Below are 144179 nucleotides of genomic sequence, written 5' to 3'. Positions count from 1 at the left end.
AGTCACATTGCTTGCAAGGCTTATAGTGATGTGCATTACCGAGAGGGCCCAGAGATACCTCTCCGATACTCGGAGTGACAAATCCTAATCTCAATCTATGCCAACTCAACAAACACCTTCGGGGACACCTGTAGAGCATCTTTATAATCACCCAATTATGTTGTGACATTTGATAGCACACAAGGTGTTCCTCCGGTATTTCGGGAGTTGCATAATCTCATAGTCAAAGGAATATGTATAAGTCATGAAGAAAGCAATAGCAATAAAACTGAAAGATCGTCATGCTAAGCTAACAGATGGGTCTTGTCCATCACATCTTTCTCTAATGATGTGATCCCGTTCATCAAATGACAACACATGTCTATGGTTAGGAAACTTAACCATCTTTGATTAATGAGCTAGTCAAGTAGAGACATACTAGGGACACTCTGTTTGTCTTTGTATTTACACATGTACTAAGTTTTTGGTTAATTCAATTCTTGGATGAATAATAAACATTTATCATGATATAAGGAAATATAAATAACAACTTTATTATTGCCTCTAGGGCATATTTACTTCACTAGGGTTGTACATAGTCGGTTTGTGGGCGAAGGAAATAACATATCCGGACACCGATCTTGCCATCCACGCATAGGGGAGTCCCATCCGGACACGGGGGGAAAGTCTTCTGCTTGTACCTCCATGGCCCATCAGTTCTGCCCATATCGAATAACCCGGACACCCGAGGATCCCTTAATCCAGGACTCCCTCAGTAGCCCCTGAACCAGTCTTCGATGATGATGTGTTCGGCACGCGGATTGTCTTCGACATTACAAGGCGGGTTCCTCCTCCCTAATACTTTAAAATAGTTTCCTGAACAAATGAACTATATCCGGCTGTATACAATTGTTACAACCCTTAGCCACGAAGGCGAGATATCCAAACAAAACAGGGTCTCTTTACTGACAACTTTTTTTGGCAAAACGTCATATTTGGCTCTTTAACTTTGAACCGTTTTCACGCCTCTTGCTTTGCGTTTCAAGGCATAGCCTCCATTGGCACGTCTTGTCAAAACAGAGATCGTGCCCGCCCATTACGGGATCCTCATCAATACAATTTTTGGGTAATCCAACTGTGCCGCTCGCATGATATCTTCAGGAACAAACGAGTTTTAAGGATTGAGAAGGGGGCGTTGGTATTTCACTGTCTATAAGAGGGCAAAGAATCCTCCTTTTTCACCCACGCCTTATTTTCGCTCCTTCCTTCCCATCTCCAAGCTCCAGCACCCAAACTTCAATCTTTCCCACTGCCACCAACTTTCCAGCCATGTCTGGATCCGGTTCTAAGGGCAAGTGGGAGGCCTCCTGTGTCACGGAGAAGGACATCAAGGAGCTCCGAGGTGCGGGCTACCTGCCCGCGGATATCACGCAACGACTTCCCAATAAGGATCTGATCATCCCCACCCCGGAGCCCGGCGAGAGGGTAGTGTTCATCCCCCATTTCCTCTGAGGTCTATGGTTTCCCCTTCATCCCTTTGTCTGGGGCCTCATGGTCTATTATGGGCTAGATTTCCATGACCTAGCCCCAAATTATTTCCTTCACATCTCGGCGTTCATCGTCGTGTGTGAGGCTCTACTCCGCATCTCCCCACACTTTGTCTTGTGGCTTAAAGTCTTCAACATGAAGCCGAATGTGGTCGATGGGCAGCATGCGGATTGCGGCGGTGCTATGGTGAGCAAGCTTCCCAATGTTGTCTGGCCCAAAGGGGCTTTCGTGGAGAAAACTAAGGTGTGGCATCAAGAGTGGTTCTACATCACCGAACCCCGCGATGCCAAGTGGGCGGCTGCACCCGACTTTAGATCCAGACCCCCGACGAGACTCACCTCGTGGACCGCCAAGGGTCTTGGTTGGGGGTCCCAGCCAGAGGTGATGATGTTGCAAAAGCACATCTCCAATGTGTTGGGCAAAAATACCGGACTCACCAATGTGATCCAGGTGATGCTCTTCCATAGTGTTTTCCTATGTCAACTGTGGGCCTCCCCTATGTGGGAGTTCAATCTGGATGAGCCCCGGACCTTGAAGCGCTTCTTCAGCACCACGCACAAAGATATATGGAAGCAACTTTTCAAGGCCCAGAAGAATTGGCCCATGGAGACCGAGAACATCGGGCTCAACATCGAGAACCCGGCCTCAGCGGTAAGTGTGACTCTTCCGAAGACTTACTCGATTAGCACTTCAGATGTGATAAAAATTATATTTTCCCCTTTTCACACAGGGCTGGACGAAGAAAGCGGAGTAGATCAACTGCCCGACGCCACTGTCGGAGAATTTGGCCACTCCCCAGCTGATGGGGATGCTGGTTCCGGCGCCGTATCAGGCACCGGAGAAGAAGGCCAAGAAGAAGGGCAAAGAGGCCAAGGGCGGCCCTCGCCACAATGGTCCTTCGGACGCCATGTCCGGAGAAACCGAAGCCGTCTCCTCCCACGAGGGAGATGAGGAAGAAGAAGAGGAGGAAGCGGAAAGCGACTCCCCCGCAAGGGGAGGAAGAAGAATAGGACGGCCTCCGAAGACCCAGAGGGGGGCGTCCAAGAGGGGGGAAATCGTCCTCCAGGACAGTCTGGACTCAAAGTCCGAACAAATCTGCAAGAAGCTACCTCGGGCGAAGACCTTGGCCGCATCATAAGTGTTCGGATACTCATTGTTTACTTTTAGTCCTCCCTTTCTATTATATAAGTTATTTTGCTATGTGCTCTTCATCCCTCCATGCAAGCTTCCGAACACTCCGTTATCGAAGGGGAGCTCTCTGCCGCCCGAGATGGCATAGAGCGAGACACCGCCACATGCCTCCTCACCTGTCACCATGGATGACACCGAGGTGTTGTCCCGAAGGACCTCTCTAGGCCACGGAGGGGTGGGCGAGGCTGTCGAGAAGGCGCCCAAGGGTAATACCTCGGTCGCTAAAGACATAGGGGAGAGGACCCCTATGGCAACCGATGGTGGGGATCCCCAACAATCCGGGCCCTAGCCAGACACCATTCCGGAGACCCATGCGGCTCCGGGATCAGGTGAGCAACCCCCTTCAATAGAGGGGGGAGGAACATCAGCTCCGTCAACGACCTCCACTAATCCGGAGGCACCGAACACTCTACCGGAAGCACTACAATGTGCTTCCATCATGGAGGAGCACCGCACCCTGATGGGTGCAGTAGCAGAGAAGGTTCATTCTGCTAAGAGCGGACTGAACGAAGCTTTCCATAGCCTACTGACAGGCTTTGAGGTATGTGACGTACTGTTCTAAAACTTTTTTTGTTTCGTATAGAGGAATATACCTGTATATAGACAGCATCCCCTGAGCCTCTGTCTGGTTTGAAAAGCCGGACAGAGGATCCATATAGTAGTTGGTAGAGTTGACATACTGTTCTATTGTTGTAACAGGCTTCCCTGCTGGCGGTGACTGCCCAGGCCGCAGAAGTGTCCGAACTCAATCGGAAGCTTTAGTTGGCCGGGTTTGATGAAACGCAAGGTATGCGCATATTGTTAAAAGTGTAGTTGTATCTCATAAGTAATAGCTATATTTAGAGACTAACTCGTGTAATGTTTTGATTTTGAGCATAGTTGGGGCAGCCGAGGTCGAGACCCTCAAAGGTTCCCTTGCCAAAGCCCAACAAGAGGCGAAGGCTAACAAGGCAGCCGCTGACAAAGCGGCTGCAGAGCTGAAAACCGAGTAGGCCACCCGCCGCCAACACGAAGCTCGGCTGGCCGAAGTCGAGCAGGAGCTAAAGGATGCCATCCTCAAATGCGAGGAACTGGAGGAGAAGACTTTGGCCCAATCGACCGAACTCGCCAAGGCCCTTCAAGAGGCTAAGGAGGCGCGGGTCAAGTCCCAAGGTGCTCGCGAAGAGATCCAACAAGCAAAGCAGATAGCGGCTGGTAAGGCCTTTCTTTTGCAGAGCATATTCGGAGGTCAAAGATATGCTTTGCTCACACGGGTGTGGAGTTCTCTAGATGCGTTTGCAGATCTGTCGAGTGTTGCCGATGTCGCACAGTTCGTCCGAGCCTAGGAGGGGAAATCAACCGAGAAGCTGTTCTGGTCGCAGTTTCTTGCGCCAGAACATCCGACGCCCTTAAATGACCAGATGAAGCAGCTGATGGAGCTGCATAGGATGGCTGGTTTGGCCATGAAAGATTTAATAGTCTGGCTATGGCCAGCCAAACCCATTCCGAGTAGCTACTTCGGTTTGGTGAGGCGGCTCGTCGACGCGCTTCCTCGAGTTGAAGCTGTGAAGCATTCGGCGTGCATAGAGGATGCTCGGATGGCCTTCGCCCATGTTAAAATGCATTGGGCAAAGATGAAGGCCACTGACGTGGTGACCGTAGGCCCGCCTGAAGGCAAGGACCACCGCAAGCCGGAGAGGTATTTTGAAGATGTCCTAGCGTGTGACCGAATAGTAGAGGGCGAATGCTCAAAGGATGTTATTTTTTAGTAGATGTATCCGGGTTGTAAAAACTGTGTTTGTGAACCCAGGCTTGTAATATATTGATGCCTTTGATCTTAAGTTATTTCCTCCTGTGCGGCTGTTTTAATTTTGAAAGTTTGTCGGTCATCGGCTTCAGCCCCCACATAGATACTACGGGGTGTTCGGCATAGCGCATTACCACACTTTATCCAACATCTTGGTCCGTGAAGGAGGTGTCCATGAAGTGAACTATGCGGCTTTATTAGTTTCACTTAGCCATAGGAGTTTGACGGTGGGGCTAAGTATTAGCCCCTTGGCGTGTGTGGCGATCCGTACTAAGGTGCCTTTTCCATGCGGCTGGGTGAAGACCGGCCCCTCATATAACACGGAAGAAATCACCAACGATTTGTAGTATAAGACTACGTCGCCGAAGTGCTGACCAACTCTCGCCTTATCATGACAGTCAATTTTCGGCTTTCTCCACTGAGGAATTTGACCGGATGAACCAGAAATACAATCGCAGTAGTTCTCCCTTTATGACCTTAGCCTAACGAGCGGAACGTAAGGTGGTAAGCACAGGAGCAGGGCAACCCAACTATAGACCAAAGACATGATTCAGAGCTGATATAGTGTAATATTCAGGACGCCGAAGAGTACCATATAGGTGTTCGGACTTGGGAATGTGCAGAGCGAAATACAACCCCCAGTGTTTAAGGGCGAACGAAAGCACATGTGGCAATCTGAAGTGAGGAAAGGATACAGATGACAAAAGAAATTGGTACCAAACAAAAGTGGTAATCAATTGTTTCCTTTATATCCTGTATAATACAGCGAGACGTGCTATTACAGATGAAAGGATCGATATAGTTGACTAGAGGGGGGGGGGTGAATAGGCAACTAAATTTTTTTTAGCTTTTCTTTACCAATTTAAAACTTGCCATCAAAGTAGGTTTTCTAGATATGCAACTAGGTGAGCAACCTATATGATGCAATACAAACAAGCACACAAGCTAGCAAGGAAAGCAACACAATAAAGCTTGCACAAGTAAAGGTACGAGATAACCAAGAGTGGAGTCGGCGGAGACGATGATGTGTTACCGAAGTTCCTTCCCTTTGAGAGGAAGTACATCTCCGTTGGAGTGGTGGGGAGGCACAATGCTCCCCAAGAAGCCACTAGGGCCACCGTATTCTCCTCACGCCCTCACACAATGCCAGATGTCGTCATTCTGATATTGGTGCCCCTGGAGGCGGCGACCGAACCTTCACAAACATGGTTGGGGCAATATCCACAACTTAATTGGAGGCTCCCAACGGCACCATGAAGCTTCACCACAATGGAATATGGCTCCGCGGTGACCTCAACTATCTAGGGTGCTCAAACACCCAAGAGTAACAAGATCCTTAAGGGATTAGTGGGGGAAATCAAATTTCTCTTGGTGGAAGTGTAGGTCGGGGCCTTCTCAACCACTCCCTAGAAAATTAACAAGTTTGATTGGCTAGGGAGAGAGATCAGGCGAAAATGGAGGTTAGAGAAACAATGGAGCTTGGGGATGGAAGAGGTAGTCAAATCGGAGAAGAAGACTCCCCTTATATAGTGATAGGACAAATCCAACCATTATCCACTTACTCAGCCCGCGACGTGCGGTACTACCGCACCAGACATGCGGTACTACCGTATGTGCGGCAGGAGCAAGACCAGGCCTGATGCGTTGAAGCAAAGAGCGGTAGAACCGCCAGAGCGGTACTACCGCTCCCCCTTGCGGTACTACCGCAAGGCAGGGTTTGTCTGTGCTGGGAAGGCATAGACGAATAAAAATACATCCGTGGCTACTTCAGCTGAGAATCGATATGTGTAAAAATTCGACGAGGTACTACCGCAAACCCGAAGCGGTACTACCGCGTAGGCCGCGGATGTAAAAAATTACATCCGCCCCTACTTTCGCTCGTGTTGTTGTGCCCGGCCTGAGGCCACGGTACTACCGCGCCCGTGGAGCGGTACTACCGCAAGGGTCTGCGGTACTACCGTGGGCCTCTGTGGTACTACTGCTCCCATGAGCAGTACTACCGCATGCCACAGCACAAACAACACTAGGAGTCCTTCATTTTGCAGAGACACGGATAAACAGTGGTTGCTTCAAAGAGTCAAAGGAAAGGTGGTGTAAAAGGAACAGACGTGTACGTGATGATTCCACCCAAACCTTTCCAAAGCGGACCCCCTCTTAATAGTACGGCTTTCCTACGACTCAAATCCACCTAAAAGAAACGTAGGGAAAACTCTGTCTTCACTAGACACCGAGGGGCAACGAATTGTCTTGTGCCTAAACATGAGATATGTGAAATGCTCAATGCACACGATTATTCCGCAAATGCATTTTCATCAATCACCAAAACCACCTAGGAATAAATATGCCCTTACAATCTCCCCCTTTTTGGTGGATTGATGACAATACAGGATTTGCACATAGGGAAATAAAATGAAACATAGGCAAACCCAACATCTATAAAATATAGACGGGCTCCCCCTAGATGTGTGCTCTCTAGAGAATTTCTTTGGACTGCACGGCACACATACTAGGATCAACACTCCCCCTATATTGTATAGACGAGGCATATCTTGCAACAATTTAACTAATCACTAAGAAAGGAGGGAAGGTAATAAATATGAGCATAAAGTAAAGGGCACAAGATAGCATAGGCTCATGGGCTACTAAGCAGGAAAGACAATAAATTCTAGAGTGCATATGTCTTACACCATATGATAGAGAACCTGGTCTTACGAGCACAAACCAAAGAAAATGATGTTCAATAGAACGAAAGCAAAGCGATAAAGCGAAACAAGACATGGCACAAGGCTCGCAAATCCTACTCTCCCCCCTTGGCATCGAGACACCAAAAAGGCAGAGTGGGCACCAACGACACAGGTGGTAGCTTAGCTGCAGTGATCACTCATCACACTCCTCGTCGGTCTCGGCTGCGAGAATGGTGTCTTCCTTTGACTCAGTCCACTGGTAGCCCTGCTTCACCATCCAGGCAGCCTCAGGAGTGAGGACCCTCTCGGACCCGCTCGACACATGCTCGCCGAACGTCTTCAAGATCCTCTTGTTGTGCCGGCTACTCTCCTTCTGAGCAACATGGGACTTGTACTGTCCCTTGGCCTGCATGCAGAACAGAGCCTTCATCTTGTTCTTCAGCTTCTTTTCCCAAGTGGGCTCAGATGATGGAGGAGAGTATCTATCAGAACTGTCCTCATCCGCGTCCTCCTCCTCCTCAAGCTCATCCTCATCTACATCCATCCTAGCAGCCTCAGCCTCATCCCTGGTAGTGGTGTTAGCCCACTTGCTCTTGATGCGGAGCTTGATGGGCTCATGACGAATCCAGTTGGGGGCAACAAACTATTCATTGGGAAAGAGCTGCTCCCAAGTCTTTGAGATCAAGAGATGCGGGTAAGGTCCATAGATGGGCACCTTACGGTTGAGCACGGCAAACTGCAGCTCACACCACATGATATGTGAGACATCAAGTGGTTCTGTCTGATTGAGACACGCCTTCTCACAGATGAGCATCATGTCCACAAGATAAGCATGCACCTTATCCTTGTCACCAATGCGCGTAAAGAGGGAGTTGCGGAAGATCCGGGGCATGATATCAAGGAATGGATTCAGCACCCAGGTCTTCTTGTTAGTGCCAAGCTTCTTCTCAACAAGGTACAGCTGAAGCTTGTCCTTGCTGTCCGACTCAGGGTTGGCATGAGGGTGGACACCAACGGGCGCATTGAGCCCCTCATCACGAACATGCAGCAGCGCCATGAACTCCTTCCACTTAGCAGTCATCCTTTGCCCATTGGTCATCCACGTCATGGTCCGTTCCTCATCAGTATGGAAGTGGATCGACGCAAAGAACTGAGCCACAATCTCTGGGTCATAGTCCAAGTGAAACGTGAGCAAGTCCTCAATGCCAAATTGCTCCACTAGGTCCAAATCCTCACCAAAATATTCCCGGTGATTATCTTTCCTCATATGAACCATGTCAATCCAGTGCACGTCCACGTAGATGTTCTGCTTGGCCTTGATCACATCCAAGAAGATAAGATTATGTCGCTTGGTCCAAAATAGATCATTCCCCCTAAAGTTCTCATGGGGCTTCACATAGGGGTTGATCCTCCTTCAAGCAATAAACTTGGCTAGAGGAATATCATCCATGCCCACTGATGGATCCTTGGTCTTGGTGGCGGTTGACTTGGTCCTGCATTGGGGGGCACTAGATCCCTCTAGAGCCTCCTCTTGGTTGCGCAGGCGCTTCGAGCCCGTGTCACGGCTGGGATTCGAACGATGGACATTGGAACTGGAGCCACCACCTATGACACACAACACAAACACAAGAGAATCGAGAAGGATTATTGCAAAGACGATGGCCGAAACCAAAAGAAACAAGCAAACACGAGACTTGGAAGGATAAAACAACAAAGTTTGCAAATCTACAGTAGTACCGGACAGGCTTACGGAAGTAAAAAATTATAGCCGCTCCAACCGTGGTAGTACTATGCCGGGATGGCATGGTAGTACTGCGCCTGGAGCGGAAGTAATTTTTACTTCCACGCCCTGGGCGGTAGTACCACTCCAGGAAGTGGTAGTACCGCGCCAAGGTCAGTTCATGGGTGAGGGTGCTGTAGTACCGCTCCAGGAGGAGCGGTAGTACCACATGGATTCGACAGCCACATGAACAGCGGATCTGGATACAGATCTGGAACTAGAAACAACCGCAACACTAGATCAAACTATACTATTGTATCACTCCAAAAAGCATGTCTACTACACTAGCAATCTCCTACAATCCCCCCTTGCAATGATTTAGCCAAAAATCACATGAACTACACATGCATCTCCTTGAGACCTAGAAGCACAAGAATGGAACAAAAATGGAAGGACTTGGGGAAATACCAGGGTCCATGGCAAGAGGGCGAGGTGGGGAATGATCCCACCAGACGGAATGCGAGGAGAGCGGCCGTATATGGAGATCCGGCGAGGTCCTCTGGCGCCATTCTTGGGCAGGAGAGGGAGATGGGGTGGGGAAAATAGATGAATGGGTATGGGGGAGTTGGAACTCTCCCTGCCCCGCTCTTAACCCCCACTCGCTCGTGACGGTGCGGTAGTACCGCGGGTCCTCGCGGTAGTACCGCTCACTGGGCGGTAGTAAAAAATTACTGCCATGATGGAGGCGGTAGTACCGTGCCTAGGATGCAGTTGTGCACGCACAGAGCAGCCCACCTCCTGCGGTAGTACCGTGGCTTGCCACGGTAGTACCATAACCCCAAGAAAGTGAAAGTTTCGCAAAAAGAGAGGAATACGGCCTTTGCAATGTAACCTTCAAGAAATCAGACACACAAAAGAAAATAAAGGCAAAAGACAACAAGGACCAAACACGAGACACAACCTCTCCAGAGAGAGGGCGGTGGCTGGAGCCACCTATGTTTGATTCAATTGGTATGGCACCGCGAAGAATTATCCTTGGGCCCATGACCAAAACTCGTCTTTGAAGCACAAGTACCATAAAAAATTGCTAATGTGAAAGAGTTGATCAATTTATGCATAATGGGGGGGAGGGAGAGTTCATTGAGAGAACAACACTCCCCCTATGTCCATGCCTACACCTAAACAAGATATCAAGATGAGTATGGTAGGGTGTGCAAGGGTTCAAGCCACATTGCTCGAATCAATGATATTTAGCTCATGCCTTAACTCATGAAATCTTGCTTCATCCAAGGGCTTCGTGAAGATATCTGCAAGGTTATCATGAGTATTGACATAGTTGAGCTCGATGTCCCCTTGCCTAATATGATCTCGGATGAAGTGATACCGAATCTCAATATGCTTCGTCTTGAAGTGTTGCACCGGGTTGAGAGAAATCTTGATGCCACTTTGATTGTCACACCAAAGAGGCACTTTGTCACAAATGACACCATAATTCTTTAAAGTTTGCCTCATCCATAAAAGTTGTGCACAAAAACTACCAGCGGCCACATACTCCGCTTTGGTGGACGAGAGAGACACACAACTTTTCTTCTTGGAAGACCAACTCACCAAAGAGCAACCAAGGAATTGGCACCCTCCGGAAGTTGACTTCCTATCCACTTTGTCTCCCACCCAATCAGAGTCCGAATAGCCCACAAGGTTGAAGCTTGCTCCTCTAGGATACCATAAGCCAAAGTTTGGGGTATGAGCCAAATATCGAAAGATTCGCTTGACCGCCACATAGTGGCTTTCCTTAGGTGCGGCTTGAAACCGTTCACAAATTCCCACACTCAACATGATATCCGGTCTAGATGCACAAAGGTAAAGCAAGGAACCAATCATGGAATGATATACCTTTTGATCCACCGCTTTACCATTGGGATCTATGTCAAGTTGGCATTTGACGGGCATTGGTGTGGAAGCCGGCTTGACGTCACTTAGCTTTAATTGCTTGAGCATGTCTTGAGTGTATTTGTCTTGGTTGATGAAGGTTCCTTCTCTTCTTTGCTTGATTTCGAACCCAAGAAAGAACTTCAACTCTCCCATCATGGAAATCTTGAACTTTGGGGTCATGAGAGCGGCAATCTCCTCATTGAAAGCTTTGTTAGGGGAACCAAAGATAATATCAGCAACATATAGTTGGCATACAGACAACTCCCATTTGACCTTCTTGGTAAAAAGAGTGGGGTCGATTTTCCCAATTTCAAACCCACGATCTTATAACAACTCGGTAAGGTGCTCATACCACGCACATGGGGCTTGTTTAAGGCCATATAGCGCCTTATCGAGTTGGTACACATGATCCGAGAAATAGGGATCCTCGAACCCCGGGGGTTGTTTGACATATACCAACTCATTAATAGGACCATTAAGAAAAGCACTCTTCACATCCATTTGTTGCAACTTAAAGTTATGATGAGAAGCATAAGCAATCAATAAATGAATGGATTCAAGGCAAGCAACGGGAGCAAAAGTTTCACCGTAGTCGATACCCTTGACTTGGGAGTAGCCTTGTGCTACCAACCAAGCCTTGTTGCGAACGATAATCCCGTGAGAATCTTGCTTGTTCTTGAATATCCACTTGGTTCTAATGACATTATGATTCCCCGTTGGCCTTGGCACCAATCTCCACACCTTGTTGTGCTTGAAGTTGTTGAGTTCTTCATGCATGGCATTAAGCCAATCCGGATCCTCGAGCGCCTCATAGACCTTTTGGGGTTCAACACAAGAAACAAACGCGTGATGTTCACAATAGTTTGCTAATTTTCTATGAGTGCTTACCCCCTTTCTTAAGCTTCCAAGCACATTTGTCATGAGATGACCCTTGATAGTGAGCTTGGATGCAATCTTGGCGGCACGACGCTCCAATTCCTCCTTAGGAGTGAGTTGAAGAGAGGTAACTTGATCATCTTGAGTTTCGTCTTGAGCTTGTTCTTGATCTTGAGCTTGCTCTTGATCTTGAAATTGCTCAGAGGTGAGAACTTTACCTTGGACATCACTTGGTGGTTCAACACCATCTTGAGGTTGATCTTGCCCTTGATCTTGTTCATGAGGTTGAGGGCCTTCACTTTGTTCTTTGGAAGCGTGTGGGTCTTGGTTTGGTGATGGTTCCACTTGAGTGGAACATTGTCCTTGTCCTTCGGCCACAAGGAGTTCCTCAATGGGTAGGATAAAACCAACACCCATTATTCTTATGGCTTCGGGAGGAATTTCATCACCTACATTACAAGTATCACTTTGCTCCACTTGGGAGCCGTTATTCTCATCAAACTCCATGTTACATGTCTCCTCAATAAGTCCCGTGTACTTATTGAGGACACGGTAAGCATGAGAGTTTGTAGCATAACCAACAAATATGCCCTCACAAGCTATAGCCTCAAATTTAGACAAACGAACACCTTTCTTGAGAATGAAACACTTACACCTGAACACCCGAAAGTACTTGAGGTTGGGCTTGTTACCGGTGAGTATCTCATATGGAGTTTTGTTCAAGCCTTTTCGGAGATAGAGCCGATTGGATGCATGACATGTGGTGTTGATGGCTTCAGCCCAAAAGTTGTATGGAGACTTGAACTCCGCCATCATGGTCCTTGCCGCATCCATCAACGTCCGGTTCTTCCCCTCCGCTACACCATTTTGTTGAGGGGTGTAAGGTGCGAATATTGATGCTTGATCCCCTCATCACTAAGAAACTCATCCAAGGTGTATTTCTTGAACTCGGTGCCGTTGTCATTTCTTATCATCAAGATCTTTGCATTATGTTGGCGTTGAGCTTCATTTGTGAAGTCAATGACGGTTTGTTGGGTCTCACTCTTCCTCTTGAAGAAGTACACCCAAGTGTATCTTGAATAATCATCCACAATCACCAAGCAATACTTTCTACCCCCAAGACTATCAAAGGATGGAGGTCCAAAGAGATCCAAGTGAAGGAGCTCTAAGGGCCTCTTTGAGTAGATGATAGTCATGGGAGGGTGAGCCTTCTCATGTAGCTTTCCTTCAATAGAAGCACTGCAAGCATGATCTTTGGCAAAACTAACATTTGTTAGTCCACAGACATGGTCCCCCTTGAGAAGACTTTGCAAAGATCTCATATTGACATGGGATAAATGGCGATGCCAAAGCCATCCCATGTCAACTTTAGCCATTAGGCATGTTGCAGTCTTAGTGGGTCGCTCCAAAAAGTTAATCACATAGAGACCATTCTCAACATGCCCAACAAAGGATACTTTAAGAGTCTTGCTCCACAAGAGGGCCACGGTATCAATATCAAAGAAAGTGTCAAAGCCCATGAGTGCAAGTTGACAAACAGAAAGCAAATTGTATGCAAGGGACTCAACAGGCATGAATTTCTCAATTGTGAGATCATGAGAAATGACAACTTTGCCAAGTCAAAATACCTTAGAAGACGAGGAATCACCCCACTCGACATTGGTGGGCATAGATGGAATCTTGTGCACGTCCACCACCAAGTCCTTGCTTCCGGTCATATGATTAGTGGCTCCACTATCGAGCAACCATGATCCCCCGCCGGAAGCAAACACCTACAAGAGATCAATGCTTGGTCTTAGGTACCCATTTTGTAATGGGTCCTTTGATGTTAGTAACAAGGGTCTTCGGAACCCAAATATTCCATTCAATGTACTCATAAGGAGAACCGACAAATTTAGCATAAACATGCCCATCACTAGCACGACACAACACATAAGAAGGGTTAAAGTCACCGGCTTTGTTGGAAGGGGTGGCATTGCCCTTCTTGACACCACCACCCTTCTCATTGTTCTTATTCTCCTTAGAAGCACCCTCTCCCCCCTTCACAAAAGTTTGCTTGAGAGGAGGAGGTCGTTTGGCCTGGTCATTCTTCTTCTTGTTCTTGGGCTTGGAAGCAAACCCAATTCCCTCCTTGCCCACAACGTCCTTTTGATTGCTCAAAAGGTCGTTGAGGTTCTTCTCACCTTGTATGCAAGACATAAGGCCTTTCTCAAGTTGCTCCTTCAACGTAGCATTCTCCTCCACAAGATGCACATTCTCACAACATGGGTTAGTAGCATTTGCATTATCAATTAAGACCATATGAGGAAAAGTGGCCTTTTCCTTAGTTAGCTTCACTTAGAGTTGATCATGAGACTCTTTGAGGCTAGCATGAGCACCCTTCAAGGCTTTGTGAGCCTTGTCGAGTATATCAAACTCCTCCTTGAGTCTAGCAGGATCAACCCCAAGTTTGGCCTTCTCGAAATTGAGCACATGAGATACAGCAAGTGCATGATCAAGATCTTTGTTTAATTTAGCATGATCATCGTTGTGTGACTCCTCAAGAGCCAAACGATGACCATGTTCTTCCTCAAGAGCATTAGAGAAATCCGATATCTCATCGGCATAGTCATGAATATGTCCCTCCATCTTAGAGATGGTGTCTTCATGAGCCTTGATCATGTCATTGGCTTCACTAAGTTGTTCCAAGAGAGCAACAAAGTGTTTCTTGGATTTACCCTTGAGCTTACTCATAAAAGACTCAAATTCATTTTCTTCCTCATTAGACCCCTCACTTTCATCAATGCAATCCGTCAACGAGGGATTAGTAGTGATGGTAGTTTTGATGTTGGGGGTTACCTTGTTGGTGGCTTTGGCCATGAGGCACTTGGCGGTGATGTTCTCGTTGGGTGAGTCGAAGAGGGACACCCGTGGAGTTGTTGCAATGGCAACAGAGTCCATGGAAACCATCTCACCGTCTTCATCATCGTCATCATCCTCATTGTACTCTTCTTGTGGCACCAACTCCTTGGCTTGGTGAAGTTGTTCTTGTTGGGGATGGACTTGGCCTTGTCTTTTCGGATGAGCTTGCCACCATTGTCTTCCCTCTTCTCATATGGGCACTCCACAACAAAGTGGCTCACATTTCCACAATTATAGCAAGTCCTCACATGTTGCTTGCCCTTCGCGCCACTTGAGTTGTTCTTGTTGAAGTTGGGCCTTGTGTTCTTCTTGCTCCAAAATTGCCTTGAAGCGAGAGCCATGTGCTCACGACAAGCATATTTCGTATCTTCGGGCTCTCATCTTCTTCCTCTTCATCCTCTTCTTCCACACTAGCCTTGGCCTTCAAGGCAAGGTTGGGCTTCTTTGCGTGTTGAGAACGCAACACCGCATTGTCGGTGGTCTTTTCCAAGATCCTCATTGCCACAAAATCATCCAATACTTCACTTGAGGACAAAGTGTGGAAGTCCGACCTTTGACGGATGACGGAGGACATGGCCTTGTGGTAAGGCATCATGGCCTTGAGAAATTTTCGCTTGATCCAATTGTCATCCGTATCCTTGCTCCCATGATCTCAGAGTGAAACTGCGAGTGTGGTTAATCTCCAGTAAAGCTCATGAGGTTCTTCATCTTCATTCATTGCAAACTCATCGGCTTCATCTTGAACCACTTCATAGTTGGAATGTTGAATGCTTGCGCTTCCCTTGTAAATGGAAACAACATGTTGCCATGCTTCCTTGGCCATGGTGAAAGGTCGGAGATGCGCAATATCTTTGGGAGGGATGACCTCCTGGAGGATGCAAAGAGCGGACTCATTGAATTGATGATCCACGGCTTCTCTAGGAGTGAAGTTGCTTGGGTCATGTGGATAGAAACCTTGCTCAATAATTATCCAAAGGTTAGTAGAACTATGATTTAAATGATGTTTAAGCGATAGACCCAAGAGGCAAAATCTTCATTTTTCACAAACTTGGGAGGAGGACCAACATGATTCAAATGAGTGGAGGGAACCGGTCCTCCATAAGAAAGTGGAGGTTCAACATGGGCAAAGATGCCATTTCCACTTCTACCACTAGATAAAGGAACTTTGTCACTCATAGCTTCTCCGTTGTCGGAGTTAGCATCCGTCACATTGTAAGTGGGATCACCCACTTTCATAGGTGCAATGGATAATTTAAGGCCTTCTAAAAACTTATTGAACATGCTTTCAACCTCGGTCGTCATGGAGGTTTTCATGTGTCCAAAGCCGCATTGAATTCCTCACGAGAGACCGAGGAACACCCATTGGCCATAGACGAGGATGGGATCACACCGGGGAGATCCTCCCCACCGTCTACGGTGTCAACCATACTCTTCGGACGGCAAAGTCCTTAATAAAGAGATGAGGCTCTGATACCAATTGAAAGGATCGATATAGTTGACTAGAGGGGGGTGAATAGGCAACTAACAATTTTTAGCTTTCTTTAGCAATTTAAAACTGTGCATCAAAGTAGGTTGTGATGTAGGGTAGAACCCTAATCGCCCGATCTTTCACGAAAGGAGTGGATCCCGCAAAGAACACGAGGAACACAAAGAGGGAAATGAGGGAAATCACAAGGGGAAACACAAGAGGAACACTCAAACTAACAAGAACAAGTCACACATGTGCTAGATCCTCAGACACACGAAGAGAGATACAAGATCCACGATCAACAAGGGACTATACAAAGGTAGCCGGTTCTTCTCCGTGAGGAGGTCTTGTATTCACGAGGGGATCTTCTCCACGAGGAGGTCTTGAATCCAAGTGGATCTTCTCCGAAGTGGGGCCGCGGTCTCTCTCGTGGAGTAGATCCGGATGGATGAGCGAAGCTCTATCTCACAAATGAGCTAACACAACGCTAACCCTAGAAAGTTGTACGAGATAGAGTATATATAGTCTAGGGGGGAGAAGGGATACACGGGCCTCGGCCCTTTACTGTGCGTAGACAGGGAGGTCGGACGTCCGGGCGTTGGGCCGGATGTCCGGGCGTTCAGGCGACGCCGGATGTCCGGGCTGGGGGCCCGGATGTCCGGGTTGGAGCGGTGGCATTTGTTGCTCTCGGGTTCGGAGGGGCCGGATTTCCGGGCCGGTGGCCGGATGTCCGGGAGCTCGGGAGGGGCCGGATGTCCGGGATGCCGGGGCCGGATGTCCGGGGCCTGTAGCCTTCTACGGCTGGGTTGCTGTAGAGGAAGGCGCTCCAGGGGCCGGATGTCTGGGGCCTTGGCTAGATGTCCGAGGCCTGGGAGATGCTCTTGACTCCTTCCGTTGGTTCTCCTCATCTGTGGACTTGGGGACTCATACATCTTCATGCGCATCTTCGGGAGGACCCTCTTGGTACCTAATCATGCACAACATCTCGGACTTAGGTAGTAGCCATGTCTCATGCATAGAAAGTGGAAGTTCGGAGAGGAGTGAGTTCACCTTATCTTTGATAGCTTTGGCTCGGGCTCGTGTCATTGGTCCAAGTGGTGCCATTGGAGGTGTGGGTGCGTCCATGGGGATGATCTTGGGATGCTCCGCATCATCTCCCCTCCCTTGGGGAAGATCCGTCCTTGGATCGAAATCCTCATCACCATGGTAGGGCAAGAGATCTTTGATGTTGAAGATGTCGCTCACGGAGTACTTGTCACGAGGAATGTCGATCTTGTAAGCGTTGTTGTTGTAGCGTGCAAGCACCTTGAATGGTCCATCCGCGCGTGGTCGAAGTTTGGACTTGCGTTCTTGGGGAAAGAGGTCCTTGCGAAGGTGTAGCCACATGAGGTCTCCAAGGTTGAATATCATAGGGTGCTTGTTGACATTGAGCTTGGTCGCAAGGCGTTGTACTTGGTGCTTGATGGTGTTTCTTGTATCTTCATGCACCTTCTTGATATGGGTCGCTCTTGCACTTGCTCCAAATTGATTCGCTCTTGGAGTGGTAGAGGTAGAATATCCAATGGAGACAAAGGGTTGAATCCATAGACGACCTCGAAAGGGGACTTGCCGGTTGTTGAGTGTCTTGCTCGGTTGTAGGCGAACTCGGCGATGGGTAGACACTCCTCCCACTCCTTGATGTTCTTTTTGATGAGTACTCAAAGTAGAGCGGAGAGTGTGCGGTTTGTCACCTCCGTTTGGCCGTCGGTTTGAGGATGGTACGCCGTGGAGAAGAGTAGCTTGATTCCGAGCTTGGCGCATAGGGTCTTCCAAAAGTAGCTAAGGAACTTGACGTCGCGGTCCGAGACGATGGTTTTTGGCACACCATGGAGACGCAAAATTTCCCTACAAAAGAGATTAGCAACATGTGAAGCATCGTCTATCTTGTGGCAAGGAATAAAATGGGCCATTTTTGAGAAACGGTCCAGAACAACAAATATGGAATCTTTCCCATTTCGAGTTCTAGGCAAACCAAGTACAAAGTCCATGCTAATGTCTTCCCATGGTTGGTAAGGAATTGGTAAGGGCATACATGAGATTGAGCTTTGGACTTAGCTTTGCGACATGTAGAACACCGGTTGGTGAAACGATTGACGTCCCGAAACATCTTTGGCCAAAAGTAGCTCTTCGAGAGTGTGGCGAACGTCTTGTCGCGTCGGAAGTGTCCCATTAAGCCTCCTCCATGAGATTCCTGCAAAAGCAATAAACGAAGAGAGGACTCGGGGATAGTTTGTTAGCTCTCATAAGATAGCCGTATTTAATGTAATAGCATTCCCAAGATGTATTCGACAAACACTTGGCATAAGGGGTAGCAAAAGTTGCATCATGCTCATACAAGTCTTTGATATGCTCGAAGCCAATGACATCTAACTCAAGTTGCGTGACAAGCATGCATATGCGGGAAAGAGCATCCGCTACTATGTTTTCTTTACTCTTGATGTACTTGATGACATAGGGCAAAGACTCAATAAATTCACTCCATTTAGCATGACGCTTGTTCAACCTGGTTTGACCCTTAAGATACTTGAGGGTTTCATGATTGGTATGAATGATAAACTCATGGGGACGAAGGTAATGTTCCCATTCATGCAAAACACGGACTAAAGCATATAGCTCTTTGTCATAGATGGGGTAATTGAGTTGCGCTCCGGAAAATTTCTCACTAAAGTAAGCTACGGGGCGCTTCTCTTGCGTTAACACACCTCCTATGCCATTACCACTAGCATCGCAATGAATTTCAAAAGGTTTGTCGAAGTTGGGTAAATCAAGCACAGGAGCATGAGTAAGAAAATTCTTAAGCTCATTGAATGCCGTATCTTGGGATGGTCCCCAAATAAAAGGCGCATTCTTCTTGCTCAAAGCATGCAAAGGCGAAGCAATGGTGCTAAAATCCTTCACAAAGCGATGGTAGAAACCCGCAAGACCAAGGAAACTACGCACTTGATGCAAGTTGGTTGGTTGCGGCCAAGTCTTAATTGCATTGATCTTAGACTCATCTACATGAACACCCTTAGAAGAAACAACAAAACCCAAGAAAACGAGCTTATCAACACCAAAAAGGCATTTCTCCATATTAGCATAGAGGCGCTCTTTTCTAAGAGTTTGCAAAACAGTGCGGACATGGGTGACATGCTCTTTGATAGATTTGCTAAACACAAGAATGTCATCAAAGTAGACCACAAAAAATATACCAATGTAAGCGTGAAAGACATGATTCATGAGGCGCATAAAAGTGCCCGGTGCTTCTGAAAGACCCATATGCATGACTAACCACTCATACAAACCAAACTTGGTTTTGAAGGCGGTTTTCCATTCATCACCCTCTTGTATGCAGATTTGATAGTAACCACTCTTAAGATCAATTTTGGAAAATATAGTGGCACCGCTAAGCTCATCAAGCATATCATCTAGGCATGGAATGGGATACCTATAGCGAACGGTGATAGCATTGATAGGTCTACAATCAGAGCACATGCGAAAGCTACTGTCATATTTTCGCACAAGAATGACCGGAACGGCACAAGGGCTCAAACTTTCACACATATGTCCATGGTCTATGAGATGCTTTACTTGCCTTTGTATTTCTTTTGTTTCATCGGGGTTGACACGGTATGGAGCTTTGTTCGGAAGAGGTGCTCCGGGGATGAGGTCGATTCGGTGCTCAATGCCTCGTAGAGGAGGTAGACCCGGAGGTAGCTCATCGGGGAAAACATCTTGAAATTCCTTCAAAAGAGAAGACAACACTAGAGGAAGAGTGTGAGAAGTGTTAGTTTGTGGTGCATTGTCCTTGCACACGAGGACGTAGTGTAGGACACTAGATGGGTTCTCACGCACTTCTCTCATCTCACGTTTGGTGGCAAATAGAACTAGGTTCTTGTTTTCGCTCATCGTGGAGGCACTCGATTTGGGCTTGTGGCGCTCACTCTCTTTTTGGTGGCTCGCTCTCTCACTATGATCTCCACGATGGGTGGGTTGCTTGTCGGCGATCACTTGACTTGGCGACATTAGACGGAGGATGTACTCCTTGCCCTTCATCTTGAAGATGTAGTGATTCGTTCGGCCGTTGTGGACGACTCCTCTATCGAATTGCCATGGCCGTCCAAGGAGAAGATGACAAACGGTCATTGGAACGACGTCGCACTCCAAAGTGTCTTTGTAGGCGCCGATTTTGAAGGAGACTTGTACTCGGTGCTCGACTTGGATGGTGCCGGAGTCACTAAGCCATTGCACTTTGTATGGATGTGGATGCTTCGTCTTGGGCAATTGGAGCTTGGGGCAAAGTTCTTCACTTGCGAGATTATGACAACTCCCTCCATCGATGATGACCTTGACGGATCGTCCATTCATGCCGGCTTTGGTGCGGAATATGTGGCATCGGTGGTCTTCTTCTTGGTGATGTTGGAGAGTCAAGACTTTGGAGACAACAAGTGCGGGACTTGCGTCTTCATCGCAAAAGACGTGTTCTTCTTCATTGTTCACTTGGCGGTGCATGGCGACTTGCTCGAAGGCTTCCATTTCGCCTTCGCTCATGGATTCATAAGTGCCATCGTCGTTGAAGACCATGTTTCGCTTGTTGGTGCACTCGTAGGACTTGTGGCCTCGGCCTCCGCAAGTGAAACACTTGAAGGAACTCGTCTTGACGGTCTCATCAGTTGGGGTTAATGATGATGAAGCTCTCGGCTTGAAGTTGCTCCTAGGAGGATGACTTGTAGTTGACGAAGCTTTCTTGGAAGTCGACTTGTCGATGTTGGAAGTAGAAGGTCTTGTAGCCGGTGTTGGAGTCGTTGAAGCTTGGTTATTGGAGAAGTCGTAGGACTTGGATGAGAACTTGGCATACTTGAAATCATCTTGCACTTGGCATTCCTCTTTGGTAGCTTGGTGCACTAGCTCGATGAGATTTGAGTATGGTTGGAAGTCGGTGATCTTCTTGATAGGGTGATTGAGTCCGTTCAAGAAACGCGCCATCGTTTGCTCATCATCTTCCGTGACATTGGCTATTATCATTGCAACTCCATCTCCTTGTAGTATTATTCAACGCTCTTTGTTCCTTGCTTGAGTTGTTGGAGTTTCTTGAAGAGGTTGCAGTTGTAGTAGGTAGGTACGAAGCGTGCTCTCATGACATCCTTCATTTGCGCCCAAGTAGTGATGGGTGGTTCACCTCTTGCCTCTCGGCGCTCTGTGATTTGTTCCCACCAAATGAGGACATAATCTTGGAACTCAAGGGATGCCATCGCGATCTTCTTCTCTTCTTCAAATTGTGCAAATGGAAGATCTTGTCAACCTTCAATGCCCATGAAAGGTACTCTTCGGGATCGTTGCTTCCATTGAACTTGGGCATGGTGAACTTGAGTTTGCCATAGCGTTGCTCTTCATTGTGTTGGGGTCGGGGATGATGACGCCCGTGTTGTAGATGATTGTTCAACTCGTGGTGCTCTTGGTGCGGAGGATTGTTATTGTCATGTTGCTCTTGTCGTGGAGGATCTCCATTGTCTTCATGCTCTTGATTGACTGGTTGTTCTTGGCGAGCTTGTGGAGGAGCTTGTCGAGCTCGAGGAGGAACTTGACGATGCATGCGAGCTTGAAATCTTTGTTCTTGAATTTCTTCTCGAAATGCTTCCTCTCGTTCACGGGCTTGTCGGCGTCAGTCGGCAACGGCTCGACTCGAATCGCGTAGAGCTTGTTCCGCCGCAAGTGCTTGAGCGTCACGGAGTTGTTGTTCTTGACGTTGTGCCTCGGCATCTTGAGCATTTTGGTGTAGACGCACTCGCTCTTCCTCTTCATGTTGGCATTGTCGTTGCCGTTCTCATGCTAGCGCAAAGGCCTCTTGAGTTTGACGTTGTCGGCGCTCTTGAGAGTCGGTGTCTCATAGGGGATTGAGGCTTGCTTGACGGTCGGTGCGCACGGCTCGACAAAGAGTGTTCGATGTCGGTGTACTTGAGCCAGAGAGGGTGAAGTCGGAGTGGCGGCTTGAACGGCTCCTTCTTGAAGTGGAAGACGAGCGGTTGAGCAACAAAGCGCGAATTTCATCCATCCTTGCGTCATTCTCTTGCTTGTGATCGTCGAGCTTGTGGTCGAAGTAGCGCCTCGTACGTTGCTCGGAAATTCGCAAGTCGACGACAAGGTTGTCGATGCGTTCACTCATAGCTTGTTGCTCTTGATGCAAAGCACGTTGTGCACCAAAGAGGTGACTCTTGGTGACGAAGGAGTTCATGTCGTCGTCTTGCTCCATGAAGAGTGGGTTGGTAGAAGTACTTGGCCTATCCATCATTCCAAGACAAATGTGAGTGGTAGAAAGAGAAGAATGAGTACCAAATGTACCTTGACCGAAGTTGAAAGTGGATCGAGGATCACTCCAATGTAGGACAAGGAAATAGCACAATTGGTACGAGTTCTTGTCGGTTTCTCACACCTACACAAGTAAAAGCTTTTGGTGGAGCTTGGTTAGGATGGTGGCACAAAATTTGATGGAATTGTAAGTGAGCTTCAATAATGTTGGAAAAGATTCGCAAGATGCAATGTAACAAGTAGACCAAGCATCTAAGGTACACGGAAACACACGCGCAAAAAGATAAGTGGGGTTGTGCAACCAAGGGTGAGCCAAAATGTGGAATCCACAAAAATGCTCTTGTTGCACAACACTAGAGAGACGCTAGCACGATTGCACAATAGGCGGATACAAGAACTTGTGCACAACCTACTTAGCAAAAATGCAACAACTACTATCCCAAATATGTTCTATGCAAGGTGTTGCTATGATATGATCCAAGATGATCGAGTATGACAATCTTAATGTTGTAAGATGCTATGGTTCTTGCTTAAAAGCTCTTTGGTTATCTTTTCTCTTTGCTTAAAATCTTGTTTGGCTCTTTGATGTTTGAGCTCTTTTCTCATGCAATGCTTAACGAACCAAGGTAGCAAATGAGTATGCGATGACAACTTTGTGACACAAGAGATGATAGCAAGATATGCAACAATGATGTATGTATGCTATGGGAAGTATGATCACTAATGTGCACAAGTCTCGTTGCCGGCAATACTCAATGGCTAGTCTCGATGGGTAAGCAATGCAAAGGAGTAAGGCTATGATGGCTATCAATGTAATGGCAAGAATGATATGTCCAATACCACGATGAGGTTACCGGTCTTGCTTCTGGTGTGGTGTCAAAATGGTGGCACGAACACCAAGTCATAGTCGTTGTTGATGACGCGTTCGTGGCGAAGATGAGTGGCGGTGATGTCGATGTCGAACCGTACCTAAATTGCCGAAACACAAAAGGATACGGTACCACAACTCAAATTCTCAAACCTCGAAGTAGCAATTGTGTCGGAGAGCGAAACGGTCCAAAAATGGTTGGGTTATGCGGAAGTGGTGGAGGTATGAGGAAATATATATGGTATATGGTGGACACCGGAACAAAATTTGGTGGGAATTGGGGCAGTGGAAGGATATGTTGCTACCAGGGGCCGGATGTCCGGGTGGAAGGCCGGATGTCCAGGTGGGGCCGGATGTCCGGGCTCTATGGGCCGGATGTCCGGGCTCTGGATCCGGGGACGAACGAGAATGAACACCGCGTGGGGAAGTGAAATCCGGGCGAAATTCGGAGGAATTTGTGGAAGGAAATTGGGGGAAACAGGATGGGAAGCTAGATCCACTCAAAACAAACCAAATCCACGGATCCAAACCAACAAAATCTCAACAGACCAACAAATCACAAAAAAATTGGGGCTATTTTTGGTGGGGAATTTTCGAATTAGGACGAAAACAACAAAACAAGGCTAGAAACACAATGGGGAGGCTCCGAAATCGTGATCAACCTGGCTCTGATACCAAGATGATGTAGGGTAGAACCCTAATCACCCGATATTTCACGAAAGGAGCGGATCCCGCGAAGAACACGAGGAACACAAAGAGGGAAACGAGGGAAATCACAAGGGGAAACACAAGAGGAACACTCAAACTAACAAGAACAAGTCACACATGTGCTAGATCCTCGGACACACGAAGAGAGATATAAGATCCACGATCAACAACGGACAATACAAAGGTAGCCGGTTCTTCTCCATGAGGAGGTCTTGTATCCACGAGGGGATCTTCTCCACTAGGAGGTATTGAATCCAAGTGGATCTTCTCTGAAGAGGGGCCGTGGTCTCTCTCGTGGAGTAGATCCGGATGGATGAGTGAAGCTCTATCTCACAAATGAGCTAACCCAACGCTAACCCTAGAAAGTTGTATGGGATAGAGTATATATAGTCTAGGGGGAGAAGGGATACACGGGCCTCGGCCCTTTACTGTGCGTAGACAGGGAGGCCGGACGTCCGGGCGTCGAGCCGGATGTCCGGGCGTTCAGGCGACGCCGGATGTCCGGGCTGGAGCGGTGGCATTTGTTGCTCTCGGGTTCGGAGGGGCCAGATTTCCGGGCCGATGGCCGGATGTCCGGGAGCTCGGGAGGGGCCGGATGTCCGGGCTGCCGGGGCCAGATGTCCGGGGCATGTAGCCTTCTGCGGCTGGGCTGCTGTAGAGGAAGGCGCTCCAGGGGCCGGATGTCCGGGGCCTGGGAGATGCTCTTAACTCCTTCTGTTGGTTCTCCTCATCCGTGGACTTGGGGACTCGTACATCTTCATGCGCATCTTCGGGAGGACCCTCTAGGTACCTAATCATGCACAACATCTCGGACTTAGGTAGTAGCCATGTCTCATGCATAGAAAGTGGAAGTTCGGAGAGGAGTGAGTTCACCTTATCTTCGATAGCTTTGGCTCGGGCTCGTGTCATTGGTCCAAGTGGTGCCGTTGGAGGTGTGGGTGCGTCCATGGGGACGATCTTGGGATGCTCCGCATCAGGTTGTCTAGATATGCAACTAGGTGAGAAACCTATATGATGTAATAACAACAAGCACACAAGCAAGCAAGGGAAGCAACACAATAAAGCTTGCACAAGTAAAGGTACAAGATAACCAAGAGTGAAGCCGGTGGAGACGAGGATGTGTTACCGAAGTTCCTTCCCTTTGAGAGGAAGTACGTCCCGGTTGAAGCGGTGTGGAGGCACAATGCTCCCCAAGAAGCCACTAGGGCTACTGTATTCTCCTCATGCACACACACAATGCGAGATGCCGTGATTCCACTATTGGTGCCCTTGGAGGCGACGACCGAACCTTTACAAACAAGGTTGGGGCAATCTCCACAACTTAATTGGAGGCTCCCAACGGCACCACGAAGCTTCATCACAATGGAATATGGCTCCATGATGTCTACTACACAACCTTCTTCTTGTAGAGGTTGTTGGGCCTCCAAGTGCAGACGTTTGTACAACAGTAGCAAATTTCCCTCAAGTGGATGACCTAAGGTTTATCAATCCGTGGGAGGCGTAGGATGAAGATGGTCTCTCTCAAACAACCCTGCAACCAAATAACAAAGAGTCTCTTGTGTCCCCAACATACCCAATACAATGGTAAATTGTATAAGTGCACTAGTTCGGCGAAGAGATAGTGATACAAGTGCAATATGGATGGTAGATATAGGTTTTTGTAATATGAAAATATAAAAACAGCAAGGTAACTAATGATAAAAGTGAGCACAAACGGTATTGCAATGCGTTGAAATAAGGCCTAGGGTTCATACTTTCACTTGTGCAAGTTCTCTCAACAGTAATAACATAATTTGATCATATAACAATCCCTCAACATGCAACAAAGAGTCACTCCAAAGTCACTAATAGCGGAGAACAAATGAAGAGATTATTGTAGGATACGAAACCACCTCAAAGTTATTCTTTCTGATCGATCTATTCAAGAGTCCATAGTAAAATAGCACGAAGCTATTATTTCCGTTCAATCTATCATAGAGTTTGTACTAGAATAACACCTTAAGACACAAATCAACCAAAACCATAATGTCACCTATATACTCCAATGTCACCTCAAGTATCCGTGGGTATGATTATAGGATATGCATCACACAATCTCAGATTCATTGATTCAACCAACACAAAGAACTTCAAAGAGTGCCCCAAAGTTTCTACCGGAGAGTCAAGACGAAAAAGTGTGCCAACCCCTATGCATAAGTTCACGAGGTCACGGAACTCGCAAGTTGATCACCAAAACATACATCAAGTGGATCACATGATATCCCATTGTCACCACAGATAAGCACGCGCAAGACATACATCAAGTGTTCTCAAATCCTTAAAGACTCAATCCGATAAGATAACTTCAATGGGAAAACTCAATTCATCACAAGAGAGTAGAGGGGGAGAAACATCATAAGATCCAACTATAATAGCAAAGCTCGCGATACATCAAGATCGTACCACCTCAAGAACATGAGAGAGAGAGAGAGATCAAACACATAGCTACTGGTACATACCCTCAGCCCCGAGGGTGGACTACTCCCTCCTCGTCATGGAGAGCACCGGGATGATGAAGATGGCCACCAAAGAGGGATTCACCCCTCTGGCAGGGTGACGAAACGGGTCCAGATTGGTTTTCGGTGGCTACGGAGACTTCTGGCGGTGGAACTCCCGATCTATTCTATTCTCCGTTGTTTCTAGGGTATATTGATATATATATATATATATTGATATATATATGTAGGCGAAAGAAGTCGGTTAGGGGATCCACGAGGGGCCCATGAGGGTAGGGGGCGCGCCCAGGGGGCAGGCGCGCCTCCCTGCCTCGTGGCCACCTTGAAGCTTCCTTGACTTCAACTCCAAGTCTCCTGGATAACGTTCATTCCAAAAATCACGCTCCCGAAGGTTTCATTCCGTTTGGACTCCGTTTGATATTCCTTTTCTGCGAAACACTAAAACAAGGGGAAAAACAGAAACTGGCACTGGGCTGTGGGTTAATAGGTTAGTCCCAAAAATAATATAAAAGTGCATAATAAAGCCCATAAACATCCAAAACAGATAATATAATAGCATGGAACAATCAAAAATTATAGATACATTGGAGACGTATCAGCAACCCCAAGCTTAATTCCTGCTCGTCCTCAAGAAGGTAAATGATAAAATAGAATTTTTGATGTGGAATGCTACCTAACATATTTCTTCAATATAATGTATGTTTCTCTATTGTGGCATGAATGTTCAGATCCGAAAGATTCAAGATAAAAGTTTAATATTGACATAGAAATAATAATACTTCAAGCATACTAACTAAGCAATCATGTCTTCTCAAAATAACATGGCCAAAGAAAGCTATCCCTACAAAATCATATACTATGTCTATGCTCTATCTTCATCACACAAAATATTTAAATCATGCACAACCCCGATGACAAGCCAAGCAATTGTTTCATACTTTTGATGTTCTCAAACTTTTTCAATATTCACGCAATACATGAGCGTGAGCCATGGATATAGCACTATAGGTGGAATAGAATGGTGGTTGTGGAGAAGACAAAAAGGGAGAAGATAGTCTCACATCAATTAGGCGTATCAACAGGCTATGGAGATGCCCATCAATAGATATCAATGTGAGTGAGTAGGGATTGCCATGCAACGAATGGACTAGAGCTATAAGTGTATGAAAGCTCAACAAAATAAACTAGTGGTTGTGCATCCAACTCGCTTGCTCACGAAGACCTAGGGCATTTTGAGGAAGCCCATCATTGGAATATACAAGCGAAGTTCTATAATGAAAGATTCCCACTAGTATATGAAAGTGACAACATAGGAGACTCTCTATCATGAAGATCACGGTGCTACTTTGAAGCACAAGTGTGGTAAAAGGATAGTAGCATTGTCCCTTCTCTCTTTTTCTCTCATTTTTTTGGGCCTTCTGTTTTTTGGCCTCTTTTTTCTTTTTTTTTTTTTCCGGAGTCTCATCCCGACTTGTGGGGGAATCATAGTCTCCATCATCCTTTCCTCACTAGGACAATGCTCTAATAATGATGATCATCACACTTTTATTTACTTACAACTCAATACTTAGAACAAGATATGACTCTATATGAATGCCTCCGGCAGTGTACCGGGATGTGCAATGACTCATGAGTGACATGTATGAAAGAATTATGAACGGTGGCTTTTCCACAAATACAATGTCAACTACATGATCATGCAAAGCAATATGACAATGATGGAACGTGTCATAATAAACGGAACAGTGGAAAGTTGCATGGCAATATATCTCGGAATGGCTATGGAAATGCCATAATAGGTAGGTATGGTGGCTGTTTTGAGGAAGGTGAATGGTGGGTTTATGGTTCCGGCGAAAGTTGTGCCGCACTAGAGAGGCTAGCAATGGTGGAAGGGTGAGAGTGCGTATAATCCATGGACCCAACATTAGTCATAAAGAACTCACATAATTATTGCAAAAATCTATTAGTAATCAAAACGAAGTATTACGCGCATGCTCCTAGGGGGATAGATTGGTAGGAAAAGACCATCGCTCGTCCCCGACCGCCACTCATAAGGAAGACAATCAATAAATAAATCATGCTCCGACTTCATCACATAACGGTTCACCATACGTGCATGCTAGAGGAATCACAAACTTCAACACAAGTATTTCTAAAATTCACAACTACTCAACTAGCATGACTCCAATATCACCATCTCCATATCTCAAAACAATCATCAAGTATCAAACTTCTCTTTGTATTCAATGCACTTGCATGAAAGTTTTTATTATTGCCATGTTGTTCTAAAGGACTCTCAAAATAATATAAGTTAATCATGAGAGATCAATTATTTATATAAAATAAAACCACCGCCGTGCTATAAAAAGATATAAGTGAAGCACTAGAGCAAACGACAAAGTACTTCAAAAGATATAAGTGAACATCAATGAGTAGTCGAATAATTATGCAACTATGTGAAGACTCTCTAACATTTAATAATTTAAGATCTTGGTATTTTATTCAAACAGCAAGCAAAACAAAATAAAATAATATGATGCTCCAAGCAAAACACATATCATGTGGTGAATAAAAATATAGCTCCAAGTAAAGTTACCGATGAACGAAGACGAAAGAGGGGATTTCATCCGGGGTATCCCCAAGATTAGGCTCTTGGTTGTCCTTGAATATTACCTTGGGGTGCCTTGGGCATCCCCAAGCATAGGCTTTTGCCACTCCTTATTCCATAGTCCATCGAATCTTTACCCAAACTTGAAAACTTCACAACACAAAACTTAACAGAAAACTCGTAAGCTCCGTTAGTATAAGAAAATAAATCACCACTTTTGGTATTGTTGTGAACTATTCTAAATTCATATTGGTGTAATATCTACTGTATTCTAACTTCTCTATGGTTCATACCCTCCGATACTACTCGTAGATTCATCAAAATAAGCAAACAACACATAGAAAACAGAATCTGTCAAAAACAGAACAGTCTGTAGTAATCTGGATCAAACGTATACTTCTGGAACCCCATGTAACATCCAAATTTTCAATTTGGAATGTTATACACTAGATCATATGCATATCATATTTTCTTGCATTTTGGTTGATCCTAGAAATTTCACGCAACTCAAGGACCCTCGGAGAGAGTTGGAGATTTCGTTATTTTCATATTTGAGAGTTCTCTCGAATTTTGAAAATAGGATCATTTGATTATTTATTTTATCTTCAATAATTTTCCGGTGTCAGAATATATGAGAGAGGGAATAATATGACTTTCCCAAATTTAGGAAAAATGAAGATATAATAAATAGATCAATTTTGCTTTCCGGTGTTTATTTGCATTTTATTTTGGATAGGGAAAATGCGCGTTTTCAAAAAATTGCATTTTAGGTCCGGAGAAAAGTTCATTTTGTTCGGCTCATTTTTAGGAGTCGGGACCTATTTTCTAGCCAACCCGAATCTCGAGGGCGAGATTCATCTTAAGGGGGGTAGGTTTGTAACATCCCAAATTTTCAATTTGGAATGTTATACACTAGATCATATGCATATCATATTTTCTTACATTTTGGTTGATCCTAGAAATTTCACGCAACTCAAGGACCCTCGGAGAGAGTTGGAGATTTCGTTATTTTCATATTTGAGAGTTCTCTCGAATTTTGAAAATAGGATCATTTGATTTATTTATTTTATCTTCAATAATTTTCCGGTGTCAAAATATATGAGAGAGGGAATAATATGACTTTCCCAAATTTAGGAAAAATGAAGATATAATAAATAGATCAATTTTGCTTTCCGGTGTTTATTTGCATTTTATCTGGATAGGGAAAAATGCGCGTTTTCAAAAATTGCATTTTAGGTCCGGAGAAAAGTTCATTTTGTTCGGCTCATTTTTAGGAGTCGGGGAAAATTTACTTTAGATTTTTTCGGAGTTCGTTTAGATCCCTTTTTTGTTTTTTTTTCTGCGCGAGGAAACTATTTAAAAAAAAATTGAGCAGCGCCTTGGGCCAAAGGCCCAAGCCAAGCCACCTACCGCCGCGCTCCCAGGCGCCAGGCGCCGAGCCAGGAGCCGGTCGGCCGCCGCCGCCTCTTGCTAGGACCGAATCCTTTTAGGATTCTAGGGCGCCCCCTTGTCCCCTTTTCCTTATTTCGTTTTCTTTAGTCCTACTCCGTTTATTTTCTAGATCTTTCCTACTCCTATTCTAATTCCTTGTCCTCTACCCCAAGTAAACCCCTCCCCTCCCCAATATAAATACCCAAGCACCCCCCCCTCTAAACACATCAAATCAAAGCTCTCCTCCACACCGCACCTTACCGCCGCCAAGCCGCATCACACCGCGCCCTACGTCACCGCCGCCGCGCCGCCTCACCCGCGTCGCCACCCCACACCCCGCGCCACCGCCGCACCTTACCGCCGCCAAGCCGCATCACACCGCGCCCTGCGTCACCGCCGCCGCGCCACCCCACACCCGCGCCGCCGCCCCACACCTACGCCGACGCCGCCGGAGCCCTCACCGGAGACCTCGCCAAGGTTGCCCCGCGCTACATCTATTCTTTTTCTCGGATCGTTTTCTTCTAATCGTTCCGATTCTTTTCTTCTCTAAACCGTTCCGGTTTTCTAGATCGGTTTTTCGTTCGGTTTTTCTTCTCCGAAACCCTAGATCGGATTCGTTTTCTTCTCCGATTTAGTTGCTTTGGACCGTTCGCCGGACCGTTCGTCCTAACGAACGTGATCACCGGATTCTTCTAGGTTAACGAACGTCCGTTCGTTTAACCGTTCTTCTTTTTCTTTTCGTCGGATTTATTCTGCGATCGCGATCTCAGATCCGATCTTCTTCCTAGTCTATCTTTTCGCTCGTTTATCGGAATCAGGTGATTCAAGCGCCTGGAGTTTCGTCTCGAAACCGCCGTTCCGTCTAATCAACTTGAACAAGCTTTTGTTACAGTAAAATTTTGACCTAGATTCAACTTGCTAGAACCGAGTTGTTTTCTTCCGCCGTTTGTTTTTCGTTCTTTCTTTGCAACCGGAGTTCTTAAGTTGAACTACCTGGTTCGATCTCTTGTTCGAGTTTTACCTGTGCATTAGATGAGTACTTATTGTATGCTTGTTGTTTGTCTGCGATAGATTACCCGGATTGCGCCGCTTGTTACTTCGAAACCCTAGGACTCGCGGATCATCAGCAAGGCAAGTAACACTTTGATCATACCTTTTCTACAACCCATGTTTTATTGCATTAGATCAATCCCCACACATTGCATGATTAGGATCTAATTAAATTGTGGGATGGGAAGTAGATGAGGTAGTATCTATTACCTGTATTATTATGAAACCTTTGGGAGTTACTTCTACGTTTACTTATTATGCCATGCTATGCTAGTAGACGTGGATTGGGTGAGTGATATCCATGACAGATGTGAGATTGATAATTTTAATGGTTTATCTAAGGTGGCAACTTAAACACACATCTGGGTGGATTGAGGCACCTGATGTCTATCAGGACTTGCCTGTTTTTTTTTGGACCGCCACCCAGGCTCAAAGGGATCATAAGATAATTCATGCTAGAAACTTCCGTGTGCAGCCACATGCCACTATGGGCTCTGGCATAGTTGACTAAGTTGTGCGAACTCTTACGGGGTGGACTAGCAGATGTAGGGGATGTAGGTGTACCGGTCTACCCCACATGTAAGGTGCTAGTGCTTCTGAAAGACTATGTCTCGGTCATCCGTCTTCTCAAACACCATGTAGTGCGAGAAACCAAACGGAGGCGATCGAGTCTTGTGGGGAAAAGTGCGCAACCTCTGCAGAGTAACAAACTAATCATGATTAGCCGTGTCCCCGGTTATGGACAACTTGAGTATCTAGTACTTGAATATCATTGTGAATCTCAACATGTTACTTCTAATTAATGTTATTGGGTTTTAATTACTTTTAATTGGGATTGAGAATGCTGTCAACCATTCTCAATGTTTCACAACCACCATGATAGTAAATAAAATTTATTCCTTTGCAGTAGGGAAAAATTGGCTTTACGCAAAAACTGTAACCATAGAGCTTTCCACCAGCCATATATGCATATAGTATAGCTGTTTCATTCCATTACTCTCTATGTGTTACTTTGCCAGCATATTCCATGTGCTGACCCGTTTTCGGGCTGCAACGTTAATGTTGCAGACTTTTCAGACGACGATTGAGGTGCGTTTAGGTCGTGGCCCTATACTCAGTGATGCCGCTGGAGTTGATGGACCCATTTATCTTCCAAGTCTTCCGCTGTTATCTTTAAAATATGGCCTTAAGTCATATTTATTGTAATAAGTTCTTTTTGAGCCATCGATGTAATAAGTGTGTGATTGCAACTCTGCTATAAAACCTCGATGTACTGTGTGGTGTCAGCATTACTGATCCAGGGATGACACCGTAGCACAGTAGACGTGATCCATTCGGGTCAGGTCGCTACAGAGATGGTATCAGAGCACACGCTGACTGTAGGACACGACCACTAAGTTAAAGCCATAGATCACCCTTCTCTTCTCATTTTCTAACTCCTCATCTTTTCTACTCTTTTAGGATGACGCACGCGAAGATTAAGTACGCTCAACCGGATGAAGGCACACCATTTGGATTTCACCTGAAGGAAGTCACCAAGCTTCATGGGAACCTTCAAACGCCACTCTGCCTGAAGAGGAGCGCTGGAAGATTCAAGCTCATGTTCCGGGAAGAACATTCGCGCCAATCACGAAGCCCATAGATAGTGTTTTCAATGCACCAACCTGGAGTCTAGGAAGGAGCATGGCAGCTCATATCACCATAGGACGCATTGGAGAAGTTTATCAAGAAGACCTCAAGGACACTATCTACCAGATTTGCGGACGCCGTGATGAACAATGGGAGTTAGTCAGCACCAAGAAGGATAGATCCATTGCATCTTTCATCCAGGAGTTAAACCAGCACATTCGACGCCACGAGAACCAGATGTGCAATGATATGGTAGAGTTGAAGAATGCGAAGGCAAGGATCATCGAGCTAGAAGGAGAACTGAAGTCTACACGCAAGGACTACATGGACGAGATCGTAGCTCTAGCAAGGCACAATTGCGATCTTAAGCAGGAGATTGAAGAACTCAAGAGGAAGTTAGCATCCCAGGATGACGACAAGTACGTCGCATGTCCAGACAACTACATCATCATCGACGACACCGATTCGGATCCAAGTGAACCCGACTTTGAAGACGAAGCTGGAGTAGATATCATGGAGTCTTCCACCGGTTCAAATTTCTAGATGACCACCAGATAGTAGTAGTATTCCCCCATGTAAACACATTATAGTCGAGCACTTTTGCGATAGTTAGACCGTTTGTAAGCCCTTGTTTGATTGATTGAAGTGAATTGTGTGCTTTTGCCTCATGTGCATATGGGTAGTGTTTTCCCTTTAGACCCCCTCTATTCTTAATTCTCGTCTTTTCTAAACCCTTAGATGCCTCCGAGACGTGACAATGGATTTCCACCGGAGCTCACTCAGTTGATCCAGCAGCAGAATCAATTGATGCAGATGTTAGTTCAGAATCAGCAGAACAACAACAACAACCCACCACCACCACCACCTGTTGACCACTTAGCCCGTTTCCTTAGGCTGAATCCGCCGGTGTTTTCCAGTAGCACCGAGCCAATAGTAGCAGACGATTGGCTCCGCAAGATAGGAAGGGAGTTGACCACTGCAGGATGCACGGATGGTGAGAAAGTGAAGTTTGCCGCACACCAGCTTGACGGACCCGCGGCAGCATGGTGGGAGAATTTCACAGCCACTTACCCAGTTGACACTGTCACATGGGATCAGTTTCAGCAAGCTTTCCGCACTGCCCATGTTTCAGCAGGAGCTATGGCCATAAAGAAGCGTGAGTTTCGCAACTTACGCCAAGGAGGAAGGACTGTTGGCCAGTATGTGGAAGAGTTTAGTAAGCTAGCCCGTTATGCCCCAGATGACGTTGCTACGGATGCAGCCAAGCAGGAGAAGTTTCTGGAAGGATTGAATGATGAACTAAGCATGCAGTTGATGGTAGCAAGTTTTAACAACTACCAGGAGTTGGTAGATCGTGCCATCATGATTGAAGGGAAGCAACAGCAGATTGAGAACCGTAAGAGGAAGTATGGACAGGGGAAGTATAACTCTGGAGCCCAGCAGAAGCCCCGTTTTACCCCTAAACCAGGATTTAAGTTTCAGCACACCCATGGAGGAGGTAGCTCGCACAACCATAATGGCCACAAGAATGGTAATGGGAATGGAGGAAGCAACGGCCAGAACCGAACAACCCCATCAACCCCAACCAAGAGAGACCTGAGTCAAGTCACCTGTTTCAAGTGTTCGAAGACCGGACATTATACCAATGAATGTCCTGAAGGCCAGAATGGAAATGGCAATGGAAGCTCTGGGAAGAAGCCGAACCCTTTCAATAGGGGACAGGTGAACCACGTTAATGTGGAGGAGATTGAAGATCAGCCCGATGCAGTAATCGGTAAGTTTTTGGTTAAGTCATTTACTGCACTCGTTCTTTTTGATACTGGTGCATCGCATTCATACATATCAAGGGGATTTGTGGAAAAGTATAGCCTTCCCACTAGGATTCTTAGAACACCTATGCTAGTAAGCTCGCCAGGAGCAGAATACATGGCCAGACAAGGATGTTTTCAAGTACCATTGAGTATAGGAAGGCATGTATTCCCAACGGATTTAATTATTCTGGAATCCCAAGGTCTGGATGTGATTCTTGATATGGATTGGCTGTCGATGTATGGAGGAAACATCGATTGCGCCAGTAAGACAATTTTGCTTACCACACCAGAAGGAAGAAGGATCAAGTATGTATCCCGGCATGTGCCAAACAGGACACAAATGAATTGCTTATCAGGAGTTGTGCAGGAGGAAGTACCAGTGGTAAAGGATTTTCCTGATGTATTTCCTGAGGAATTACCAGGCATGCCACCGGATAGAGACATTGAGTTTTTGATTGAGTTATTGCCAGGTACAGGCCCAATATCGAAGCGACCGTACCGGATGCCAGCAAAGGATTTGGTGGAAATTAAGAATCAGATTAAGGAGTTATTGGATAAAGGTTACATTCGCGCAAGTTCTTCACCTTGGGGATCACCCGTACTTCTAGTGGAAAAGAAGGATGGATCATTAAGGATGGTTGTAGATTATCGGGGATTGAATGAAGTAACCATCAAGAACAAGTACCCACTGCCAATGATCAACGATCTGTTTGATCGATTGCAAGGAGCTAAAGTGTTTTCCAAGATCGATTGCGATCAGGGTACCATCAGTTGAAGATTCGAGAGCAGGACATACCTAAGACAGCATTCACCACAAGATATGGACTGTATGAGTATACCGTTATGTCATTTGGATTGACTAACGCACCTGCCTATTTTATGAACCTGATGAACAAAGTGTTTATGGAGTTTTTGGATAAGTTCGTCGTAGTGTTCATCGATGACATTTTGGTTTATTCAAAGAATGAAGAGGAGCATAAGGAACATTTGCGTTTGGTTTTGGAGAAATTAAGGGAACATCAGTTATATGCCAAATTCAGCAAATGTGAGTTTTGGTTGAAGGAAGTTGGATTCCTCGGACACGTTATATCCGGAGAAGGTATAGCAGTTGACCCCACAAAGGTTGAGACCGTAACCGAATGGGAAGCACCAACAACAGTTGGAGAGATCCGGAGTTTTCTTGGACTCGCAGGATACTACCGGAGATTCATTGAGAACTTTTCAAAGATTGCAAAGCCTATGACTGAATTGTTGAAGAAGGATACTAAGTTCAAGTGGACTGAGGAGTGTGAGGCTAGTTTCTAGGAGTTGAAGAAACGATTGGTTACCTCACCGGCATTGATTTTGCCAGATCAGACCAAGGATTATGAGGTGTATTGCGACGCTTCACGTCGAGGACTTGGAGCAGTGCTTATGCAGGAAGGGAGAGTTGTTTCGTATGCATCACGACAACTGAAGCCTCATGAGTTGAATTATGCCACGCATGATTTGGAGTTAGCAGCCGTAGTGCATGCATTGAAGACGTGGAGACATTTCCTCATTGGAAATCATTGTGAGGTGTACACGGATCATAAGAGTTTGAAGTACATTTTCACTCAGAAGGAGTTGAACCTCCGACAGAGGAGATGGTTGGAGCTCATCAAGGATTATGACATGAGATTGCATTACCATCCCGGAAAGGCTAATGTAGTAGCTGACGCATTGAGCCGTAAGAGCCATGTCAATACGATAATGATGGGGAAAATACCAAAGGAATTAGCAGAAAACCTTCGTGAGCTATGTTTGGAAATAGTCCCGAAAGGCTATGTAGCAGCATTGGAGATTCAATCAACATTGATGGATAAGATCAGAGAAGCTCAGAAATCTGACAAGGAGATTGCTGCTATAAAGGAGAAACTTAGCAAAGGAAAGCAAAGGGATTTCGTGAGGATGAGCACGACACCTTATGGTTTGAGGATCGTGTTTATGTGCCCAATGACCCGGAGATCAGGAAGTTGATTTTGCAGGAGGCACATGATTCACCATATTCGATTCACCCAGGGAATACCAAGATGTATTTGGATTTGAAGGAAACATTCTGGTGGACCGGAATGAAGAAGGATATTGCAGCGTATGTAGCAGTTTGTGACGTATGTCAGAGAGTAAAAGCAGAACATCAAAAGCCAGCAGGATTGTTACAACCACTGTCGATACCCGAATGGAAGTGGGATAAGATAGGCATGGATTTTATCACAGGGCTACCCAGGACAAAGCCGGATATGACTCGATATGGGTAGTAGTTGATCGTTTGACGAAGGTAGCACATTTCATTCCAGTTAAGACCACTTACACCAGTGCTAAGTTGGCAAAGATATACATGACTAGAATCATTTGTTTGCATGAAGTTCCGAGGAGTATCGTATCAGATAGAGGAACCCAATTTACCTCAAAGTTTTGGAATCAGTTGCATGAAACTTTAGGAACCAGACTAGAGTTCAGCACAGCTTTTCATCCGCAGACAGATGGACAGACCGAGAGAGTCAATCAGATTTTGGAAGATATGCTGAGAGCTTGTGCACTAGATTATGGATCAAGTTGGGACGAAAAATTACCGTACGCGGAGTTTTCTTATAACAACAGTTACCAAACCAGTTTGAAGATGGCCCCTTTCGAAGCTTTATACGGAAGGAGGTGCAGGACACCGTTGTCCTGGAACGAAGTTGGAGACCGTCAATTCTTTGGACCAGATTTGATTAAGGAGTCAGAACGGAAGGTTAAGTTGATTCGCGATAGGCTCAAGGTAGCCCAGTCCAGGCAGAAGAGCTATGCAGATTCTAAACGCAAGGAGACAGTTTACGAAACCGGAGACAGAGTTTACCTTCAAGTATCCCCACTTCGAGGAGTTAAGCGTTTTGGAGTTAAGGGAAAGTTAGCACCGCGTTTCGTTGGACCATTTAAGATCATGAAACGTATGGGAGAAGTCGCTTATAAGTTGGAATTACCAGAAGGACTGTCAGGAGTTCATGATGTATTCCATGTTTCTCAGCTGAAGAAATGTCACGCCGATATGGCGGAGGTACCGCTAAGAGATACAGTGCCATTGGAAGCGATTCAGTTAAAGGATGACCTAACATATGAGGAGAAGCCAGTCAAGATTCTTGATGTTGCCAGTAGAGTTACTCGCAGCAAGGTTATCAAGTTTTGCAAAGTTCAGTGGAACCACCACTCAGAAGATGAAGCCACCTGGGAGAGAGAAGAAGATTTGCTCAAAGACCACCCTCACCTATTTTCTAGCCAACCCGAATCTCGAGGGCGAGATTCATCTTAAGGGGGGTAGGTTTGTAACATCCCAAATTTTGTATTTGGAATGTTATACACTAGATCATCATTGCATATCATATTTCATTGCATTTTGGTTGATCCTAGAAATTCTACGCAACTCAAAGACCCTCGGAGAGAGTTGGGGATTTCGCTATTTTCATATTTGAGTTTTCTCAAATTTTGAAAATAGGATCATTTGATTTTATTTATTTCATCTTCAGTTATTTCTATTATGCAAATTATGAGAGAGGGAATAAAATGACTTTCCCAAAATAAAGAAATATTGAAGGTTTAATAAAGAATCAAATAAGATTTTATTTTGGTTTTTTTGCTATTTTATTTGAATTTAGCAAAAATTGCACATTTTCAAAAATTGCATTTATAGGTCCGGAGAAAAGTTCATTTTGTTCGGCTCATTTTTAGGAGTCGGGGAAAATTTACTTTAGATTTTTCGGAGTTCGTTTAGATCCCTTTTTGTTTTTTTTTCTGCGCGAGGAAACTATTAAAAATAAATAAAAATTGAGCAGCGCCTTGGGCCAAAGGCCCAAGCCAAGCCACCTACCCGCGCTCCCAGGCGCCAGGCGCCTCTTGCTAGGACCAAATCCTTTTAGGATTCTAGGCGCCCCCTTGTCCCCTTTTCCTTATTTCGTTTTCTTTAGTCCTACTCCGTTTATTTTCTAGACCTTTCCTACTCCTATTCTAATTCCTTGTCCTCTACCCCAAGTAAACCCCTCCCCTCCCCAATATAAATACCCAAGCACCCCCCCTCTAAACACATCAAATCAAAGCTCTCCTCCACACCACGCCTTGCACCGCGTCACCCGCGCCGCATCACACCGCGCCCTGCGTCACCCCGCGCCGCCTCACCCGCGCGCCACCCCACCCCGCGCCGCCGCCGCACCTTACCGCCGCCGCCCCACACCCGCGCCGCCGCCGCACCTTGCCCACGCCGCCGCCCTACGCCGACGCCGCCGGAGCCCTCACCGGAGACCTCGCCAAGGTTGCCCCGCGCTACATCTATTCTTTTTCTCGGATCGTTTTCTTCTAATCGTTCCGATTCTTTTCTTCTCTAAACCGTTCCGGTTTTCTAGATCGGTTTTTCGTTCGGTTTTTCTTCTCCGAAACCCTAGATCGGATTCGTTTTCTTCTCCGATTTAGTTGCTTTGGACCGTTCGCCGGACCGTTCGTCCTAACGAACGTGATCACCGGATTCTTCTAGGTTAACGACGTCCGTTCGTTTAACCGTTCTTCTTTTTCTTTTCGTCGGATTTATTCCGCGATCGCGATCTCAGATCCGATCTTTTTCTAGTCTTTCTTTTCGCTCGTTTATCGGAATCAGGTGATTCAAGCGCCTGGAGTTTCGTCTCGAAACCGCCGTTCCGTCTAATCAACTTGAACAAGCTTTTGTTACAGTAAAATTTTGACCTAGATTCAACTTGCTAGAACCGAGTTGTTTTCTTCCGCCGTTTGTTTTTCGTTCTTTCTTGCAACCGGAGTTCTTAAGTTGAACTACCTGGTTCGATCTCTTGTTCGAGTTTTACCTGTGCATTAGATGAGTACTTATTGTATGCTTGTTGTTTGTCTGCGATAGATTACCCGGATTGCGCCGCTTGTTACTTCGAAACCCTAGGACTCGCGGATCATCAGCAAGGCAAGTAACACTTTGATCATACCTTTTCTACAACCCATGTTTTATTGCATTAGATCAATCCTCACACATTGCATGATTAGGATCTAATTAAATTGTGGGATGGGAAGTAGATGAGGTAGTACCTATTACCTGTATTATTATGAAACCTTTGGGAGTTACTTCTACGTTTGCTTATTATGCCATGCTATGCTAGTAGACGTGGATTGGGTGAGTGATATCCATGACAGATGTGAGATTGATAATTTTAATGGTTTATCTAAGGTGGCAACTTAAACACACATCTGGGTGGATTGAGGCACCTGATGTCTATCAGGACTTGCCTGTTTTTTTTGGACCGCCACCCAGGCTCAAAGGGATCATAAGATAATTCATGCTAGAAACTTCCGTGTGCAGCCACATGCCACTATGGGCTCTGGCATAGTTGACTAAGTTGTGCGAACTCTTACGGGGTGGACTAGCAGATGTAGGGGATGTAGGTGTACCGGTCTACCCCACATGTAAGGTGCTAGTGCTTCTGAAAGACTATGTCTCGGTCATCCGTCTTCTCAAACACCATGTAGTGCGAGAAACCAAACGGAGGCGATCGAGTCATGTGGGGAAAAGTGCGCAAACCTCTGCAGAGTAACAAACTAATCATGATTAGCCGTGTCCCCGGTTATGGACAACTTGAGTATCTAGTACTTGAATATCATTGTGAATCTCAACATGTTACTTCTAATTAATGTTATTGGGTTTTAATTACTTTTAATTGGGATTGAGAATGCTGTCAACCATTCTCAATGTTTCACAACCACCATGATAGTAAATAAAATTTATTCCTTTGCAGTAGGGAAAAATTGGCTTTACGCAAAAACTGTAACCATAGAGCTTTCCACCAGCCATATATGCATATAGTATAGCTGTTTCATTCCATTACTCTCTATGTGTTACTTTGCCAGCATATTCCATGTGCTGACCCGTTTTCGGGCTGCAACGTTAATGTTGCAGACTTTTCAGACGACGGATTGAGGTGCGTTTAGGTCGTGGTCCTATACTCAGTGATGCCGCTGGAGTTGATGGACCCATTTATCTTCCAAGTCTTCCGCTGTTATCTTTAAAATATGGCCTTAAGTCATATTTATTGTAATAAGTTCTTTTTGAGCCATCGATGTAATAAGTGTGTGATTGCAACTCTGCTATAAAACCTCGATGTACTGTGTGGTGTCAGCATTACTGATCCAGGGATGACACCGTAGCACAGTAGACGTGATCCATTCGGGTCAGGTCGCTACACCCCAAAATTCTAAAATAAATTGACAAACGTGAGGAATTTGTCTATTAATCATCTGCAAAAAGAATCAACTTAATCGCACTCTCCAGTAAAAAATGGCAGCTAATCTTGTGAGCGGTAAAGTTTCTGTTTTTTACAGCAAGATCACAAAGACTTCACCCAAGTCTTCCCAAAGGTTCTACTTGGCACAAATACTAATTAAAAGCATAAAACCACATATAAATAGAGCCTAGATGAATTATTTATTACTAAATAGGAGCAAAAAGCAAAGAACAAAAATGAAGTTGGGTTGCCTCCCAACAAGCGCTATCATTCAACGCCGCTAGCTAGGCATGATGATTTCAATGATGCTCACATAAAAGATAAGAATTAAAACATAAATAGAGCATCATGAAAAATATGACTAGCACATTTAAGTCTAACCCTCTTCCTATGCATAGGGATTTTGTGAGCAAACAACTTATGGGAACAATAATCAACTAGCATAGGAAGGCAAAACAAGCATAACTTCAAGATTTTAAGCACATAGAGAGGAAACTTGATATTATTGCAATTCCTACAAGCATATATTCCTCCCTCATAATAATTTTCAGTATCATCATGAATGAATTCATCAATATAACCATCACATAAATCATTCTTTTCATGATCTACAAGCATAGAAAATTTACTACTCTCCACATAAGCAAAATTATTCTCATTTGGAATACTAGTGGGGGCAAACTAAACAAAATAATTATCATGTGAGGCATAATCCAATTAAAAACTAAAATCATGATGACAAGTTTCATGGTTATCATTATTCTTAATAGCATACAAGTCATCACAATAATCATCATATATAGCAACTTTGCTCTCATAATCAATTGGAACCTCTTCCGAAATAGTGGAATCACTACTAAATAAAGTCATGACCTCTCCAAATCCACGTTTATAATTATCACAATAAGATTCAACATCCTCCAAAATAGTGGTGTAGCGACCAGACCTCAAACGGTCCAATCTCTGTGCTCAGGTGTCATCCCTGGATCAATAATGCTGACACCACACAGTACTTGAAGGATTTATAACAGAGTAGCAATCACACACTTATTACATCGAGTGTCTCAAAAGAGAACTTATTACAATAAATATGGCTTAAGACCATCTAATAACGATAACAGCGGAAGGCTTGGAAGATAAGTGAGTCCATCAACTCCAACGGCATCACTGAGTATAGAACCACGACCTAAAGCACCTTACTCGTCGTTTGAAAAGTCTGCAACATTAACGTTGCAGCCCGAAACGGGTCAACACATGGAATATGCTGGCAATGTAACACATAGAGAATGATAAACGAATAAGGCTATTCTATATGCATATTTGGCTGGTGGAAAGCTGTATGGTTACAGTTTTTGCGTAAAGCCATTTTTTCCCTACTGCAAAGGAATAATTTTTGTTTAACTATCATGGTAGTTGTTAAACATTGAGAATGGTTGACAGCATTCTCAATCCCAATTAAGCATCATCAATTAAAACCCAACAAAATTAATTTTAGAGTAAGATGATGAGATTCACATGATAATCCAAGTACTAGATACTCAAGATGTCCACAACCGGGGACACGGCTAACCATGATTAGTTTATACACTCTGCAGAGGTTTACGCACTTTTACCCACAAGACTTGATCTTCTCCGTTGGGATTCTCGCACTACATGGTGTTTGAGAAACGGATGACCGAGACATAGTCTTTCAGAAGCACTAGCACCATACGATCGGGTAGACCGTACCAACCTACATCCCCTACATCTGCTAGTCTACTACTTTAGGAGTTCGCACGACTTAGTCAACTATGCTAGAGCCCATAGTAGCTTGTGGCTGCACACGGAAGTTTCTAGCATGAATAATCTCATGATCCCTTTGAGCCTGGGTGGCGGTCCAAAAGAAAACAGGCAATCCCTGGAATACCCAGGTGCCTCAATCCACCCAGATGTGTGTTTAAGTTGCCACCTTAGATAAACCATTAATTTAACAATCTCACATCTGTCATGGATACACTCACCCAATCCACGTCTACTAGCATAGCATGGCATAATAAGCAAACATAGAAGTAACTCCCAACAGTTTGATAATAACAGGTAATAGGTACTACCTCATCTACTTCCCAGACCCACAATTTAATTAGATCCTAAACAATGCAATGTGTGAGGGTTGATCTAATGCAATAAAATTGGGTAATAGGAGGTATGATCAAAGTGTTACTTGCCTTGCTGATGATCCGTGAAACCTAGCGATTCGAAGTAGCAAGCGGCGCACTCCGGGTAATCTATCGCAAACAAACAAGCATACAATAAGTACTAATCTAATGCACAGGTAAAACTCGAATAAGAGATCTAACCAGAAAGTTCAACTTAAGAACTCGAGTTGGCAAAAAGAACCAAATCGAACGAAGCAACGAAAGACAAACAACAAAAGAAATAAGCTTCATTTACTAATCTGAAACTAGGGCAAATTTTTACTGAGGCAAAAACTTGTTTGAGTTGGTTAAACGGAAAGAGGGTTTCGAGAGGAAACTCCAAGCGCTTGAATCGCCTGATTCCGACAAACGAGCGAAAAGTTAAACTAAAACGAATATCGGATCAGGAATCGCGATCAGAAAAATCGTGGATTTAATCCGAGAAAAAGAAAAACGACGAACAGGTTAATGAACGAACGTTCGTTAACAGGAACTAAACGAAAAATGCGTTCGTTAAAACGAACGGATGAGCGAACGCTCGCTAAATAAATAAACCGGAGAAAAACCGATCTATTAAAAAAACAAAACTAGGGTTTTCAAAAAAACTGAAACGACTTTTTCTCAAAAAACGGCCGGCGGCTACCTCAGCGGCGGCGCTCCGGCGAGACTCCGGCAGGGCGGCGGGTGGCGCGAGGCGGCGGGGTGGCGGCTCCGGGCGGCGTGCGGTGGCGGCAAGCGGCCCGGGGCGGCGGCTGCGGGCGGCGGCGCTGGGGGCGTGCGGCGGCGGCGGTGTGGGCTGCAGGGGGCGGCGGCGGTTATAAAGGGGGCGGGGAGAGGCGACTTGGGGAGGGGTCGGCCTCGGGAGGCGGAGTCCTCCCCGGACTCGGGCAGCGGTGGTGCTGGTCAGGACTCTGTCCCGACCCGGCGGGAGGCGGCGGTGGCTGGCTGGGCGGCCCGCTCGGCTGGGCCCTTGGCCCAGTCGGGCGCGGGGTCGCTCTTCTTTAAAAAAACAGTTTCGCTGTGACTAAAAAAATTCTAGAAAAAATAAATAATATTCTAAAAATGCCAAAACAAATTTTCTCCATCTAAATAAAATATTTAGAACAGGATGAACATTTTTTTGGCTCTAAATGCAATTTTTGAAAATGTGCAATTTTTGCTAAATTCAAATAAAATAGCAAAAAAACCAAAATAAAATCTTATTTGATTCTTTATTAAACCTTCAATATTTCTTTATTTTGGGAAAGTCATTTTATTCCCTCTCTCATAATTTGCATAATAGAAATAACTGAAGATGAAATAAATAAAATCAAATGATCCTATTTTCAAAATTTGAGAAAACTCAAATATGAAAATAGCGAAATCCCCAACTCTCTCCGAGGGTCTTTGAGTTGCGTAGAATTTCTAGGATCAACCAAAATGCAATGAAATATGATATGCAATGATGATCTAGTGTATAACATTCCAAATACAAAATTTGGGATGTTACAAACCTACCCCCCTTAAGATGAATCTCGCCCTCGAGATTCGGGTTGGCTAGAAAATAGGTGAGGGTGGTCCTTCAGCAAATCTTCCTCTCGTTCCCAGGTGGCTTCATCTTCCGTGTGGTGGATCCACTAAACTTTGCAAAACTTGATAACCTTGCTGCGGGTGACTCGACTGGCATACTCTAAAATCTTGACTGGTTTCTCCTCATAGGTCAAATCACTATCCAACTGAGTCGCTTCTAGTGGTACTGTATCTCTCAGCGGTATATTAGACATATTGGCGTGGCACTTCTTCAACTGGGAAATGTGGAACACGTCGTGAACTCCTGACAATCCTTCGGGAAATTCCAACTTGTAGGCTACTTCTCCCATATGCTCCAAAACTTTGTATGCTCCTACAAAACGTGGCGCTAACTTTCCCTTAACTCCAAAGCGCTTAACTCCTCGAAGGGGAGATACTCGAAGATAAACTCGGTCTCCGACTTTGTAAGCTGTCTCCTTGCGTTTAGAATCTGCGTAGCTCTTCTACCTGGATTGAGCTACCTTGAGCCTATCGCGAATCAATTTCACTTTCTATTCAAACTCCTTAATCAGATCTGGTCCAAACAATGGGTGGTCTCCAACTTCATCCCACGACAATGGGGTCCTGCACCTCCTTCCGTACAAGGCTTCGAAAGGGGCCATCTTGAAACTGGATTGATAACTGTTGTTGTAAGAGAACTCTGCATATGGCAAATTCTCGTCCCAACTAGATCCATAATCTAGCGCACAAGCTCTCAGCATATCCTCCAAAATCTGGTTGACTCTCTCGGTCTGTCCATCTGTCTGGGGATGGAAAGCTGTACTAAACTCTAGTCTGGTACCCAAGGTTTCATGCAACTGATTCCAGAACTTTGAGGTAAATTGGGTTCCTCTATCTGATACAATGCTCCTTGGAACTCCATGCAGACATACGATTCTGGTCATGTATATCTTTGCCAACTTTGCACTGGTATAGGTAGTCTTCACTGGAATGAAATGAGCTACCTTCGTCAAACGATCGACTACAACCCATATTGAGTCATAACCTGAACGAGTTCTGGGTAAACCCGTAATAAAATCCATGCCTAACTTATCCCACTTCCATTCGGGTCTCGGCAATGGCTGTAGCAATCCTGCTGGCTTCTGATGCTCTGCCTTTACTCTCTGACATACATCACAAACTGCTACATACTCCGCAATATCCTTCTTCATTCCGGTCCACCAGAAAATATTCTTCAAATCCAGATACATCTTGGTATTTCCTGGGTGAATCGAATAGGGTGAATCATGGGCCTCTTGCAGAATTAACTTCCTGATCTCCGAATCATTAGGCACATAAACACGGTCTTCAAACCATAAGGTATCGTGTTCATCTTCACGAAATCCCTTAGCTTTTCCTTTGCTCATTTTCTCCTTTATAGAGGCAATCTCCTTGTCACTCTTCTGGGCTTCTCTGATCTTATCCATCAAAGTAGACTGAATCTCCAATGCTGCTACATAGCCTCTCGGAACTATCTCCAAACATAGCTCACGAAGATTCTCGGCTAACTCTCTTAGTAAACCTCCCGCCATTAAGGTGTTGACATGACTTTTACGGCTCAACGCGTCAGATACTATGTTAGCCTTTCCAGGGTGATAATGCAATCTCATATCATAATCCTTGATGAGTTCCAACCATCTCCTTTGCCTGAGATTTAACTCCTTCTGTGTGGAGATGTACTTCAAACTCTTTTGATCCGTGTACACCTCACAATGATTTCCAATGAGAAAATGTCTCCAGGTCTTCAACGCATGCACTACGGCTGCTAAATCCAAATCATGCGTGGCATAATTCAACTCATGAGGCTTAAGTTGTCATGAGGCATATGAAACAACTCTTCCTTCCTGCATAAGCATTGCTCCAAGTCCTCGATGTGAAGCGTCGCAATACACCTCATAATGCTTGGTCTGATCTGGCAAAATCAACACAGGTGATGTAACCAAACGTTTCTTTAACTCCTGGAAACTGGCCTCACATTCCTCAGTCCATACGAACTTGGTATCCTTTTTCAACAACTCCGTCATAGGCTTCGCAATCTTTGAGAAATTTTCAATGAATCTCCGGTAGTATCCTGCGACTCCAAGAAAACTCCGGATTTCTCCAACTGTTGTTGGGGCTTCCCAATTTGTCACAGTGTCAACCTTGGTGGGATCTACTGCTATACCTTCTCTGGATATAACGTGTCCGAGAAATCCAACTTCCTTCAACCAAAACTCACATTTGCTAAACTTGGCATATACCTGATGTTCTCTGAGCTTTCCAAGTACCAAACGCAAATGCTCCTTATGCTCCTCTTCGTTCTTCGAGTATACCAGGATATAATCGATGAACACTACAACGAACTTATCCAGAAACTCCATAAACACCTTGTTCATCATGTTCATAAAATATGCAGGGGCATTAGTCAGACCGAATGACATAACGGTATACTCATACAGCCCATACCTGGTGGTAAAAGCTGTCTTGGGTATATCCCGTTCTCGAATCTTCAACTGGTGGTACCCTGATCGCAGATCGATCTTGGAAAATACCTTAGCTCCTTGCAATCGATCAAATAGGTCATTGATCATCGGTAGTGGGTACTTGTTCTTGATGGTTACTTCATTCAATCCTCGATAATCAACAACCATCCTTAACGATCCATCCTTCTTCTCCACTAGAAGTACTGGCGATCCCCAAGGTGAAGAACTTGGGCGAGTATAACCTTATCCGGTAACTCCTTAATCTGCTTCTTAATCTCCACTAAATCCTTTGCGGGCATCCTATATGGTCTCTTAGATATTGGCCCTGTGCCTGGCAAAAGCTCAATCAAAAACTCAATATCTCTATCCGGTGGCATGCCTGGCAATTCTTTTGGAAATACATCAGGGAAATCTTTTACCACTAGCACTTCCTCCTGCACAACTCCCGTTAAGCAATTTACTTGAGTCCTTTTCGGCACATGCCGGGATACATACTTGATCCTTCTCCCTTCTGGCGTGGTAAGCAAAATTGGTACTGGCACATTCAATATTTCCTTCATACTTTGATAACCAATCCATGCCTAATATCACATCCAATCCTTGAGATTCCAATACTATTAGGTATGAGGGAAATACGTAGTTACCAATCCTTAATGGTAACCGATCACACCATAGACTAGCCATATACTCTGCTCCAGGCGAGGTTACTATCATGGGTGATCTAAGGGCTTGGGTTGGTAGTTTATACTTATCCACAAATCCCCTTGATATGTATGAATGCGATGCACCAGTATCAAAAAGAACGAGTGCAGTAAATGACTTAACCAAAAACTTACCTATTACTGCATCGGGCTGGGCTTCAACTTCCTCCACATTTACGTGGTTCACCTGTCCCCTGTTGAAAGGGTTCGGCTTCTTCCCAGAGCTTCCATTGCCATTTCCATCCGGGGCTTCAGGACATTCATTGGCATAATGTCCGGTCTTCTGGCACTTAAAGCAAGTGACTTGGCTCAGGTCTCTCTTGGCTGGGGTTGATGGGTTTGTACGGTTCTGGCTGTTGCTTCCTCCATTCCCATTACCAGTCTTGGTGCCATTATGATTGTGCGAGCTACCTCCTCCATGGGTATGCTGAAAATGTCCTCCTGGTCTAGGGGTAAAACGTGGCTTCTGCTGAGCTCCAGAATTGTACTTCCCTTGTCCATACTTCCTCTTACGGTTATCAATTTGCTGCTACTTCCCTTCAATCATGAGAGCACGATCTACCAACTCCTGGTAGTTGTTGAAGGTTGCTACCATCAACTGCATGCTCAACTCATCATTCAGTCCTTCCAGAAACTTCTCCTGCTTGGCCACATCCATGGCAACGTCATTTGGGGCATAACGTGCTAGCTTACTAAAATCCTCCACATACTGGCCAACTGTCCTTCCTCCTTGGCGCAAATTGCGAAACTCCCGCTTCTTCATGGCCATAGCTCCTGCTGAAACATGGGAAGTACGGAAAGCCTGCTGGAACTGGTCCCATGTGACAGTGTCAACAGGGAAAGTGGCTGTGAAATTCTCCCACTATGATGCTGCGGGTCCTTCAAGCTGATGTGCGGCAAACTTCACCTTTTCCGCATCTGTGCATCCTGCTGTGGTCAACTCCCTTGCTATCTTGCGGAGCCAATCATCTGCTACTATCGGCTCGGTGCTACTGTAAAACACCGGCGGATTCAGCCTAAGAAAACGGGCTAAGTGATCGACAGGAGGTGGTGGTGGTGGTGGGTTGTTGTTGTTGTTCCCCTGATTCTGATTCTGGACTAGCAACTACATCAATGTGTTCTGCTGCTGGATCAACTGGGTGAGCTCCGGTGGGAAGGTGAAAACGGGGTCACGTCTCAGAGGCATCTGAGGGTTTAGAAAGGATGATATTTAAGAACAGAGGGGGGTCTAGAGAGAAAACACTACCCATATGCACATGAGGCAAAAGCAAACAATTCACTTCATTCAATCAAACAAGGGCATACAATCAATCTAACTATCGCGAAAGTGCTCGGACTACTATATTTACATGATGGAGTACTACTACTGATGGGGTGGTCTACTAAAAATATTCTTCGGTTGCAGACTCCATGATATCTGCTCCAGCTTCATCCACATAGTCATCATCGCTATCATCTGGGTCCGAGTCGGTGTCGTCGATGATGATGTAGTCTTCCGGGCAAATCCCCTTGGGTTCTTCGTCCTCTTCTACTGGTGTAGGGTCTCCCATGAATATTCCAATCTTCTTGATCAGATCGTCATTCTTCTCCACTAATACTTCGATTTCCTCTTCGTAATCTTCACGTGTAGCCTTGAGTTCTTCCTCCAGTTCCTTGATTCTTGTTCTTGCCTTCTTCAGATCTATCATGTCGGTGCAGATCTGGTTCTCCTGACGTCGAATGTGCTGGTTCAACTCCTGGACAAAAGCTGCAATTGATCTGTCCTTCCTGGTGTTGATCATCTGCCATTGCTCATCTCGGCGCCCACAAATCTGGTAGATAGTATCCTTGAGATCATTGTGGTAAACTTCTCCAATGCGTCCCATGGCGATGTGAGCTGCCATGCTCTTTCCTAGACTCCAGGTTGGTGCATCAAAAGAAAACTCTATGGGCTCAGTGACTGGCATGAACGTCCTTCCTGGAACTTGAACTTCAATCATCCAGTGCTCTTCTTCTGGTAAAGTGGCGTTGTAGGTTCCGGTGAAGCTTGGTACTCCTATGTTCAGGTATCTTGTAACTTCCTTCAAATGACGTCCAAAGGGTGTATCTTCATCCGGTTGCATGAACTTGTTCCTTGCATCCGCCATCCTAAACGAGTAGCAAAGATGAGGAGTCAGAATGAGAAGAGAGAGTAGTGATCTAGGGCCTTAGCTTAGTGGTCGTGTCCTACAGTCAGCGTGTGCTCTGATACCATCTTGTAGCGACCAGACCTCAAACGGTCCAATCTCTATGCTCAGGTGTCATCCCTAGATCAGTAATGCTGACACCACACAGTACTTGAAGGATTTATACATAGTAGCAATCACACACTTATTACATCGAGTGTCTCAAAAGAGAACTTATTACAATAAATATGGCTTAAGGCCATCTAATAACGATAACAGCGGAAGTCTTGGAAGATAAGTGAGTCCACCAACTCCAACGGCATCACTGAGTATAGAACCACGACCTAAAGCACCTTACTCGTCGTCTGAAAAGTCTGCAACATTAACGTTGCAGCCCGAAACGGGTCAGCACATGGAATATGCTGGCAATGTAACACATAGAGAATGATAAACGAATAAGGCTATTCTATATGCATATTTGGCTGGTGGAAAGCTCTATGGTTACAGTTTTTGTGTAAAGCCAATTTTTCCCTACTGCAAAGGAATAATTTTTGTTTAACTATCATGGTAGTTGTTAAACATTGAGAATGGTTGACAGCATTCTCAATCCCAATTAAGCATCATCATTAAAAACCCAACAAAATTAATTTTAGAGTAACATGATGAGATTCACATGATAATCCAAGTACTAGATACTCAAGATGTCCATAACCGGGGACACGGCTAACCATGATTAGTTTATACACTCTGCAGAGGTTTGCGCACTTTTACCCACAAGACTTGATCTTTTCCGTTGGGATTCTCGCACTACATGGTGTTTGAGAAACGGATGACCGAGACATAGTCTTTCAGAAGCGCTAGCACCTTACGATCGGGTAGACCGTACCAACCTACATCCCCTACATCTGCTAGTCTACCACTTTAAGAGTTCGCACGACTTAGTCAACTATGCTAGAGCCCATAGTAGCTTGTGGCTGCACACGGAAGTTTCTAGCATGAATAATCTCATGATCCCTTTGAGCCTGGGTGGCGGTCCAAAAGAAAACAGGCAATCCCTGGAATACCCAGGTGCCTCAATCCACCCAGATGTGTGTTTAAGTTGCCACCTTAGATAAACCATTAATTTAACAATCTCACATCTGTCATGGATACACTCACCCAATCCACGTCTACTAGCATAGCATGGCATAATAAGCAAACGTAGAAGTAACTCCCAACAGTTTGATAATAACAGGTAATAGGTACTACCTCATCTACTTCCCAGACCCACAATTTAATTAGATCCTAAACAATGCAATGTGTGAGGGTTGATCTAATGCAATAAAACTGGGTAATAGGAGGTATGATCAAAGTGTTACTTGCCTTGCTGATGATCCGTGAAACCTAGCGATTCGAAGTAGCAAGCGGCGCACTCCGGGTAATCTATCGCAAACAAACAAGCATACAATAAGTACTAATCTAATGCACAGGTAAAACTCGAATAAGAGATCTAACCAGAAAGTTCAACTTAAGAACTCGAATTGGCAAAAAGAACCAAATCGAACGAAGCAACGAAAGACAAACAACAAAAGAAATAAGCTTCATTTACTAATCTGAAACTAGGGCAAATTTTTACTGAGGCAAAAACTTGTTTGAGTTGGTTAAACGGAAAGAGGGTTTCGAGAGGAAACTCCAAGCGCTTGAATCGCCTGATTCCGACAAACGAGCGAAAAGTTAAACTAAAACGAACATCGGATCAGGAATCGCGATGAGAAAAATCACGGATTTAATCCAAGAAAAAGAAAAACAACGAACAGGTTATTGAACGAACGTTCGTTAACAGGAACTAAACGAAAAACGCGTTCGTTAAAATGAATGGACGAGCGAACGCTCGCTAAATAAATAAACCGGAGAAAAACCGATCTATTTAAAAAAACGAAAACTAGGGTTTTCAAAAAAAACTGAAATGGCTTTTTCTCAAAAACCGGCCGGAGGCTACCTCGGCGGCGGCGCTCCGGCGAGACTCCGGCAGGGCGGCGGGCGGCGGCTCCGGGCGGCGGCGGCAGGCGGCACGGCTGCGTGCGGTGGCGGCGCTGTGGGGCGTGCGGCGGCGGCGGTGTGGGCTGCAGGGGCGGCGGTGGCGGTTTTAAGGGGGCGGGGAGAGGCGACTTGGGGGAGGGGTCGGCCTCGGGAGGCGGAGTCCTCCCCGGACTCGGGCGGCGGCGGCGTTGGTCGGGACTCTGTCCCGACCCGGCGGGAGGCGGCGGCGGCTGGCTGGGCCCTTGGCCCAGTCGGGCGCGAGATCTCTCTTTTTTTAAAACAGTTTCGCTGCGACTAAAAAAAATTCTAGAAATAAATAAATAAAATTCTAAAAATGCCAAAACAAATTTTCTCCGTCTAAATAAAATATATAGAACAGGATGAACATGTTTTGCTCTAAATGCAATTTTTGAAAACGTGCAATTTTTCCTAAATTCAAATAAAATAGCAAAAAAAAACTAAAATAAAATCTTATTTTATTTTTTTATTAAACCTTGAATATTTCTTTATTTTGGGAAAGTCATTTTATTCCCTCTCTCATAATTTTCATAATAGAAATAATTGAAGATGAAATAAATAAAATCAAACGATCTTATTTTCAAAATTTGAGAAAACTCAAATATGAAAATAACGAAATCCCCAACTCTCTCTGAGGGTCCTTGAGTTGTAGAATTTCTAGGATCAACCAAAATGCAATGAAATATGATATGCAATGATGATCTAGTGTATAACATTCCAAATTGAAAATTTGGGATGTTACAAGTGGGATCATCACTTCCTAAAGTTGACACTCTTCCAAACCCACTTTCATCAATATAATCATTATAAATAGGAGGCATGCTATCATCATAATAAATTTGCTCATGAAAACTTGGGAGACAAAAAATATCATCTTCATCAGTCATAGCTTCCCCAAGCTTGTGGCTTTGCATATCATTAGCATCATAGATATCCAAGGAATTCATACTAACAACATTGCAATCATGCTCATCATACACAGATTTAGTGCCAAACATTCTAATCATTCTTCTTCTAACACTTTGGCACAATTATCGGAATCCTTATTTTCATGAAAGATATTAAAAAGATGAAGCATATGAGGTATTCTTAATTCCATTTTTTTGTAATTTTCTTTTATCAACTAAACTAGTGATAAAACAAGAAACTAAAAGATTCGATTGCAAGATCTAAAGATATACCTTCAAGCACTCACCTCCCCGGCAACGGCGCCAGAAAAGAGCTTGATGTATACTACACAACCTTCTTCTTGTAGACGTTGGTGGGCCTCCAAGTGCAGAGATTTGTAGGGCAGTAGCAAATTTCCCTCAAGTGGATGACCTAAGGTTTATCAATCCGTGAGAGGCGTAGGATGAAGATGGTCTCTCTCAAACAACCCTGCAACCAGTTAGCAAAGAAGCTTTTGTGTCCCCAACACACCCAATACAATGGTAAATTGTATAGGTGCACTAGTTCGGCGAAGAGATGGTGATACAAGTGCAATATGGATGGTAGATATAGGTTTTTGTAATATGAAAATATAAAAACAGCAAGGTAGCAAGTGGTAAAAGTGAGCACAAATGGTATTGCAATGCGTTGAAATAAGGCCTAGGGTTCATACTTTCACTAGTGCAAGTCCTCTCAACAATAATAACATAATTGGATCATATAACTATCCCTCAACATGCAACAAAGAGTCACTCCAAAGTCACTAATAGCGGAGAAGAAACGAAGAGATTATGGTAGGGTACGAAACCACCTCAAAGTTATCCTTTCTGATCGATCTATTCAAGAGTCCGTAGAAAAATAACACGAAGCTATTCTTTCAGTTTAATCTATCATAGAGTTCGTACTAGAATAACACCTTAAGACACAAATCAACCAAAACCCTGATGTCACCTAGATACTCCAATGTCACCTCAAGTATCTGTGGGTATGATTATATGATATGCATCACACAATCTCAGATTCATCTATTCAACCAACACAAAGAACTTCAAAGAGTGCCCCAAAGTTCCTACCGGAGAGTCAAGACGAAAACGTGTGCCAACCCCTATGCATAACACCTTAAGTTCATGAGGTCACGGAACTCGCAAGTTGATCACCAAAACATACATCAAGTGGATCACATGATATCCCATTGTCACCACGGATAAGCATGTGCAAGACATACATCAAGTGTTCTCAAATGCTTAAAGACTCAATTTGATAAGATAACTTCAAAGGGAAAACTCAATTCAACACAAGAGAGTAGAGGGGGAGAAACATCATAAGATCCAACTATAATAGCAAAGCTCGTGATACATCAAGATCGTACCACCTCAAGAACACAAGAGAGAGAGAGAGAGATCAAACACATAGCTACTGGTACATACCCTCAGCCCCGAGGGTGGAATACTCCCTCCTCGTCATGGAGAGCGTCGGGATGATGAAGATGGCCACCGGAGAGGGATTCCCCCCTCCGGCAGGGTGCCAGAACGGGTCTAGATTGTTTTTCGGCAGCTACAGAGGCTTCTGGCGGCGGAACTCCCGATCTATTATGTTCTCCGTTGTTTCTAGGGTATATTGATATATATATATATAGGCGAAAGAAGTCGGTCAGGGGACCCACGAGGGGCCCACAAGGGTGGGGGCATGCCCAGGGGGGCAGGCGTGCCTCCCTGCCTCGTGGCCACCTCGAAGCTTCCTTGACTTCAACTCTAAGTCTCCTGGATCACGTTCGTTCCAAAAATCACGCTCCCGAAGGTTTATTTCTGTTTGGACTCCATTTGATATTCCTTTTCTGCGAAACACTAAAACAAGGGAAAAAACAAAAACTGACACTGGGCTCTGGGTTAATAGGTTAGTCCCAAAAATAATATAAAAGTGCATAATAAAGCCCATAAACATCCAAAACAGATAATATAATAGCATGGAATAATCAAAAAAATATAGATACGTTGGAGACATATCACTCCGCGGTGACCTCAACCGTCTAGGGTGCTCAAACACCCAAGAGTTACAAGATCTGCAAGGGATTAGTGGGGGGAATCAAACTTCTCTTGGTGGAAGTGTAGATCGGGGCCTTCTGAACCAATCCCTAGAAAATCAACAACTTGATTGGCTAGGGATAGAGATTGGGCGAAAATGGAGCTTAGAGCAACAATGGAGCTTGAGGATGGAAGAGGTAGTCAACACGGACAAGAAGACTCCCCATATATAGTGATAAGACAAATCCAACCGTTATCCACTTACTTAGCCTGCGACGAGCGGTACTACCGCACCAGACATGCGGTACTACCGCAAGGGCGTGGCAGGAGCAAGACTAGCCCTGATGCATTGAAGCAAAGATCAACAGAACCGCCGGAGCAGTACTACCGCTCCCCCTTGCGGTATTACCGCAAGGCAGGGTTTGTCTGGGCTGGGAAGGCACAGACGAATAAAAATACATCTGTGGCTACTTCCGCTGAGAATCGATCTATGCAAAAATCCGACGCGGTACTTCCACAAACCCGGGGTGGTACTACCGCATAGGACGCGGATGTAAAAAATTACATCCGCCCCTACTTCCGCTTGTGCTGTTGTGCCCGGCCTGAGGCCACGGTACTACCGCGCCCGTGGAGCGGTACTACCGCAAGGTCCTGCAGTACTACTGCGTCCCTGGCCAGTACTACCTTGGGCCTCTGTGGTACTACTGCTTCCATGAGTAGTACTACCGCATGCCACAACACAAACAACACTAGGAGTCCTTCATTTTGCAGAGACACGGATAAACTGTGGTTGCTCCAAAGAGTCAAAGGAAAGGTGGTGCAAAAGGAATAGACATGTACGTGATGATTCCACCCAAACCTTTCCAAAGTGGACCCCCTCTTAATAGTACGGCTTTCCTATGACTCAAATCCACCGAAAAGAAATGTAGGGAAAACTTCGTCTTCACTAGACACCGAGGGGCAACGAACCAGCTTGTGCCTAAACATGAGATATTTGAAATGCTCAATGCATTCGATTAGTCCGCAAATGCATTGTCATCAATCACCAAAACCACTTAGGGGTAAATATGCCCTTACAAAAGATAATGTCATGAATATTAAGGCTATTTTACACGCCGAGAATCTTACACAAGGGAAAGCTTTACACAGGGCTGTGTGAAAAAAGTAGTGGCTTTTAAAGATCCTAACGATGCCCAGTTGCACGTCTGCACCGTTTCCTCTTGATGATAAATCCTTTGAGAGGAGAAGTTGATGGTCGTCTATAAGAAAGGGGAGCTCGGAAAAGAGCTCTTGCATGACCATGGGGTAAGTAGGTTTTTAATGAACCTGTAGTAAAAAAAGGAAAAAGGAGAAAGAAAGTTAAGGTCCTAATAGGGTCAAGCCGTACTATCGAAATTTTCCAAAGTATGCCTCCAACGCTACCCAAGGTATTTTAAGAGCATAATTACGCACACGTGGTACGTGTGTTGCAACCTTATGGGGCGATCGACGGAGGCTGAACTGCTATTCAAGCGCTGGTTCTGCTGAGGAGTCGTCCTACATCATAGACCGAGATGGCCATTACCAGCGTCGCAGAGCCGTTTTACAAGACCCTGGCTTTTCAGAAGAGGCATTTAACGCCTTTAGCTCGGCTGACGCATATATCCGAGATGCTCGAGATGGGCTTAACACAGCCACAAAGCAACATTTAGAAGATGTGCAAGTAAGTTTACTTTGTCTGACTATGATAACCATATGCCAGTAGCCCCCGAGACTTAAAGTAGTTGGGACAACTGATTGAAGGATCAATGTATAACCAGGTGCTTACGGAGAAGAACACACTGTTAGCTCAGGAACTAGAAAAGTGTCAAAGCCAGCTAACTGCTGCCAATGCCGAATTGGAGAAATCCAAGAAGGCATCCCCTGGTAATGTTTCCCTCCATCGAGAAAACATAATGGTACACTAATAATGCAAACCTGGTTGCTTACTTTTTTATTAGATCATTAGACCAACTGCAAGAACAGCTGGACGCCGCTCAAAGCGGAGAACATGGAGCCAAAAAACTGCTAGCAGCGGGCGAGCGTGTGCTAACAAAAGTCGTTCAGGAGAAAAACAAGCTCCAGGATGCGAACACCCAAATGCGCGAAGAACTGAAAGATGTACGGGCCTAGCTGGCAGACTCCATGAAGGAGAACAAAAAGCTGCGAGGCGGCATATTCAGTATGTGGCCAAATTTATCTGTTGACAGTTTGGGGGAAAAATAGCTGATATAGCTATGATTGCAGGTATGTTGACGGGCCGTCCCAAAGAGGAGGTGTCCGGATCAGCAAGTGATCTTCTGCAAGGGCTGTCGCAGTTGCACGAGCAAGCTCGGCAGGCAATGCGGAGTGTAGCCAAGGCCTTATGGCCATCCGCCTCCCCCCAGGGAGTATGGAGAAGCTTGTAGAGCTGTTCAAGGGAGCGCGGCGGCGTATCCGGCTGTGGAAGATATCGGCTTGCCGAGAGGGTGTGCGAGAGGCCTGGGCCATGGTAAAAACGCGGTATACCAAGGGCCCGAGTCAAATGGGGAAGAAATTCCCGTTACTTTAATATATGACCAAGTGGAGGTGGCCGCTAGATATTCCCAACAGGATTGTAAGTTAGACCGCCTGTTGGGCGGTATAGAGGAGGATGTCTTTAAGTCCTAAGTGACTATGTACTTTCCTTCTAGCTGGATAATAAAAACAATTGTCATGGCTGACCTTTTCGCTTCGACCTCTGGACCCGAAGGTGCGGAGTGTTTTCGAATACCCTAACGGTAGAATATACAGGGTTATGCATGGGAACCAGGCGTAGGGGTCATAGTTGCTTGAACAGACAATGTGTATCCGGCTAGTTATGTTATATTACATTTATGTAAGAAACATCTTCCAGAGAGAGTAGTTCCGTTAAGGGTTCCTTTCCCTGGGTGTGCATGCGTTTAATGTGCGTGTCCAAACTGTGATTGAAAAAAATCTATAGTAAGTAACTTCTGGGGTTTCACAATGGAGTGAATCTGGAAATGTTTTTTAATTCGCTGACCGAATATTCCCTTAAGAACGCTAGCTTTTGGCTTCACCCAGTCTGAGGTACACATCCGGATGACCCGGTAGTAACAATCGCAGAGGTGCTCCCTTTATGCCCTAGCCGAACTAATGGGAACGTAGGGCATAAGCACAGGAGCCAGGCAACCCAGCTTGGCCAGAACTTAAGTCATATCGATGCATATAATGGCGAAGAAAAGGTACATATGGAAAAACACATATGTGGTGAGCTTGATGCTCGAAGAATAATAGCAAGCTTCTGTATGAGAAGCCCCCGGGTATGATGAACGTACATATGTGGAGATGTATGCATCAGGGGAGGACGGTAGCCGTACTAAAGCCGTAGGGCTAAAGAGCAAAACGAAAAAAGATAAAAAAACAAAAAGAGAGAAAAAATAACGTTAATAACAGGAGGAAGGAGACGAACACAGAGTTTGTTGCTAGGCATAAAATCTTCGGAGTCTGGCCGCATTCCACGGGTTCGGCTCCAGGTGATTGTCTGACGCATCACGCAGGCGGTACGCTACTCCGGTGAGAACTTCGTCAATGATGAAGGGACCCTCCCACTTGGGCTTGAGTTTGTCCTTCTTCTTCTCCGGCAGGCGTAGAACGAGTTCACCAACGTTACAAGTCTTGGCCCGCACTTCTCTGCTTTTATACCTGTGAGCCTTCTGTTGATAAAATGCGGAACGGGCTTTTGCGACGTCACGCTCCTCCTCCAGGGCATCTAAGCTGTCCTGCTGATCGAGCTCGGATTCTCTCTCTTCATACATGCGCACTCGAGGTGAGCCATGAATAATATCATAGGGTAACACTGCTTCTGCACCGTACACCATGAAGAAAGGTGTATATCCAGTAGTGCAGTTGGGCGTGGTTCGCAGCCCCCAGAGTACGGAGTCAAGTTCCTCCACCCAGTGCTTGTCTGATTCTTTCAAAGACCGCACCAGTCTAGGTTTGATGCTGCTCATAATAAGACCATTAGCCCATTCGACTTGACCATTTGTCTGCGGGTGATAGACAGAGGCGTAATCGAGCTTAATGCCCAGATTAGCACACCAGGTTTTCACTTCATCGGCTATGAAATTAGAACCATTATCGGTGATTATGCTGTGTGGGACACCATAACTGTGTACCATGCCGGATATGAAATATATTACCGGCCCCGCTTCGGCCGTTTTGACTGGTTTGGCCTCTATCCACTTAGTGAATTTATCCACCCTGACCGACAGATACTTTCTCTTACGGCCTCCTCCTTTAAGGGGTCTAACCATATCGAGTCCCCATACCGCAAAAGGCCAAGTGATGGGGATTGATTGTAAGGCAGTGGGGGGCATATGGCTTTGGTTGGCAAAGAGTTGGCATCTGACGCAATGTTGGACAAGGTCCTGTGCATCTGCTCGGGCCGTCGGCCAATAAAACCCTGTATAGAAGGCCTTGCTAACAAGGGCCCGAGCTGCAGCATGGTGACCGCCGAGTCCGGTGTGAATTTCAGCCAAGAGCTGCCGCCCCTCTTCCTCGGAGATACATCGTTGAAGAACTCCGGTAGCGCTTTTCTTATAGAGCTCTCCATCATGAACCTTGTAGGTCTTCGAATGCCGGACAATGCGGTGGGCCTCATTCTGGTCCTCGGGAAGCTCCTTCCTGTTAAGGTAGGCCAGGAAGAGTTCAGTCCATGGGGCAATGACTGCCATGATGATATGAACCGACGGTGTTATTTTGGTGGCTGAGACTCCGATGATGTCGGTGTTTTCGGAATCTGGGGCTGTGTTTGGATCCGGACTAGCGTTGCTGTTTTCCCCTGCCACACCATGGATGGCTAAAAAAGCCTTTCCAGAAAGATATTAGGTGGGACGGGGTCGCGCTTAGTGCCGATAAGAGCAAGAACATCCGCCGCTTGATTACTTTCTCGAGCCACATGATGGAACTCGAGCCCCTCGAACCGGGCCGACATTTTTTTGATGACATTACAATAATCTGCCATCTTCGAATCTTTGGCGTCGAAGTCTCCATTTATTTGAGATATTGCAAGGTTTGAATCCCCACGCACTTCTAGGCATTGTATGCCCATGGAGACAGCCATCCGAAGACCATGCAATAAGGCCTCATATTCGGCTGCATTGTTGGAGTCTGCGTATAGTATTTGGAGTACATATTGAACGACATCTCCAGTTAGGTGACGTTAAAACGACGCCCACCCCTAGCCCTACCAGCATTTTGGATCCATCGAAATACATAACCCAATTGGAATATGTGCCGTACTCTTTAGGGAGTCAGCCAGTACTTGGGATTTAATAGCTCGACGTGGTTTGTATTTAATATCAAATGAAAGGAGCTCAATGGCCCATTTGGCAATCCGGCCCGTGGCATCACGGTTGTTTATAATCTCATTGAGTGGTACTTCGGAAGCCACCATGAGCGAAAACTCCTGGAAGTAGTGACGGAGCTTTCAGGATGCCATGAAGACCGCGTATGCTATCTTTTGATAATGGGGGTACCGGGATTTGCATGGTGTAAGGACAGTGGATACGTAGTATACTGGCTTCTGAAGCGGGAATTTGTGTCCGTCCTGTTCTCGTTCAACGACGAGCACGGCGCTCACCACCTGATGTGTTGTCGATATGTATAATAACATCGGTTCACCGACCTTTGGTGCGGCCAAGATTGGGTTGCTCGCAAGAAGGGTTTTTATTTCCTCCAGTCCGACTGTTGCCGCGTCCGTCCACTCGAAGAGATCGGTTCGCCATAGAAGGCAATAGAATGATAGTGCCTTTTCTCCCAATCTAGAGATAAAGCGGCTTAGAGCTGCCACGCAACCCGCGAGCTTTTGGACTTGTTTAAGGTCTGTTGGCGTAGTCAATTGCGACAGAGCTCGGATTTTGGCTGGATTTGCTTCGATTCCTCTGTTGGAAATGATGAAGCCCAACAGTTTTCCAGCGGGGACGCCAAAAACGCACTTTTCCGGATTGAGCTTAATGTCATACACGCGGAGGTTATCAAATGTGAGACGTAAATCGTCTATTAGTGTTTCGACGCGCCTAGTTACGATAACGATGTTGTCCACATAAGCTTCAATTGTCTTGCCGATCTGTTTCTCCAGGCATGTTTGAATCATGTGTTGGTATGTGGCGCCGGCGTTCTTGAGCCTGAAGGGCATGGTGTTGAAGCAGAATGGCCCATTTGGGGTAATGAATGTTGTTGCAGCTTGATCGGACTCCTTCATTTTGATTTGATGGTATCCGGAATATGCATCAAGGAAGCACAGTGAGTCGTGTCCTGCGGTAGCATCGATGATTTGATCAATGCGGGGGAGGGGGAAGGGATCCTTAGGGAAAACCTTATTGAGGTCTTTAAAATCGATGCACAACCGCCAGGATTTGTCCTTCTTTGGTACCATCACCAGGTTTGCCGGCCAGTCCGGATGTTTTATTTCTCTGATGAATCCGGCCTCAATTAGCTTGGCCAGCTCCCCCCTTATCTTGGCGTTTGGGCTCGGAAAAGCGTCGTAGTGCTTGTTTGATTGGTTTGTATCCCTTTAAGATATTAAGGCTATGTAAGGCCAGCTCACGTGGGATTCCAGGCATGTCAGAAGGGTGCCAGGCGAATATATCCCAGTTTTCACGAAGGAAATCCCTTAGTGCGGCGTCGACCGTTGGGTCTAGTTGTGCTCCAATAGATGATGTCTTCTTGGGGTCCGTTGGGTGGACCTGGAATTTGACTATTTCTTTAGCCGGTTTGAAGGAGGTGGATTTGGGTCGTTTGTCTAAGATCACATCGTCCCTATCCACCGTGGAGCGTAGTGCGGTTAATTCTTCGGTCGCGAGGGCTTCAGATAATGCCTCGAGGGCCAAGGATGCGGTTTTATTCTCGACGTGGAGTGCTATGTCCAGATCACTAGCTAGAGTGATTATACCATTGGGCCCAGACATCTTAAGCTTCATGTATCCATAATGGGGTACCGCTTGGAAGCGCGTAAATGCATCTCGCCCTAAGAGGGCGTGATATCCGCTGTTGAAAGGGGCCACTTGGAAGGTTATTTCTTTGGACCGATAGTTCTTTGGTGTGCTGAATACCACATCGAGTGTAATTTTTCCCGCACACCGTACCTCCCGACTAGGAATGATTCCTCGGAAGGTCGTGTCGCTTTGCTCGATGCGGCTCCTGTCTATTTCCACTTTTTGCATTGTATCCTCATAGATGAGGTTGAGTCCGCTGCCGCCGTCCATGAGGACCTTGGTGAGCCGAAAGCCATCCACGATTGGAATGAGGACCAAGGCGGCTGGTGCTCAGACTGTCCTGTATTTTGGTTCGTCACCGACATTAAAAGATATAGCCGTGTCGTTCCAAGGGTTTAATGCTGCTATTTGACAGACTTCGGCGAGTCCGCGTAGTGCTCTTTTGCGCCTATTGTTTGAGGCGAATGTCTCGAAGACCGTCAGTACTTTAGGGTCGATGTCCTATGGGGGGTGTTGTTCTGGGTTATTCTTGGTGAGGATATCCTCGCCGCTCTTGGCCACTTGTCGGAGTATCCAACATGCTCTAAGGCTATGTGTTGGTATGTTATCTGGTGTTGCGTGTATTTTGCATGGCCCATCGAGTCACCCTTCCAGAATGGTTCCGCACCCCATACTGGACTTGTATTTCTTTACTATTGAACCGGGCGTGTTGCAAGGGTGCGCCCTTTTTGTCTGAATGAGGGGTTGAGTGGGGACCGATGATTCCCAACGGGCTGCTTGGGTTTTCCAGGCGCTTTCCATTGCGATGTACTTCTGTACGATAGTTGCCAAGTCAGCAAAGTGTAGGATGCGACGGCGGTTGATGGCGTTGAGGATTCCTTCGTCCCTGTAATTGTTGCGGAACACTGAGATCACTTCCTTGTCGCGGCAATCTTTAATCTTTTTTTTGACAAGAAGGAATCTGGTCCAGAAGTGGTGGACCGTTTCCTGACACTGCTGTTGTATGCTCATGAGAGCGCTTGTATTCGGGTGGGCAGGTGGATTTAAATCTGAACCCTGACCCAGTTTTGGATCCGGAGTCTGAAGGTCTTCCGAACTTAGCAGATCGGGCTCCAGGATGTCCACTAATTTCTTAGGCCCGTCGTCCGATTCTACCACTACAAAAAAATACACTTCCGTAATGATACGTGTTTGTCACAGTAGGTCGCTTTTTTTGTCATGCATGTACATCCACGACAAATTTATGAAAGAATCAAGATAGTCATACCTGTGCTATCATAGAAGTGTTCCATGACATTACCAAAATTATCATCACGGAAGTGTCCACTTCCATGACAATAAATCGCGCGTCACAGAAGTGCTTTCGTCAAGGGTGACCGACACGTGGCATCCACCGTAACGGAACGCCGTTAAGCTATAGGGTCGGGTTTTGGATCCGATAACCCGTTAACAGCCCCGACCAATGGGGATTTTCCACGTGTAAAATCATCATTGGCTAGAGGAAACACGTGTCGGCTCATCGTTGGGACAGATGTCATCCACTCACTGGACAGAAGGCGCCTATGATACGTCGACATGTGGCATGGCCCAACAGTGGCCCATTCCTGTGAAAAGGCCGGCCCATTTGACTTGGTCAAAAGCTGGCGGGCCGGCCCATGGAAAGCCTATTAACGGCCTGTTCGCATATAGCCCATTTACTGCCCGCTAACCCAAGGCCCATTACGCCCTATCCGAATTAGGCCCAGTAGCATCATCTGGGTCGTCCAATATGATTCGGGCCCATTTTCACTTCTGGCCCATGACGTCTTTCGGCCCATATGAGGCCCTTTGTAACTCTTGGCCCATTAGCGGCCCGTGCTGAAACTGGCCCCTAATGAACAGTGTATTACTTTACACCCATTAACGGCCCATGGTGAAACTGGCCCGTAATGAACAGTGTATCACTTTATACCCATTAACGGCCCGTTATTCCGTTGGGCCGTTTCCAGCCCAAGTTAACTTTCGGCCTTTTGAGGGTCCATTTATTCTTGGGCTCATTTGCAGCATTCGGTTACTTACGGCCCGTTACTGTCATTTTCTGTTTGTGGGCCAAATTCAGCCCGTCATTACAGTTGGCCCGTTTGTGGACCGTTTGTCTGTTGGGCCATTTTCATAGCATCACCAAATACGGCCTATTAACGGCCCGTTATGGTCAGCCCATAAAACGTACGATTTCCATTAAAGGCCCGTCTACGGCCCATTAAAGGCCCGTACAAGACCCATAAATGAGCCGGCGGACCATGGATCCTACGAGACATACAAGGCCCATGGATCCTACGAGACGTAGAAGGCCCATGGATCCTACGAGACATAGAAGGCCCATGGATCCGACGGCCCGTGAAGGGCCATGGTCGGGCGAATTGGCCCCCGTTTGAATGATATAGCATATTCAAAGAATTATCCTACTCAATACTATCACCTCTAAAAAGCCTACACTATTACAACAAAGAGATCAAGGCATATAAAGGTAGAATAATCCTACACTATACAATAAAGAAATTACAGCCGATTATACCCACTGGGCATTATGGTTCGGCATAGGCGATAATAAAGCATACACAAACAGCAAATTACATACACTGGGCAAATACAGCTCATACATCATGGACGTGCATCAACTTAACTCCATTTGAACTATAATCTCTTCAGAAAATAGGATTGGCCGGATTCAGATAGCACAAATTTCAGTCTGCAAAATCTCCAATTCCTTCATGGTTACCTCAGTGTCTTGTTTCATTTTTTTGACTCCTGCATCTAATACCTGCATGTCCAGTCTCAACTTGTTGATTATACGTTGACAATCATGTACACGTTGTCTTGCCACCTCTAGTCGATGCTCGAGAACATCAGCACATTCCAATTCCAATCCATAATCATTCGGTAACGGCCATGCCGCACTGCTCACAGATCTTTGTGTTGATGTCACTTAATCCTCAAATGTTTCTGTAAGTACACATGACTAGGGCAAAAATATAGTTACAACAGTGAAGCGAACAAGACACTATTTTGTACTACATGACAAAACAAGACTAACAATAATGTTACACGTCACTTTCAAAAAAAAAGTTACACGTCATGAAGCATAAGCAGGTGATATTTTAAAAATTATAAAAAAGATAGTCTGTGAAGCCTATGATGTAGGACGACTCCTCAGGGAGGATTATACATCATAGACCGAACTCGCTTGGTAGTGTCAGGACTCTTGATGACCAATGAGTTGTTTGGCCTGATGAGGCCGTTCTGTACCTCGGCTACGAGGGCTGCGGTGTGTTCCTCAGTACGGAGGGAGCATTCCATGTTTCCATTGACTATGATGACACCACGCATTCCGGCCATTTTGAGCTTTAAATAAGCATAATGTGGGACCGCATTGAAGTGGGCGAAAGTAGTTCATCCGAGCAGCGCGTGATAACCACTTCAGAAAGGGGCGATATCGAAGATCAAGTCTTTGCTTCAGAAGTTGTCTGGAGAACCGAAGACTACTTCCAACGTTAAGGAGCCCATACAACGAGCCTCCACACAGGGTATCACTCCTTTAAAGGTAGTGTTGCTTGGTTTGATTCTTGACGGGTCAATACCCATCTCACGGATAGTGTCTTGATAAATCAGGTTGAGACTACTGTCGCCGTCCATAAGGACTCTAGTGAGATGGAATCCATCGATGATGGGATCGAGTACCAGGGCCGCCGAAACATCATGACGGGTGCTAGTTGGGTGGTCCCTGTGATCAAATGTGATCGTACAAGCCGACCATGGGTTGTATTTTGGGGCGACAGGCTCTACGGTGTAGACGTCCCTTAGTGCACGCTTGCGCTCCCTCTATGGGATGTGTGTAACATATATCATGTTCACTGTTTTCACCTCGGGGGCAAACTTCTTTTTTCCCCCTGTGTTTGGAGGGTGGGGCTCATCATCGTCCTCGCTTTGAGGCCCTTTCCCCTTGTGCTTGGTATTTAATTTACCGACTGATACGTCTCCAACGTATCTATAATTTTTGATTGTTCCATGCTATTATATTATCTGTTTTGGATGTTTAATGGTCTTTAATATACCTATTTATATTATTTTTGGGACTAACCTATTAACCAAAGGCCCAGTGCAAATTGTCGTTTTTTTGCCTATTTCAGTGTTTCGCAGAAAAGGAATACCAAACGGAATCCAAACGGAATGAAACCTTCGGGAGAGTTATTTTTGGAACAAACGTGATCCAGGAGACTTGGAGTGGACGTCAAGAAAGAAGCGAGGAGGCCACGAGGCAGGAGGGCGCACCCCCACCCTCATGGGCCCCTCGCAGATCGACCGACCTACTTCTTCCTCCTATGTATATCCATATACCCTGAAAACATCCAGGAACACTACGAAACCCTATTTCCACCGCCGCAACCTTCTGTACACGTGAGATCCCATCTTGGGGCCTTTTCCGGCGCTCCGCCGGAGGGGTCATCGATCACGAAGGGCTTCTACATCAACACCATAGCCTCTCCGATGATGTGTGAGTAGTTTACCACAGACCTTCGGGTCCATAGTTATTAGCTAGATGGATTCTTGTCTCTCTTTGGATCTCAATACAAAGTTCTCCTCGATTCTCTTGGAGATCTATTCGATGTAATTCTTTTTACGGTGTGTTTGTTGAGATCCGATGAATTGTGGGTTTATGATCAAGATTATATGTGAACAATATTTGATTCTTCTCTGAAATCTTTTATGCATGATTTAACATCTTTGCAAGTCTCTTCGAATTATCAGTTTGGTTTGGCCTACTAGATTGATCTTTCTTGCAATGGGAGAAGTGCTTAGCTTTGGGTTCAATCTTGCGGTGTCCTTTCCCAGTGACAGCATGGGCAGTAAGTCACGTATTGTATTTTTGCCATCGAGGATAAAAAGATGGGGTTTATATCATATTGATTGAGTTTATCCCTCTACATCATGTCATCTTGCCTAATGTGTTACTCTGTTCTTATGAATTTAATACTCTAGATGCATGCTGGATAGCAGTCGATGTGTGGAGTAATAGTAGTAGATGCAGAATCGTTTCGGTCTACTTGTCGCGGATGTGATGCCTATGTACATGATCATGGCTAGATATTCTGATAACTATGCGCTTTTCTATCAATTGCTCGACAGTAATTTCTTCACCCATTGTAGAATTTTCTATCTTGAGAGAAGCCACTAGTGAAACCTATGGCCCCCGGGTCTACTTTACATCATATAAGTTTCTGGTCTACAATTCTAGTTTACTATTTATTTTGCAATCTTTACTTTTCTATATAACAAAAATACCAAAAATATTTATCTTATTATCTCTATCAGATCTCACTCTCGTAAGTGACCATGAAGGGATTGACAGCCCATTTATCGCGTTGGTTGCAAGGTTCTTGTTTGTTTGTGCGGGTACTAGGCGACTTGCGTGTTACCTCCTACTAGATTGATACCTTGGTTCTCAAAAACTGAGGGAAATACTTACGCTACTTTGCTGCATCACCCTTTCCTCTTCAAGGGAAAACCAACGCATGCTCAAGAGGTAGCACCAGCCTGTTTAAAAACCCAACAGTTTCTGTTGGAGTGGTTGGCAGGCTTGTCAGGCGTGCCATGAATCTGGCAAGGCCTATCTAGTATTTTTGTCCAAGTTGTATGGACCATCTCTATTTCCTTTGAATGGCTTCTTCCGCTCACCGGGTTTGGAGCCACTAAATCCGGCATTCACAATCATATCCTTGGTTTCTTTGTTGTTTTTCCGACGCTTGTTTTTGTTACATCATGGCCTTCCATTGCCATCCCTGGCTTCCGAGGTGGCGGGGTCGCTAGTGTTGTTGCTTCTACGAGCCATTCAGTTGTCTTCTCCCGTGCAAAAGCGGATCATAAGTGCAGTAAGAGCTACCATAGTTTTTGGCTTTTCTTGATTGAGGAGCCGGGCGAGCCATTCGTCACGGGCGCTGTGCTTAAAGGCCACTAAGGCTTCGGCGTCCGGACGGTCAACAATTTGGTTCTTTTTAATTAAGAACCGAGTCTAGAGTTTGCGGGCTGACTCTCCAAGTTGCTGGACTATGTGACTGAGGTCGGCAGCGTCCGATGGCCGGATATATGTGCCTTGAAAGTTGTCTCAAAAATCATCCTCCAAGTCCTCCCAACTACCAATGGAGTTCTATGGGAGGCTATTCAGCCAGTGCCGTGCTGGTCCTTTTTGTTTTAGAGGAAGGTATTTGATGGCATGGAGGTCATCTCCACGAGCCATATGAATGTGGATAAGAAAATCTTCAATCCATACGGCGGGATCTGTAGTTCCATCATATGCCTCGATATTTACGGGTTTAAACCCTTCTGGAAATTGGTGCTGCATTACCTCATGGGTGAAGCACATGGGTTGTGCGGCGCCTCTATATCAGGCCACATCATGACGGAGTTCGGATGATGTCCGTATTCGGTTCTCGACCCGAACTTAATTATGATTGTCGCGCCAGGCTTGATGGTCGTTGTCTCGTGTCGGAGCACGCCCCCTTGATCTGTAGATTGATCTGGTATGGTCGGCTCTATTGTCCAGGTCCTGACGTAATTCATATGTGTAACCCAGAGCCGATGCCTCTTTACCTCTACGGCAAGGTGGCGCGGGCTGGTATTCGGCGAAATTAGCCGTTTTTGTCTCGTCCATGTGGTGGTCAGTCTGGTTCATTAGCATGATTGTATCTTGACGGAATTGGCTCGAGGGCCTCGTCGTTGAATTGTGGAAGCAGCCTACGCTTTGGTTAAATCTTTATTGGGCATTCAAGGTTGTATTCTTCGGCAGCCAGGACCTTGGTCCATCTGTCGTTGAGCGTATCCTGTTCGTCTTGAAGCTGTTGTTGTTTCTTTTTCAGACTCCTCGCAGTGGCGATGAGTTGTCACTTAAAGCGTTCTTGTTCGAGGGGCTCCTCTGGCACGATGAAATCTTCGTTACCGAGGCTAACGTCCTCCTCGGAGGCCGGTAGATAATTGCTATCTTCCGAATCCTCGTGATCGGTAAGTTCGTCAGGGTTAACTTGTCCCTCCTCCCACTCATCGTGCTCAGTTGCAGGCTCGGTGGTGTGGTCAGGGTATGCGGCAACATCTGGGGTGTTGTTATCTCCGGTGCCAGTATTGATATCCCTTTCACGACGAGATCATGAGCGGCGCCGCTGGCGTTTAGGTGGTGCCTCGTCAGGCTTGTCCTTAATCGAATCTTGAGTGCCATCGTCGTCCTTTTTTTGGGTGTATCCACCATGTACACGTCATAAGTAGAAGTGGTCGTCCAGTGCCCGGTGATGGGCGGGTTTTGGCCTTGTTCGGCTCTGGCATCGTCGTCCATACCGTCGATGTCTTCGGAGGCGTAGTCTAGCATGTCGGTTAAATCCTCGACAGTGGCTATTAAGTGGGTGGTGGGTGGGACGTAAAATTCCTAGCTCTCAGCCCCTAGTTCAGGCTGGGCGTAGTTCGGAAGAGATGCCTCCATAATGGCGAGAGATCGCATTAGGTCCAGCGCCTCGTTTTGAAGGGAAAGCTGGACAGACAACTGAGGATCTGCGGAGCTGGGTCCGGTAATCATCTCTTGACTGAGCTCTATAGAAGCAGACCTTGAGGGTTCGGAGTTGACAACCAGAGATGATTCTGGCTTCCCGATGACAAGGAGAGTCTTGTTGGACTCCGGGCCCACTGATAGCATGGTCACCTTTGGGTCTCCGGCAGGTAACTCCGTAAAAGGGGAGAGTTCGGCGGGGTTTATTCTCCCGTCTTCGGGCAGAGTGGCCCGCTCTCGATTTAAGGCCAGGGTGGGTACGAGGGTTGATCCCTAAGTGGAATTTGATGGTGGACCTGACGGGCTTCCTTCATGTAGATGAGGAGCGGCCACCGGGGCCAAGAACCCTTCGAAGATCAAATCTCCTCGGATATCTGCGATGTAATTCAGGTTTTCGAACATGATATGGTGACCAGGGGCGTAGCTGTCAATCTACTCAAGGTGACCAGTCAAATTAGCACGTAGAGAGAAGCCGCCAAACACGAAAAGTTGACTAGGGAGAAAGGTCTCCCCGGAAACAGCATCGCCGCTGATGACAAGATGACCCGTCGATCCTTCTGTTGATGACACAGCGGAACTCTCAATGAAAGCACCAATGTCTGTGTCAAAACCGGCCGATCTCGGGTAGTGTCGGCATTCTAGGAACGGGGGTCCCCAGACTTGCCTGCCTGCAGCCCACGGCGTGGCTCAACCAGCGGCCCTGTATGTCGGATTTCGGGTTCCGGCAGACCCTTGAGGTTCGAACACTGGGGTGCGCGCGGAGATTTCACCTTCTACCTACCTGCACCCCTCCGCCTCGCTAAGATCTAAGCTATGGAAAGAACAGCACAAGAGACACAGGGTTTATACTGGTTCGGGCCACCGTTGTGGTGTAATACCCTACTCCAGTGTGTGGTGTGGTGGATTGCCTCTTGGGCTGATGATGAGCAATACAAGGAAGAACAGCCTCGCGAGGGTCTGTTCTTGGCTGGGGGGATGAACTGCTAGGAGGAGTTCAGTCACCCTTCTCTCTCTCTCTTCTCGATTCTCTCTCTGATTTCGATCCGATCTCCGATCTCGCTCTACCCCGTGGGTGGCTAGTCCTATTTATAGGCGAAGGCCCTGGGCCTCTTCCCAAATATTGAGCGCGAAGGGCGCCAACAATTGGCCATTTTGAAGGGGAACATCTGGTACACTTATCCTGACTAAAGTTGGTCCTCGCCTGCCAAAGGCTCTGGTGGTGACGCTGGCTTGGGCTCCACAATGACTTCCTCCTTGCCGTTGGACTGGTCTTGATCTCGTTGCACCGAAACAGGTGCCTTTGCTTGATGCTCTCGCCTGCGCTTGCTCCCTTTGCACCAAAGAGGAAAGGAGGACACTGCGCGGCTAGCGCCCGCCTGACGCCTTTGGTCGTCATGGCTTGCGTCACGGGCACCTCGTGAGGTACCCCGCCTTGATCTCTCCGCCTCCTCGCGAGCCAGCCTGATGAGGCCGTGCCTGAGGAAGCTCCATGTCGTCCACCCCGCGAGGCTTGGCCCCTCGTGAGGGTCTTGGGTCTGTGTTGATGAAGATGGGCCGTGCTGGGCCCCTCCTCGAGCCACGCCGTAGGCAGGCAAGTCTGGGGACCCCCATTCCCAGAACACCGACAGTAGCCCCCGGGCCCAAGGCGCGCCCGGACTTGGCCTTGGGCACCGCGTGGCAGTTGATTGGACGTGGGCGTCTCCACTTCCCCATAGCGCCTCGGCAACTGCGCGGATTGGACAAGTCCCTGCATGCAAAGCGGGTCATGATTACCTGCAATCGTGGGGGCTGACGGTTGGCCATCGCCGGCTATAAGTATGGATCGGCGCGCACCCTTCCAGTTCATCTCCCTCGCTTCTCTTCTTCTTCATGGCCCCGTCGAGGAGGTTCTCGGCCGCAGAGAAGGGGAAGGCTCGCCAGGTTGAGCCTGCCTCTCCCCCGCCTAAGCGCGGCCGAGGGCGCCCTCGCAAACATCCTGTGGCCACCACGGCAGCTCCCCGCGGCCGTGGAGACGATTTCCAGCACGGTGACGGGCGGACTGCTGCGGCCGGGGGGCACGCTTCAGTCGCGCGTTCCCCTAGGCCGCGCTTTCGTGCTGCAGAGGTGCTGCCGGAGTTCGTTGTGTGGTCGGCGGAGCCGACTAGCACCCGGCTTCAACTTCCTTGCTTCCTCCTCGGCGAGCTCCCGGCCGGCGCCCCGGGCGGCCTCTGGCTTCAGGCAGACGGCTGCTGCAGCCGGGCCTCATGGGCTTCACTGGAGGTCTCCGCAGCCGGGAGCCTGACCTTGACCCGCGGTTGGCAGACGTTTGCCTGCGCGCGTGGCCTGAACCGTCGGTGCACCCTGCACTTCAAGTTTGACGGCGATGCCACCCTCTACGTGAGGGTGTTTGGGGAAGATGGTCGCCGCGCAGGGTGCTACCCTGAGGATGACGACCGCGGCCGGGAACCCAGCCCCGGCGATGATGGAGAGGACAGCGCTCGCGTGATTGGCGGTGCTCAGGGTTCCCCAAGCTTCACCGGTTCTTCTTCAGGCGGCGACTCTTCTAGAGGTGGCTGCAGTCAGCCTCCACGCCGTCGTACCTGCTTGGGAGGTGGTAGCGTGTCTGCCCGCCGTCGCGCCTTGGTGAAGCACGAGAGGGAGTCTGCCTGAGCCCCGGAGGCAGCTCGAGTCTTCCCTGCAGGCCGGTGTGAGGCGAGCTGCGCCTAATTTGTTCTTTCTTTTCCTTTTTCCTACGTAAAAAGACAGTAGCGTGGAGCCCCGCGGGGGCGTGTTTGGGTTATTGCTGTTAATCATCGCTTTGCTTCCGTTATCGTGCCTTCCGGCTACGTACCCGCGCGTGGATAGTTCCCGGCCCCAGCCGTGGGGGTGACCGACCCAGGCCCTGTGTTTGTGTCGCGGTGCCCGTGGGTCACAGACTGGAGGAGTACTCCTGTAATGGACCCAGGTCACGAAACCTTTGAACGACTAGGACAGGAACACTCGCGAGGGCGCTCGGCTGCCCCCCTTGCAAGGCCTTGCATAAGAGAAATCGAGGCAGGAGAGTGAAAAGTCGAAGAACCACAAGCCAAAGACGGCAACAGCTTCAATAAAACTTCGAATGAGAATGAACAAGCCAACTTCGGAAAGCAAATGAAAAAGCCGCGTCCGGCACCTAATCTAGTCTTCGACGTTTTCTCACCAGCGCGGAGCTAAGTGCTGCCACTGGGCGTGGGAGGGAGCCCCAGGGCCTGAGGCCGGCGCTCCTGAGACTCCGGGGCATGTACAGCCCCAACTCATTATTACGTGACAGTGTCACGGGCAGCGAGCTTCACAGGCGTTAGCCTTCTTCACAGGCTCCGGGCCTTTCTTGGGGGAAGCAGGCTTCACGGGCATTTGCCCTCTTCACAGGCTCCGGGCCTTTTCCAAAACGCGACAGCTTCACAGGCATTCGCCTTCTTCACAGGCTCTGGGCCTTTTCCAAAACACGACAGCTTCACAGGCATTCGCCTTCTTCACAGGCTCTGGGCCTTTTCCAGAACGCGACAGCTTCACAGGCATTCGCCTTCTTCACAGGCTCTGGGCCTTTTCCAAAACGCGACAGCTTCACAGGCATTCGCCTTCTTCACAGGCTTTGGGCCTTCTCCAAAGCGCGACAGCTTCACAGGCATTCGCCTTCTTCACAGGCTCTGGGCCTTTTCCAAAACGCGACAGCTTCACAGGCATTCGCCTTCTTCACAGGCTCTGGGACTTTTTAGGGGTAGAACCTCCGGAGGTGCTGGATGTTCCATGCGTTCTGGACCGGCACCCCCTCCTGAGTCTCCAAGTGCGCGGAGCCGGGCCTGGAAACATGAACAACCTTGAACCGGACCTCCCACATGGGAGAGAGCTTGTGCAGTCCCTCCCTGGAGAGAACCCACCTGAGCACGAGGTCTCCTACCTCGAGAGTTCTGGGGCGGATGTTGCGGCAGTAATATCGTCGCAACGCTTGTTGGTACCTCGCCGCTCGCAGCACGGCTTCTCGGCGACGTTCCTCCCCCAGCACGAGGTCCATCCCCCGCATGGCGTCCTGCTGCGCCTCGTCGAACGCCAGGACCCGCGCGGAGCGACATCTGTCCTCGTGGGGAGGACCTCTTCGGCTCCGTAGACCATGAAGAACGGGGTCTCTCCAGTCGGCTTGGTCGCGGTTGTGCGGATGGACCACAACACGGACTGAAGCTCGTCGTACCAACCTCTGCAGCAGGCCTCCAGCTTCTTCTTGAACGTCCTGGTCTTGTGGCCCCTCAGGACCTCTGCGTTGGCTCGCTCGGCCTGGTCATTGCTTCGGGGGTGCGCCACCGAAGCGTAGCATATCTGCATTCCAAGGTTAGCACAGTATGTTTTGAAGAGGTTACTGGTGAACTGCGAACCGTTGTCTGTGATGATGCGGTTCGGCACCCCGAACCGGCTCACGATGCCCCTGATGAACTTGACCGCGGAACCCGCGGGGATGGTGCGGACGGCCTCTACTACAGCCCACTTGGTGAACTTGTCCACGTCGACGTAGAGGTAGCGGTAGCCCCCTGGCGCCCGAGGAAACGGGCCCAGGATGTGCAGCCCCCAGACTGCGAATGGCCACGAAAGGGGTATAGTCTGCAGGCCTCCTGCCGGCTGATGGATCTGCTTGGCGTGACACTGGCAGGCCTCACAAGCTTTCACCAGTTCGACGGCGTCATTGAGTGCGATGGGCCAATAAAACCCACTGCGGAACGCCTTGCCGACAAGGGTCCATGATGATGAATGATGTCCACAGTCTCCGCCATGTATATCTTCCAGCAGTTCCTTTCCTTGCTCCCTGGAGATGTAGCGCAGGGATACATCGTTTGGTCGCTTCCGGTAGAGCTCTCCATCCTTGATGCAGTATGCTGTGGCCTGCTGTGCCACACGCTCCGCTTCCTCCTCCTTCTCCGGCAGGGTCCCTTGTGTTAAGTAACTCCGGAGCTCCGTGATCCAGCACCCCTCCTGAGGTTCCATCGTCAGGAGCAGGCGTGCTCCTGAGGCCGGGCCTCAGACCGGGGCTCCTGAGGCAGGTGGCTGGGGGAGCTCCTCCCGAGGCTGAGCCATGTTTGACAATGACGGCTGGGCTAAGGGCTTGAAGAGCCGCTCCTCGAAGACGCCAGGCTCCTGAGGTAACCGCCTGGACGCCCGTTTGGCGATGTCGAAGTCGATGAGCTCGGTGCGGTAGTTGTCGCGTGCCCCGAAGGTGACAGGGAGGCGGACCTGCCCAATCGGGACCGTGGAGCCGTCGGTGACTCCGGAGAAAGGCTTGGTTGGCTGAAGATGGTTGTAGGGCACTTGGAGATTGTTGAATGTTTCCACGGACAGGACGTTGAGCCCTGCCCCGCCATCGATGAGGGTCCTGGTGACCACCACGTTGCTGATGATTGGGGAACAAAGCATCAGGAGGACTCTGGCTGTGGCCGCACACTTGAGCTGATCTGCTGAGCTGAACGTGATGGCGCACGCCGACCACCTGAGAGGGCATGTGGTTTCGAGCTTGGGGAGGACTGCATTCACTTCGCGGGAGAACTGCTTGAAGATGCATTGAGAGGCTGGGGCTTGAGCCCCGCCCAGGATGCAGGCGATCGCGCGCGGCTCCTGGAAGCCCCCAGCCCCCTCGTCCTGATGGCGGTCCTCGTTTCTCCTTGGCTGCGGCGGCAGCGGAGGGAGGCCTGCGTTATCTGGCGGGCGATCCTCGCGAGGTTGATCCCTCCAGTCTCCCTCGCGAGGTGGGTCTTGCTAGCGATCCTCGCAAGGTCGATCGCGCCACCCTTGGCGCGGGCAGCGGTCTTCCCAGCGTCCTGCGTTCCTTCCTCCTCCTCGACCGTAGCCCCGGTCACCGCGGTCGGGGCAACGGCCGATCCTTCCTTCTCGCACGGCTCGGAGCTCTTGACATTCGTTGGTGTTGTGGGTGTTGAGGTCGTGGTACAGATAGTACCGACTGCCCTTGGAAGATTCGGGCTGATCTCTGCCCGGCTTGGTGTCTGGTTCTGCCGCGAGCACGGCAGCCCCCTTGCGCTTCACATCCTTGGCCTTGGGATTCTTCTCTTCTGGGTCCGCGGCAGGCAGCTCGAGGAGGGAGAGACGCCCTTCTTCAGCCCTGGCGCACTTGGTTGCCAAGTTGAACAACTCCAAGGAAGTGCACAGGTCTTCATGCATTGCCAGTTCCTCCTTCATCTTGACGTCACGCACGCCGTCGGAGAAGGCTGAGATGATGGCCTCCTCGGTCACCTTGGGAATCTTGAGGCGTGCGTTGTTGAAGCGCTGGACGTACTTCTGCAGGGTCTCTCTGGGTTGTTGCTTGATGCGGCGCATGTCGCTCACCGCGGGTGGCCGGTCGCGAGTACCTTGGAAGTTGGCGATGAAGCGGGTGCGCATCTCGTCCCAGGAGGAGATCGTGCCTGGAGCCAGGTTCAGGAGCCAGGTGCGGGCCCCGTCCTTGAGCGCCATGGGAAACCAGTTCGCCATGACCTTCTCGTCTCCGTTGGCAGCTTCGATGCCCAGCTCATAGAGCTGGAGGAACTCCGCAGGGTCGGCCGTGCCGTCGTAACGAGGAGGCAGGTCTGGCTTGAACTTGCCGGGCCACGCGACGCTGCGTAGCTCGGTGGTGAAGGCACGGCAGCCTGTTGTGGCCACGGGAGGCCTTGGATGACAGAGATCTTGGTCTTGCATGTCTCCGCGCGCTGCAGCCGGGAGCAGCGCGGGGTCTTGACATGCGGGAGCAGGAACATGGTAGCGACGTGCTGGAGCAGGGAGCGCCCGGGCAGCTTCTTGTGGGCGACGGACTTCTTGGCAGCTCTTCTCTTGCCGCGCTGGCACCTGACGGAGCGGGTTCCGCCCAGGGGCCACGCGCCTTAGAGCCATGGCACCTTCTTGAGGAGGAGGTGGCTGGGGCGCCGCTGGAGCTTCGTCGCCCACGCGGGGTGGGGTGGGGTGTAGCAGAACGGACGGCGCAGGAGAGCCCCCTGTGGCACGGACGAGCTCGGCGACGCGGTCGAGCCATTCTTCGTAGACGTCGTCGACGGGACGGTAGTGCAGGAGCTCGTTTGCCGCGATGAGTGCAGCTCGAACCTCCATGGGTGCGCGGAGCGCGCAGGACGAAGAACCAGCTGGGGTGAGCGAGGGAGTAGCGGTGCGGCCGTCATGCACTGACGGATGCTGAGACGACGCTTGCTGCTCATCCCCTGCCGGGCCGATGGCGGCGTTGACGGCAAGTGACGGGGAACGGCGAGGACGCCCGCCGACAGGAGCCGTCTGGGCGACGCGGGAAGCGAGAGCGGCCCAGCGCTCGGCGCGGGCCTGACGAGCGTCAGACATGGACGCGATGGTCAGAGGAGAACGGGGTGGTGGAAGACGAATTCCGGCGCACCCCTACCTGGCGCGCCAAATGTCGGATTTCGGGTTCCGGCAGACCCTTGAGGTTCGAACACTGGGGTGCACACAGAGATTTTTCCTTCTACCTACCTGCACCCCTCTGCCTCGCTAAGATCTAAGCTATGGAAAGAACAACACAAGAGACACAGGGTTTATACTGGTTCGGGCCATCGTTGTGGTGTAATACCCTACTCCAGTGTGTGGTGTGGTGGATTGCCTCTTGGGCTGATGATGATGAGCAATACAAGGAAGAACAGCCTCGCGAGGGTCTGTTCTCTGCTGGGGGGATGAACTGCTAGGAGGAGTTCAGTCACCCTTCTCTCTCTCTCTCTCTCTCTCTCTCTCTCTCTTCTCGATTCTCTCTCTGATTTCGATCCGATCTCTGATCTCTCTCTACCCTGTGGGTGGCTAGTCCTATTTATAGGCGAAGGCCCTGGGCCTCTTCCCAAATATTGAGCGGGAAGGGCACCAACAATTGGCCATTTTGAAGTGGAACATCTGGTACACTTATCCCGACTAAAGTTGGCCCTCGCCTACCAAAGGCTCTGGTGGTGACCCTGACTTGGGCTCCACAATGACTTCCTCCCTGCCGTTGGACTGGTCTTGGTCTCGTTGCACCGAAACGGGTGCCTTTGCTTGATGCTCTCGCCTGCGCTTGCTCCCTTTGCACCAAAGAGGAAAGGAGGACACTGCGCGGCTCGCGCCCGCCTGGCGCCTTTGGTCGTCATGGCTTGCGTCACGGGCACCTCGTGAGGTACCCCGCCTTGATCTCTCCGCCTCCTCGTGAGCCAGCCTGATGAGGCCGTGCCTGAGGAAGCTCCGTGTCGTCCGCCCCGTGAGGCTTGGCCCCTCGCGAGGGTCTTGGGTCTGTGTTGATGAAGATGGGCCGTGCTGGGCCCCTCCTCGAGCCACGCCGCAGGCCGCAGGCAGGCAAGTCTGGGGACCCCCGTTCCCAGAACACCAACACTGTACGGCCCACCTTCACCAGCAAACACTCAAGTCCCTCACGATGCGGATGACGCAAGACCTTCTCAGGGGCGGCCTCACCAGGCTGGCTCGTGAGGGGTGGAGAGATCAAGGCAAGGGACACCTCGCGAGGTTTCTGTGATGCAGGCCATGACGACTGGAGCCAGGAGGGTGAGGGAGTCCTAGACTAAGGGGCCCTCGGGCGTCTGGCCTGTTAGCCATGGGCTGGACTGATGGGTTGTTAAGATACGAAGACCGAAGACTGCACCCGTGTCCGGATGGGACTTTCCTTGGCGTGGAAGGCAAGCTTGGCGGACAATTATGTTGATTCCTTTCTCTGTAACCGGCCTTGTGTAACCCTAGATCCCTCCCGTGTCTATATAAACCGGAGGGCTAGGTCCGTAGATAGGCTGAATACTCATTACCATAGTCATACAGGCTAGGCTTCTAGGGTTTAGCCATTACAATCTCGAGGTAGATCAACTCTTGTAATACTTGTATTCATCAATATCAATCAAGCAGGATGTAGGGTATTACCTCCATAGAGAGGGCCCGAATCTGGGTAAACATCGTGTCCCCTGTCTCTTGTTACCATCGACCTTAGATGCACAGTTCGGGACCCCCTACCCGAGATCCGCTGGTTTTGACACTGACATTGGTGCTTTCATTGAGAGTTCCACTGTGACGTCGACGACAGGATCGATGTCTCACCTTGTTCTCAAGGATAATATCACCACCGGAGGAATGCTGGCTCCAGGCCATACCCTCCGGCTGGGCGGCTTTACCATGACCGCCCGTTTGGTTATTAAGCCAACGATGACCTCTCGGGTCATCGAAAACCCCCTTCGTATCGAGTCCGAACACTCCAAGCAGATGGACCCAGCGGAGCTTTTGTCCTTAAACGAGCTACTAGATCGCATCGCCGCCCTGGGGGTCGCTACAGACTACAATCGGATTGGGCTTAAACTTGATCAGGGAGAAATCAAATCTCCACCGATCACCCACCATATAGTGGTAGTCGAGGAGCGAGTCGACAACTCTTCCTCTATACTAAGGACGAACTATGTCCGGATCTCCGGTCTCAAAGAGCCAGACACCTACCCGCGAGGAGATGCATCCCGCCCTCTGAACATACACTACAAAAAAGACACATCCGTGACATTTTGGGCCGAACGAAGAAAATTTCTGTCATACATATGACACTTCTATGACGATAATTGTGAGAAAACCCGGTATCATCATAGATGTGGTGGGCTCCTACTTCTATGAAAAAAATCATGACAGAAAATGGGATTTTCGTCCTAGGCGGGCCGGAGATGCAGCTGCATGACATTCTTTGGGCCGTCCATGATGGAAAAAACCGTGGTAGAAGCGAGGGCGAGGAAAATTTCGGGGAGTTCCCGGTTACGGTGGGAGGTCGGGGGCCGAGCGATGCGTGTTTCTCTCGTACATGTACGCGCGTGTGTGCAAGGCGTTGGCTCTAACTGAACCCGAGCGAGGCGTTGGGCTCTAACTGAACCCGAGCGATTGCACTGCAGGCTACGCGTTACTGAACCCGAGCGATCGATGGCTGTTAACTGAACCCGATCGAGCGATTCCTTCGCTACTGCTGCTAACTAAAGCCGATCAATGGGATGAACAGTGAGCGTTGCCGGGGGGGTTGGATGAACAGTGAGCGGTGGCGTTGCCTCTGGATGAACAGGACCCCGTGGTGTGGTGGAGGGCTGGATGAACAATAGACGGTGGAGGGGTGGATGAACAAGACCCCGTGGTGTGGAGGGATGGATGAACAGTAGACGGTGGAGGGGTGGTTGAACAGGACCCCGTGGTGTGGAGGGCTGGATGAACAGTAGACGGTGGAGGGGTGCCCGTGGAGGGGTGGTTGAATAGGACCCCGTGGTGTGGAGGGCTGGATGAACAGTAGACGGTGGAGGGGTGCCCGTGGAGGGGTGGTTGAATAGGACCCCGTGGTGTGGAGGGCTGGATGAACAGTAGACGGTGGAGGGGTGCCCGTGGAGGGGTGGTTGAATAGGACCCCGTGGTGTGGAGGGCTGGATGAATAGTAGACGGTGGAGGGGTGGTTGAACAGTAGCCGGTGGAGTAGCGCGCAGTGGAGGCTAGATGAACAGGAGCCCGTGGAGGCTGGAGGAGGTCGACGGTGGAGATGAACAGTATCCAGTGGAGTCCCGTTTTGCGGTACGCCACACCCCTCCCGATGAACAGGACCCCCGTTTCGACCGTAGCGCTCCAACACAAGTCCGTTTCGTCCATTTTGCGGTACGCCACACCCCTCCCAATCAACAGGACACCCATTTCGACCGTAGGAGGTCCGTTTCCTCCATTTTGCGGTACGTCAGACCCCTCTCGATGAACAGGACCCCGTTTCGAACGTGGCCGGTCGAACACAAAGCTGTTTCCTCCGTTTTGCGGTACGCCAGGCCTCGTTTCCATCGCCTATTCCGTCCAAGCCCTCCCGATGAACACGACGCATTCCGTTGCGTCCCCATGAACACGACGCATTCCGTTGCCTCCCCAAGAACACGACGACGAAGCTGTTTCTCCGTTCTGACCCAGCCATGTACACGAGCCCTGGCCGTATGTATGCGCGAGTAGGCGTTCGAGACCCCGCCCGTATGTACACATACGTGGCCGTATTTTCTTTCTTGCACCCTGGCCGCTGTACGTACGTGTACATGCTATGTGCGCGCCTCTACTATGACACGTGCGTGCCTCTACATCGACCAGTATGTACGTACACATTCGCGACTAGAATGACAACGCTACGTACGCTTCGACCAGGTGGGTCCCGACTGTCAGGCACTTCCTTGCCTGCGAAGATGTAGCTGGTGGGTCCCAGCAGTCAGGGGGCGAATCGTTTTTTTGCCCGGACGCACTTCCTTGCTTGCGAAGGTGTAGCTGGTGGTTCCCAGCAGTCGGGGGGCTGATGGGTCCAAGCATTCAGGGGGGCGAATCGTTTTTTTTCGGACGCACTTTCTTGCGTGCGAAGATGTCGCTCGTGGGTCCCAGTAGTTAGGGGGCGAATCATTTTTTCATGAAATACGGTGGCCCATCTGGTGGGTCCCTGCTGTCAGGTGGAGGAATAATTATTTTGCGCGTAATAAGGAGGCACTTCCTTGCGGCCCCGTGGACCCAGCTATCAGCCTCTCCACGTACAGTACTCTTCCGATGGAAGTTGGTCCTTGACCACGTTGACCACGCCGCGCCGAGAGCACCAGGGCGGTGGTCTGGACGAGGCGAGGCCTAGGAAGGGGACGACGCAGAGCCGGGGAAGACGCAGCAGCGGAAGCCCGCGCGGAGAGGAGTACGAGGGTTCACTGGTTCGGCTGCGCTGTGAGGCTGTCGTCGCTGCAGAATAACAGGGGGTGTGGGTGAGTAGAGGGATGGCCTGGCCAGCGGTGGGAGTAGTACGGGGCAGTGAGGCCTCGGCGGCATCACAGCCGGCCATGGTAGGCAGGAGCACGCGACACGACCAGCGCTGCTTTGGGCGGCTGGAGCAAGAAGACCAGAGGTTGAAGAAGCACTACGGCCGTTGGATGGACATCGTACGATCACTGCAGCTAGAATCATTTATATTGACTAAGTTGACAAAGCCCTTGGTAAGCGTCAACTTAGTAGGCCCACAACTCGGATTTGGCAGAGAACATATAGCCCATTTGCGATTTGTAAGAATGTACAACCCATTTTTTAATTCTAATGGAATTTACTACAACACATTTATAGTTTGTTAAAAGTACAGCCCAACTTCTAGCTAGGACAACGATTAATAATTTCAAACAACCGCTCAAAAAAGAATTGGAAAAAAATTCCCACATTTTGATGGGATCCAAAATATTTTTATCCGAAATTTCTAGTCAGGTTAAACATAATTTCAAAATAAAGTTGTATTACGTTAAAATCCAACAAAATATTGCGCGCGCAACAAGTAATGAAATTAAAATTTCCAAATTCCAAAAATAATATATTTTTCAAACTAATTACGTGTTTGGTGCATAGTAACTGTCCAGTTATTATAATTACATCCCATTTATTATTTCTTAAAGTCCATTTTCTTGTTAAGCCTAATGCATACCTCCTATGAAAGTTTGCAGCCCAGCGGGGCGGAGAATAACATGTTGACCTGGATATTGTGTATAACTGTCGGCCCAGTTGCATTGCTGATGTTGAAAAAAAGCTATTTTTAATACACACATTTAATTTTTTTGTATAGATAAGGAACATTTTTTATACACACATTTAACAATTTTTAAATACATGATTAACACTTTTTAAAACATATTTTTAGTCAATAGTGGGCCCACAGCGAGCAGAGGAGGTCACAATACACATATTTTTTAAATACATGATTAACACTTTTGCAAAAACAATTAGCCCACAACGAGCCAATTAGCTCCAGTCGGCCCACAGTGGGCCGACAGGACCCAGTCTGCCCACAGTGGGCCGACAGGGGCCAGTCGGCCAGTTGTAGGCCGACTGGAATCCAATCGGCCTGCTGTGGGCCGACTTGGCCCAGTCGGCCTGCAGCGGGCCGACGGTGTATTATTTTTGAAAAAATTTACTCAGCGTAATATTTATGAAAATTAATTAAAAAATGTATTATTTAAAAAATAGCAAAAAAGGCTTGTGTAGTACAGTACAACCTAACATGGTTACTCAGCCCACATTCAGCGACGCCGGAAAGGCCCAAACAAGTCTTTTGTACAACTTTTTGAAGTCACTGAGCTCAATTAATAACTTAAGAAAAAAGTTAGATTACAGTGGAACCTAATTAAAAGCTGTCACGAGCAAATAAATAATTCAACGGGTCCCACTTGTGCGTGTGTGTGTGAGAGAGAGAGATAGAGAGAGACCCATCGGCCGATGCTCGTAAATACACCTTTCAGCCATATGCATTGCTGATGCTCTGTAAAACTTATATAGTTGACACAATCATATAGAACATCATAGCACACTGAACTTGCATACAAAAATTTCACGCAGGCGGCACAATCAGGATGGAAGTAGTGGATCGCTACGGGAAGGGCTATGTTGAAACCAACGAAGTCATACATAACGGTTCATCGTCTTCATCAATGACGGGGAAATATCTTGAATGTTGTGCCAAGAAAACAGACAGACAACACAATAAGTTCTCCTACCACATTAAGTTGACGTACAGCCCTTTCTAAAAAAAGTTCAGGTACAAAATTAGAACAGGTCACAATCAAATGTACTGGCATATCAGTGCTTCACATCCATAGCTCGGATTTAACTGGTATCTGACAAGATTCAGTTGTTACCTCAAATTAGAGCACATCCAGGCAGGCAGCCCTGCCTCTTCTCCCAAAGCAGCAGTGGCCTCCGCCGCGTGATGGAGTAGGCCCTGTGCCATCCATCGTTCCGAGCAACACGGGGAAAGTCTGACGTTGACTCCTGTAATGGACGTCGTCGACGGACCCTGGCACCAGCGGCGGTAGGACTTCGATTGATGGATTGACCACTTCTTCGACATGCACGAACACTCGATACAGGTACATCCCTAACGTGGTTCGCGGCTGCCTTGGTGGCGACGAATAGTACAACCCCGGTTCCTGCGCCGGTATCTCAACACCAATCACCTTCGGTATGGTGGACGGCTTCTTCATCCATGCCATAACCGTCAGAGCCCAGATGTCTGGAGGAACAAACATACTTACGAGCTCACCTCCAAGGTCGTTGATAAGCTCGTTCATGGACTCGCTGTTCCAAGCACGTCGAGGCATGCCGTGGAAGGTAAGCTTTATTAAAAACTCAAGCTCAGAGGGCACCGAGCCCCATCCTGGGTGCCACCGATCAAAGCTCACCAGCGCGCCATCGCAGAACAAACGCCAGGAAGATTCGAACACACGACTGCAGTCGAAAGTTGTCCGGAACCTGATGAAGAAATCAGCCGGTGGCGGACAGACTTCGACGAGCAAGTCACTTATTTCGATGCCGTGCGCAATGCCAAGAGCTTTGACAAGGTCATCCGGCAAGACGGGAGGCCGGTCGCCGTTGATGGTTACCATCAGCACTTTGCCGGCAAATTGGTCGTCAAGCGCCGCCATGCCACTGTTGAGCGACAGCACGCAGCGACCAAAGGCAGGACGGACCTCAGGATCTCCGGCTCGGAGATCTGCGTTGACCGGCGACATGATAGTGCGCTTGAGTACAGGGAGTACAGGAGGGGGATTTGGGGGAAATGGAGTAGGAATTGAGATTCCAGAGGTGGGGGAGGGGCGGGAGACTGCGGATGAAAAGGTAGCATGAATTTCGAGCACGCGCCAATATGCTTTCGGCGCGCAAGCACATGAAAACACCGGTGGCGCCCACATGTCGGCCTAAGAGTCCTTATTCATTCTTTTTTGGAGAGCCCTGCCTTTTTTCAAGATCTTTTGAGAGCCCAGCCTGAGAGTCATAATTGACCTGTTTGGCATTGCGTTACTACTCGGCCCATATTCAACGACACCTCACTGGCCCAAACAAGTGTACATCATCGAAAAGACATTGAGCTCAAATTATATAACTTGAAAAAAGGAGATATACTCTGAACACTGGAGAATGGTGATGCCCTCATTTAGCCCACCAGTAGTTCAAGACAATAAACGGTTCGGAACAACGATATATACAACATTCAAACACTGACTAGTGACTACTACTGACATAAACAGCAAGACATGATAGTTCATAAGAAGTCTTGCTACACCACCAAAACGCACCCATCTGCAGCGCTCAGACTCTCGTGATCCAGACGAGAATGACATTCTAAACAAAAGCAACTATTACATAGTAAGAGTGACATAGACGAGAATGACCAAATGATAAGGAATATGCATAACGAAAGAAAGAACTACCCATCCAGAACCAGCAGCAAAGACAACAAAGTCATTCGAAGAGATGATCCAACACCATCATAATTTACAGCCCCGCTTCAGCGACCAGTGATCCGGAGACATCAGTACTCCACCCTTTCGATGCAATAGCCCAATTACCTATCAACCTGAAGGCTCGAACCACATCACTGCCTGTCGTTATTGAGACATCCAAGGATCAAAGTTAATCCGGATGTCTTTGTCATTCTCACCTTCTTTTGGCTGCAGGCTGTATCGTTGACAATCAGGGGAGTTTGCTCCCGAACTCCTAGGGCTCGCCGTGTAGACACAGTTTTCCATAGGAAATAGAGCCTCTCTGCCATCAAGGTCCTTGCCAACGGTGATCTCCTGGTTAATCAGATAATTGAGTCCGAGAAACAGAGAGTGTGAACCAAGGCTGTTTACCCGCCTCCAACTAAAAAACCCTAAAGGCCCCAACAAGCTGGTATCCTGCTCATAGACGTAACAGCTATTGTCCGGATACTCACGTATTATACGGTTCTTGTATACAGTGGGGTTTTTGCAATATAACTTTTCCGGCTCATGTGTCTGAATGATCATCAGTCTTTTGCCGTCGTCTGATCGAGCGAGGAACCAGTTGTGCTTCCCTATTTTTGGCAAAGGTGGTGTGATTACAAAGGGCAGTAACTATAGGGACACTGCATCATATCAAAAAGGACAGGCATTGTTAATGTAAGATCAGCATTGTTTAGAGTATGAGTAGGATAATGCAAGAAACAACATTGATATGTCCCTGTTGGAACTGGGAGGAAAATACAGGAAAATGTATACTGGGTTCGAAAATATAGAAGTGCCATGCATGGTTATACTCATGTTATCTCGCAATCGATTCTTCACAGGAAACTACCATGTCATGCATGTTATGTAATCATGTTCTGTCCTCACAAACAAATTCTTCAAGGTAACTAACAGACCATGCATTGTTATATACTCGTGTTATGTGGGCAAAATTTTTTTGAGGAATTATTCTAGCCATTGATTGCTGAAGGGCGAATATAGGTATGTACACATGCTAAGCATTGCAGGATTTCACTACTTCCAAATATAGAGTTCTACATATGCACATTTACTTCCCTAATGTATGGTTAGATGAAACCAACAGTGTGGTGCATGTTTCTACATCATGAAAATGAGGAAACTAACATGGCCATTGATACACACTCATATTTAGTAGTAGTATATAGATTACTGTAAAATAAGGATAATATCCATATATTCCTAACCGTTTGATTATTCAGGATACAAATTGGCTGTAATGACATGGTCACAATCGCATGAATTAACTCATTCCAAATATAGCTGATTTATGGTGTCTCTAATACATTGCCATAGTTCTACTCAAATTCTGCTCAAACAGAGATATGCCAATCATCACAAAAAGTTCAAACAGTGTCATGGCGTCATCATTTACATGAGAGGAAACAACTTACACGCGTCGTCCCAGCAATACGTGGTGCCATCTGCTTTGTCGATCGCGTAGATGATGCCATTGTGTTCAATAGCATCACAGAAGTGTGTATCAGCTTTGACGATGATCCACTGCGAGCCGAGTTGTCTCCAGCTAAAGAAGGCACCGGCGTAAAGATAGGCGAGTCCGCGGTCGAACAAGGCAATTATCTTGAAGTCTGCGTAATTCGCATATCGTGTGGGCACTTGGCAGATTACAATCTTCTGCAAAACAAGGTCCGTCCAACTGACGTAGTAATCTAGATGACTTGGACCATGATGGTAATACTCTATATAATCCAACGGAGGAAGGATAATCTCATGGGAGGTCTGGAAGTTCATGAGCACCAACTTTTTACCGTCTTCTTTGAAGGCAGCCATCCAGTGGGAGTTCATGCCCACCCAGTACATACCTGCCAAGAAGTTTCGGGCGATGGTGATCGGATCGTTGTCGAGGAAAATGATGTACGGCGACCCACTACATACCTGCAAAGAAGTTTCGGCTAATGGAGATCGGATTGAAGTCGAGGGGCATCATGCACGCCTCCGTATCATGGTGAGCCAATCTCGCAAGACCATATAGCAGCAAGCAGGGTGTCTTGAAAAGCTTAGGCCTCACTTCGACGATGGTCGTGTGCATGTCCCTCGAGCATGCAGCCAGCCGCAGGGTGCTCAACATATCCATACACGAACAACAGAGGTCGAGGATGTCACTGGGGAGATTGCTCCAATCGCGGCTCATATGGATGTTGCGCGGTTCGCGTTCGGCCATGATGGAGTTTGGAAGGGGGCTTGATTTACGGGGAAGAAGGATGTTGGTGCTGGAGCGCTAGCGAGGGAATAGTGGTACTGGGGGAGGCGAGTGAGGCGATGGTACACGGGGGCACAGTGAGATTGAGACGGAGAAGGAGATGGAGATGGAGTGGTGCTATGGGAGCGGAGAGGGAGACGATGCGAGGCGCCAATGTGATGTACAGCGGCGGTGGCAGACTGCATTGTGCACGGGGTGAGGCTGACTTTGGTAACCCGAACACGCCGCCTGGACTAGTGTCAGGCGCAGGGTGTTGTCACTTCACTGTGAGGACCGGATGAATAGTATTTTGACCATCAAGTGTACCACAGTTGTACTAGTACTACTAGTAGTTGGTACATGAGTACTCCAGTATTGTATAGCGTAAATAGGTCTCCCGTGCTAGCATGCCTGTTCACTTCATCATTCAGGTATCATCCATATTGCGAGCAGAACCAAATTCTCGTGCATGCCCAATCAACGCTCTGCCGTGATGCATGCAGTGGTTCTTCTAGTGCATCAAGGACAGCATGCAGATCGTTCCACACTTGAGAAGAGGAAAAATGGAAAGGTAGAACGCGGCAGCAGAGGAAGAGAACGCTGGCTAACGAGGCTGGGAGGGGATCGAGCAGGAAGTTAATGCTCCACGCCTAAAGGTTTTGGGAAAACCTGATTTTCATAAGGTGACTTATACTCACCTAAACGGAGGGAGTATTCCTTAACCAGAGAATGTTGTGTCTCCCACTCACGCGCTCAAAAAAAACTACGACACAATTTTTTATCTGTTTGCATAGGTCCCACCTATCAGGAAGGATGGGCACGTACACGAACATGTACGACTCATCAGTCTACCCGCATAGCCTTTTCGTTTAGTCTACCTAGCCGTCTAATCAACTGCCTGCACGCCACTTCTCCCATTTACTTCTCCATCGGGAACCGATTCTCCTCAGCTTCTTCACCTCCCCTCCGTCTTCATTTGCATCCAAACCCCACTGCGCTCACATTGTTTTAACCTCTTTAAATAATCATCTACTACTTCAGTTAGACTAGCCATCTAATCCTAATTCTCCAAACCATAGCCCTCCGTTCCAACGGTTCCAAATGGGGATAGAGATCGAGATGCAGGTTTTTAGCGTCCAACATGTCCTCGTCGAAGGCTCGATGCGCATAGTTGCCACCGTCACCGTCCACCCAAGGGTTGTTCGGCAGTGGATCAACAATGTATCCAACTCCCTGGAAAAGGTAGAGACGAGGGTCATCGGTCTCGACGCAGAGTACACGGAGCGTGCCCCTGGGAAGATCCAGCGCGCCGCCGTCCTTCAGCTATGCCTCGAAGATGAAGTTTTGGTGTACCACATCATACACTCGCCCTCCATACCAGGTGAGCTTCACGATTTCTTGTCTCGGGAGGACATATACTTCTGTGGGGCAGCCATCGAAGGGGACAAACAGAAGCTGGAGCCGTACAACCTTAATTTGAATAGCATCGCTGACCTACAAACCAGAATCAAAATTCCTGTTGAAGTTTGTGTTAAACAGACACCATCCCTATTTGACGTAGCAAATTTTGTGCTCGGTACAAATCTTCAGAAGGGTGACGAGACGGTGGCATTAAGGTCGTCTGGATGGGAGAATTATCCCTTGACATATGAGCGGATAAAATATGCTGCCCTCGATGCCCGTGTGAGTTTCGAGATAGCTGCAAGGTCCAAAGAGCTTGTTGCGAAGCCGTCTCCCACAGAGAATGAGAAGAAGAAGAAGAAGAAGAAGAAGAAGAAGAAGAAGAAGAAGAAGAAGAAGAAGAAGAAGAAGAAGAAGAAGTAGAAGAAAAGGCTGCACCAGCAGGAGGGCATTATGGATGGATGAACTATTTCCTCTCTTGTAAAAAAAATTATTCCCTCTCGGTGTATATTGATATAGATGGACTATTTCGATGGTGTGCATGTCTTTGGAACAGAGTAGTAGCGTGGGTCCGCTTGACTATAAGGAACTATTTATCCACATATATAGCTTTCTCTGCTACTCCTTCTAGTGATCGGTATGCAGTGCATGTGTCCGTAGACATGACAGCTTGTCCATGGAAGTTCAACTACGGCGACCATCACGTTTCATATCGCGATTACCACGACGCCTCTCCAACCCACGGCACCACGCCCCCAGACGTGCGCCTCACCCCTCTCGGCCGCACCGCCCCTCTGCCTTTGTGTGCATGACATGTGGGCCACCTAAAATGCGGCGAGCATCAAGTTTCTACCACAGCCACCCGCGATTCCCACAACGCCGCTCGAACCCATGAAACCACACGTCCCCCGACCTGCGGCTCACCCCTCTTGGCCCCACTGCCCCTCTGCCTACGGGAGCATTACATGTGGACCAGTCACCTATCGGGTCCACATGTTATTGACTCAAAGGTAGGTGCAGTAAGGCGCTGAAGCTCAGTCCTGACGGCCCTAAAAGGGAAATGTAACTCCTACGCCAGGGCTTGTGGTGCTCCCGCAGCACGAACTCGTGCCAAACTCGAGATTTGTTTCTTTACTATACATGCACGCAACGATTTAATGGACATTGCAATCTCAACATGTGATGGGGCGCTCTAAATTTGAATTTGAAACTTATAAAACAAAAAGATTCAAAACAAATAAACTGGGAGAGAGGGAGTATATCGTAGGATGTGTGCCATACAAAATAAGTTCCCTGGTTTGTCACCGCGAAGATGCGGTTAGAAAGGAGCACAACGTCTTCCTACTCGTACGGCAACAAATCGGCCGCAGACAGCATGGTCCGCCTTTAACTGCCATGTGCAAGGTTCATGCTATCTTATTCAATCTCACCGTGGTTCCATCGTACCAATTCATGCGATGGCCCGTTGCATGGTTGATCCCAATGTTGGACAAAGGTTCTACGGGAACGGTTTCACCATTGTAAATGTTGTGCAAATTGATGTTGGTACCCTCCCATACATATGAAGCCAATCTCCACTTGCACCAAGCCTAACCTGTGAAATAGTGGGCAGGGGTAGAATTAGGAAATGGACACAGAAGTAGTCTTTAGAATGCATTTACTACGTGATCAAACTCATCTTACCTGCTCATCGGAGGAAATCCGAGTGCCCCTCAATGTCGGCATCTCAAGGGGCGTCAACTTGCAACTACGGCCACGCCGCGCTGGAGAGACCCCCAAGGAAACATCCTCGTGCGTTCCACGGAACATCAAGATGCATTTGTATGAGTAGTTTATCTTGTGAGAGAAAAGGATGAACGAGGGAAGGCCTCTAGAGATAGAGATGGACACTACTACTACTACCAATGTGTTGGCCTGTGCGTTGCAATGGATCCAAAGTAGTAGTAGAATACTTGTTCACGTGCTTGAAATATAAACACTCTAGTTTTGATATACATGTGTCAGTAGACATGACAGCTTGTCCATGGAAGTTGAACCACGGCGACCATCACGTTTCTTGTTTCTACCACTGCCACACCCACACGCGATTCCCACGACGCCGCTCCAACCAATGGCACGACGTCCCCCGACGTGGACATGGATCCTTTAATGTGGCTATCACTGCCTTGCCCTGCCTTTCCTTCGCTGACAGGTGGGACCCACCCTTATGGGTCCCACATGTCCGTGACAGAATGGTAGGATTGTTCGTGTCAGGGGATCCTCATCCCCCCGACGTGCCCCTCATCCCTCTTGGCCCCACCGCTCCTCTGCCTTTCTGTGCATGACATGCGGGCCAGCTGAACTGCGGCGACCATCAACTTTCTACCACAGACACACCCGATTGGACGCGATTTGCCTGCTCCGCTGCTGTGCTCCGATCCGTACTCCCGCACCATCGAATTTTCATCCAGCGGCTGTGACACATTTCGTCCCGGGCATCAATCCTCAGCTGGAGTACTTATGTACTACAGGTAGTACCCGCCGGTGTGGCCATCTACGCCTCGTAAAGCCCCGACGCCCAACTGTGGCACCCTCGCCACGACCACGCCACCATCGGCCGGTTCATCTTGAACGAGTGAGTCACAAACCACGCCACCACCATGAGAATGACATGTGGGCCAGCCGCATTTAAGGTCCGCATGTCATTGACTCATAGGCCAGGCACTAAGCCACTGAAGTTCGGTCCCGTGGGCGCCGAGAGGGAAATGTAACTCCTACGGCAGGCCTTGTGGTGCTCCCGCGGTACGAGCTCGTGCCAAAACTGGAATTTGTTTCTTACTACTACTCCAACCAACTAGTACTAGTAAGGTACACGTGCATTGCACGCATGAGATTCTGGTGGTTTGTGCATTATGCTTCTACATGTGGAGTTTTCTAGATTCTAACATGTGGCAAAATCTCGTGGAATGTAAGGTTAGGCAAGTTTGATTAACTTAGGTGAGTGTTTGGTTCAAGCCACACCTTAGGCAAGCTACACTAAGGCCCCACATGACATACACACAATCTAAGATGACTTATTCACCTAGACGGAGGGATTAGTGTTTCTAGCAAGATGCCCGCGCGTTGCACGAAGTTGATGGAAACGGTAAGCACAATTTATAAATTGTAGGATGGAGTACTAGTTACAGTGATGCATATAATTAAGCAAAGGGATCGCACATGTCGGTATTGACTGGAACAAGAATGCAACAGCACAATAAGAATTAAGGCCACGATGATGTGATTGCAGTGGTGGTTACAAAAGGCAAGAAGAAAGATGGATGCACGAACATACGACCTCCTCCTCCTCAACTTAGTGCGCCGGGCCACCGACCGGCGGCTAAGGAGCGGCGGATTTTGTGGCGAGGTCGAGGTGCTTCTCAGCAAAGGTATCCAAGGCTTCCAGCCGGTTGAGGAAGGCCAACGTCGTAGCGTACTCACTGGCCTTGTAGATACCTATGTACATGATTTGCTCATACACGTGGATGTGTAGGTCGACGAATTCTTGCAGGGCAAGGCGCCTCGCGGCGAGCGCGACCTCCAGGTGGACATCCTTCATGGCGTCGGCGGGTAGTCGCAGGGCCACCAGTCCGTGAAAGAGGTTCCGGCCATGGAGGCTGATTAGGGTGGCAGGCAATGAGGAGCCCGGGCGCACAGGCTGGAGGAGTACGGCAATGTCGTCCGTGAGCTTCTTGATGACGGTGAACTTGTTGCTGGTGTCAACGATCATCTGGTCCAACTAAGAGTCATAGTTGGCGTCGACGGCGGCCATCCACCAGCCGGTCTCCAACACCATCTGGAGACGATCCTCGGCGCCATGCCACAGGCCGGCATTGTGGACCATCTGGCGCAGCCGCTGGCCGCTCACGCGCATCACCACCATGGGTCTGGAGTGAGCTCTTTGCGCTTAGTGTAGGTGCTTAGGCAAATGCTTAGGTGCGTACGATGTGGTAGATGCATTGGAATGGAGGGGCGCCTTTATATAAGGGCAATGAGGGCAAACTGCGCTGCATTCACATCGTGCAGCCTCTTTTCCCGGACCTCCTCCCATTACTTCCCTCATGCATTAATTGAAGGAGGATGCATTCGCCATTCAACATATCGGGAACCGCTACTCCCTCCCTCGTCTGCATTAAAGCCGTATCGGGAACTGCGCCGCCGCTGTCAAATCGAATACTCCCTCCGTCTAGGTGAGTATTAAGTCATCTTACGAAAACCACTCATTTCTTCACATTATATACGTACAATATATATGGCCAACATCATATAGCCAGCAGTTTAGTTGTCAAAGAATTTCAGGGTGCTTAGTTTTGTCAAAGAATTCCAGGGTGCTTAGTTTTATTTGAGGGGTGGGTTGTGCACTTATGCTGGACACCATTATTGTGACAAGCCTTTTTAATAGTACTATTGTACAAAAGTGGAGTATATACATTTTTTTAAAAGACTAGAGGGCGGGGCATTCTAGCTCGGTCGGTTTCACGATAGGCGAGGGCCTTTGTGATTTGCCGGCTCATTGCTGCTGTCAAATCGAATAGTACTGCGCCACCCGCTGCACGCCCGGCGCCTCCATTAAACCCCTCCATTAAACCTGCATGCAAACCGAGAATCCTACTCCGGCCACACGTCCGTTCATGAGCGGGCCGAAATTAAACACAACACTGGCCGAGCTCCTCCCGTCCGCCCTCAGTTTAAACGAGGCCAGACGCCGACCAAGCTCCTACCGTCCGCCCTCTATTTACACGAGGCCAGACAGACAGCGGGCAAGAATCGCACCCCTCCGCCGCTTCCCCATCTCCTCCTTCACCATTTTCTCCACTCTTCCGACAGCTTCTGATGAGCCGTTCACCAGCATATTACCCGGCTGGGTGGCCCGCCGAGCCCTCCGGATATGGGCAAAGCCGCTCGGTGCTTCACCAACCTCGCTTGGCCCGACGGAGCCAGGTGTCGCCCCAAGCAGGCGCGTGGTTCAGCAACTCGCCGCTCCAGTTCACCTCGATGAGGAGTGGCGAGTTGCTCCATGCCGGCACGGCGGCGAGCACGCCGGTACGGGCGGCTTCGCTGCCGCGTCGTACCGCGCCACCAGTGGCCGCGCCTCCCATGTCTGTGGGCGCGCCTCCCGTGCTTGCGGCAGCACCATGCTGGCAGAGACAGAAGCCGGGTGCGTGGAGAGCGACGAGAAGGTGGCCAACTTCTGCGTGTCCGCTGCCATCATCGAGGAGAAGTAGAACACGGGAGGCCGCCGCCACTTGGGACCCATGAAGGCCACCGCCGAGGTGACGACCGTGGATTTAGGTGGTTTCTTTGCTGCTTCGTCTCTTCCGAGGACCTTTGTCGACCCCGCAAGTGTCTGACGGACATGAGGAAGACAAAGGGATCCGCGGCGGCCATTTAGAACTAAAATAAGTATAGATGCATCCATTTCTAGGACAAGTATTTCCGGACGGAGGGAGTATTAATTACACAAGAGAGCCGGATTGGCACCTCTTAGTTCATGTAAATGTAATGAAATCCATCATGTTTATATGAAGATCCGGCTTTTTTATACGAAATCTTTCATGCTTATATGAAATCAGTCCGTGTTTGCACGAATTTCATCTGGTTGATTAGAGTTGTAAAAATGTATGCCGCTGGCGTTTGATGTCGTCCTCCGCTTAAGGAAGCGGGAGGAAATTTGCCGGCTGCCGTTGGAGATGCTCTTTATGTTGGTGACATCCAATCCATTTGAGCTAATTGCATGTATGATTGTCCCTCTATAAAAAGTTAATTGCATGTACAGTGTACACGTGACTTGCAGGGTGGCTACAGCTTCGTACAGAAAGTTAAAAAGAAACAAGTCCATCCTTAATCTTGTATTCTAAGTACTCTGTGGGTTCCACTGTCAGTACAGTAGCGAAATAAGTATATATTAAATAAGTAGAGTAATATATAATATGAAAATATAAAGTTAAAAGACAGAATTTGAACTCATGTCATTGCGTTGCGAGCATCCGGCGTTAACCAGCCCAGCACATTTTTGTTGTAGACCATGCTGGAGATATATCTCCATGTCTACTCTTCTATATACTCCATTCGTTCCTAAATATTTGTCTTTTTCAGATTTCAAATGGACTACCACATACGGATATATATGTAGACATATTTTAGAATGTAGATTCACTCATTTTGCTCCGTATGTCTTTTTAGGAAGGGGTCGGATTTGTCCTTGATTTATTTATGAGGTATCCAAATGGCACTGCACCGCCAAGAAAAGAGGGTAACATCAAAATTATGGACTACTATTTTGAGTATGTTGGTAAGGTCCGGTCATAGTAACTTGTTGGAATCTCTAAAAAGACAAATACTCCCTCCGTCCGGAAATACTTGTCATCAAAATGGATAAAAGGAAATGTATCTAGACGTATTTTAGTTTTAGATACATCTCTTTTTATCCATTTTGATGACTAGTATTTTCGGACGGAGGGAGTAGAAAAAGAGTTGGTGATGATGGTGTGCGTGCCATCCTGCAATATAGGCCGTCGGATTTATATCTAACGGATAGGAAAGAAACTATGGCAATTTTGCAAAAATATACCCACACGTCTCTCCATGTTCACAAATAAGGCCTTCCCTCGTTCAACCTTTTCTCTCACAAGATAAACTACTCATACAAATGCATCTTGATGTTCCGTGCAACACATGGGCAGCTAGCTAATTTATTTTAAAATAGTTGTTGCGATAATTGGGTTGAAGTGATATATTTTATGTCTGCCCCGAATGATTTCAGATTCACTAGTAGTAGCAAAGAAAAGGTTGCCTTGTTAATTAACATAAAACAGGGTGAAAACTATCACATGAGGCCAGTAAAAACAAGGCACACTGGGTTCAGCGTCATCGTCACTACAGCTGTGCGCGCGCGAGAAGTCTACATATCGAGGGGGCTACCGAGAGAGTCACCGAGACACAATGTTTGAGAGAGAAACCAATTGACAGATTATGATCAGATCGAGTTGTCACCCTTCTGTTGTCATTGTTGGGGGGAGGGAGAGAAAGACGTATTGAGAGTGTGCGCGGTAGGCACAGAGGCACAACTAGCGAGTGTGTGTGTTTGTGTGTGTGTGTGTGTGTTTGAAAGAGGAGTAGATAGATTATTATCAAGATCGATGTGCCACCCTACTCCTTCGGTGCCGGGTAGTGTGTGTGTGTGTATTTTTGAGAGAGAAGCCAGTCGATAGATTATTATCAAAATTGAGGTGTCACCCTACTCCTTCGGTGTTGGGAAGTGTGGGTGTGTGGGGGGACAGTGACACTCACATATCTCTACTCTTATAAAAAAAGAGTTGGTGATGATGGTGTTCATGGAATCCTGCAATATAGGCCATCCGATTTATATCCGACGGACAGGAAGTAAACTATGGCAATTTTGCAAAAAGATACCCACACCCCTCTCCGCATTTGCAAATAAGGCATTCCCTCGTTCATCCTTTTCTCCCACAAGATAAACTTCTCATACAAATGCATCTTGATGTTCGTGCAACGCATGGGCATCTTGCTAGTAGGGAGAAGGAGTTTGTGTGACACATATCTAGCTATATTAAGGGATAGGTAGATAGCATATGTGTGAGAGACATTAGTGGCTGTGGGTGGGCGGAATTAAAGGGGTGGGCGTGTTAGACATAGAGAGTGTGTGTATTTCTGTGTGAGAGACTTGTAGGATGGGGTAGAAAGACGAATTTAACCCTGATGGAGGGAGAGAAATACACGAAGTGCGCGTGTGTGATTCCGATGCCCATAGGGAAATGAGATATGTATGCATGTGAGAGAGATTGCACAATTCATTCACATATCACTACCTAGCGATCGTGGACGTGCATTGCTTGAACATAAGTCAATATCTACTTCGTATCGTGGCCAAAGGTACAATATCGATTCAACGCTATAAAGATTGGACACTCACATATCACATTTTTTTATTTAAATAAGCCTTTTTAGTTGTGCATGCCAAAGTTACAGTGATGTTTCTTCAAACAACCAATGTAGCTATCATGAACATGCACCATTGTTACTCTTGCATTCAAATTCATTAGTCTTGGATGATTTAAGTTTCTATTTTGAAGTAATATATGTAATATTCATATATGAATTCAACGGGTACGCAATTTATGAAATGGAGGCTATGTAATCATATGAGGTAACACTTTTAAGTAGCTGACTACAATATCCATTTCTTTTTGTGCGCCTCTACACTAACACGTCAATGCATTATGTTTAAAGTAAATAACCAATGGCACTAAATTATCTATTTACACGAGAAATACATAGGCTGAGCGTTTGATCCCTTTTTTTGTGAACGCGCCACTACACCCGTATGATTGACCGCGCCTTGTGAATGTCCAAGTTATCGGCGCATCATCCCGAGTTATTGTCTTTTTTCTGGGGTGGACTTCACACTAGTTATTAACTGCCGACGCATGCCCCGTGTACACAGTCTAGCATGACCTTCCCGCTAGCACGGTCCAAAATTAGTTGAAACTGGATACGAACGATCCCGCGGGCGGCAAAATCTCCCGCCTCCTTCTAAAATTTCCGCCACCTTAGTCTCTAGCATGCGAAATCCCCCTTTTGTCCTTGGTGCACGAAGACCAACAGTTACAATACTGCCCTCATCTACATGATAGGTCAGGGCTGCTTTAGTAACTTCCGGTTCCCCCACTACACGGCACCCCCATTTCCTCTCCCCCTCCTGCAAAAACGACTAACTCCACAGCAGTAGAGCATCTTACATCATGCCGTCCGTACTTCATCGCCCTTTCTCCCCTCCCCTCTCGAAACCCTAGACTGCTCATCCACCGGCGTACCATAGCCCATTCACTACCAGCGGCATCCACCTCGCCGGATCTGCTTCTGCGGCCGCATCTACCCCTCCCACCTCCCCTAGAAACAAGTAGACTGCTCATCCACCACCATACCACAGCCCATTCAGTGTCGGCCTTGTCCACGGCGCTGGATCTGCTTCGCCGGTACTCTCGTTAACCGCCGCGCATCTGCAGCAGCTCATTCGTACTCCCCACCAGAGATGCTTCGTCCACACCCCCCGGAGCTGCCCCACCGACGCCCCCGTCGACGGCCTCTGATCCTCTTCGCCGACACCTTCCTCAACCCTACTGGGGCCGCTTCGCCGACACCTTCCTCAACCGTACCGGAGTAGCTTCGCCTATACCCTTCTCAACCCTACCGGGGCCGCTTTGCCAACTCACAAGTCCACGGCCTCAGATCCGCTTCCTCGCACCCTCATCCAACCTACCGGAGCAGCTTCTGACGCCCCATCCACGGCCGCAGATCCGCATCGTCGACACCACCCTTAACCCAACCACCGGAGCAGCTTCTGACGCCCCGTCCACGGCCGCAGATCCGCATCGTCGACACCATCCTTAACCCAACCACCGGAGCAGCTTCACCTACGCCCTCGTCCATGGCCATAGATCCGCTTCGCCCACACCTAGTCCACCCTACTAGAGCCGCTCCACAAACACCCTACTCGACGGTTCTAGATCTCCTTACCGGACCCTGACAGCCAGCACAGCGTCATCACCCTCGACGTTTCTAACCAGATTCCCACAGTCTGGAGAGATGCCAAGCACCCGCCACGACCTAGGTACTTGTCACCTTTAAACCCGTCCAGCATCACCTGCCCGATGTACTTCAAATATACTAACCGGTCGTTGTTACCTGTTATGCAGCTGGCAAAAACTACAAGGACGATGTTTCTTCTGGATCTAACAGCTTGACCAACCAAGATCCTGGACTGAGGCATTGCTATGATCTTGTAAGCGCGTCTCTCTCTCTCTTGTATTGTTCTGTGCCTGCCAGCGTGCTTTGCTAGGATTTTCGACCAGTAATCCCTTTGTGCAGACAATGATTTCTACTACTGGCTGCTAAATTAGATATGTAGATGTCATACAAGATACTACCTCGTACCTCCGTTCCTAAATATAAGTCTTTCTAGAGATTCCACTATAGGCTACATACGGAGCAAAATGAGTGAATCTACACTCGAAAATGCATCTATATACATCTGTATGTGGTCCATACTAGAATCTCTACAAAGACATATATTTAGGAACAGGGGCAGTACATTACACAAAATCGTAGGTGGCATGTAGGAATTCCAGTGCACTACATTAGGCTCCCTTAGAGTGCCTGCTAGTCCAGCATACAAAGTCATGGCTAGTTTATGGTACGCACACAATCATTAATTGGTGGTTTAAATATGCGCAAGGGATATGCAATGTAGTACCATGTAGAGATGTCTGAAATTAGCTGTGTCAAGGAGTGATACCAAGGAGTGATACTACCAAGGAGTGATACCCCTAACACTACCAAGCAATGCAACTAATGAGTTAGTTGCGGGATAGTGCATTATGAAATGAGAAAAGAGGCTTGTCGGTAACGAGATTGAACTAGGTATTGGGATACCGACGATCGAATCTCGGGCGAGTAACATACCGGTGACAAAGAGAACAACGTATAGTGTTATGCGGTTTGACCGATAAAGATCTTCGTAGAACATGTAGGAACCAATATGAGCATCGAGGTTCCGCTATTGTTTATTGACCAGAGACATGTCTCGGTCATGTCTACATAGTTCTCGAACCCGTAGGGTCCGCACGCTTAAAGTTTCGATGATGGTTATATTATGAGTTTATGAGTTTTGATGTACCGAAGGTTTTTCGGAGTCATGGATGTGATCACGGACATGACGAGGAGTCTCGAAATGGTCGATACATGAAGATTGATATATTGGAAGCCTACATTTAGACATCGGAAGAGTTCTGGGTAAAATCGGGATTTTACCGGAGTACCAGAGGGGTTACCGGAACCCCCCAGGGGCTAATGGGCCTTGTTGGGCCATAAGGGAAAGAGAGAGGGGCCGGCCTAGGGCAGGCAACGCGCCCCCTCCCCTCTGGTACGAATTGGACTAGGAGGGGGGGCGGCGCCCCCCTTTCCTTCTCTTTCTCTCCCTTCCTTTCCCCCTCCTAGTAGGAGTAGGAAAGAGGGGAATCCTACTCCTACTAGGAGGAGGATTCCTCCTCCTGGCGCAACAACAAGGGCCGACTGGCTTCCCCCTTGCTCCTTTATATACAGGGGCAGGGGGCACCTCTAGACACACAAGTTGATCACAAAGATCTCTCCCAGCCGTGTGCGGTGCCCCCCTCCACCATAATCCACCTCGATCATACTGTAGCGGTGCTTAGGCGAAGCCCTACCATGGTAGCTTCATCAACATCGTCACCACGCCGTCGTGCTGACGAAACTCTTCCCCGAGCTCTACTAGATCGTGAGTTCATGGGACGTCACCGAGCTGAATGTGTGCTAAACGCGGAGGTGCCGTACGTTCGGTACTGAGGATCGGTCAATCGTGAAGACGTATGACTACATCAACCACGTTGTCATAAAGCTTCCGCTTCATGGTCTATGAGGGTACGTGGACGACACTCTCCCCTCTCGTTGCTATGCATCACCATGATCCTACATGTGCGTAGGAATTTTTTTTGAAATTACTAAGTTCTCCAACAATCCCGCCGTGAAGACGGGGGCTGATGCGGGGGTGACGCCGGACTGTCCTCCAGCCAAGGATTCGTATGATGTATTCGCCACCAACTCGGAAGTGGAGAGAATTATACATCATAGACCGAACTCGCTTGGTGCAATGTAGTATCATGTAGGGATATGCAATGTAGTATCATGTAGTATCATGTAAATTGGCTGCAGAGCCATTTACGTGCTGGGTGAAGTCCTCCTTCTCCCCTTTATACAGCTCGGTCAGTATTTTGGCCAGGGCGGCGGGGGGTCTTCGGGCCCTTCCGACCATAGTGTGAGGTGTCTTCTTCCCCATTATAAAGCCACATGGGCAGCCCTCTGTATTGGAGTGGATGGACCCCCTGCGTTATAGAGATCGCCATTACCTCGACTATTGTCAATCCGGACTAGGCAAGTGTCTTAATCTTGCCCAGCAGCAGGTTGATCTCTGCACTATCCTCTTCCTCGAGGCTCCGAGGATGCAAGCTATGGCGTTTCTTCAGCGGAGCATTTGAAAACTCGGGGAGGCCCATGTGGACGGGGTCAGGTAGAGCGACATCGTCGATGTAGAACCATTCGGAAGGCCACTTTTCGGGAGCTTTCTTCAGCGTGCCGGACAGGTATCCGGTCCCGGCGATGCGCCACACTTTGGCTCCTCCCACTTCAAAATTTGACCCACCTTGATTGCGAGGGATGAGGCAGAACAGTCTTCTCCATAAATCAAAATGGGCCTCACAGCCCAGGAATAGCTCGCATAGAGCGACATAACCCGCAATATGAAGGATAGAGGCAGGAGTGAGATTGCGTAATTGGAGGCCGTAATACTCCAGCAGACCTCGGAGGAAGGGATGGATCAGAAATCTGACACATCTTAACAAGAAGGGGACAAAGCATACTCGTTCTCCCCTGGACGGATTGGGGAAGTTCTCTGTTTGAGCCCCGCCCTTGAAGGACGTCATCCCTGCTCGTACAGGGACTAAGTCTGCGGGGGGAAGAAAGCCCTGTGTTTGCAGCTTCGCCAGCTGACTGTGGGATATGGAACATCTCCCCCAATCACCGTCTTTGTCATGGGGACGAGAGGAAGAGCTGGGAGCGCTAGCCATGTTGGAGTGGGTTTTTTAGCAAGCTCTGAGGATTTTTCGCGGGGTGTGGAATGGATCTGAGATCTATTCTCTTTAAATAAGCACCTTTGTGGTACGGTCGGGGTGGTATATGCAAAAAATACCCCAACCTCTCGCATTCGCTCGACACGTGGAAACTAAAGTTGTTGAGCACAGAAGCCGAGGGGTACAACATTAAATGGAAGGCCGAGCACACTACTCGGAAGTCATCGGTGGAGGAACCCGCCTTGCAATGTCGAACATAATCGATGTGCCAAACACTTCGTCATTGAAGACTGGTTCGGGGGCTACTGAGGGAGTCCTGGACTAAGGGGTCCTCGGGCGTCCGGCCTGTTATCCGTTGGCCAGGCTGATGGGCTGTGAAGATACAAAGACCGAAGACTGCACCCGTGTCCGGATGGGACTTTCCTTGGCATGGAAGGCAAGCTTGGAGGCCAATTATGTAGATTCCTTTCTCTGTAACCGACCTTGTGTAACCCTAGATCCCTCCCGTGTCTATATAAACCGGAGGGCTAGGTCCGTAGATAAGCTGAATACTCATTACCATAGTCATACATGCTAGGCTTCTAGGGTTTAGCCATTATGATCTCGAGGTAGATCAACTCTTGTAATACTCGTATTCATCAATATCAATCAAGCAGGACGTAGGGTATTACCTCCATAGAGAGGGCCTGAACCTGGGTAAACATCGTGTCCCCTGTCTCCTGATACCATCGACCTTAGATGCATAGTTCGGGACCCCCTACCCAAGATCCGCCGGTTTTGACACCGACAGCGCGCGCTAGCGCGCGCACTTTCCTCGTTTCCTATTTGGTGCTAAAGGGGAAAGCGCAGGTGTGGAGTCCCGAGGCATCAGGCAAAGGTTTCCATATCAGTGCAACAAGACCAAGACCAGTAGGATGATAGGACGGAGGTCACCATGGAGCCCCAAGACGATGTCACCACCAGAGCCTTTGGCAGGCGAAGACTACTTTTGTCAGGGTAGCTTGTACTAGTTGTCTCCCTTCGAATTTGGCCATTGTGGGATCCCTTCCTGCTCAATATTTGGGAAGAGGACCAGGGCCTCTATAAATAGGACTAGCCACCACCGTAGGGAGGCATCCTGATCGGGAGGCGAATCAGAGAGAGAGAGAGAGGGAGAAAGAGCATCAACTCACCAAGCACAAGAACACCTTACCTCGCGAGGCTGTTCTTCCCTTGTAATTGTTCACCCTCTGCCCAAGAGGAAATCCACCACACCACACTGGAGTAGGGTATTACACCACAACGGTGGCCCGAACCAGTATAAATCCTGTGTCTCATGTTCTTTGGGTTCATTGAGCTAGGCCGTGAGATCATAGAGTGTGCGAGCTAGAGAGGGGGAGATCTTTGTGCGCACCCCAGTGTTCGAACCTCAAGGGTTTTGTCGGAACCCAAAATCCGACAGGTAGGTGATACGTCTCCAACGTATCTATAATTTTTGATTGTTGCATGATGTTATATTTGTTAGGGAACGTAGCATGCAATTTCAAAAAAATTCCTACGATCATGCAAGATCTATCTAGGAGATGCATAGCAACGAGAGGGGGAGAGTGTGTCCATGTACCCTCGTAGACCGAAAGCGAAAGCGTTAGGTTAACACGGTTGATGTAGTCAAACATCTTCACGATCCAATCGATCTAGTACCCAACGTATGTCACCTCCGAGTTCAGCACATGTTAAGCTCGATGACGTCCCTCGAACTCTTGATCCAGCAGAGGGTCGAGGGAGAGTTTCGTCAACATGATGGCGTGGTGATGTGATCTGCGCAGGGCTTCGCCTAAGCACTATAACGATATGACCGGAAGAGTAAACTATGGAGGGGGGCACCGCACACGGCTCATAGAATAACTGTTGTGTCTTCGGGGGGTGCCCTGCCCACGTATATAAAGGAGGGAGAGGAGGAGGCTGGCCACCAGGGGTGCGCCAAGGGGGGAGTCCTACTAGGACTCCACTCCTAGTAGGATTCACCCCTTTTTTCCTTCTCATGGAGGGGGAAAGAGGGAAGGGAGAGGGATGAGGAGAAGGAAAGGGGGGCGCCCCCACCCTAGTCCAATTCGGACTCCTTATCGGAGGGGGAGCGGCCAACCCTCTCCCCTATGGCCCATGTAGGCCCAATACTTCCCCGGGGGGTTTCGGTAACCTCCCGGTACTCCGAAAAATACCCAAACCATTCCGAAACCATTCTGGTGTCCGAATACTATCGTCCAATATATCAATCTTTACCTCTCGACCATTTCAAGACTCCTCGTCATGTCCGTGATCTCATTCGGGACTCTGAAAAAACTTCGGTCACCTTTCTTTGACTGATCCATTTCTGCAGTGGTCGGGTATTGACTCTAACTCAACTTCACACTTTGTAACACAGGCAAGAACCCTTTCTATGACTGATCCATTTTGAACTTCTTCAAAACTTTATCAAGGTATGTGCTTTGTGAAAGTCCAATTAAGTGTCTTGATCTATCTCTATAGATCTTGATGCCCAATATGTAAGCAACTTCACCGAGGTCTTTCATTGAATTTTTTTTATTCAAGTATCCTTTTATGCTATCCAGAAATTTTGTATTATTCCCAATCAACAATATGTCATCCACATATAATATTAGAAAAGCTACAGAGCTCCCACTCACTTTCTTGTAAATACAGGCTTCTCCAAAACTCTGTATAAAACCATATGCTCTCATCACACTATCAAAGCGTATATTCCAACTCCGAGAGGCTTGCACCAGTCCATAAATGGATCGCTGGAGCTTGCACACTTTGTTAGCACCTTTAGGATCAACAAAACCTTCTGGTTGTATCATATACAACTCTTCTTTAAGAAATCCATCAAGGAATGCAGTTTTGACATCCATTTGCCAAATTTCATAATCATAAAATACGGCAATTGCTAACATGATTCGACAGGCTTAAGCATCGCTACGGGTGAGAAGGTCTCATCGTAGTCAACTCCTTGAACTTGTTGAAAACCTTTCGCAACAAGTCGAGCTTTGTAGACAGTAACATTACCGTCAGCGTCAGTATTCTTATTGAAGATCCATTTATTCTCTATGGCTTGCCGATCATCGGGCAAGTCAACCGAAGTCCACAATTTGTTCTCATACATGGATCCCATCTCAGATTTCATGGCCTCAAGCCATTTCGCGGAATCTGGGCTCATCATCGCTGCCTCATAGTTCGTAGGTTCGTCATGGTCTAGTAACATGACTTTTAGAATAGGATTACTGTACCACCTTGGTGCAGAATGTACTCTGGTTGACCTACGAGGTTTGGTAGTAACTTGATCTGAAGTTTCATGATCATCATCATTAACTTCCTCACTAATTGGTGTAGGCATCACTGGAACTAATTTCTATGATGAACTACTTTCCAACTCGAGAGAAGGTACAACTACCTCATCAAGTTCTACTTTCCTCCCACTCACTTCTTTCGAGAGAAACTCCTTCTCTAGAAAGGATCCATTCTTAGCAACAAATATCTGATGGCGGCTTGAACCTACGTAGGTATTTCCCCAAAGAGGAAGGGATGATGCAGCACAACGGCGGCCGATATTTCCCTCATATATGAAACCAAGGTTATCGAACCAATAGGAGGACCAAGCAACACAACGTAAATAGCACCTGCACACAACTAACAAATACTCACAACCCAACGTGTAAAAGGGGTTGTCAATCCCTTTCGGGTAGCGGCGCCCCAAGATAGGCAAGCGGACGTGAGGTAAATTGTAGTAGATTGATAGATCGAATGCGAAATAAAATAAATAAGAATAAATTGCAGCAAGGTATTTTTGTATTTTTGGTTTAATAGATCTGAAAAATAAAAGGCAAATAAAATAGATCGCGAAGGCAAATAATATGAGAAAGAGACCCGGCGGTCGTAGGTTTCGCTAGTAGCTTCTCTCGAGAAAAATAGCAAACGGTGGGTAAAAAAATTACTGTTGGGAAATTGATAGAACTTCAAATAATCATGACGGTATCCAGGGAATGATCATTACATAGGCATCACGTCCAATATTAGTAGACCGACTCCTGCCTGCATCTACTACTATTACTCCACACATCGACCGCTATCCAGCATGCATCTAGTGTATTAAGTTCATGGAGAAACGGAGTAATGCAATAAGAACGATGACATGATGTAGACAAGATCTATCTATGTAGAGATAGAGCCCATCGTTTTATCCTTAGTAGCAATGATACATATGTGTCAGTTCCCTTTCTGTCACTGGGATCAAGCACCGTAAGATTGAACCCACTACAAAGCACCTCTTCCCATTGTAAGATAAATAGATCAAGCTGGCCAAACAAAACCCAAATATCGGAGAAGGAATACGAGACTATAAGGAATCATGCATATAAGAGATCAAAGAAACTCAAATAACTTTCATGGATATAGAAAGATAGATCTGATCATAAACTCAAAGTTCATCCTATCCCAACAAACACACCGCAAAAAGAGTTACATCATATGGATCTCCAAAAGACCATTGTATTGACAATCAAATGAGAGAGATGAAGCCATCTAGATACTAACTAAAGACCCGAAGGTCTACAAAGAACAACTCACGCATCATCGGAGAGGCACCACTGGAGGTGGTGAACCCCTCCGTGACTGTTTCTAGATTGGATCTGGTGGTTCTGGACTCTGCAGCGGCTGGGATTGATTTTCATCGACTCCCCTAGGGTTTCCGGAATATTGAGGCATTTATAGAGTAAAGAGGTGGTCCGGGGGGCACCCGAGGTGGGCACAACCCACCAGGGTGCGCCTGGGCCTCCTGGCGTGCCCTGGTGGGTTGTGCTCCCCTTGGAGCACCCCCAGGTGCTGCCTTGGCCCATTGGGTGTCTTCTGGTCCATAAAAAATCTCCATGAAGTTTCATTGCATTTGCACTCCATTTGGTATTGATTTCCTGCGATGTAAGAAAGATGCAGAAAAGAGCAACTGGCACTTGGCACTATGTCCATATATTAGTACCAAAAAATGATATAAAATGACTATAAAATGATTATAAAACATCCAAGATTGATAATATAACATCATGGAACAATCAAAAATTATAGATAAATTGGAGACGTATCAGCATCCCCAAGCTTAACTCCTGCTCGTCGTCGAGTAGGTAAGTGATAAAAATAGTATTTTTATGTGGAATGTTGCCTAACATGTCATGTCATATCATATTGTTTTCTTTATAGCATGGACATTTGGACTTTTATATTGTTCAAAGCAATAGTCTAGTTTTGACATGATAACTTAAATACTCAAGCATGTCAACAAGCAACCATGTCTTTCAAAATATCAACGCTAAAATTAGCTATCCCTAGCCCATCATGCTCAATCACTGATCCATTCGTGAAACACACTCGCATATTAACTTCACCCAATGCTCAAGTACGATCATAGTGCCCCCTAGTTGGTGCTTTTACAAGAGAAGATGGAGACTCAAATTCAAAAATAAAAATTGCATAAAGTAAAAGAAAGGCCCTTCGCAGAGGGAAGTAGGGATTTGTAGAGGTGTCAGAGCTCAAATCGAAAAACTTAGAGATAAAAACATTTTGGGAGGTGTGTCCTTCCCACCAACAAAAACAACTTAGAGTTCCCAACACTTTCCATGCTAGATATATCATACGTGATTCCCAAACAGAAAATAAAGTTTATTCCTTTTTCCACCATACTATCACTTTCCATGGCTAACCATATCCATGGGTGCCTTCCATACCAACACTTTCCAAGGAATTTATTATTTGACAACATAAATTAAATTCATTTTTCATTTCGGGACTAGGCATCCCTAATACCTTTGCCTTACTCTCGTGCAATGACAAGTGAATAAACACTCATCGTGAGAATAACACATCTAGCATGGAAAATATTAGACACCCCTCACCGCTTCGCGAGCAGTACGAACACACAAAAAAGAAGTTTATTTTGAAAATTAGAGATGGCACATATAAATTTGCTTAGAACGGCAAAAGAATACCGCATATAGGTAGATATAGTGGACTCATGTGGCAAAACTGGTTTAAAGGATTTTGGATGCACAAGTAGTGATCATACTTAGTGCAAAATGAAGGCTAGAAGAAGATTGAGAAGCGACAAACCAAGAAACGAATAACTCATAAGCGAGCATTCAACATAATTAACACCGAATAATGCACCACAAGTAGGATATAATTTCATTGCATGACTATTGACTTTCGTGCTTGCATAGGGAATCACAAACCTTAACACCAATATTCTTACTAAAGCATAATTACTCATCGAGATGACTCACATATCACATCATCATATCTCAAAACTATTACTAGGAGACAAACTTATTTTATCCAATGATCTTCATGAAAGTTTTTATTATATACTTCTTGGATATCTATCACTTCGGGACTAATTTGCATGTGTTGCTTTTGATAAGATCAAACAAATATAAGTGAAGATCATGAGCATAATATTTCCTTCTCTCAAATTAATTTAAGTGAAGCAAGAGAGAATTTCTTGAAAATTTTACTAAATCTCAAATAAATCTAAGTGAAGCAAGAGAGCATTTCTTCAAAAATACTAAAGCACACCGTGTGAAAAAGATGTAAGTGAAGCACTAGAGCAAATCCATAGCTCATAAAAATTTAAGTGAAGCATAGAGAGAAATTCTAACAAGTCATGACATAATTTTGGCTCTCTCAAATAGGTGTGTCCAGCAAGGAATCAAGACTTAATACACAAAAAACAAGCAAAGACTCATATCATACAAGACGCTCCAATCAAAACACATAGTATGTGACGAATAAAAATATAGCTTCGAGTAAAATACCGATGGTCGTAAGAAGAAAGAGGGGATGCCACTCGGGGCATCCCCAAGCTTAGTTGCTTGCTCTCTTTTGGATAATAGCTTGGGATGCCGGGGCGTCCCCAAGCTTTGGCTCTTCTTACTCCTTATTCCTTCATCCATCGTAAGAAAACCCAAAACTTGAAAACTTCAATCACACAAAACTCAACAAAACACTTCGTGAGATCCGTTGGTATAAGAAAATAAATCACTACTATAAGTGTTGTAGAAAACCAATTCATATTTTGTTCTTGCATTATATCTACTGTATTCCAACTTTTCTATGGCCAAAACTCATCAAAGAAAACCATAGAGCCATCAAAACAAGCACACAACGCAAAGAAAACAGAATCTGTCAAAAAACAGAACAGTCTGTAGCAATTTGGATAATTCGAATACTTATGTAGCTCCAAAAACTCTGCAAAATTAGGATGTCCTGGGCAATTTGTATAGTAATCTACTGAAAAAGGAATTCGTATTTTATCGCTCTCTGGTTAAAAATGAAAATTATTTTTGCGAGCGCAAAAGTTTCTGTTTTTCAGCAAGATCAAACAACTATCACCCAAGAATATCTTAAAGGCTTCACTTGGCACAAACACTAATTAAAACACAAAAAACACAATCATAACAGTAGCATAATTGTGCTAACACTCAAGAATAGAAAACAAAAAGCAAAAATAAATTTTATTCATGGGTTGCCTCCCAACAAGCGCTATATTTTTACGCCCTTAGCTAGGCATAAAGCAGGGATCTAAGTTTTGTCGTCTGTAGTCTTGGCTACTTTGGTGAGGATTTTCTCAAACCCGGGAGGCTCTTTGCGCTTCCCTAAATTTTCAGGAAAAGAAACTATCTTTAGATCCAAAATATCCAATCGCTTGTTGCAAAGAGTAATCAAGGTATTCATGCGATTGATACTACCATTGAGATGTTTGAGGGGTTCGTTATATTTTTGTAATTCAGCCATGTGTTTATGCAAATCACCAAGTTTGTCTAACATTTGAACTCCCTCTGGGGTAAAAGAAAACCCCTTCTTTTGAGGTGGAACACCCAAAATTCCTTCTAGAATTTGATAGGCGGCATTGGCATAAAGCTCAATAAAATTCCCTTTAGTGGCAAAATCTAGGAGTTTTCTATGATGCAAAGCCAATCCTATGAAAAAATTACGAAGCAGGATCTTAGCATCCTCTTTAAATTGCAAATATGATAAGATTCCATAAGCCTATACCAAGCATCTTTCAAATTTTCTCCTTGTCTTTGCTTGAAGTAAAGAACTTCAAAATATGGTGACAAAGGAGGGGTAGGCACGCTAGCCATTATGACTAGAGGGCAAGAACACGGATAGATCTGGCTAGAAAACAGCGAACGAAAAAGATGGGCGAATAAAACGTCAAATTTTTGTGAAGTGGGGGTGAGGAAAATGAGAGGCAAATGGCAAATAATGTATATTGCGAGGAGATGAGATTTGTGATTAGGAACCTGGTATATGTAGATGATCCTCCCCGACAACGGTGCCAGAAATTCCTTTTGATGGCGGCTTGAAGCTACGTCGGTATTTCCTCAAAGAGGAAGGGATGATGCAGCACAACAGTGGTAGGTATTTCCCTCATATATGGAACCAAGGTTATCGAACCAGTAGGAGGACCAAGCAACACAACGTAAACAACACCTACACACAAATAACAAATACTCGCAACCCGATGTGTAAAAGGGCTTGTCAATCCCTTTCGGGTAGCGGCGCCCCAAGATAGGCAAACGGACATGAGATAAATTGTAGTAGATTGATAGATCAAACGCCAAATAAAACAAATAAGAATAAATTGCAGCAAGGTTTTTTTGTATTTTTGGTTTAATAGATCTGAAAATAAAATGCAAATAAAATAGATCGCGAAGGCAAATAATATGAGAAAGAGACCCGGGGGCCGTAGGCTTCACTAGGGGCTTCTCTCGACAAAAATAGCAAACGGTGGGTAAACAAATTACTGTTGGGAAATTGATAGAACTACAAATAATCATGATGATATACAGGCAATGATCATTACATAGGCATCACGTCCAAGATTAGTAGACCGACTACTGCCTACATCTACTACTATTACTCCACACATCGATCGCTATCCAACATGCATCTAGTGTACTAAGTTCATGGGGAAACGGAGTAATGCAATAAGAATGATGACATGATGTAGACAAGATCTATCTATGTAGAGATAGACCCCCATCGTTTTATCCTTAGTAGCAACGATACATACGTGTTGGTTCCCTTTCTGTCACTAGGATCAAGCACCGTAAGACCGTGCCCACTACAAAGCACCTCTTCCCATTGCAAGATAAATAGATCAAGTTGGCCAAACAAAACCCAAATATGGGAGAAGAAATATGAGGCTATAAGCAATCATGCATATAAGAGATCAAAGAAACTCAAATAACTTTCATGGATATAGAAAGATAGATCTGATCATAAACTCAAAGTTCATCCAATCCCAAGAAACACACAGAAAAAAGAGTTACATCATATGGATCTCCAAGAGACCATTGTATTGAGAATCAAACGAGAGAGAGGAAGCCATCTAGCTACTAACTACGGACCCGAAGGTCTACAAAGAACTACTCACGCATCATCGGAGAGGCACCAATGGAGGTGGTGAACCCCTCCGTGATGGTGTCTAGATTGGATCTGGTGGTTCTGGACTCTGCGGCGGCTGGAGTTGATTTTCGTCGACTCCCCTAGGGTTTCTAGAACATTGGAGTATTTATAGAGTAAATAGGTGGTCCGGGGGTACCCGTGGTGGGCAGAACCCACCAGGGCGCGCCTGGGCCACCTGGCGCACTCTGCTGGCACTACTAGGGAAAAGCCTAGCAGTAGCACGAGTTTTAGGCCTACTAGTAGCGCGGGGGCGGCGGCGCTAGTAGTACGGCTGTCGGTGTCAAAACCGGCGGATCTCGGGTAGGGGGTCCCGAACTGTGCGTCTAAGGCGGATGGTAACAGGAGGCAGGGGACACGATGTTTTACCCAGGTTCGGGCCCTCTTGATGGAGGTAAAACCCTACATCCTGCTTGATTTATTCTTGATGATATGAGTATTACAAGAGTTGATCTACCACGAGATCGGAGAGGCTAAACCCTAGAAGCTAGCCTATGGTATGATTGTATATTGTCCTACGGACTAAAACCCTCCGGTTTATATAGACACCAGAGGGGGCTAGGGTTACACAAGGTCGGTTACAAAGGAGGAGATATCCATATCCGTACTGCCTAGCTTGCCTTCCATGCCAAGTAGAGTCCTATCCGGTCACGGGACAAAGTCTTCAATCTTGTATCTTCATAGTCCAACAGTCCGGCCAAAGGATATAGTCCGGCTGCCCGGAGACCCCCTAATCCAGGACTCCCTCAGTAGCCCCTGAACCAGGCTTCAATGACGATGAGTCCGGCGCGCAGTGTTGTCTTCGGCATTGCAAGGCGGGTTCCTCCTCCGAATACACCACAGAAGAGTTTGAATAAAAGGATAGTGTCCGACCCTGCAAAATAAGTTCCACATACCACCGTAGAGAGAATAATATTTCCACAAATCTAATCTGCTGACACGTTTTGGCAACATGACATCATGCCATGGCTCGGTGATTATTCGAACCGTTTTTCTTTAACTAGCCCCGCACATAACGCGAGGCAGTTTCTTGACACGTCTTGTCAAAGCAGAGATCGTGTCCCCCTTATTACGGGATTCTCATCAATATGGCCGTGGGTAACCCAACCGCGCCTAGGACTCCTAGATTTTAGGCAAGTCCCAAACGGCCATGAGGAGGACGCTTGATATTCACCATCTTTATAAAGGGACAAGGCTTTTACTTTTTTCCTCCCGTGCTCAATCGAATCCTTCCCCCGCCTTGAGTTCTAACACCCAAAGCCCAGGTCAGGTGCTTCAGACCTTCAATCATGTCCGGATCCAGCCTCCAGGGCCGGTGGATGCCCTCCTCCATCACGGAAGAGGATATCAAGAAGTTGAGGAAGGCCAGATACCTGACCGCCGAAGTTTCGCATCGGCTGCCTGCCCGAGGGCAGGTGGTCCCCACTCCTGAACCCAACGAAGACGCCGTGTTCATCTCCCACTTCCTCCGAGGACTAGGCCTCACTCTGGATCCCATCGTTAGGGGTCTGATGTTCTATTACGGGCTAGATTTTCACGATCTGGCCCCGAATTCCCTTCTTCACATCTCGTCATTCATTGTCGTATGTGAGGCCTTCCTCCGCATTACCCCTCACTTCCGTCTGTGGCTTAAGACCTTTGATGTGAAGCCGAAGATGGTCGAGGGGCAGCATGCAGCGTGCGGAGGCGCATTAATAAGCAAGATCGCTGGAGCTCCATGGCCAAAGGGTTCCTTTCCAGAGGTGTCCGGATTGTGGCAACGGGAGTGGTTTTATGTCACAGCTCCCAGAAGTTCCAAGTGGGTAGCTTCCCCCACCTTTCGCTCGGGCCCTCCACCACAACTGATGTCGTGGATCAGCAGGGGGCTGAGCTGGGGTCCGGCCAAGGATGTGCCCACCACAACCGAAGCATTTATCTTCCAGTTCGGATTTGAGCCCTTCTCAGCAGAGCTCGTCTTCGGGGGATCTTCTTCTGGAGATGATGGAGAGCGAAATGCCTCCCCCGGATCCCCAGCTCAAGAAGCGGGCGACCTTGAAGTGTCATCACGGAGAGTTTCTCCAGATCTGGTAAGGCCAGAAGGTAATCCCATGGTCACCCGAAGCCCTCAGTATCCGGCTCTTGAAGAGAGCAATCAAAAGAGTTCGGCACCATCTGGTATGCGGTCAGACGTATTGAAGGATCTTCTAGAGCGAGCGACTATCTCAGAAGAGCACCGTGCATTGATGCGTACAGTGATTGAAAGGATTTCGTCCGCCGAAAGCGGGTTGCATGAAGCCTTTATGAGTGTACTGACGGGCTTTGAGGTACGCGAAATGATATACATTTGTGATGGTACCGCATATTTTTAGGTGTGCCCTGTGTAGATAGTAGCCCCTGAGACTCTGGTTGTCGTTGAGAACGGCGGCGAATAGAGGATCATAGTCCCAGGTAATAACCAGACCGCCTTTATGTGCAGGTGTCTGAAGCTCCGGTGGCTAGCCAGACTGATGGGGTTGCCGAACTAAAGCGACGACTGGATGCGGCGGATGCCGACATCGAGCTTGTTAACAAGCGGCTTGACGAGGCATAGGGTAGGTGATGTTTATAGTGAATGTCACATAGTGAGAGCAGCGTGATGCCAGTTTCTTTAATATGTTGTGACTGCAGATGGAGCTGCCACCGTGGAGGCCCTGCGGACGGAGCTTGCCCGAGCCAAGGAGCAAGAAAGGAGTAGTAATGCTTCCGCTTTGAAGGCGACCGAAGAGTTGAGAGCCGAGAAGGCCGCGCATAGCGAGAGAAAAGAGAAGATGGCCAAAATGGTTGTGAAGTTAAAAGACACTGCCGACCGCTGCCAGTTTCTTGAAGAAGAAAACCGGGCGAAGGCTACGAACCTCGAAAAGGCCACAATGGCGACCAAAGACACCCGCTCTGCAATGAGAGCAAAGAAGGAGGAACTGCGTGAAGCCGGGGACATTGTGGCTGGGAAGCCTTTTATGCTGCGGAGGAAGTTCGGAGATCCGCGGTATGCCCCTCCGGATCGGCTGTGGAGTTCGGCCGACGCATATCTGGACCTGGCGGCGAGCGCTGTCGATGCGGCCAAATACTTCCGAGATCAAACAGATCGTGAAGTGGACAAGCTGTTCTGGTCGCAATTTAACGTTCCAGAGCGTCCGCTTCCATTGACTCATCAGCTTGTCGAATGGGCCGAACTCAATAGATTGTCTGGACTTGCCATGAGGTCTGTCGTGGATCATCTGTGGCCGGAAAGGCCAAAGCCGAACAACTATTTTACCTTGGTGCAACAGTTCCTTGGTGCGGTTGAAAGTGCAACTATCCCTGGGTGGTTTTGGTAATTCCCAACAACATATAGCTCACTGAGCTAACATTATTCCAAGATTAATATTTCAGGAAAAGCACAATGAATGGAATGGCATGAACGAGGAAAGTGGATCCCTCAAAATTCTAAGGACAAAAAGTTTGGCTCAAGCTTGAAGCTCAAGACTCTATATTTTATATTTTAGTGATCCAAGATCACATTGAGTCTATAGGAAAAGCCAATACTATCAAGGAGGGATGAGGTGTTGCTTAATGGCTTGCTTGCTCAAAATGCTTAGTGATATGCTCCAAAATCCTCAACTACCTTCCCACATCCACATATGACCTAAACCAAAAGTCAAACTCGGCCCCACCGATTCTTTCTATCCAGCGCCACCGAGTTTCAAATGTCATAGTCACTGCCACAAACCCTAGGCAAATCGGTTTCACCGATAGGGATCTCGGTCTCACCGAGATGGGATTGTAATCTCTCTGTTTCCCTTCGTAACGTTTCGGTCTTACCGAGATGAGCGATCGGTCCCATCGAGATTGCAATGTAAACTCTCTGTTTCCCTTTTGTAACATTTCGGTCTCACCGAGATGAGCGAATCGGTCCCACCGAGTTTACCTGACCAACTCTCTGGTTAGCTTATTACCAAAATCGGTCCCACCGAGTTTGTGTAATCGGTCACACCGAGATTACGTTATGCCCTAACCCTAACCATATCGGTCCTACCGAGTTGCATCTCAGTCCCACCGAAAATCCTAACGGTCACTAGGTTTGTTGAATCGGTCTGACCGAGTTTGACCATTCGGTCCCACCGAGTTTGGCAAATTGTGTGTAACGGTTAGATTCTGTGTGGAGGCTATGTATACCCCTCCACCCACTATTCATTCGTGGAGAGAGCCATCAGAACATACCTACACTTCCAATACACATTTTCTGAGAGAGAACCACCTACACTTGTGTTGAGGTCAAGATATTCCATTCCAACCATATGAATCTTGATCTCTAGCCTTCCCCAAGTTGCTTTCCACTCAAATCTTCTTTCCACCAAATCCAAATCCTATGAGAGAGAGTTGAGTGTTGGGGAGACTATCATTTGAAGCACAAGAGCAAGGAGTTCATCATCAACACACCATTTGTTACTTCTTGGAGAGTGGTGTCTCCTAGATTGGCTAGGTGTCACTTGGGAGCCTCCGACAAGATTGTGGAGTTGAACCAAGGAGTTTGTAAGGGCAAGGAGATCGCCTACTTCGTGAAGATCTACCTCTAGTGAGGCAAGTCCTTCGTGGGCGACGGCCGTGATGGAATAGACAAGGTTGCTTCTTCGTGGACCCTTCGTGGGTGGAGCCCTTCGTGGACTCGCGCAACCGTTACCCTCCGTGGGTTGAAGTCTCCATCAACATGGATGTACAATAGCACCACCTATCGGAACCACGACAAAAACATCCGTGTCTCCAATTGCATTTGAATCCTCCAAACCCTTCCCTTTACATTCTTGCAAGTTGCATGCTTTACTTTCCGCTGCTCATATACTCTTTTGCATGCTTGCTTGAATTGTCTGGAGATTGCTTGACTTGTGCTAAGATAGCTAAAATCTGCCAAGAACTAAAATTGGGAAAAGGCTAGATTTTTATTTGGTCACGTAGTCTAATCACCCCCCCTCTAGACATACTTTCGATCCTACAAGTGGTATGAGAGCTTTGGTCTCCATTTGCTTTGATTTCACAACCTAGGAGAGTATGGCGTCTAGCGAGGGAAATTATCACCGTAGAGGTCCTTACTTTGATGGCACTAATTTTGCTAGTTGGAAGCATAAGATGAAAATGCATATTCTTGGACATAACCCCGCCGTTTGGCCTATTGTGTGTATTGGCTTGCAAGGTGAATTCTTTGACGGGAAAGAACCGAACCGTGAAGCCACCGCGGAAGAGTTGAAGATGCTGCAATACAATGCTCAAGCTTGTGATATCCTCTTCAACGGATTGTGCCCCGAAGAATTCAACAAAATCAGCCGTCTTAAGAATGCAAAGGAAATTTGGGATACTTTGATTGATATGCACGAAGGTACCGACTCCATCAAGGAATCCAAATTGGATGTGCTTCAAAGTCAACTTGACAAGTTCAAAATGAAGGATGGTGAAGGTGTTGCTGAAATGTACTCTAGGCTTGCTCTTATCACAAATGAGATTGCCGGCTTAGGGAGTGAAGAGATGACAGATAGATTCATCATCAAGAAGATCCTAAGAGCCTTGGATGGAAAATATGATACCGTGTGCACATTGATCCAAATGATGCCAAATTACAAAGATCTCAAGCCAACGGAAGTCATCGGAAGAATTGTTGCTCATGAGATGTCACTCAAGGATAAAGAGGAACTTCACAACAAATCAAGTGGTGCTTACAAAGCCTCATGTCAAGCCCCCACATCATCGAGTGAGAAACAAACCTTCAATGAAGAATTGAGCTTAATGGTGAAGAACTTCAACAAGTTCTACAAGAGTAGAAGCAAAGAGAGAAGGTCCAAGTCAAGGTCCTACAATGACAAAAGATCTTCTAGTCGAGAGCGAAACTGCTACAATTATGGAATGCCCGGACACTATTCCAATGAGTGTACGCCCCCCTACAAGAGAAGAGAAGATTCTCCCAAGAGAAGAAGTAGAAGAGAAGAATCACCATCTAGAGAAAGAAGGAGTAGAGATGATCGTTATGAACGAAGACCCTCACGGAGAAGCAAGGATTCGTAAAGAAAGGACAAGTCATCAAGGAGCTACACAAAACGAAGACATCAAGCTCATGTTGGTGAATGGGTATCCGGCTCTGACTCCGACAACCACTCCGAGAGAAGCTATCACTCCGACTCCGAATATACTCAAGATGAAGGTGTTGCCGGTCTAGCACTTGTGACAACCAACTCCTACGACATATTTGACTCACCAAATGAAGGAGTTGGAACATGCTTCATGGCTAAAGGCCCAAAGGTATCACACCCCGAGTATGTTGATTTCAATAGTGATGAAGATGACTTGTTAGGTGATGATGATTTACTTGTTGACAACTCTAGTGATGAATAATGTGATGAAACGTCAATTAATCATGCTAATCAAGATAAAACGAATGACAATGATAAGGAGAAGATTGAGTCTCTAACTAAAGAACTAAACACTCTTAAGTTAGCTCATGAAACTATCTTAGGAGATCATCAAGAACTTTTAAGGACTCATGAGAAATTACGCTTTGAAAAGCTCAACCTTGAGCAAGAGCATGAGTTCTTAAAAGCAATCAATGATGATCTTCGTAAGAGAAGTTCTTCTTACATTGCCAAGCGTTTACTCTTATCCACTTACATTCCTCAAGTCAAGTCTAGTAACAAGAACAAGAAAGATTCTTCCTCTAGTAGTAACAATAATCATGCTAAATCCAATATTGTTGCTTCTAGTAGTTCTCTTGATTCCACTAATGATTCTCTTAGCCAAGTTACACTTGAGCAAGAAAATAGCTTATTGAAGGGAATTATAGAGAAAGGTGTTTACAAGAGCCTTGCCGGAAGTAAGCAATTTGAGGAAATTGTACGCAAGCAAGGAAGGCACCGGAAGAATCAAGGTGTTGGTTTTGAACGAAAGTTCAACGCCAATGGAGTTGAGTGGGAAGAAGATCAATACCCCAAGACGAAGTTTGTTCCTCAACAAGAGAAGTATGATCCTAATTCTTTGAAAGGGACACAAGCTCAAGATGATCTTCCACCACAATACCACAAGCAAAAAGGCAAGGACAAGCTTCAAGAGGAAATTGATGCATTTCAAGAAGCTCCTAAGGCCTTGGTCAAGTGGGTTCCCAAGACTACTTCAAGTTCCACTTCATCAAGTACAACTACAACACCGAGGATTCCCATCAAGATGGTGTGGATCCCGAAGAAGTAGAACTAGGGAGTTCTTGAGGGTGACTCCGCCAACATACTTCACTCTTATCATCTTGGCAAGAACAAGTGCAATCAAATTCCACATCTTGCACTAGTTCAAGGAGTCACAAACCCTCTTGTTGGTAAGACAAGGGACAAGGTAACCTAAAAGCTTTCATAGACATCATCTTATGTGTGCATCACTTTATGTCTATGGATATCCTTGTTTGTTCCTTGTGGGACTAACCCGTGTAGGTATTGAAAGTGCAACTCACTCCAATGGATAGCTTCAAATGATCTACATCAACATTGAGCATCCACATCTTCAACATCTACATGAAGTCATCATCGACAAAACCCAAGGTTAGTTCATCCCTCTTAGGGGGGATCTCACATCTAGGGGGAGCTTTACTCTAAGAATTGAGCTAAAGCAACTCTAATGGTGTGAACACAACAATGCTTTATGTAAAAGTGGTAACCCCACTTGTGCTTAAACGATGAGTATGACCTATGGTCAAATGTTCTCATTTGACTCCTAAGTCAATATACTCATATATAGATGACCTAGTCATCGCAAATTGTTTGATAGATGCTAGAATTGGTTGTGCATGCTTTGCCACATATTTCAATTGCCATTTTATTGTGTGAGCATGTTGATTGCATATTTTACTCATTCGAGGACATCCACTTGTTGTTTTGATTGATTGGTTTTCTTTTCTTTTGCCAAGTGGATGGACAAGAATGCCTAAGAACCCTCTCTAGCTATCTATGCTTTTCTCGTCTCAAACTCTATTCATGCTACATCACAAAATTTGATCAAGTCAGATTCGAACCACTCTGTGTGAGGAGCACTCGGAGTCCCCGATTCGTCATAGACTTAAACTTCCAAAACTTCTTTGTGCGTTTCGGTCTGACCGATTCATCCATTTCGGTCATACCGAGATCACTAAGTCGATCTAGGTTTTCAATCTCGGTGCAACCAATTTGAACCTTTCGGTCACACCGAGTTTCAGTAACTGATTGCAGTTATGAATCTCGGTGCCACCGAGTTGTTCCACTCGGTCACACCGACAGGGTCGGGCTATATATACCCACGGGTCAAATTTTGGAAAACTTTCCGAACCTCCTCGACCCGTGCTTAGCCCGCTCTGCCTCCAGGGTCTTCGGGTCGTCTTCCTCATCGCCAGCCGCCTCCTGCCGCTGGTCTCCGCCGCCGTCAACGGGAATCATCCCCGTCGTTGCTACCGTAGCGAGTTCATCGCCGAACTAGGGTATGAAGTCGATCACTGTGCTATCCCTATCTGATTCCTAGCACATTGTTCTCGCCATGTATCTTGCCACGATTGAGATCATTCTTATCCAGTCAAAACACTCCGTAGTTTAGTCGTGAATTGAAAATTTAGGGTTAGGTTTCCGCCGAAACCATCTCGGACCCACCTAGTTGTGGAACTCGGTACCACCGATTCGGCTCAGGCCATCGCACATGTAATTTTCGGTCTGACCAAGAATTGCAAATCGGTATGACCGAGTTCAGGACTTTGTGAAACCCTAGCAGTCTCGGTGCCACCGAACTGTGACTCGGTCTGACTGAGTTCACTAGTTTTGGGTCCAACAGCTACTTCGGTATCATCGAGTTTACAAATCGGTTGATCCGAAATGCTTTCTAAGGAAAACTAAAACTAAGTTTTTGATTCATTCTTTTGCAAAAACCTCTGTATTTTTTGATGCTCATCCACTCTACCTCATCTATAATCTATTCACAGGGTCAGCTGTCAGTGTTTGCATCATGTCTGATCAGAGTGACAGTCAGAACAAGGAAGAGGAGCAGGTTCACATGAGTGAGGGCACTAGTCCCTCTAGCAGCTCAGATCATGGAAGCAGGAGCACTCCCAGCAACTTGCCCAAAGCTGCCACCAGAACAAGGAAGAAGAAAACTTCAGAGTCTGAGGATGAAGACTATGTGGCCACTGAGGATGATGCCACATCAAAGAAGAAAGTGCTCAAGAAGGAGTACAGCTCAGCTGCAGTTAAGCCAGGGATGAAGATCAAAAGGCCAGCAGGAAGACAACCCATGTCAAAAGTCAGAGCCACCACTCAAGCATCTTTGGAATACAAACCCAAAGAGCCTGCTGCAGAAGGAAAGAAAAGGAAGGAAATGGTCAAGAAGACCATGGCTAGAGTGATTGGAAAGGCTTCCATGATGGAAGAAGAAGAAGAAGAGGTTGCTGCACCAGCACCCAAGGCACAAAAGCTGATGGGTGATGCTATAAAGTCAGGGGCTGCAACATCAAAGCCCAAAGAAGCACCCAAAGCAGCCTCCAAGCCCAAGAGTGCACCTAAGAGGAATACCAGGAGTGTACCAGCTGCTGAGAAGAACCAGGCCCCAGTGCCTGAAGTTGCTGTTGATGAAGATGATGAAGGACAAGTCCTGAGGAAGCTCAAACCCAAAATCCCAGATCACAATGATGCTCATCCAGTAGCTGAGAACATGAAGATAAGGAAGGACTCAGGTCTGACGCTATGGAGAGAGTCAGATCCATATGCCACCAGGAGAAGGACTGCTGTTGATTACAGGTTCCACACAAAGGAACAGCAGGACTTCTATGATACAGTGTTGCTTGACAAGAAGCCCATAGTGTGTGACATGAGATGGGTCGACTGGGACTACATCAAGGAGAATGAGGATCACTATCCAGGTGTACATGATAGTTTCAAGGCTTGTGGAGTCGATGAGTTTGTGGCTCAGAAGCTCACAAAATGGAATGATGAGCTCATCATGCAGTTCTACTCCACAGCTCATTTCTACCCAGATGGAAGAATTGTCTGGATGTCTGAAGGTACGAGGTACCAGTCCACGGTTGCTGAATGGGCGAAGTTGATCAATGCCCCAAAAGAGAGTGAAGATGACTTGGATGTCTATGCCAACAGGAAGAAGGATCACAACACAATGGCACACATGTACAAGGAGATCCCAGATGCTGCTCTTGATACACATAAGTTTGGATCTGTACATTACCTTCTGTCAGGCTTGCCAACCATCAACTGGATCCTCAGGCACACTCTCTTGCCAAAGTCAGGTGATCACAAGATGATTAGAGGCCATGCAATTAACTTGCTTCTCATCTTTGATGTCCCACAGAAGTTCAAAGTCATGAGCCTAATAGTTGAAACTATCAAGAGGACAGCTGCAGATCAGAAGAGAAGTTGTGGGTATGCCCCATAGATCCAGGAGCTAATCAACTCCAAAATGGGCACTGGTACATATCTGCTAGACAAGGAGCACATGCCTATCTATCCAGACTTCGAGGACAACATTGTGGTTATGAATGAGGATGAACCATCTTCTATGCACGCACAAGCCAAGAAGGAGAAGGCAAAAGCTGAAAAGGCTACAAGGATGCCAACTACTGAAGAAGCATCTCGGTATCTCCTGAAGAGCAAGCAAGATCAGCTTGGCTACCTGATTGCATCCACTCTAAGGATTGAGAAGGGACTGGCCACCCTGACTCAAAACCAGGAGAGCTTGGAAAGAATCGTGGAGCAAAAATTCTATGACTTGGATGTGAAGGTAACTGAGATTCAGTCTGTTGTGGAGCAACTTCAAGATGATATGCAGGAGAGGAAGGGCAAGACAACCATTGATGCATTTGCCAGAGTGCCTAGAGCTCAGAGGTCAACTGCAGTACCAGTACCAGACACTAGAGCCACTTCATCTGCACCAGCTACAGCTTCAGAGCAACCAGCTCCACCACCAACTCCTTCCGCTCCATCCACATCAACTGAAGTCTTCGTCCAAGGAGCCATCTCTACGCCACCACCTGAAGACCAAGCTTGAGAGACATTTTAGTGCTATGCATTTTCTATGAACTTTTTGGTAACTTGTTGCCAAAGGGGGAGAAACATGTATAGATCATAGGCTTCGAGAAAGTGTTGCTTTTTATTCTCTCTTGCTTTGGTGGTTGAACTTTGTTTGTCTTTTGATTGCTTGAGATACTATGCTATTATCTGTGAGACATTGATGATCATGTGGTTGATCATAAGCTACACTTATGCTTGTTAGATGATATTATCTTACTTATCCTTATATGATCATTCGCTTTGCTTGGTGATGAGTGCATGTATTCAATCTTTATTATTTTGAGCGCTCCACCAAGATGTATGTTACATGGAAGAGTAACCCATGATCCTAACTCATCGTGCATTTGCAGTCCAAAGCAAATCTTAAGATATGCACAAATTTAGGGGGAGCTCTTGCTTTTCACATACTTCTCAAAGCGACAATATCTTTCACTCCTATTATCATTTGTCAAAGCTTTGATCTATATGTTGTCATCAATTACCAAAAAGGGGGAGATTGAAAGTGCAACGATCCCTGGGTGGTTTTGGTAATTCCTAACAACATATAGCTCATTGAGCTAACATTATTCCAAGATTAATATTTCAGGAAAAGCTCAATGAATGGCATGGCATGGATGAGGAAAGTGGATCCCTCAAAATTCTAAGGACAAAAAGTTTGGCTCAAGGTTAAAGCTCAAGACTCTACATTTTATATTTTAGTGATCCAAGATCACATTGAGTCTATAGGAAAAGCCAATACTATCAAGGAGGGATGAGGTGTTGCTTAATGGCTTGCTTGCTCAAAATGCTTCGTGACATGCTCCAAAATCCTCAACTACCTTCCCACATCCACATATGACCTAAACCAAAAGTCAAACTCGTCCCCACCAATTCTTTCTATCCGGCGCCATCGAGTTTCAAATGTCATAGTCACTGCCACAAACCCTAGGCAAATCAGTTTCACCGATAGGGATCTCGGTCTCACTGAGATGGGATTGTAATCTCTCTGTTTCCCTTCGTAACGTTTCGGTCTTACCGAGATGAGCGATAGGTCCCACCGAGATTGCAATGTAAACTCTCTGTTTCCCTTTTGTAACATTTCGGTCTCACCGAGATGGCCGAATCGGTCCCACCGAGTTTAGCTGACCAACTCTCTGGTTAGCTTATTACCAAAATCGGTCCCACCGAGTTTGTGTAATCGGTCACACCGAGATTACGTTATGCCCTAACCCTAACCATATCGGTCCTACCGAGTTGCATCTCAGTCCCACCGAAAATCCTAACGGTCACTAGGTTTGCTGAATCGGTCCGACCGAGTTTAACCATTCGGTCCCACCGAGTTTGGCAAATTGTGTGTAATGGTTAGATTTTGTGTGGAGGCTATGTATACCCCTCCACCCACTATTCATTCGTGGAGAGAGCCATCAGAACATACCTACACTTCCAATACACATTTTCTGAGAGAGAACCACCTACACTTGTGTTGAGGTCAAGATATTCCATTCCAACCATATGAATCTTGATCTCTAGCCTTCCCCAAGTTGCTTTCCACTCAAATCTTCTTTCCACCAAATCCAAATCCTGTGAGAGAGAGTTGAGTGTTGGGGAGACTATCATTTGAAGCACAAGAGCAAGGAGTTCATCATCAACACACCATTTGTTACTTCTTGGAGAGTGGTCTCTCCTAGATTGGCTAGGTGTCACTTGGGAGCCTCCGACAAGATTGTGGAGTTGAACCAAGGAGTTTGTAAGGGCAAGGAGATCGCCTACTTCGTGAAGATCTACCTCTAGTGAGGCAAGTCCTTCGTGGGCGACGGCCGTGATGGAATAGACAAGGTTGCTTCTTCATGGACCCTTCGTGGGTGGAGCCCTTCGTGGACTCGCGCAACCGTTACCCTCCGTGGGTTGAAGTCTCCATCAACATGGATGTACGATAGCACCACCTATCGGAACCACGACAAAAACATCCGTGTCTCCAATTGCGTTTGAATCCTCCAAACCCTTCCCTTTACATTCTTGCAAGTTGCATGCTTTACTTCCCGCTGCTCATATACTCTTTTGCATGCTTGCTTGAATTGCGTGGAGATTGCTTGACTTTTGCTAAGATAGCTAAAATCTGCCAAGAACTAAAATTGGGAAAAGGCTAGATTTTTATTTGGTCAAGTAGTCTAATCACCCCCCCCTCTAGACATACTTTCGATCCTACAACGGTGCCACGCACTAATGCGATGAAGAGGTCGGCGTGCATAGAAGGCTCGCGGATGGCCCTTGCCCGTGTTAAAACATTCTGGGCGGAGATGGATGCCACCACTGTCGCGGTGCAGGGTTCGGCCATAGGCCGAGTGGCTGCCGAGCACTATTTTGAAGAGGTTCTTGAGGGCACTCGTTCGATAGAGGCCCAGTGCTCGAAGAATGTTATGTTTGAGTGACATGTATTCCCATTGTAAAAACAACATTTTATTGAATTTATCAAGGTTGTATTTATACTTTTGCCCGAAAGTATTGTGATGCCTCTTGTGCGGTCGTTTATGTATACATGTATATAACCTGAAAGATTGCAGTCGTCGGCTTCAGCCCCCACGCATATAATGCGGGGGTGTTTGCAGAAGACGCATATTCACACTTAATCCAACGTCTTGGTCCTATTAAGGAGGTGATAGCGCAGTGAACTAGGGAACCGGACTATAATGCTTTAACACGTTCACTTAGCCAGAGGAGTTTGACAGTGGGGCTACTATATAGCCCCTAGTGACTCCGCACTCATCCGGATTAGGGGTGCGTACATGCCTGGCCAGGAAACGGCCCTTCGTTAATGCGGAGGAATCCCGAAGATTCCAATAGGTCATCGAGTGGTTGACCAGTCTCACGCTATATCATGACAGTCAGTTTTCGGCTTTCTCTACTGAGGTGCTCGTCCGGGTGAACCGGGGCACAATCGCAGTAGTTCTCCTAGTGCCGCCTTAGTCGATAGAGCGGAACGTAAGGCAGCAAAACACAGGAGCCGGGCAAACCCAACATTTGACCAAAGACATGATTCGGAGCTGATGCATATAAGGCCAAACTCCCGACGCCGAACACTCCCTAAGGTATTCGGTCTTTATGATGTAAACCGGGTCTAAACAGTACCCTTTGTAAGAAGCCCCTGGTGTCCAGGTATGTGCATTATTCTGGCATGGCCACATGCCAAGACGTCAGCATCCTTCTCGATTATACTGAGAATCCGAGGGATGTAAATCAACAAGAGACAGTAAAAAAGGTTTGCGCAGGGTCTTAATCTACAAAGAATCCTTGGAACGGGTCCCTGTCGCACGTCTGCGCCTGTGTCTCCATTGTGCCGTATCCTGGACGGGTGTAGCACGATGGTCATCTGAAAAAGAGAGGAACTTAATTGAAAAGTTGTCGTGCAAAAGTTAAGTTATACTAAATAAACAATATATAGTTCAAAATGAGTAAAGGTGAGCCTTATTGCCACTTTTTCGCGCGCGTTGAGCCCCTTGTATTCTAATAGGGGTATAGCCATTAAACCTGTATTAATTACGTATAGCTGCGCCGGACTCGTCTAGCCGCGTCCGTGGTCTTAACGACCTGTCAAATGCTTGAGTTGGTGAGGCCGTTTAGTGTGCGGCAGCCAAGGCGGCCGCACCGTCTTCGGCGCGCAAGGAGCGCTCAATATTTCCATTTACTGTAATGATGCCACGTGGACCGAACATCTTGAGCTTGAGGGAAGCGTAATGCGGTATTGCGTTAAAGCGAGCGAAAGCTTCGCGTCCGAGTAGTGCTTGATAGCCACTTTGGAACGGAGCGACGTGGAAAGTTAAATTTTCGCTAAGGAAGTTATCGGGGAAGCCGAATATAACCTCTAGTAGCAGGGAGCCCCTGCAATGAGCCTCCGGGCCTGGCGTTACTCCTTTAAAGGTAGCATTGCTGCGACAAATTTTTGTTGGATCTATCCCCATTTTGCGGACTGTGTCCTGATATATCAGATTTAAACTACTGCCGTCGTCCATCAGGACTCGTGTGAAGTGGTATCCGTCAATTATTGGATCTAATACCAAGGCAGCCCATCCTGCACACTGGGTACTTGCCGAGTAATCCCGATGGTCGAAGGTGATCGGTTGGGACGACTAGTGGCGGAGCTCCGTGGTGATAGGCCCTGGGGCATGTTTCTCTAAAGGTGCCGCTTTGTTTCTCCCTTCTATCACGTGTAACACGTTGACTGTTTTGACTTCTGGTGGGAATTTCTTCTGTTCCCCTGTGCTTTGCTTGCGAGGCTCATCCTCGTCTTCGCTTGGTGTATCCTGCTCCTTGTGCTCGGCGTTGAGCTTGCCGGACTGTTTGAAGACCCAACATTCTCTGTGGGTATGATTTGCAGGTTTATCAGGGGTGCTATGGATCTGACATATTTGGTCCAGAATTTTGTTTAGGCTGGACAGTTCGTCTCTATTGCCTTTGGAGGGCGGCTTCTGCTGACCTGGCCGAGAGCTTCTAAATCCGGCGTTTACCGCCGTGCTCTTCGGGCTGTCTTCTTTATTCCGGCGCTTATTCTTGTTGCGTCGTGACTTCCCGTTTCCATCCTTGACTTCGGATGTACTTGGGTCGCTGGTGCTGCATCGAGCTAACCAGCTGTCCTCGCCCGTGCAAAAACGGGTCACGAGGCTTGTTAATGCTGCCATTGTTCTCGGCTTTTCTTGACCGAGGTGTCTGGCAAGCCATTCGTCTCAAACGTTATGCTTGAAAGCTGCTAAAGCTTCGGCGTCCGGACAGTCGACTATTTGGTTCTTTTTAGTGAGGAACCTGTTCCAAAGTTTTCGGGCTGACTCACCAGGCTGTTGAGTTATATGACTTAAATGGTCTGGATCCGGTGGTCGGACATATGTCCCTTGAAAATTTGCCCGAAAGGCGTCTTCGAGGTCTTCCCAGCTTCCGATGGAGTTTTCGGGGAGGCTTCTAAGCCAATGCCGAGATGGCCCTTTGAGCTTGAGTGGTAAGTACTTGATAGCATGGAGATCATCTCCTTGAGCCATATGGATATCGAGGATGTAGTCCTCAATCCAGACCCCGGGGTCTATTGTTCCATCGTACGCCTCTATGCTTACGGGTTTGAATCCCTCTGGAAATTCATGGTCCAGCACCTCGTCGGTGAAACATAGGGGGTGTGCGGCACCCCTGTATTTGGGTGTACCGTGGTGTTCGGATGTTTGTTGTGTTGCATTGTATGTTGGAGCGTGCTTGCGCGGTCCATAGATGGATATGGTTGCGCTGTCCTTTTGATGCGAGCCCATACGCGGATCGCGTACTGGTTTATGTGCGGCATCGTTTGCCACTTTATGTTGGCTATGAGGTCGTCTATCCGACCGGATGGCCGTTTTATTTTTTAATTGTGGAGCATCTAAGGCCTCCTCATCAAATTCAGGTAGCAACTTTCGCTTCGGATAGCTCTTGGTGTGGCGATTACTGTCATACTTCGCTGCAGTGTTGAGTACTTCACTCCATTTGATTTTGAGTGTGTCTTGTGCAGCCTTGAGCCTTTGCTTCTGTTTTTTTAGACTCCTCGCCGTGGCAACAAGCCTTTGGTGGGCATTATGTTGCTCCTGGCGCCTGTCCGGTGTGGTGTCGTCCATACTGTTATCTTCGACGGAGTCGGGTTGTTCGGTTTGATTCCCCGTGTTGCCCTGGTCGGGCGATGGTTCACCCTGCTCTATCGCTGGGTCTATATGATCGTTATTTCTGCCGAGGCGGGATTTGGAGCGGCGTTTACGCCGCCGCTTTGACTGCTTCTTGAGGGAACAACCCTTCGCTACGTCCTTCCGTTCCTCATCGTTGTTTTCTTTGGGTGTGTCCACCATGTATACGTCATGTGATGAAGTGGGCGTCCAGTGCCCTGTGGGCAGTGGTTCCTGTTCGTCTCCTGCGTCGTCGTCCATACCGTCGATGTCTTCGGAGTCGACGTCGAGCATGTCGGTTAAGCCGTCGACAGTGGCTTCTAAGTGGGTGGTGGGTGGGCGGCGAATTTCTTCGTCATCCGCATCCCAATCCTGCCGGACATAGTTCGGCCAGGATCCTCCTGACAAGGAGAGAGACCTTAACGAGTTCAGTATGTCGCCGAAGGGCGAGTGCTGAAAAATATCCGCGGAGGTAAACTCCATGATCGGCGCCCAATCGGATTCGACAGGAACGGGCACAGGCGGTTCAGAGTCTGTGGCCGGAGAAGGGTCCGGCAGTTTGGCAACACGGCTCTCGTAAAGGGTAAGGTCGATATTCGGCTCGATCGCCGCAGAGAGTACGGCCTCCGTGGAGGGGTCTATCCACCCATCCATGGATGGTGCAACTGGCTCCGAATTGAGGGTCGGAGCGGCTGCGGTGCGATTTCTTGAACACTGTCCGATGGTAGAGTTAAATCGTACTCATCGTGACCGCGTGGCGCACAAGGCAGGGGCTCGAATCCGTCGAAGATCAAGTCTCCGCCGATATAGGCCGTGTAGTTTAAGCTTCCAAACCTGACCTGGTGGCCAGGGGCGTAACTTTCGATCTGCTCCAGATGGCCAAGCGAGTTGGCCCGCAGTGCGAAGCCACCGAACACAAAGATCTATCCGGGGAGAAAAGTCTCACCCTGGACTGCATCGCTATCGATGATCATAGGAGCCATCAAGCCTAACGGCGACGACACAGAGGAACTCTCAATGAAAGCACCAATGTCGGTGTCAAAACCGGCGGATCTCGGGTAGGGGATCCCGAACTGTGCGTCTAAGGCAGATGGTAACAGGAGGCAGGGGACACGATGTTTTACCTAGGTTCGGGCCCTCTTGATGGAGGTAAAACCCTACGTCCTGCTTGATTTATTCTTGATGATATGAGTATTACAAGAGTTGATCTACCACGAGATTGGAGAGGCTAAACCCTAGAAGCTAGCCTATGGTATGATTGTATCTTGTCCTACGGACTAAAACCCTCCGGTTTATATAGACACCGGAGGGGCTAGGGTTACACAAGGTCGGTTACAAAGGAGGAGATATCCATATCCGTACTGCCTAGCTTGCCTTCCACGCCAAGTAGAGTCCTATCCGGTCACGGGATGAAGTCTTCAATCTTGTATCTTCATAGTCCAACAGTCCGGCCAAAGGATATAGTCTGGCTGTCCGGACACCCCCTAATCCAGGACTCCCTCAACGGCGCTACAACTAAAAGTTAGCAGTGGTGTGGTCTTAACCGCGCTACTGCTATATCCACTTGGTAGTGGCGCTTCCTTGGAAGGGCGCTACTTGTAATTACTAGTAGCGCCTCTCGTAGCCCGTGCTACTACTACTATTCCGTATTATATTTCTTTTTTATTTCATGTTGTATTCGTACACCTTTATACATGTTTTCATACAGCAGCAATTTAGAGATTGTTTTACATCATAATGGGTTATTACATCACTGGGTGAAAGAACCGTGGACTAGTTTCAAGTGGATGGATATTCGCGGTTCTTTCACCCAATGATATAATATGTATCAACATCATCAACATATCATTAACAACTTATCATCATAATACATCATTCTCATATAACACCTCCTCATGATCATCATTTTCATCAATGAGACATCATATAGCAAGTTGGTCACTAGTCATAATCACAACTCCTCATCATCATCATCAACTCTAACACATTGTACCACATAATAACACATTGTACATAGGACCTACTTCTCTCTCATAGGACCTACTACCTTCTCTTAGGTGAAATAGCATAAAACAAGATAGGCCCTGACTCTCCATTATGGAGAATGGAGATTATCATGTCTCCAATTATTGCCTTTCGCACAATGTTGCTTCCAAGTACCTCCTTGCGACTGTCCATACATTTTTTCCATTCTTGATTTTCATGTCTTCACCGGTTTTAGAAATCTGATATGGACATGTGTGATTCGTAGGATGACCTAGCAGTATGTTCAAAACATCAAGGCTACCATTCTGAAACATCAGATGAGGCACACAATCCTTCGGGGTTTTCTGTTGAAAAACATAGTAATAACTTCGTAGTTAGCAATGTAGTTCAGTTTTAGAAGAATTTATGCAAAACATGCACGGATGTCATAATAGTAAAAAATATTACCATGATATCTCCATGGATGTTACTGTAGTTCAACATGTGCACTAGTGGCACGTATTGACCATAATGTGAAGGAGTTTGATAATAGATATTGTAATTCGCAAGATCACTACAAAAAGCGATCAGATGATTTTTCTCCTGATAGGTAAATTCTGAGCCATCGGTGTAGTAGGTTCTGTCTACCATCTTCCGGACATTCTTTGAAGAATGAAAATAAGTTGTCGATGGAAATAAGCTATCAACTATTTTGAAATAAACAATATAAATTACTTAATAACTATGTTTGAGAAACTCACATAGCGGTAGAATTGGAAGCGTATCAACAAGGACCCAAATGTCCATATTGTCTTGGGCGATGTCAGGATCACCAAGATCCATGGTGACAAGCATACCCTCATAAAAACCATACATCTTGCAAAGTGCTTCCCAATTTCTGCAACCAAAATGGGTTACGCTCTCAGAATTGTACAGATTTACTTCAAAATCCATACCATGATGGGTCCTTAGGTGAATTTTCTTTGTTTCCATACTTTCATGATCTTCAAAATCCATCCTCTCCAAGACATAGCGTCTTGCATGGCATGGGATAAGCTAGTCGAATTGTAAAAGATGAAAATTACACATTGAAATAGTTGAAGTCGTGCTTAATTACAAAAAAACACTTCTCGTCGTTGCGTACCATTTCAACATCGAAGGTCTCCTGGAGCTTAATGCTGAAGCGCCGATCTTCGTCCAGGTGAGGCCTGTCGCACAGACCTCGGTCGTCGTTGCACCAGTCGCACTTCCCCGGGAGACTTTTGTCGTCCGATGATGAAATTTCCTATGTTCATAATTCAAAGATTAAACCCCCACGATATTCAATCCCCACGATATTTCCTACATATTATAGCACAATTCATGCCAAAATTCACGGAAAAATCCGGCATGACCTTTGCTAAAAAAGGACACATCAAGCGCCTGAAATTTGCCGGAATGGAAATTAATCAACACTCTGGCAAAACATAGGCCACTCGGAGGTGTAACCTGCAAACATGACCGGCCACTTGGGCAAGCACATATCCTATTTGAGCAACACAAGATATACATGTTTTTATCTACATCATATGAGCATTCAAACTTGATGGTCACTGCATTTCAATGGTTGAAAATGTGAACAAAAACATTTCAAAATATCTTATAGGAGTCATATTGACATGGAGATTTGGCTGGTCTCACCTCGAGGTCGGAGGGGGTCGGTGACGGGGACGACGGCGGGGATGATGGAGGGGCTCCTTGATTTATGCAAAAACAAAAACCCTGTAAGCTATTAACTAATAAAATGCATACGCCTTGCATAGTGGGGTCCAATTTGAGCATTCAAAATAGGAGTACTTCTCCAATTTGAGCATTCAATAAGCAAAGCCAAATCGTAAAACAAATAAGTATTCAAATTAGTATGCATTCAATAAGAAAAACTAAATCATCTCTTGTGTCCGTACATCGTCAAATGTTATCACTAATATATCTTGAATAGAATCATACATATAACATCACTAATACAGCTAAAACCCTAGAGAACGACGGGTATCGGCATGGGTGGTGGACACCCAAAGAGAAGGAACCATCACAGGTTCATAGCTCCAGTGGGATCTCTGAAGAACCTGCCAAGTATTGGAGAACCTGCCCTCCAACGCAACCATGTAGTGACGGACATGCTCGTCCTCCTCACTGACACGGTGACGTACCACCTCTGCGGGGTCCTCAAGCCTCCGCACCGTCACTAGCCCACGCGACCGCCACCAAAGAAGGTTCGGGTCAACGACGAGCTAGCTCCTCACCAAGCTGCGCCCCCCGGTAGGTAACACCTCCCAATACCAGCCTGGCGGAGCCCAGTCCCGGACATGGCCCCTCTGATCAAGCGGGTGTCCTCCGCCGAGTCGACTACGAGGATGCAGGATAGGCATCGTCTATGTCGATGAGGGAATAATTGCTTTAACTAAAAAAATAACAACAAATGTGAATGTTCAAAATATGACATGTCCACTTCAAAACGAATCAACCTAGAAACTGTTAAATACACCTAAAATAAACTAGTTCTATTAATTTTCTTACTAAAAATAAACTAGTTCTATAGTAAAATAAATAAAAATAAACTAGTTCTTACTAAAAATAAACTAGTTCAACTAGTTCTATTAATTTTCTTACTAAAAATAAACTAGTTCTATTAATTCAACTAGTTCTTACTAAAAATAAACTAGTTCAACTAGTTCTATTAAACACTTACTAAAAACAGTAAAAAAACTAATTAAGCATCTACAACTACTGCCATATTAGATGAACCCTATGTAGGTACTTAAGCATCTACAACTACTTAAGCACCATTTGATGAACCCTAGGAATTTGTCATAAAAACTAATTAAGCATCTACAACTACTGCCCTAATTAATATCTAGTTTACAATTAAGCATCTACAACTGTTGCCCTAATTAGCATATAATTTTATGAACCCTAATAATTTGATGAACTCTAAAATTTGATGAACCCTAGGAACCCTAGCTAGGCAGAGGTAGGGGAGGAGGAGGAGGAGGTGTAGGCATGCTCACCTCGGGCATCGGCGGAGTTAGGGAGCGGCCGAGGGAGGGGCAAGCAGCGTCGAAGTCGGGGTCGAGGCTCGCGCGCGCGGCGGAGGGCGGCGATGTAGGAGGGCGGCGTCGAGGTCGGGGTCGGGGGCGGCGTCGAGGGCGTGCGGAGGGCGACGTGAGAGCGCGCGGCGGCCGACGGCGATGCAGGGCGGCGACGACGGCGACAGCAAACGAGTGGGATTTGGGGGAAGTGGCCGTGGGGAAGGAGAACCGCGCGGTTAAGTCAAAAATAGCAGTAGTGCATTCCAGGAAAAGCGTTATTGCTACATTAGCTATAGCGCTGGCCGACTAAAAGCACTACTACTAACTTAGCTATAGCGCCTGTCTTGAAAGCACGCTACTGCTACGCCTTTCTCCTTTATTTTTATTTTTCATTTATTTTCCTTCCCCTTTTTCTATTTCTTTCATTTTCATTTACTTTTCTATATGTTTTTCATTTTATTTTCCTTTCATTAGCAGTAGCGCTTTCTGTGTAAAACACGCTGCTACAACAACTTTAGCAGCAGCGCGCTTTTCTTAAACTCGCTACTACTATTGGTAGCCTGGCGAGAACAATAGGGGAATTGTAGTTGTAGCGCTTCTTCCTGGAGACACGATACTACTATAAAGTTAGCTGCAGCGCGTTTGTTTGCCACACGCTAGTGGTAAGTAGTAGTAGCGCTTCTTATTGACCGACGCTACTGGTAATATTCTGTGCATAAGGTTTTCCCTAGTAGTGTGGGTTGTGCTCCCCTTAGAGCATACCCAGGCACTGCCTTGTCCCATTGGGTGTCTTCTGGTCCATAAAAAATCACCGTAAAGTTTCATTGCATTTGGACTCCGTTTGGTATTGATTTCCTGTGTTGTAAACAACATGCAGAAAATAGCAACTGGCACTTGGCACTGTGTCAATAGATTAGTACCAAAAAATGATATAAAATGACTATAGAAAGATTATAAAACATCCTAGATTGATAATATAACACCATGGAACAATAAAAAATTATAGATATGTTGGAGACGTATCAATATCTTGCCTTCAGATTTGTGATAGAAGGTGTACCCAACAGTTTCCTTTGGGTGTCCTATGAAGACGCATTCCACCGATTTGGATTCAAGCTTATCAGGCTGAAGCTTTTTCACATAAGCATCACAACCCCAAACTTTAAGAAACAACAACTTAGGTTTCTTGCCAAACCACAGTTCATATGGTGTCGTCTCAATGGATTTAGTTGGTGCCCTATTTAACGTGAATGCAGCTGTCTCTAAAGCATAACCCCAAAACGATAGTGGTAAATCGGTAAGAGACGTCATAGATTGCACGATATCTAATAAAGTATCGTTCTACGTTCAGACACACAATTACGTTGTGGTGTTCCAGGTGGCGTGAATTGTGAAACTATTCCACATTGTTTCAAATGAAGACCAAACTCATAACTCAAATATTCGCCTCCACGATCAGATCATAGAAACTTTATTTTCTTGTTACGATGATTTTCTACTTCACTCTGAAATTCTTTGAACTTTTCAAATGTTTTGGACTTATGTTTCATTAAGTAGATATACCCATATCTGCTCAAATCATATGTGAAGGTCAGAAAATAACGATATCCGCCGCGAGGCTCAATACTCATCGGACCGCATACATCATTATGTATTATTTCCAATAAGTCAGTGGCTCACTCCATTGTTCCGAAGAACAGAGTTTTAGTCATCTTTGCCAATGAGGCATGGTTCACAAGCATCAAGTGATTCCACAAGCCCATCAGCATGGAGTTTCTTCATGCATTTTACACCAATATGACCTAAACGGCAGTGCCACAAATAAGTTGCACTATCATTATTAACTTTGCATCTCTTGGCTTCAATATTATGAATATGTGTATCACTACGATCGAGATTCAACAAAAATACACCACTCATCAAGGGTGCATGACCATAAAAGATATTACTCATATAAATAGAACAACCATTATTCTCTAATTTAAATGAATAACCCTCTCGCATCAAACAAGATCCAGATATAATGTTCATGCTCAACCCTGGCACAATAACAATTATTCAGGTTTAAAACTAATCCCGAAGGTAGATGTAGAGGTAGCATGCCGACGGTGATCACATCGACCTTGGAACCATTTCCGATGCGCATCGTCACCTCGTCCTTAGCCAATCTCATTTAATCTGTAGCCCCTGTTTCGAGTTGCAAATATGAGCAACATAACCAGTATCAAATACCCAAGTGCTACTATGAGCATTAGTAAGGTACACATCAATAACATGCATATCAAATATACCTTTCACTTTGCCATCCTTCTTATCCGCCAAATACATGGGGCAGATCCGCTTCTAGTGACCAGTCACTTTACACTAGAAGCACTCAGTTTCAGGCTTAGGTCCAGACTTGGGCTTCTTCCTGGGAGCAGCAAGTTGCTTGCTATTCTTCTTGAAGTTCCCCTTCTTTCCTTTGCCCTTTTTCTTCAAACTAGTGGTATTTTTAACCATCAACACTTGATGCTCCTTCTTGATTTCTACCTCCGCAACCTTAAGCATTGCGAAGAGCTCGGGAATTGTATTTTCCATCCCTTGCATATTATAGTTCATCACGAAGCCTATATAGCTTGGTGGCAGTGACTGAAGAACTCTGTCAATGACACTATCAATGGAATATTAACTCCCAGCTGATTCAAGTGGTTATGGTACCCAGACATTCTGAGTATGTGTTCACTGACAGAACTGTTCTCCTCCATCTTGCGGCTATAAAACTTGTTGGAGACTTCATATCTCTCAACTCGGGCATTTGCTTGAAATATTAACTTCAACTCTTGGAACATCTCATATGCTCCATGACGTTCAAAACATCTTTGAAGTCCCGATTCTAAGCCGTAAAGCATGGCACACTGAACTATCGAGTAGTCATCAGGTTTAGCTTGCTAGACGTTCATAACGTCCGGAGTTGCTCCTGCAGCAGGCATTGCACCTCATGGTGCTTCCAGGACGTAATTCTTCTGTGCGGCAATGAGGATAATCCTCAAGTTACAGACCTAGTCCTCGTAGTTGCTACCATCATCTTTCAACTTAGCTTTCTCTAGGAACACATTAAAATTCAAGGGAATGGTAGCACAGGCCATTGATCTACAACAACATAGATATGCAAAAACTATCAAGACTAAGTTCATGATAAATTAAAGTTCAATTAATCATATTACTTAAGAACTTCCACTTAGATAGACATCCCTCTAGTCATCTAAATGATCACGTGATCCATATCAACTAAACCATGTCCGATCATCACGTCAGATGGAGTAGTTTTCAATGGCGAACATCTTATGTTGATCATATCCACTATATGATTCACGTTCGACCTTTCGGTCTCAGTGTTCCGACGCCATATCTGTATATGCTAGGCTCGTCAAGTTTAACCTGAGTATTCTACACGTGCAAAACTGTGTTACACCCGTTGTATGTGAACATAGAGCTTATCACAACCGATCATCACGTGTTGTCTCGGCACGACGAACTGTAGAAATGGTGCATACTCAGGGAGAACACTTATACCTTGAAATTTAGTGAGGGATCATCTTATAATGCTATCGTTGTACTAAGCAAAATAAGATGCATAAAATATAAACATCACATGCAATCAAAATATGTGACATGATATGGCCATCATCATCTTGTGCCTTTGATCTCCATCTCCAAAGCACTGTCATGATCTCCATCATCACCGGCTTGACACCTTGATCTCCATCATAGCGTCGTTGTTGTCTTGCCAACTATTGCTTCTACAACTATCGCTAACGAATAGTGATAAAGTAAAGCAATTACATGGCGATTGCATTTCATACAATAAAGCGACAACCATAAGGCTCCTTCCAGTTGCCTATAACTTTTACAAAACATGATCATCTCATACAACAACGTATATCACATCATGTCTTGACCATATCACATCACAACATGCCCTGCAAAACAAGTTAGACGTCCTCTACTTTGTTGTTGCAAGTTTTACGTGGCTGCTACGGGCTTCTAGTAAGAACCGTTCTTACATACGCATCAAAACCACAACGATTTTTCGTCAAGTGTGCTATTTTAACCTTCAACAACGACAAGCCGTAGTCAAATTCGATTCAACTAAAGTTGGAGAAATAGACACTCGTCAACCACCTTTATGCAAAACAAGTTCCATGTCTGTCGATGGAACCGGTCTCATGAACATGGTCATGTAAGGTTGGTCCGGGCCACTTCATCCAACAATACCGCCGAATCAAAATAAGACGTTGGTGGTAAGTAGTATGACTATTATCGGCCACAACTCTTTGTGTTCTACTTGTGCATATCATCTACGCATAGACCTGGCTCGGATGCCACTGTTGGGGAACGTAGTATGCAATTTCAAAAAAATTCCTACGATCACGCAAGATCTATCTAGGAGATGAATAGCAATGAGAGGGGGGAAGAGTGTGTCCATGTACCCTCATAGACCGAAAGCGGAAGCGTTAGGTTAACGTGGTTGATGTAGTCGAACGTCTTCACGATCCACCCGATCTAGTACTGAACGTACGACACCTCCGAGTTCAGCACACGTTCAGCTCGATGACGTCCCTCGAACACTTGATCCAGCAGAGGGTCGAGGGAGAGTTTTGTCAGCACGACAGCGTGGTGATGGTGATGTGATACGCGCAAGGCTTCACCTAAGCACTACAACACTATGACCGGAGGAGTAAACTGTGGAGGGGGGCACCGCACATGGCTAAGAGAATAATTGTTGTGTCTCCAAGGGGTGCCCTTCCCACATATATAAAGGAGGGAGAGGAGGAGGCGAGCCACCAGGGGCGCGCCAAGGGGGGAGTCCTACTAGGACTCCACTCCTAGTAGGATTTGCCCCCCCCCCTTTGTCCTTCTCATGGAAGGGGGGAGAGGGAAGGGAGAGGGAAGAGGAGAAGGAAAGGGCGGTGCGCCCCTCCCCTAGTACAATTCGGACTCCCTATGGGAGGAGGGCGCGGCCACCCCTTGTGAGCTGCCTCCTCTCTCCCCTATAGCCCATGTAGGCCCAATACTTCTCCCGGGGGGTTACGGTAACCCCCCCCCCCCCCCCCCCCCGGTACTCTGAAAAATACCCGAACCATTCTGAAACCATTCCGGTGTCTAAATACTATCGTCCAATATATCAATATTTACCTGTCGACCATTTTGAGACTCCTCATCATGTCTGTGATCTCATCCGTGACTCTGAAAAAACTTCGGTCACCAAAACACATAACTCATCATACAAATCGTCATCGAACATTAAGCGTGCGAACCCTACGGGTTCGAGTATTATGTAGACATGACCGAGACACGTCTCCGGTCAATAACCAATAGCGGAACCTGGATGCTCATATTGGTTCCTACATATTCTATGAAGATCTTTATCGGTGAAACCGCAATAACAACATACGTTATTCCCTTTGTCTTCGGTATGTTACTTGCCCAAGATTCGATCGTCGGTATCCTCATACCTAGTTCAATCTCGTTATTGGCAAGTCTCTTTACTCGTTTCGTAATCATCATCCCGCAACTAACTTATTAGTCACATTGCTTGCAAGGCTTATAGTGATGTGCATTACCGAGAGGGCCCAGAGATACCTCTCTGATACTCGGAGTGACAAATCCTAATCTCGATCTATGCCAACCCAACAAACACCTTCGGAGACACATGTAGAACATCTTTATAATCACCCAGTTATGTTGTGATGTTTGATAGCACATAAAGTGTTCCTCCGGTATTCGGAAGTTGCGTAATCTCATAGTCCGAGAAATATGTGTAAGTCATGAAGAAAGCAGTAGCAATAAAACTTAACGATCATTATGCTAAGCTAATCGATGGGTCTTGTCCATCACATCATTCTCTAATGTTATGATCCCGTTCATCAAATGACAACACATGTCTATGGTTAGGAAACTTAACCATCTTTGATTAACGAGCTAGTCAAGTAGAGGCATACTAGGGACACTTTGTTTTGTCTATGTATCCACACACATGTATCAACTTTCGGGTTAATACAATTCTGGAATGAATAATAAACATTTATCATGATATAAGGAAATGTAAATAACAACTTTATTGTTGCCTCTAGGGCAAATTTCCTTCAGTGCTTTGTAGTGGGTTCAATCTTACGGTGCTTGATCCCAGTGACAGAAGGGGAACCGACACGTATGTATCGTTGCTACTAAGGATAAAACGATGGGGGCCTATTTCTATATAAATAGATCTTGTCTACATCATGTCATCATTCTTATTGCATTACTCCATTTCTCCATGAACTTAATACACTAGATGCATGCTGGATAGCGGTCGATGTGTGGAGTAATAGTAGTAGATGCAGGTAGGAGTCGGTCTACTAATCTTGGACGTGATGCCTATATAGTGGTCATTGCCTGAATATCGTCTTGATTATTTGAAGTTCTATCAACTGCCCGACAGTAATTCGTTTACCCATCGTTCGCTACTTTTCTCGAGAGAAGCCACTAGTGAAACCTACGACCCCCAGGTCTCTTTCTCATATTATTTGCCTTTGAGATCTATTTTCCTTTGCTTTTATTTTCAGATCTATTAAACCAAAAATACAAAAATACATTGCTGCAATTTATTCTTATTTATTTAATTTGGTGTTCGATCTATCAATCTACTACAATTTATTCACGTCCGTTTGCCAATTTTTGGCGTCGTTACCCGAAAGGGATTGACAACCCCTTTAATACGTCACGTTGGGAGTATTTGTTATTTGTGTGTAGGTGTCGTTTACGTGTTGTTGCTTGGTTGTCCTACTGGTTCGATAACCTTGGTTTCATCACTGAGGGAAATACCTACCGTCGCTGTGCTGCATCATCCCTTCCTCTTTGGGGAAATACCAACGTAGCTTCAAGCCACATCAATAGGGGGTCCCGAACTATGTGTCTGAGGATCGAGGGTAACAAGGGACAAGTGGGACACAATGTTTACCCAGGTTCGGGCCCTCTTCACGGAGGTAAAACCCTACGTCCTACTTGATTTTATTTGATGAGTATAGGGGTTACAAGAGTTGATCTGCCTCGAGATCGTAATGGCTAAACCCTAGCTGTCTAGCCTATGTGAATTCCGATAGCCTCTACGGACTAAACCCTCCAGTTTATATGCACAATGGAGGGACCTAGGGTTGTACAGAGTCAGTTTGTGGGGGAAGGAAATAACATATCCGGACACCAATCTTGCCATCCACGCATAGGGGAGTCCCATCCGGACGCGGGGGAAAGTCTTCTGCTTCTACCTCCATGGCCCATCAGTCCGGCCCATATCGAATAACACGGACACCCGAGGACCCCTTAATCTAGGACTCCCTCAGCCGGCATTGCCATGACCACCATGGTTGCCGTTGAACCCTAGGTTACCCTGCTGCTGACCATTGCCACCACCATTCTTCTTTCCCTTGCTAATTTGATCGTCATCCGAGTTAGGATCCTTTGTGGTATCTGACTCAACGTATCTGGTAAGGACATCCATGAGTTCACCCATGTCCTGAACCGTCCATTTGAGGCACCTGAGCTTCTGAACGAGGGGATCAAAATGATAGTTTTTCTCCAAGATCAAGACAGCTTGAGCTGCTAATATGCCATCTGAGGAGTGGATGATATCCGCGACCCAGCGAGACCAATGATGAGCTGATTCGCCCTCGAGCTGAACACAATGTTGTAGATCAACAATGGTCATAGGACGCTTGCAAGTTCCCTGGAAGTGTTTGATGAAGCGCGCCTTCAACTCCACACAAGTGTTGATGGAGTTAGGGGCAAACTCTTCAGCTAGGTACGAGCAGGCCCTTCCAGCATCATAGTCAAATACTTCACGTCCAGCATGTCCATAGCAATTTCATAACTCTCCATTCAAGCCGCCAGTTCAAGGTCGGGCGTGTAGTTGGAAACCTTTCGAGGGCCCTTGAAATCCTTAGGCATATGCTTGTTGCATAGAGCCGGTACCGGGCACGGTATCCCGGTGGTACGTGTGCTCGACCCAACACCTTGCAAGGCTACGGGGTCATGGGAGGCGACTAATGAGCCGTCGTGTGGGCTGCCTCTACCTCCCGTCGTGCCCGAGCCGTGTCAATGATCTGTTGGGCATCCAAAGCCCCTTGTCGGGGCAATTCACGATGTTGCTCACATAGCCGTCGGGCATTACTTGAAACGGCTGGCAACTCAGCATGGTGGCTCCGGCTGTGGCTTGGGTGTGGGGTAGAGTGGAGTCGATGCTGATTGTAAGAATAGTTCGCCTGTTGAGTGACCATAGTTTTTAATAGCTCGATGGAATGCAGAGCCTCTCTCTCCATGGGGGTATTACCCGCGATTGGAAGCGTTGAGAGGTTGGTAGTTGCTGCCACCAGGTTATCAACAGGGTTGGAGAAGTGACCCACCAGTGTCATGAAGTGATATGGAGTCATTCGAATGTGCTGCAGGTGAGGGGCTGGCTGGTGAGGTTGAGCTGGAGATGTCCCGCCTTTGCCGTTTGGTGGCACGACCCGGTTCAATTGGGGTATAACCGGTGTCGTGGCGGTGCTAGTCCCAGCGCCTGGTGCAGGCGTGTTGAACAAACGTGTTCCCTCGAAACCAGGGGCAGGTGTGTCTCATGCCGTCTCCCATGGACCGCCTCAGAAGCATGCTGATGGAGGCCCATGCGCCAGGCCATTGTCCTTAGGCCCTCCATTTCATTATGGATCTAGGTTTGTAACTCTACCATGCGAGCACTCTCAGCGTTGATGTCCTCCTGAGCATTAGTCATATTCTCATGGATTTTAGCCACCTCCGCGTTGCGCTCTTCCTGGTTTTCTGCTGTTAAGGGCGACTCGAGGAGAGCTGTCAACAAGGCGACCAACTCTAACAGAACTTGAATCAGCAGCTTGACAGGGCCAGCCGTGTTTGGATCAGTCATTGATGCACCGGAGCCTCCCACAATACCTGTCGCGGTTGAGTTAAGGGCCGGGGTGGTGCCTACCATATAGACAGCGCTCCAACGGGGCGACTCATGGTCATCCGGGGTCGACTCATCGTTGGAGCAGCCCCCAAGCCTGCCATCATACAAAGGGTGGATTGACTCTGTCTCCCCGACCGATGACTCACCGTCGGAGTAGACCAAGGTGTCATCGCCAGACACTAAGTTGTCCACAAGATCGACCCCTTGGGTGAAGCCAATGATAATATGGTTGTGACCGGCTTGAGCCCAGGCGGGTTGCATGCACCGAGCCGGCTCGACGATGTCAGTGCAGATGCCCGGCTCAGGTCCTGACTCGCCGATCTTTCCGATGAAGACGTGGATCTTGCCGAAGGGGACCCGGTACACATACTCGATTGAGTCGACCTCGGGGCCCTAGCCTGGGTCGTCGATGTAGATCTTGCCACGATGGCTCTTGGTCATGAGGCCGATCGCGTATCCTTCGACCCTGGGAGGGCTCCCTCCAAGAATTCAACACCACCGAGCGATAGCCCCACGATGGGCGCCAACTGTCGTGGTTTTGTCATGGCAGATGTCCTTGTGAAAGGACTTAGTCGTGAGGCCATTGCTGCTAAGTGATTGCTTGAACTGGGTTGATGGGAATCGAGAGACAAGGGTTTACCCAGGTTCGGCCCCTCACAGTGGAGGTAAAAGCCTACTCCTGCTTGATTGCTATTGATGATGATGATCTCGATTACAAGGGTGCGACTTGGATAAACCTAGTACTCAAGAGCTCATAACCTAGCCTTTTGCCTCAGGGGCTCCCCTTTGAATATAGGTGGAGGCCTCGGGCATACAACAGAGTCCGGGTTGTACTATGATCCGTGTTCTAGTATGTTTCCTACTTTCCTTATTTACTAAGTAAGAAACTTCCTTTGGCGTCATGGTAGATACTGGCGGCTTGTGTCTCTGGGCCATGAGTTGGCCCACCTGGCGACTCATTTTCTGGGCCTCGAACTCATGGTTATCCCAGCCCATCATCCGAATCATACCTTTGTCAACTCGCCAAAGAATGACTCGGTCATAAATGGGTGGGTCATATTGTGGGGTTATATCCCCTTCATGATAGAGAGTCTCCTATTTTGTCACTTTCATATATTATTAGTGGGAAATTTTCATTATAGAACTTGGCTTGTATATTCCAATGATGGGCTTCCTCAAATGCCCGAGGTCTTCATGAGCAAGCAAGTTGGATGCATACCCACTTAGTTTTCTTTTTGAGCTTTCATACACTTATAGCTCTAGTGCATCCGTTGCATGGTAATCCCTACTCCTTGCATTGATATCAATTGATGGGCATATCCATAGCCCGCTGATTAGCCTCGTCAATGTCAGACTTTCTTCTTCTTTTGTCTTCTCCACACAACCTCCAACATCATACTCTATTCCACCCATAGTGTTATACCCATGGCTCACACACATGTATTGAGTGAGAATTAAAAAGTTGAAGCGCGTTAAAAACTATGAACCAATTGCCCGAGTTGTCATCGGGGTTGTGCATGATAACTACTTTGTGTTAAGAAGATGGAGCATGACAAGACTATATGATTTTGTAGGGATAACTTTCTTTAGACATGATATTTTGAAAACACATAATTGCCTTTTAGTATGCTTGAAGTATTACTGTTTTTATGTCAATATTAAACTTTTATTTTGAATCTTATTGATCTGAATATTCATACCACATGAAGAAAGATTACATTATAAACATGTTAGGTAGCATTCCACATCAAAATTTTTGTTTTTATCATTTACCTACTCGAGGATGAGCAGGAATTAAGCTTGGGGATGCTTGATATGTCTCCAATTTATCTATAATTTTGGATTGTTCCATCCTATTGTATTATCAATCTTGGATGTTTTATATGCATTATTATGCTATTTTATATCATTTTTGGGGACTAACTTATTAACCTAGTGCCCAGTGCTAATTATAGTTTTTCCTTGTTTTTGTCTCTATAGAAAATTAATATCGAATGGAACAAAAAGTTTTGACGATTTTTCTTGGACCACAAGACACCCTAGAAGCTTTGGGAGGGCCACGAGGCGGCGACAAGCTCAAGAGCTTGTAGCCCCCCCTGTGGCTCCTCTAACCCTAATTCTTCTTCTATAAATACCCAAATATTCCCCGAAGACCGGGGGCACACACAAAATACTTTTCCACCGCTTCAAGTTTCTCTCTTCGTGAGATCCCACCTGGGGACCTTTTTTGGTACTCTACCGGAGGGGGGTTTGATCATGGAGGGCTCCTACATCAACCTTGCTGCCCCACCGATGATTTGGGAGTAGTTTACCACCGACCTATGGGTGCATATCTAGTAGCTAGATGGCTTCTTCTCTCTTTTTGATCTTCAATACAATGTTCTCCTTAATGTTCTTGGAGATCTATTCGACATAATCTTCTTTTGCGGTGCATTTGTTGAGATCCAATGAATTGTGGGTTTATGATCAGATTATCTATGAATACTATTTGAGTCTTCTCTGAACTCTTTTATGCATGATTTATATATCTTAGTACTTCTCTCCGATCTATTGATTTGGTTC

Source organism: Triticum urartu, chromosome 4 (assembly GCF_003073215.2).
Source record: "Triticum urartu cultivar G1812 chromosome 4, Tu2.1, whole genome shotgun sequence".
In the NCBI taxonomy this organism is placed as follows: domain Eukaryota; kingdom Viridiplantae; phylum Streptophyta; class Magnoliopsida; order Poales; family Poaceae; genus Triticum; species Triticum urartu.
The sequence above is the reverse complement of the archived record's forward strand: the minus strand, read 5'-3'. Positions refer to the sequence as shown.